Source organism: Coptis chinensis, chromosome 4, assembly GCF_015680905.1.
Source record: "Coptis chinensis isolate HL-2020 chromosome 4, ASM1568090v1, whole genome shotgun sequence".
Taxonomy (NCBI): Eukaryota; Viridiplantae; Streptophyta; class Magnoliopsida; order Ranunculales; family Ranunculaceae; genus Coptis; species Coptis chinensis.
The window spans coordinates 24,944,115-25,088,293 of NC_141459.1; the positions used below are offsets into that span (position 1 = coordinate 24,944,115).

The following is a 144,179-nucleotide window of genomic DNA, read 5'->3' on the forward strand; positions in this document are numbered from 1 at the left end:
TTTACTTATTACATTATGCACTTATCTATCTTCTGTATTGATAGGTTTATGTTTGCGAAGTTTGCCGAGAAGAACATCAAGCTCTTGGACTGTCACTAGTAAGAAACATTTCGATATTATTTGTCATCGTGGATGTAGTTTTTTGCCTCCGAGAATTTAATGGAATTGAGGATGCTCGCGCCTTGTTGGTTTGGAAGTACATTGGTAGTTTTGCGCCTAAAGTTCTCAAGAAGGCATTGGGATTTTGCACCATTCATGTAAATAACAGTGACATATTCTTCTTTGAATTTAAGCAGCATTTTCATTTTATGGTTTTTAAGTATATGTTTATTTACTGGTTTTGAAGGGTTGGGCCAATTAATACAGAATGAAGGAAAGGAAAGTTATGACTCGCGAAAACTTGGTTAGTGTGTGAGTGTGGTGCTGTTGCTGGGTGGAGTGTGTGTTAGGTGTTGCTGCTGGGTACCTGCCTGCTTCTTGCTACTGCTGCTGCCATGGACCTGCTGGTGCCCTTTGGTGTTTAGTTCTTCTGTGAAGGGCTAAGTATCAAAAGCTTTTGGTACTTAAGTCATGATGGCTTTTCTTGTCATTTTATAAGTCGTTGTCCACTGGTTCCTTATAAGTGTTAGAACCGGTTCTTTGTAAGTGTAAAGCGTTAATACAATTGTTGAGTGAAATTTACTATGTGGGACTACGATGTAGCAGGTTACAATTATATTGTTTGTTGAGAATACAATGTTATATATATTAAATATTTTTAATACAAGATTTCTTCTTTTATTTGTGTGGTAATCAGATGTGGATGGATGAATGGAAACAATTGTATAGTAGTGATTAGAGCACTTGCAGGTAGTTTCTAAATATATGGCAGCGTGCATTATTATGTTTTTTTAAAAAGCAAAACGAAAATATTATTAGTGACGCCATAATGTCGTCACAAATTCAAAATACCGTCACAAAATTACTGATGCCAAAATGCCGTCACAAAATTACTGACGCCAAAATACAGTCACAAATTACTGACACCAATATGCCGTCATAAATTTTTGTGACGCAAATTGAGACGCCTAAACTGTGACGCCTATTTGGCGTCACAAATATAAGTAGATATAAGGCGTCACAAAAAGCTGTTTTGGTGTAGTGCAAGTTCGTGAAAGAATGCAAGGCGTGGACAAGTAGATATAAGTAGTTTCTATTTTAATGCCTCTCCCAACATTTTCTGAAGCACCTAGTTCCATTTTGGGTTTATCATCCTCTGGGGGATTGGACACAGATGTTTGGCATGAATCTCAGTTTAGAAATATCCCTTCTACCTATTTCCTTTCACCTATTGCTTGCCCAGATATAGTCTTGGCGTGCCTTAGATGTCTTAGCGCTAGTCTGTTTTCGAGCTAAATTTTGGTTTAGTTAGAGTTTGAACTAGTTTTATTTTAAAATACGAAAAAGTAAGGTATGGAAGTCTTCTTTTCAACCTAATCGACCTCGACGCATTCCAAGGTTTGTGGATATGGTTACGGTGTTCGGAAGTTAGTACATCATAATTTTCTGACTGCAGAAATCCAGATCTGTGCCTGTTTTCGAACCACTTTTTCACATAGTTAGGTTCTGATTCAAACTCTCGCCGAAACATTAAAGAGTGAGTTTTCTGAGTCTTCTTTCCAACCCAATTAGACTCGATGCATTCCGAGGTCTGTAGAGACAACTATGATGTCGGGAAGTTTGGTTGACATAAAATAGTGTGTTAGAATTCCGTTTCTGCGCACTGTGTTCGGGTCCAGTTTTCATATAGTTATAGTGAGAGTTAGTATTTTTGTAAAACATGAAAGAGTAATTTCTGAGAGTCTTCTTTTCAAAGCAAAAAGCCTTGTAGCGTTTGGATACCTGTGGAATGGGTTGTGCCATTCGGAAGATAGTCCGTCAAAAATCTAGTTTGCTGAAAAATTAGGATTTTTACCGTTTTCAACTTAAGTTTTCTTCTAGATGGGCTGAGGTTGGGACTCCGAGTTCTGCATGAAAAAGTATGTCTACATACTCTAGTTTCTAAATATTTAAGTTACATGTCATTTGGATGAATGTAGAAAAAACTATAGCATTGACTATGTGGCTGGTAAGAACTACGAAGGCTTGATTCCAATTTTGAAAGATTTGGATACGTAGGCAGCTTTGAGCAAAAATGCAACCACTACACTACACTATATCTATAATATATATATTAGTTTGTGTGATAACTATGTGATTTTTTTAGAAATTATTGTTGTTTTGAGACTACATAAATATATATGTGTGAGATAGAAGTTGTATATGAATATAGACTTTAGTATATGTGGACTTGTTTTGGACATTAGTGTGTGTGGACTTGAATTTGGGCTAATTAACTATTTGTTTACGATATTGTGTATATGAGTGTGGTTATGTAAATTGTATTTGTTTGATTATAAGTCTGTTTACATTCAATGATATTTAAGTGCTTGATTTGCCTTGACGTGCGAAAATGACTCTCTGCATGTATGGTCTGTTTTGACATGAGTAATGCTAGTATAATTATAAATGATAATAATGTTTTAATGTGTCGCCCACATATTTAGAACTCTCCACGCCTCAGGATTTGGTAATGAGATATTATGACTTGTGATGTCATGTGATAGATGGATTGAATGGGCCATGAATGACCCAATAGTTTGGACTGCCCTATAGAGGAACTAAGGTATTCGCCTTGCGGTTTGGTTGTATTCCTTGAATGTACGAGAATGTAGGTTTGGGTATTCCTTTAATGTGGCGGGAATGACTCAGGGCATTCATTGAATGTGCCATGAATGGCCCGTTAGTGTTATGATGCGTATTCCTTAAATGTGGCGGGAATGACCCAAGGTATTCATTGAATGTGCCATGAATGACCTAAGATTTTATGGCCAAAGAGGTTGTGATTATGTGTATGGAAAGCCCAGAGATGGCTGTGATATAGTGATACTAGGTGGGAGAGAGGCACTCGTGTATGTGTGATTTGGCAAATGTGTGGAGTGCAAATCGTGGAGTAGGAACTAAAGGTTGGGTTGAGTCTATTTATAAATGAGTCAACAATATAATTAATAAGCAAAGTGAAATATTGATTTTACATATGAGTGAGTTATTGCCTATGAATATTTGTGTATTATGATGTATATGCTTTCTTACAAAGAAATATAGAGGTGGTTTGTGTGAGGTTATGGATGTGAAGTGTGAATGTGAATAATATTATTGAATACTTGTGATTTTTTTGTGATTATGAAATGACTCTAAAATAATATGTTATTATGAAAGCATTAATGACTTGTAATAGTATGAGATATATAGTTATGTACTTGGAAACTTTATGACGTAATGATGTCATGTGAATGACTACCCTTGATATAGGTGGTATGATAAGTAGTATTCCCTGAATATGCGGGACGAACCAGGTTATATTAATTAGACTTAAATGTCTTAAATGAGGTTTGGTTATGAATGGAAATTTGACTGGCTGAGATAAATCATTTTATTGTGATGTCTAACTCTATTTTGCAGGAGGGTAGGATCTATTAATTTTTTCTGCAGGGACGTAAATATCCTACTCTAAGACGACGTGTTGGTTTAAAGGTAAGGTATACTAAACTCATATTTAATTAAGTTATCATATGTGTATGTAATAAGTGGTATTTCTGTTGTGAGTAATCTTGGAAATGTATATTGGGATTGAAATCTTATTTGGGAAGAAACTACACGCCGTTTTGGAAAACGGAACTACATTGTCTTCCAAGTTGAAATGGTTGGTAATGTTATATTTATTAATTTGAAAGATTATTATATATATGTATGTTGTTAGTCTACTCATACCAACAAATTCAATTTGTTGACCCATGTTTGCTTTGTTTTGGTTTACGTGGGTGTGTTCTTGGAACGTAGATGGTGGAATGCAGCGGATAAAGACGCTTGATTGGGATTCGCTCTTGGAGTCTTACTGGTATAAGTTTTATGAAGTATAGAGTTTTGATTTGAAATAGATGTAATAGAGTGGTTTAGTAAATTCTTGAATTTGTACATTAATAGTTGTTCGTTTGGTTTTAATTTGATCTCATATTTTAATATCGTGGTTGTTAATGAGTTATTAGGGTTTTGTTTCATCCTGGATTTTCAGAAGATGGAATAGGGTGTGGATAATTTCCTATTTTTAATTTTCTGAAAATTTGGGGTGTGACACACCTCGTTGTGAATTGTAAGACGGATGAAAGTGATAGTAGTCGGTTTGGTAGTTTATGGGCCCCCGACCTTGTCGACCACCCCGAGTGGTACTGTGTCCACGATTTGGATTGGAATTATGGGAAGAGAGTAAAGCAGTAGTGGGATTTGTGGTGGATGAATTGATATTCAGGGATTCAAATGTCAGGAGTCGAGCACGAAGATCAAAGAAAGGAGGGAGAGGGGGGTTTTGAAGAATGGCTGTCACAAGCATTTTATAATCAGAACCGAGGCCACGCATAACAGAGGTAACAAGATCAGTATCCTTAATAGGTTCATTGATAGCAGCAAGGGAGTCTGAGAGAGTCTTGGCAGGTTGGAGATATTCAGAGACAAATTTGTTTCCTTTGGTTATAGAGAATAGTTGGAAGCGTATATGAGTTGCGTTTGCAAGAGATTGTTGAGCAAAGTTCTGTTGAAGACACTCCCATATGGTTTTTGAAGTAGATAAACCAACAACTTGTGAAAGAACCATTTCAAAAACTGTAGCATTGATTAGGCTAATGAGAGTTTGATCTGTGCGATACCAAAGGGTGTATTCAGGATTGAGAGATGATGAGATGAATTCTGGTGGACATGGGTAAGAACCATCAATGAAACGCCAATAGTTTTGGCCAATAAGAAAAGGTTTTATTTGAATTTCCTAGAGAAGAAAGTTTGTTTCTTTGAGTTTCACGGAGACAAGAGTGGAAATATTTGGTAGGGCAAGAGTTGGGGTGGTGGAAGACACTGTTGATATAGTGTTGTTTGCCATGTCGTAGGCTTAAAAATAAATAAATTAAGGGATGGAGTTAGGATTCGTCTTGCTCTTGATACCATAAACAATTGGCTTACTTTCTTCTATTCATTCATCACTTACATAAAGTTGTTTACATCGTGTATGAGATCCTAAAACTTAGGAAGCTCTGTACAAGATAACTACTGAGAATATATCTATGATATCCAAGATACTGCTGAGAATATATCTAAGATCTCTAGCTTATCCAGACATAGAAGGTTCGTCAATACTTGTAAGCGTACGAAAGACCGTTGATGTTATAACTTGCTAAAGTTTGATCATCATCGAGTTCTTCTCCTAAGTTCATCTATCGCAACTTCACTTTGTAGATTGGCAAGAGGGTTCGAAAGCCCGACAGAGAGCACAACACGGTGGTAAAAAAATTCCTTAATTTGATCAAACATGCATAAGATTTTTTTGGTAACTTCTTTGATACCATGTACAGTGTATATTAGATTTTATAGAACTATCGTGGTCGATGAACCTAACAGTGAGTTGGAAAGAAAATATAATTAGACTGTCTCTCATTAAGTACATGCCCTATTAAGCGTTTGAACTGAATTAGGAAATTGAAGGCATGAACGCAATTGAGTTTTTTCCACGAAAGAACCAGCATCCACGTGGCTTCCATCTCTCTTGAGAGAGTGCCACCTAGGATAGAGATTGTCCACGTAAGATATATTATGCTTTAATATAGAGAGAGGTGATAAATATTCAAATTAACTTAACGGGTTTTTGGCTCCCGAATATCCAATTGACTAATTAATTATTTATAACGTACTATGTTTTTTTTTGACAAATAAGCCAATAGTCGTTGGCGTTTTCCCAAAAGTTTTCGTAGACCCCGTTGAGATAAATGGTTTATTTATTTCTAACTTTGAATTTTATTGATTTCCATCAAGACAATATTTTTCATAAATTGGGCTATTTTTATAGTATGTCTCTTTAAAATGAAAGTTGAAGAACTCAAAATGTAATGAAATCAAAATATGTGCTCTCAAAACCCAAATCTTCTTTGGTCTATAATTAGCAAAGGCAAATGATAAGGAGAGATCATTCTCTCCACGAATTAGAGCACACTTCGCTATTAACGCTATTAACCGTTCAAAATGATAGATCCTACTCAAACCCAATTAAAAATTAAAATAAGTAGGCAAACCCCAAAAAATAGGAAAGAGTAAAAAACTTGTGTTCCGTCAAAAGTAACATGTTATCTCTTTTTGGCAACGAGCCAGCAACCCACCGCTGCTATTCATTCAACAATCATCCGAACATCCTTAAGTATTGCCTTAAGTAGATTGTTATAAGTTTTTTATGGCATTTCTTAGTTAAGCAATTCCGAACTTCATACAAATTTTAATACATATTATTTTGTTCTTAAGAATTCTTGTTGCAAATTCTTGTTGCCATACCTATTTAAAACTCAAATTTAATCTAAATAACCAACATATTGTCATATTCTACCAATAAATTTGTCCAATTGACAACAAAGCCGATCTTTTCCATTCAAACTTTGTCGTAGTTTGTAATTATACACAACTGTGAGATGTCCGACCGACGACAATGATTTATGGAGAAAAGATGTAAACATAGGAGAAAAGATGGAGATGAGTTTTATCACTTTTATGGAGAAAAGATGGAGAGGAGTTTTGAGTTTGCAAAGAGGAAAAGACAGACGAGTTATGTTTTTTTTGAGTCCTGATAAGAGCATTCCCAATGCAAGTGGATATGGTGGGTTTGTGACTTTATTCACCTATTTTTTGTTCAAAATCTTTGCCCAATGCAAATGTGAATATGGTGGTGATTATTTTCCTAAGTCAAAACGAAGGTGAAACCTTCAACAGAGATAACAGTTGAGTTGTGAACTTCGGACAGAATATTGGATTCCATCTCGTGTGTTTTCCGTCTCGCGTGATTTTTCGACTTTTTTTTTACGTCCGACATAATCTAATATCTCATCAGAGATTATTATATACTTTGCATTGAGGAGCCCCACCTTATTTTTCACTAAAATGGTGGAAAAGAGAAAAAATACTGTCTAAATAAAGGTGAATAATAGTCGACTGCATTGGAAATGGTCTAAGAGGCATTCTCTCCGTGAATTAGAGAACAACCTATAATAACCGTTGAAAAGAAGATGAAAAGAAGATGTCCCTATCTGGAGATTCCCACAAAAATTTGACGAGATTAAAATTGGAAAAAAATAAAATAAAAAAAACCATAACTCGGTGTCTGTCTTTTCTTCTCGGTCTCTTTCAAACTCAAAAACCACCTCTCCATAAAACTTATGAGAATTGCTAGCGTCCTGCCCCTCTACCGGGGTAGGACCATTCTAACCCGCAAGAAGACAAGAAAAAGTACCATACCACTTAATCAACCAGTTTCTCGTTCATTGAGAAAAACTTGTTCTCATCTTCTCTAAGTTTCAAACCATACAACACCGCCAAGTTGCAAACCACTACAACCACCGGCGACCACACCAAATTTATTTGTAAATCAAAGATTATTTATCTAAATCTTCTTCTTGGCTTTGGCCAATAATTAACGATGATAATTTAGACCCAATGAAGCAACCCATGTTGAAACTCAAAAGTTTCATTTTTTTTTCTGCAAATTCACCCAAAGATCCAAAATAACATCTAAATGATTCCATGCCAATATTAAAGTTTTAAAAAAAATTGAAAAAAAAAAGAGGAAAATTATTTCTAAATGAATGGGTTATACATAACAACTCTAGATACTATTCATCCATTATTGTCCATTTTTCTTCTCAATTGATGGCTGGTTTTTGGCGTAAAATTATCCTGTTTTATTTCAAAACCATGTAGAGTCCAACCGGCCAAACAATTGTGAAGTTAGTGATTTCCATTTTAGTGGGTTAGGATGGTCCTTATTTCGCTAGCAATTCTCAAAACTTATTTCTTTCTTTTGGGGTGCTTATTTTTTTTTTATTTTTTAATTGGGTTTGAGTATGAGCTATCGTTTTGGACGGTTAATAGCAAAGTGCGTTCTAATCTCTCCTAATCTTTTTTTTTTCTAATTATTACTGTAGACTGTCTGTCAGATATTTTGAGCTCTATAACGCCACGTGGGAATCTCGAGATAAGGCCCATCTTCTTTTCAACGGTTATTATTACAAGTTGCGCTCTAATTCAACGGTTATCAGGACGGGCGGATGCAACTCTTTTAATGTGTTGCCTAAAAAGAGAAAAAAAAAAAAGGAGTTGCTCATAAACAAACTCATGTAAATGACCACTTTCTCCCCTTGAAACCCCATTCAGAGAAATTCTCTTCCTCACATTTCTCATCACTCTCAGTCAGTTGCTCATTTTTCTCTACAATGAACACCAAAATTATTGAAGACCAATCAAAAATATACGAAGCATACAATGAACTACATGGACTAGCACAGGAGTTCGATACACCATTTGATGCACCAGCTGTTTTAGTAGTTGGCCATCAAACTGATGGAAAAAGTGCACTGGTTGAAGCTTTAATGGGTTTTCAGTTCAATCATGTTGGTGGTGGTACTAAAACTAGACGACCCATTACTCTTCATATGAAATATGATCCTGATTCTGAAGTGCCCATTTGTCGTCTTGTTTCTGATAATGACCCCTTTGTTGCTGAAGAAAAATCTCTTCAGGAAATTCAAGCAAGTCCATTTTTTTGTTTACTTTTGTATTTTTTAGTGGTTGCACTGGGAAAGATGTTTACTTGCAATCTTGTGCAGGCTTATATTGAAGCTGAGAATATGAGGTTGGAGAATGAACCATGTCAGTTTTCTGCTAAGGAGATAATCGTTAGAGTGGACTATAAATATTGTCCAAACCTTACCATAATAGACACACCTGGCCTTACTGCTCCAACTCCTGGTCGTAGAAGTCGATCATTGCAGGTGTGTCGTGAATTTGGACGTCATAAGCTTTAGCATCACTTTTAAGTTAGTGGTCATAATGGTGTTTGAGTACTTCATGTTTGACAGGGGCAAGCTCGTTCAGTGGAGTCTCTTGTGCGAGCTAAAATGCAACACAAAGAGTTTATCATCTTATGCCTTGAGGATTGCAGTGATTGGAGCAATGCTACTACTCGAAGGGTGGTGATGCAAGTAGGTGTCCTCAATTGCTTATTCTTATGACCTTTTCTTTTTTCACCTGAGTAAAACTTAATTAATAAATTGGTGCTATCATGCCTTACTATTTTTGGTAACCATACAAAATTGTTTGTGATACTACATGGAAAACTAAAATCTTTAGTTTTCATTGTTTATGTGCAGATTGATCCCGAGTTGTCAAGATCTGTAATTGTGTCGACAAAACTTGACACGAAAATACCCCAATTTGCACGTTCTTCAGATGTTGAAGTTTTTCTAAGGCCACCTGCTTGTAGGCTTGATGGTTGCATGTTGGGAGACTCTCCCTTCTTTACGTCTGTGCCCTCTGGAAGAGTTGGGTCTGGACGCGAATCTGTTTTCAGATCAAATGACGAGTTTAAACAGGTTAGTGCTAGACTATCTAGAGTACGTACTGGTTCTGTATGATTACCTGATTTCATTAGTTTAATATCCTCACACTTGACTGAATTATATATTTCAATATTTTCATTACCCTTGATTACTTCACTTGGATCATCCACGATAGCATACTGATGTATTGATCATCTGATGTCTCAAATGTGTAGTACTCTTGTATGGGACCAAACAAGTAAATTATTGTTAAGTACCTAATACACCATATGAATTCAATATGTAGGAATTGTGAGCCTTAAATTGCTGATTACATTGTAAACGTTACAAGTTACACATCCTTTCCATATATAGTTAAATAAATATTTTTTATCAACTATAACAGCTGTATTATACATTACATTCACAAGTAAGTATGTCTTATTGGCTCTTCATATTTAGCTAGAAAGTGTCTCACCAGAAAATGGCATTAACTTTATAAAAGGAACCAAAAGATTTTTGTCTTTTTTAAGTGGACTGCACATTTGAATCATAAGTATAGTTTTTGTAAAATGGTATAATGGCTGAATATCAACATATCCCCTTGGATGCACTATACGTTTAGGACATGAAAATTCTTTTCTTAAACTGCAACGCCTTAGGTTTTAGAGGAACGTTAGGGTTGCCACTTGCAAGGTTGTTTAGAGAGTTCAGAGAACAGAGGAACTTCATGTTAGATGAGAGTCACTTTAACCTTCACATATGCCATGGCTTTTGTCCTCGTGGTATTTTATCACCATCTCTTTGTAACTTGAAAGTTCTCTCAACCCGACTCTGCTCTTTTAATTAAAAGGTTCACTTTTGCTGAGCAAAGACCTGCATCTCAGAATTGATTTTACAAACTTTGTTTGTATGAATCACTTTGCCTCCCTTTTTTACTTACATTATTTTCATGTGTGTGGTGGTTGTCTTCTGTCTCAACGTCTTAATTGATGGCAACTTGCACATTAAGATGGCGGACTTCACCTTGTCTTGTTATTCTCAAAAAAACGACCACTTCTAAACACTCCACGTTACTAAACATAGCCATAATATTGACTGGGCCATCTTGTTAGGGGATGCTCCATTCGCAGTTTGAGTTGAGCACATGTTAAAACAACTTTTTGAATTGTACTTGCTGCACATACGAATTCTTTCAAATCTAAAAGGAAAATGAATTTACATGTAATAGTTTCTTTTGTTCCTTCAGTGATGATTTTTAGAACGCTTTTATTTTGAGGGCATCAAGTTCCCTGCTGGGTAAATAAGCATTCTTTTTCTCAGAGCAGGCTATTTCCTCAAGAGAGATGGAAGATGTTGCATCCTTGGAGGAAAAATTAGGCCGATCTCTATCAAAGGAAGAAAGAAGTAGAATAGGTGTAAGCAGCCTTAGGTTGTTTCTCGAGGAACTGCTTCAGAAGAGGTAAACAGCATAACACACCAGATCAGCACAGTATAATTTCATTGATATGTTTTAGACTAATAGTGTCATTCTTAATGTCATTCTGAAGGTATATGGATAACGTTCCATTGATCATCCCACTTCTTGAAAAGGAACACAGGAGCACATCAAGAAAGCTAAATGAATTAAATGAGGAGCTTAGGTCAGAACAGTTTGTTTGACAGTTATTTGATGATTTCCCATCATCCAATGGTTGTAAAACGTGGATACCTCGGTTTCTAACGAGATTCTGTTTTATCTAGAATTGTAACCATTATTGATCAGTGAACACTCAGGTTCTTTTTTTTTGTATATATGCAGCAATCTAGATGAAGGGAAATTGAAGGAGAAAGGACGGATATTTCATGATGCCTTCCTAACCAAGGTCGTAATTGATTTGGGCATATTCGTTTGTAGGAAAAATATATATTGCATAAATATGTTTGGCTGGGGGTGATATTAGTCATTCTTTCTGGCAATAAGATTCTTAAGTTTTATTCTGGGAGTTATTGTATTTCTCTGTAATGCTACATTTATTTCTAAATTCGCAATTGGAGTGAGTTCATGTGAATTAATCAGGAGCCTTTGTTCGTTTGTTCTCTGCTGCTCAGTTGTCATTGCTGTTGAAAGGAACCGTGGTTGCCCCTCCTGATAAATTTGGTACGATAATTTCCATTTTATACGACTTGTATGCTATTCGTCAAGTGATGTATGACCAGTGATTCCATTGCGATGGATGCAATCCAAAATGAACCGTTTCTATTACTTTTCATTTCTAAGGTCATACTTAGGGCAGGGAATCGGGTCAGATTTGACCCGAATCCGACCCGACTCCGAATAGTTCGGGTTCGGGTCGATTTTTATATTCGTTTACTTATTCGGGTCGGGTTCGGATATATTTTTTGGACTTTTTTTGAATTTTTAGTGTTATCCGATCGGGTTAGTCGGGTTCCGATATTAAATTTCGGATATAATCGGGTTCGGATTCAGATATAGCCATATCCGACCCGAACCCGACCCGATCCCTGCACTAGTCATACTTCTGTCGTTTAAGAGAAAATCTGCTTTTGCTGACAGGGGAAACATTACAAGATGAAAGAGTTAATGGAGGAGCATTCACTGCCAATGACGGTGTCCAGTTTCCTCATAAGCTAATTCCTGTAAGTCACTAAGATGATGTTTAGGGTGTTTGGATTTATGAGCCTGTATGTATGTCTTCTGTCATTCACATCATTGTGGAGGATTATTGTAGACGATGGTTGCTTACTGTTCTAGATTGGAGTTAGCTCGATTGTATGTTTAGCTTTTTAACCTTGTGGCTTGTGTTCTTTAGCTATAGCAGTGGGTTGAAGTCCCACTTCTCTCTCTCTCTATCTTTTTTGGGTTGTTTGTATGTTTGCTGAACATTCTGTAATTGACTCGTGTTTACATGTTTGACTGGTTCAAAATTACTAGAATTGTCTTTTCACTCTTATAGAATGCCGGGATGCGTCTTTATGGCGGCGCACAATATCATCGTGCAATGGCTGAATTTCGTTTTGTGGTTGGGGCAACCAAGTGCCCACCAATCACTCGTGAAGAGATTGTAAATGCTTGTGGCGTTGAAGATATTCATGATGGAACAAACTATTCCAGGTACAGTGACTTCCAGGTTCATATCATATTGTCCTCTAGTAGCATTTCTTGCTGTAATACAGTTAACTTTCAATTTTTTTATATAGGACTGCTTGTGTGATTGCTGTTGCAAAGGCGCGTGATACATTTGAACCTTTCCTTCAGCAGGTGAAAGGTTCATCCTATTCTGCTGGTATTAGTTACTGACCAAGGATTTTAGTTTGATTATTGTACAGGTCAGTAATGTTCCTATTTCTTGCTACAGCTCGGATTTCGGCTGCTACATGTGCTAAAGAGGCTGCTTCCTATTTCTGTCTATCTTCTCCGGGTACTGATTTCTTATGTCATGAATTGATTATCTTATGTAAGTACACATTTTGTTGCATTTGGAGATGAACACCTCGTCTGCTCTTGACATCTTCCCCCATCTGATTCAAACAGAAAGATGGTGATTATTTAAGTGGCCATGAAGTTTTTCTTCAGCGTGTTGCTTCTGCGTTCAATAATTTTGCTGAATCTACTGAAAAATCATGCCGTGATAAGTAAATCTTCTTCCTCTGTTTTAAGTTAATCTGTGAATGACTTTAGTATTGTTCGACTGTCTCTTGGTCTTACTCAAATCATATAGTGTTACTTTGTTATTGATTTACCCCAATTGAAGTCTGCCTTTTATCAATTTCCTAGATTGATTTAATCATTATTGTGGAACTGGAAATCAAGGCCTGAACAAGCACTTGATCTTGTTTTGATGAGCTAATTTTCTCCACTATGTGCCTATGATTACATTATATAAAATGCTAAAACTTTTACAATTTTTATTATTGGAATTGTAGAAGGTGAGATCTGTTTGCCATCCAATATATAGAAAGTGGAAATTTTCTGTTTTACCTCTATACTCTTGAAGACAACTTTATGTAATTGTAACACAGTTGCATAGTTGATTGCTTTGAGGGTGAAAAAAAGCGTAACCAATGGCAACAACATATGACTGGTCTTTTCTCAGTTGAGACTCATAAAGAAAAATGTGTTAAAAGTTCATTACAATTACTCCCTGCTGTTATAATTTTCCTTGTCTCAGTATATATTTGTATTTTCTTCTTTTTCAGATGTATGGAGGATTTAGTGAGCACTACCCGCTACGTCACTTGGTCCCTCCACAACAAGGTTAACATTTTAATTATTGATAAAGTTTGTACAGGAAGCAATTTATGTAGGTGATATTACTTGCTTCTATCAACTTGCAGAACCGTGCTGGACTACGCCAATTTCTAGATTCCTTTGCTGGTTCAGAACAGTCTACTCCTGCTTCTGTCTCTCAGGAGCCAGCCAGTGGGCCAGTTTTGAATGATAACAAAAATGATGTTAAGCCCAGGGTAGATGTGAAGCTTAGTCATGTAGCTTCAAACATAGACTCAAGCACTTCAGAGACTAGGCTGGTTGATCTTCTAGATACCACACTATGGAATCGGAGGCTTGCACCTTCATCCGAGAGGATTGTTTATGCCTTAGTACAACAGATATTTCATGGAATAAGAGAATATTTCCTTGCCTCTGCAGAGCTGAAGGTTGGTTTATCTTATCTCTGTGATTTACATATCATCAATAATTTTTTAGCTGTTGCCTCCAAAATGGATTCATAAACTTTGTCCAGTATCAACGATGCCTATCCTGTCGACTGAATCCATCTTGCTATTAGAATATACTGACCAGTTGAAAACTGGTGATTAGCATTCTTACACGAGAGCAAAGGTCTTTAGCTTGGTTAGTTTATATGGTTGATCTTGATTATAAGTTGCTAGTATCTTTCTCTTGGGTGACTATTCAAGGCCTTTTTGTTTGTCACCTCTCTCTCTCTTTTGTAGCTAAATGATTAATTACCAGTATCTGTGACTAGCACACTACTTCAAATTGTTGCAGTATTCAGTGGGAATGGGATTGAGCTACGACTGGCTTAATTACTGTAATATGTTGGTCTGCATTTACGTTTCTTCTCTCAATTCTGTTACAGTTCAACTGCTTTCTTTTGATGCCGGTGGTTGACAAATTGCCAGTACTCCTAAGGGAAGACCTGGACCACGCATTTGAAAATGACTTGGACAATGTTTTTGATATTACCCACTTAAGACGCTCATTGGGACAGCAGAAGAGAGAATTCGAAGTTGAGTTAAAACGGGTAAGCTCTCACCTCTAATTTGGTATTGATTCACAAAATTTGGTGGTCGAGGACGATACTGTTACGTTGTATGCTCTCAATAGAACAAGAGTTGTATTTATTCATTTTGACTTTTCTTATACTAAATGGTGTACATTTTTTTTAAACCTTTTTCTCCCTTCCTGCACTGCCACAGATACAGAGGCTGAAAGAGAAATTCAAGAAGATACACGAGCAACTAAACTCCCTCTTGTCCGGATAAGGCTTCTTAAGTTTTAAGTTTTAGTAGCAAAAGCCCTATGTGGCAAGGAGTGATTTTTCATGTTTTTTTTATGACTATACTCAACTGTTACATAATCACTGTTTTGTCTATGTCGCATAACTCTGTAAAAAAGAGCCTATTATATCAAAATCAAAAGAACTAATATAGATTAGTGACTACTGTTACGCTGAAGTTAAATTCATTCATAATTTATAAACCGACCTCATGCCTTCTGTTCTCCAAATCAACATAAACATACCCTTTCCAGAAATTTGACACCGTCTTAATCTCGGAAAGTAGAAAACGTGGCAACTTAAGCGGCCCAAAATCCCAAAATCATATCTAGTCCATAAATCATGTTTTGGGCTGAAACCTAATGGGCTTTAAGCCCAACCCAAGAAGAAAAGTTGCAAATCAATATCTTTTCACTTGTTTTATTTATTTATTTATCTTCTCTTGTTCCATGGCAACAAGTACAGTTGCAGTTCATCAACTAACTAGAATTTCTAGACATTTCCTCTTTTCTTCTTCATTTACATCACCCCTTTTATCATCACGCTCTTCTAGCTTCCTTACAAACTCCCCACAAAGAAAACTCCGCCTTCGGAACTTCAAATCCTTTGGGTTTAACTCATTTCGACAATTCACTGTCAATGCGTCAACTTCTTCTCAAGGTGAATAAACAAACCCATTTCTATACTTTATGTAGTTTGCATCAGCTCATTTTCCCTATGGTGTTCTTTGATAATGTGGTTACTTTTTACTGTTTTGTAGACTGGAAGAGTAGTGTGGAAAGATATGATGTTATTGTAGTAGGAGGAGGGCATGCTGGTTGTGAAGCTGCTCTTGCGTCTGCTCGTTTGGGGGCAAAAACTCTTTTGCTTACACTAAATATTGACAGGATTGCATGGCAGGTTGAATTTTTTTTTAGTTAGCTTTTTTTTTTTTGTCGTTTGAACAACTAATATGAGAATGAGATTTGAATACAGTCTGTTTGTTTGTGTTTTTTAACCTTGACACAGCCTTGTAATCCAGCGGTGGGTGGACCTGCAAAATCACAATTAGTACATGAAGTAGATGCACTTGGTGGGGATATTGGAAAAATTGCAGATAGGTAGTGTTAAAAAACCACTTAACTGGAAACGTTTTTCCTCAACTTGTTTATTCATGCCTGCTCTATTTTGTTTCACAATTATTTTTTATGCTACCCATATACACAAATATGTTAAGCATCTGTACGTGTACATGATAAGTGTATATTTGTTAGATGACAAAATCACTCTATTTAAAAGCAGATAATGGTTTATATTCAACTAATTGTAGTTTCCAATTCATACGGCAGGTGCTACTTACAAAAACGCACTCTCAACCTCTCGAGAGGCCCTGCTGTTCATGCGCTACGCGCCCAAACTGATAAAAGGGAATACGCGATGGAAATGAGAAGAGTTTTAGAAAGGCAAGATTGTTTATGTGATTATCCATCTTGCTCTACATCTAGTGCCAAGTTTATTGAGTTATCTTGTAGTTCTTTTGGTTTTTGTTGCTTTTGTAACTAGATCTATTATAGAGCGAAATAATTTAAGACTGAGATTAACCTACAAGTACAAAAGTACACCCACAAGAGACACTAACGACAACCCTCACCCATCTGTGTAACTATGTTAGGAGTAGACAGAACATAGGCTCCCAACTAGCCACGAAATGTTCAAAGTGCAGGCCACTAACTTCTTAAATGTCTTTGTTAAAGGAAAAAAATACTTACTAGATTGATAGTGATTACTGATTTCTTTGATCATTTCTCATTATATTTTTTTCTCAAGTGCTTACTTTCATTCCCTTAGCTCCGTATGGTTTGCTGATTTCTTTATATCGAGTCCTGGATTCGAGGTGATTGGAAGCCATATCTGAGTTTTCTTTACCTCTTTCAATATCTGTGTCTGGTTGTATTTGGGTGTCTTAATTTCGTACACTCTTATAAGTCAACATGAATAGGCTCACTTTTGTAATACATCATTTATCTTTGGGTTACCCACGATATGCAAACCTATCGTTTGACTTGGAGAAGTTGCACCATGTTTTGGAAAGGGCACACAAACAACTCTTGTAATCAGTCAACCATGAAATATTTTCTAATAACTGTTCTTATGCTTCCATTTCCAGCACTCCAAACCTTTCCATAAGGGAGGCAATGGTAACTGATGTTTTAGTTGGCAAGAATGACAATGTGGAAGGAGTTCGCACTTTCTTTGGAATGACTTTTTGTGCTCCTTCTGTTGTTCTCACAACTGGCACATTTATGAGTGGGAAAATCTGGGTTGGAAAAACGTCTATGCCTGCTGGGAGGGCTGGTGAGTCAGCTTCTTATGGACTTACTGAAAACCTACAGAGCTTTGGATTTGAAACTGATCGGTTGAAAACTGGAACTCCTGCACGTGTTGACTCCCGCACTGTTGACTTCTCCGGACTGGAACCCCAACATGGAGATGAAGAGGTCCTACTATCTAACCACATAAGACCCATAAACTCTGATACAAGTATAAACACACTCAGATTTCAAGTGGAGATCTATAATTTGCATCCAGAAACAAATTCTTAAGAATACGGTGTGGTATCCCGTAATTTCATGGCTATCCACTGATTTCATCACAGCCTTGTGGCTAATGAATATGAAGCAGTAACCAATTGGGTACTGGACTTCTGTACTCCTGTCTTCTGAATTAATATAAAGTAGATATGAACCTTGAGAAAAAATTGATATTTCTCAAGTTATTGAGGTTAATTTCTCTACATCAGTTGCATTATGTGATTTTATGATGACATAAGACCATTTTGATATCATTGATTTCAGATGGATGTCAAACTCAAATGGTTAGACTGGTAGAGGATAATGCGTTTTATTTTTCTTATTGAAGAATCAGTTGCATTGCACTGTCTTATACTCAATTATTGTATCTTCTGTTAAACAGGTCAGTTGGTTCAGTTTTGATCCTGATTATCACATTGAAAGGGAACAGATGTGCTGCTATTTGACGCGTACCACCAAAATAACCCACCAGCTTATTAGAGACAACTTGCATGAAACTCCTACTTATGGAGGCTGGGTTGAGTCTAAGGGGCCCAGATACTGCCCATCTATTGAAGATAAGGTACACTTCATACTCCCTTCGGCTCTGCTAAGTGTCAATGGTATATTACTCGTTTGTGCTGGCATTTAGGTCCAAACTCAGAGTTGATGTTTGGATAGGATGTTTCTACAAAAGGTCTCCTATGAAGGACTGATTTAGAGCACGTTGAAGATCAATACCTCTAAAATCCCGAGCTTGTTCTGTTTTTAATGTGAATTAGTATTAAAATACTGCATAAATAGGGTCACATAAATAGAGGTCTTCCTAATTAGCAAATTGCTAAATCACTTTTTACATTTTCTGCATGGAAAATAGGTCAGTATGACGTATGTGAATAAGGATCTTCAAGTTTCTTGATACCTTTTCTTTTGGGTCTAGATAGTAAGGTTTCAGGGTAAGGACTCTCATCAGATATTTCTTGAACCTGAAGGTCGAACGGTACCCGAACTGTACGTCCAGGTAAATACTGTGCTTCTTTGTTCTAACATTCCCTCTTTCAAACTATGTGGTTATGACGCTACTTATCTGGGGGGTTATTGCCTCTGTTAAAGTTTTAACCATCAGTGCATGCATTTGTATAGGGGTTTTCAACAGGTCTACCTGAGAGGCTTCAATTGCCACTCCTGAGAACATTACCTGGACTTGAGAACTGTTCAATGCTGAGGCCTGCATATGCTGTGGAATATGATTTTTTGCCTGCGCACCAGTGTTCCAGGTCTCTCATGACCAAAAAGATTGATGGACTTTTCTTCTCTGGTCAGATAAATGGAACAACAGGCTACGAAGAAGCTGCTGCTCAGGTTTTTATGTTATTTTTCACTCTAAATATTTTATTTATGTTTCTGACATTTAGTTTTATTTATTTAACTAAATGATATATTCATTAGCTTTTTTTAGTGTTCTTAAGCCGTTATCTTTATTGTTTCTTTCCTGTGTTTCTGTTGGCACTAGGTTTGTGATGTCATTAGTTCACACAATTTCTCTTTCCAGGATTGAGATGTTTTTTTAGTGTTATTAAAACACAGACAATCTAGTTCAATACAAGTTAACTTTAGGGAATTATCAGTGGTTTTGGTTATAAATATGTGTCCATGTGGCCAGAAGGTCTGTGTACAGTGCCTTATGTACCCTTTCACACAGGGCATTATTGCTGGAGTTAATGCAGCAAGGTGTTCAGATGGAAAGCCTCTTATCACTCTTGAAAGAGAAAGCAGCTACATAGGGACTTTGATTGATGATCTTGTTACAAAAGACCTTCGGGAACCATACCGTGTCTTAACAAGGTACTGTGGAGCAAACTTGTGTGTACTTGATGGTCAATATGACTGTAGTTGTGAGCTTATGTGCAGTCTTATGACATCCCAATCTATACATTGAATTTGTTATAAAAAATTTCGCTCTCCTACGTACTAGATTAACGTACAGGTAAGAAAAAGTACTAAAGTAACGTAATCCTTGAGACATAAAATTTGGATTTGAGAATATTATGTCGTCTTTTCTGAATTTTATGAGGAATACCTAATCATTTATTATGATAATATTTTGTAATCTTTCAGCCGTTCAGAATACCGGCTACTTCTTCGAGCTGATAATGCTGATAGCCGTCTGACACCTTTGGGTCGGGAGATTGGTTTAATAGATGATAGACGGTGGAAACTATACCAGGATAAGCAAGAGCATATTTTGGAGGAAAAACAGCGTTTAAAGGCAGTGAGGATTTCAGGTACATAGGCATTGTCATTTCCTACGTAACATACTAGAGTAGTAGTGTTTCAATGATAGTATTTTCCTGGTTCAAGTCTTTTTCAACACGGTCGATCCTTCATTATCACATTCCCAAATGGATCTTTAGTTGTTAATTGCTATGTTGTGAAATCCATATTTCTTAATTTTTACCACTGTGCTTTAGGGGGAGACTTGGCTGCTGATGTAACCCTGTCGTCTGGTCAGCCAGTGAAAGATTATTCAACATTGGAGAGCCTTCTGAAAAAACCCCATGTTCAATATAAAATTCTTGATAAGCATGGTTTTGGGAATGGAAGTCTATCTAGAGCTGAGAAAGATTGTGTAGAAATTGATATCAAGTATGAAGGTTTCATTGCACGTCAAAAAACCCAACTCAGAGAGGTAAGTTGATTGTTGTATTCAGTATGGTTCACCCTGTTATTACTGCTCCTTGATCAGGAGCACGGTATCTTATTGGCTTTTTGCTCATGCAGATTGCTAATCTACAGCAAAAATCACTCCCAGATGACCTGGACTACAATGCAATGACAACATTGTGTTTGGAAGCACGTGAAAAACTTAGCAAGGTCTGTAGCACGAGCTGTGGCCTCTTTTTCTTGCCATTAGTAATGCGAGAATTTTGACCCGACACAATACAAGACACTAAAAATTTCAATGAACTAACTGAATGTGTATCACTAAGAAACTAGTCACACAGTTATGACGAAGCTCCTGGAAAGACTTAATTGATGGGTTGTGTAGAGGGTAGAGTAGTGGTAGACCCAAGTTTGCTTGTATCTGCATGTCGTACTTTGACAGTTTGACTTACATTGCTGTGCGCAAGTTCACTTATAAACAATGTCACTCTGGTATATACTGTTAAGAAATGGTATCTATGATCTCTGCAGGTCCGTCCGCAAACCATAGGCCAAGCAAGCAGAGTTGGTGGAGTGAGTCCAGCCGACATTACTGCGCTCCTCATTATCCTTGAAACCAACCGAAGGAAGGCGCACGAGCTAAACAGGCACAAGATTTTGACAACCATGATGGTCGATGCTGAACAAAATGCCTCCACACCTGTCAGGTAGAGGACAGACTCCATGGATTCCAATAGTTCCATGCCCTGTCTTCTGTCCTAGACATGCAGTTATTCAGGCATGTAATTGGCGTACATGTCAGTAATACTGCATGCGGAGAGGAAAAAAGGAACAAAGAATGTAACTAGAAGAGTTCTGTTCTTGTGGTCGTTTAGCTCTCCAAGTTTTTTCACGGTAAACACAAGTGGCTGATTTAGCAGAGCAGGAAGAGTATAAATTACAGTCTTGCAGAACTGTCCATCCTCGTCTTTTTTTAGCTGCCGATGAACCTATCAAACATCTGCCAATGACCTTTCAAACATCTGAAGTATCTGAAAACCAAATTGATATTCATCTGCGTGTTGTCTTTCAGTACGTCACTACACTGAACCTACATCTGTAGAGCATCCAGCAAGATTACTTGTATGTAGATTGACATCCTTCAACAGAATCCAATCTATTGTTGAGTACTCATATATTGCTTATTTATTGCAACAGTATTTATGTAAATGCAATTTATACGTTTAACAATTTTTTTGCCATTCATTCTGTATCGTGTTTTGCTGTAGTTGTGACTGTTACCAATACACACAAATTAAGGGTCTAATGTCTGGAAGTTGGACGCTAGAAACACTGGAAGTTGCATTAATTTCGCAACTATATATGTCCTTAGCAGAGTGATTCTTTGCTCCCAGCGTTGGTTCCTCCAAGCGCTCAGAAAGGAAAGGAAAAGTGGAATAAACCAACAAACGTGTGTATTCCTTCTTGTTCGGCAGTCTCTTCATCTTCTTCCCGCAAAAACGTGTATTCATTTCATTTCTATAGCCGACATGAACATAGATACTACTCTGATTTGGAGTAGGTATTTTATAATGATATTACTAATTAATCAGGCCGTAATTGGATGTCTAGTATGTTTTGTTGTTAGGGCTTGTTCTTAATGCATTCGAACCTTTTCTCCTGCCAAAACAAGACATGGGTGTCCCCGCATACCATGTTTGGTGTAAACAAGTGCTCAAACTCAAGATCATTAAAACTTTCATAGGCGATCCGAAGATGGCACTCATGTTAACAATAATGTCATACTTTGGTCGTGCATTAGCGAAGTGTGTAAGCATAAAACAAAATAAACAATAGACATGGAAACAAAGACCATAACTTTTAATTACGATACAAGTGTACGTACGCAAAATAAACATAAAACCAGTAACCATGATCGTTTTTCTTTTTTCAGGCAACAAAAACTAATCTAATTTTGATTTCCTTTCTAGTTATACTTATGAGGGACAAACTAGTAATTTTGAGGATTTTGTGGCGATAGTAAGCGTGTAACTACCCTTTTTTTGTGGAAAAAATGAGACGTGTGTGGGCTGAAAATTCCCTTGGAGCGCTTAGAGGAACCAACCCTGGGAGCAAAAAATCACTGTCTTAACATTCCTTTTCTAATTTTCTCTGTTTTCTTGTAAGTTTGTTTGATACAAAACATCCTTCTTTTACGTGATCTACCCTTTGAACATGTCCAACATCTTCTGTGAATTATGAAACCACAAAATCCATGCCATTAATCCATTTTCTTCCTTCTTGAAACATGAAAGAAAACCTCCACTAGGCCAAAACAAGGTTTATAGGCACCGCACACCCGTCAGAATACTTGCATGAATCTTTCTTGCACACAGTCTAGACATGCATGTTTAATGCGTACGTGAATCCTGGTTCCAAATGAAGAAGGTAAAGGAGGGAGAGAACAACAAAACCACCAGTGCCTCTTCCTCATCATTGTTTATTGTTCGTCTTTGATCTTTATTAAGCTTGGATCGATACAGATGCCAGTACCAGATCCGAGGACAGGCAGTTTGTGTGTATGGGTACTCTCTTTGTTTCTCTTTGTTTCCATAGTTACTGGAACTGCGTTCCTTGTAATCGCAGCAATAAAAGATACCCCACCTTGGTATCCTTATGCAGGAATTGCCTTAGTAGGAATTCCATGGTTGTTTTGGTTATTCACCTACTTGTATAGATGCATTACAAGGGGTGGTAGTAGTCCTATTGATGTAGGTGGTCGGGGTGGTAGTGTTGGTCGCAGAGGTGGTGGACCTTTGGCCCATATGACTAGTGCAAATGCAATATCATCATCAAGAGGTGCTGCAGCTATTGATTCTCCGATGGAAACCCCTCGAACCACTGCAAGAACGGTTCATTTTGGACATGCAATTGTGAGGGAGGAGGAAAACGGTAATCAACCAGCCCAGGATGATTATCAAGAGAAATCTGCTTCACCGCCAAGTTCTTCAAACAACAACCACTATGAGGACATTTCCTTTCCAGAATTACGAGAGTGTGAAAGGCCATTAGCGTTATCTCCGCTGTCTTCTTGAAGTGGCAAATTGTCCAAGTGTTTTTTGATTGTGTTATATCAACTGCGATGTTATTAGAAGTTTCCTTCCCCATGTCCAATCTGAACTCTAGAACATGTGAATACTGCTATGTAAAGTGGCGCAGGGGAAGGACTCGATCAATCATTTCAACCATTTGTTCATCACCCAACAAATTACTAAATCCAAATTTCAGTCACTCATACATGTTATTGTACAATACTTGATCTAGTTGGTGGAACGTACGTAAGGAGCTATTTAGTTGTTATACAACGACAGTTTCATGTCCAAAGTCATTGTTTCTCCCTGCCATTTGGTTCTGCATACGTGTCAAGTGAAGAATCTTTCTGAAGGTGTTCCACTGGAGCAACCAATTGTGAGGAAAATGTTCTCCAACAAGGAAAATGTTCCATTAACTTTGAAAAGTTGAGCTGCGAGACTGTTCTGAGTAATGTTTCACTGATACGAGGACCAACTCCTCATCCTCTTATTAAGAACTTCAAGTTACACCTTCATACTAATTACTGCTTCAAGTTCTTATTATTTCCAACGGTTTTTCTTCCTTATGTTTCATTCAGGTTGATAACATGGTATATAACTTAAAACATGAATCTCATTGATCTTTTCCGAAGTCCGTTTGACAAGCTTTGTCCACCCAGCAATGCTAATGGTTCGAGTCCTTCCGCTCACGATCGATGATCCATCTGCACGACTGCACTCCCAACGTAAGGGGTACTCTTTTCCTCGATACAAATTTTGCAGATGCTTGCAACGAATATAAGTGCCAAGATGTTTTCTCCAGGACTGTATAGTAGGAGACTAGTTGCCATTCGGCTCACCCTTCTTAATATTAATTACAAAGTTACAGAGGGCATTTCTATGAGACCCTTGTTCTGTATGCTGAGGAAATATCATACTTATATTTTTTTGGTTCATTCGAGTTATGTTTTCAGTAACTGACATCCCCAGCGCTCAGCATACATAACCTTCAATCTGTTCCCCGAGAGTTGATTATTATGAACAGTAAACGAGGCGAGGAGATTTTAGGCAAATTACTACATTTTCCCTGATCTACAACTGTCAGCAGTTTGATGAATCAATATATAGTCCATCAGCAAGATGAGGACATGATATCAGCTAATGTTGTATAGTGAGCATCCCCATTTAGAGTTAGTAGACAACGATGATATGCTTCAATCCGACAAAGTAAACCAATCAGGGAAAAAAACCACTATAGATTAATATACAAAAGTTTACAGAGGCGCCAATTATTACTTTTACTGCCTTTAATGTTGACTGAGAATTAAGTACTTATTTGCGGCACTGAAAACATATTAGAAAATTGCTGATAACGGAACACTCTCTTTTAAGACTTGATGCTGAATTTCCCAGCTTCAGTGTAATTCTTCTCTAACTGCTCAACCTTTGAGATCCTAAAACCCCTGATCCTCACTTCTTCAGGGATTGAGGTGTCATTATGATCAACTTTTTCTAGGATCCAGCCCTTGTTCTGCACTGAACCCTCGACTTTTACCTGAGTTGGGAAAACAAAAAAAATGCTTATTGTAAGTCGAAGTTCTTTCATTACAATTATTGCTCAAGACTCTTTCAAGTAAGACTTGCATAGTAGTTGGTCTTGGGCTCTTGGCAGAGAAACAGTTGGATTATGCATGGACAACTTTTATACTTGAGAAATGAAGCATCCATTTTGATTTCAATGAAAATAAAATGAGTTTTTGGCAACTTTCTGATTATGTCATACCTCAGCTTGATCAACAGAGTTAACCACAAGCGTTCCATCCAACTTAAGATTCTCTACAAAAACGTTCCGGCCATTGATAACCATTGTAGAACTCTGTGTGATGGAGGAGTCCCCACCCACTTTCTTTCTTAGCTCTCCAAAGGTCAGTCCCCATTTCGGTTTCCATGTTACACGAGGCCACACTTCAACTTCTTGTCCGTTGAATACCTCAACTACGGGGTCAGCTATCTGGACTCCAGCCTGGTAAACACACAAAGAATAGGTGGGGATGACATAGTAAGAAGTAATAATAATTATATAATAGCAAGAATAAGGGTAATAATGTGGTGTTTTCAGAGGATGATCTGCATTGCGAGAATGTAAGATCAATTCTCAAATCATCTTTGTGGATCCAACAATGCTTGTCATTTTAGATTTGATCATTTGGATCCAACTGTATATGGAACCTGACCCATGGAACTCCCCATCCACATTTTTACGTAGGACCATTAGCACATATGATTCCAATAGTTGGCTGGTAAGATTTTTGCTCTACTGAAAGCATGATCCGCGCAACAAAATACAAGTCAGTGGAACTTCAACTTCGGCAGAATTTTCGGCAAGGTGAATATACTCACTGGAGCATCTTTCTCATAAAAAACAACGACACAATTATTAGACAAATCAATTTGGTTTAATAAGTTATTTAACACCGCAGTTCACCATTAACATAAAGAAATGAAGTTGAGGTGTTAAGCCAAGGAGGTGATGGATTCCTTTCATTATAAAGAATTGAAGCTGAATCTCTTTGTGATTATGTTATATACGTCAAGGATCTTTTGTAAAGTAAGTTACTCCTCAACTTTCATTTACATAATTAGAGGAGGAATTCATTACCTTCTTGAGAATGAGGCTATTTGCCCGGTAGATGGCCATTTCCCCAGAGGTTGCACTGTGGTATGGGTTGCCCTTTGGTACCTTCAGTTGGAATTAATAAGTTATAAGAATTATGAAAACACACTGTAACAACAGGTTTACAAGGTAAAAGTGAGAAAGCTAACATACGTGTAGCAAAAAGATCAGAGTGTGGGGGGAGGTTCTGACCTTCTGACCGTAGTTAATTATTGAAACAAAAAATTCCCGGTAAATAACAGTTCTCACTAGAATTTCACTAATATAAATTATAAAACATCTGAGACGTTAGCTGAAATTTTTAATTGAAAAAGTATAGTAGTCACTGATTCATGAGTTGAGACATATCTAAAAGGAGCATTTCCATCAATTCCTTCCTGAGATTAAAACCAGTATTAACGAAACTAAGAACATGTGCTTAGTTTGATTATAAATCCTAACAGCTCTCAAGCTATAAAAAGTGTCAGTCTTGTGGGGAGAAAATATTTGGATAGAAAAGCTATTAAGCGCTTTTGTCATCTTTATTTTTTATGTGGATTCAGCATTTAAAACAAAACTACCAATAATTTTCAAAATTAATGGAAAGAAATTACTCAACCAATAACTTTATATTCACTCTTATTGTCTAACTAAAACTATTCACACGGCAAGAGTATGTCCCAGAGCCCTCATAAAAGTATACCATTAAACTACATATTTCAGAAGTCAGACTTTTAACTGGAATTTACCAATCTAACGAATTTCCAGAAATTAAACTTATTCTGCTTTAATCTCACTGATTGTCAAAACTCTTCAAACAATTATGCTAACTTGTTGATGATATGAAAAAAATATATATTCTAAAAGCTAACCAACATCTTAATCTCAATGGAAAACTATGAAGCTGCCAATTGGATTAAGATTAAGATGTTGGTTTAATCTCAATGGACAACTATGAAGCTGCCAATTGGTTTAACCTTTTCTGTGACATAAACAAACTCCAAGGTTGTAATCTTTCATTTGTTTGGTTAAGGATGTGAGTTCTAGGTCTATATCCCTTGTAACTTAATCTAACTACAGAGGATGGCCTGCCGACAAAACCTCAAAGGAAAACACGTACCTTAGCAGCATCTTCAGGATTGTTCTTAACTGGTGCATAAGCCAACCATGTATCCATGACCTAAAGGATAAAATTATAATAATTCTATATTAGCGAATTCAAGACTAATGTTCTTCGGATATAAATCATATTGGTGAACTCCACCGCAAGTAGATTCCAAAACGCACCCATTTCAATCATTTTTCGTTTTAAATGCAGGCAAATATATGAACGGAAACCTTCAGTGATGAAGTATACAACTAATCATATTAAGTGCTAGAGCATAAGGTACAAATCTTGAAGTTCAGATATGCTTCAGTTTGTTATCTCAATTATTATCGTTTAAGTATATTTTTCCATAGCGTATAACTGTAATTTCAAATTTTGTTGAAGCAATAAGTTTTAATGCAAAAACACCAAGAAAGATGAAGACAACAACATTAAGTAAACAGTAGGATTTTAAAATAGAAAAAATGGAGAATTAACTAAACAATTGTAGGATTTTGCATCTGGCATTCTGGCAGATGATTATTCTGTAAAACTACTTGTATGTATTTTGTACTACTGATGATTATGCCGCCCAGACATTGCACAAAATTTCCAAAAATTATAGAACCTAAACATTCTACATCTTCAAACTATAAGCACTTTTGAAAATTCTTTACTTACAGTAAATCCAACCCTTGCGGATGGAGGCAGTGATTTGGGATAATCTTGCATCATACACTCCAATCGAGTAGAGGATTTGAATGAAGTCTTGCTAGCGTCTTTATACCTAAGAAGCAGCAACCAACAAACCACATGTTGCAATTTTAACTAATCTAGAAGTCTAAAATGCTGTCAACAAACATCTACATTTAATAACAGAAAGTGACCATTATGAGTGTAGTTGTAAACTGTGTTGCATGGAGGATACCCAGTCTGGAATTAGGGTCTGTTTTGCTTGTGTCCGGGTGTCCGTGTAGGACACGGGTACATATCTGAGATGCAACAGAGTTGTAAATTCCCAAAGATGAGAGGAAATTCCAAACTTATTATGGGAACAAGGAAGCTGAACTATATATCAGGAAAAAAAACACGGAAATGGGGAAAACAAAACGAGTAGAATGGTTCCAAAGATTTCGACAATTCACAGTTGTTAAGAAGTATCACGTATTTTATCTGCACCAACAATCTCAAGGAACCAAGCTATTATTTATGAGTTCCTGTGTTTCTGTAAATGAATTAGCACCCAAAACCATTGATACTCTAATACGAATGGCACCACAATATGGACTAGCAAGGAGAGCCTCGAATGCATTTCATTTGCGCAATAGATGCCCTGGGGGGTTGTACAGGGAGGTCTTGCATTATGTGGGTGTGTGTGTGGGGCGGGGGGAGGGGGTGTCAATTCCTCAGCACCTAGTTGCTTGGGTTGTAAGAAATGGCCTCTACTTGTAAACAGGTTTTTCAAAAAGAGGTTGAAGTCTAAAAGAATTAAAGAAAAATACATATAAATCTGGAGTGAAGCCTCCTGTAACGATTTGTCAGCAATTCCATCTACAATTAGAATTCAAGCAATTGATGGAGCTACCAGATATACTAGCAATCAGTAGGTAAAAAATACTAATATTATAATAATCTGAAGTAAAAAATGAAAGGAAAATTACTTGGGATTGACAAACTCTGGAATTGCACCGTGTGTTCTTGTAAGCTCTTGTATATAAGTATCAAGTCCCAAGATAAGCTACATGGAAAATGTATGACGTACATCAGTTTCAGAAAGAACGTCATATATGTAATCTCCCGGAAAACAAGATTATAAAACACATACTTGTTTCCAGAAAAAAAAAACGTCATACATTGATCACTAATCTAAAGATATTTCTGTGAACATTACATAGTAATTAAAAAACCAAAAGAAAGAATGATCACCCAATTTCAAAAGCCTTGTAGAACCTATTATGTGTTTTGGAACAACCTTAATTTTCTCATGGTAGTGGCCTTTCTACAATCTTACAGTAAACGAGGAAGCTACAAGAATGGACATAACCAGAACAGAATCATATTAAAGTAGAGGGCTAAGTCGAACAATTTGTGAGGTTTTCACCTGGTTTATATTTCCAGGAAAAGGAGAATAGCCTGTTTCACAATTAACATCTCCATCTGGAGATCCAGTAGCTCGAAGAAGAGGATCTAGTTGATTGTACTCGACATTAATTACCATTGTCCTCCCTGAAAATCCAATTGAAACTAAAGATGAATGTTGTGGCAAATATGGAACACAAGTTAATGGTATTATACTGGCTGGTAAGACACGCATTTAAGGACAAAAGAGAATAGTCTAATCAGAGAAGTTATCATCATAACAGTACCATCAGCATGAGTAAGCTTTGTGATTCCCCCTATAGCTTCTTTGGCTTTGCGAGGAACTGCAAGAGAATTAACATGGTATTGCTTGGTGGAACTAACTCCTAGGGACGCTGGTATTGCCTGTGTTTATATGTAAGAAAAAATCAAAAGATAATCATTCAAGTCAAATACGTCATGATAAAAATCAACCATTTAACAAAATTCTTCAAGTAGTCAAATAAGTCATGACAGCACATTCATCTAACCTTGAAGAGTAATCCATTCGTATCTTGGAAAAAGAGAACCCACTTCAATCCTGCATCATGCCTGAGACACTAATGAAACTTGTCATATTAGAGGCAACTCAGGAAAAAAACCACATAAAAATGGAGCCGAAGACTAGTATGAATCTAAACAGCATCAATCAGCACAACAAGGTCAATACATTATTAACAGGAAAAAGAACTTCTAACAGCAACAAAAGAAAATCCGAACTGTTCTATGAAAGGCAACGCGTACCAGGCACGTAGAAGACCACTAGAGTAAAGAAGCGAATGGACATCACCATGGCCATGAGGTTTAGTCTATCAAAAGAAAATAACAAGAAAACAAAATAGTAAGATTAACGAAGATTACTGAATATATCCCAAAGCAATTGTAGTATTGGATACACAACTATATATGTAATCATAAAAGTCTGTAGTACTGCCAGGATTCACAGACAGCATGAAAGAATACTGATGCCATCCACAAATTTTGGAAAAATCCAACACAAGTTCAGCATTCATAATAAAGTATCATGGTCACAGAGTCCACACAACGAACATAAAGATATTACCTGAATTCTGTATTTATTTTTGGGGTCAATGGCAAGCCTAGCATCGTTATCATCTAGGCAAGCTACCTTCTCCTGCAATGAGCATGCAGAGAACAAAGACAGTTAAGCATTTTGGAGATTGGAAATTAGCTGCTTCAATGAACTTAATAATATTAACAAACCTGCTTAAGAAGCTTCACTTGTTCAGGCTTCATTCCGAAATAAGCATTTGTCTCTAGGAGCTCCAGAATACGTGCATGTGTGTCGTCCGATGTCATTATCACAAAAGGAATCTGAGTTTCACACTGACCTACATTAATAACCGAAAGATTAGCAGAATGTAATCCAAGACGTCAATTCTTATATACTGATGAAAAGATGTTTTGAGGACACCAGAAACATCGAAACACTGGCCATATCTATAGCAAGAACATACACATTGGCAATCGAGGAAAATAGGGAGAGACAGAGAGTTCATTTTAAGAACTAAAAGATTTTCATATACAAGAGCCATTACAATACTCAAGCTAGAATAACAATATACATCTTTAAATAATGTCACAATACAGCACCAAGAAAGCATGTTGCATATAATATAAAACAGGCCCATGGTTTCAGATCTACAAAAGGAAAAGAAGCATGGTTGACAAATAATGAATACCTCCACACTCACTTCCATTCTGACAAACACAGATAGAGAGAGAAAACAATGTAGTAAGTTTAGACCTCATTCACAACTGACCTTGTGTAGACCTACAACTAGCCTCTTGTAGGGCCAAAATAGATTCAATGTAATGTTGTAAGAAGCATGTGCCTGTTGTGGACTCAAAAGGAAGAGCTACCTGCAATATACATGTAAGAACAGTTACTGACTCGGTAGATTATTTTGTACCCCCCTTGGCATACATAAATGCAATCAGAGACAATAGGCGTTCATGGGTCCTTTAGTATAGCAGGACGAAAAAGTTAATATACATATTCAGACATACGACCCAAGTAAGAAATGAATACATATACTCTAATAGATCCTACCTTGATTCCATTATATCCAAGACGTTCCCCAAGCCCTCCAGCAACAAGTACAAATGCAGCATGCCGTGCTTCCCTAACACCAGCTTCCTCCAACTTGACGAAGTTGTCGTCACCAAAATTCAAGATCTCTCCAGACGGAACCTGCAGAAATATTTAACTTAGCTCATCTGAAATTTGGATACACTGTAAAAGCCTACGAGAAAAGTTGACTTACAGAAGGAGTAAAGCCATCGAATGGATTTTTGCCTGCTTTTGAATCTGATAGGAGTCTTTTAGCATTGTGAACATACGAAGTCAAACCACCAGGATAGCTCGTGTTCAGCCGAGAAACCTAAAAACAAGTAGTTACTAGAATAAACTCCCATTAAAATAGATCTAAAAACAAAGAATTAAACCTGATCGAAAAAGCCTTTTTTCTCCTCATCATCAATGCCAGGCTGAGTCCAGTGCTCAAAAAGATGAGTTTGTCCAATTTCTACCAACACTTTCGCAAGCTCAATCTGTTAAAACAATAACCACACTCACGTACTTTCTATGCTAGTTGTACATTAATCACGAAAGAGAAGAATTGTACCTGGTCAGGTGAGAGAATGCGGAGATTCTTTTGAAGGTTAGCCATGGTTCAAGAGAAAAATAATGAGTGAATGTCATTCAAACTCTTTATTTGTTCAGAGAAAGTGAGAGACTTCAAACTCAGAAAAGTGCGGTGGGACCAGACCCCAGATAGACACACATTCGTGTGCGGTGTGATTTTGGGCCCACAGTCAAAGGAGAGAAAAACCATTGACAATTTCAGCTCCCTTCCCTTATTTTGTGCGAACTCACTAATTTTAACCACCAGTTTCACCAAATGTCTCGGACTTATTATTATGTTCTCCTCCACCAATGAATAGAAAAAATTACTGCTTAACTTTAATTATTATTTACGTCTCGTTATTACATTAACATTATTTTTTATAGTAAAATTTGGCATGGCAACGTCGACGAGTCCAACCAAGGGGACGCCTGGTCGGCCACCAACTGCGGTAAAGTTTGCTCGGCGAACATCTAGTGGCCGCATTGTAAGTTTATCTCGAGATGACGACTTAGATATCTCGTCCGATTATGGTAGTGGAGCGGCCAATGACTACATAAACTACACCGTACTAATGCCGCCTACACCGGATAACCAACCTATGGCGGATGCAAGTGCAAGTTCGGGTTCAACCGAACAATCAAAGCGGGCTGGATTGAATAGAAGAGGAGGTGGAGAAGAGGAAGGAGGGAATAGTGGTGTTGGTGGAGGGGAAAAAACGGAAAGAAGAATGTCACTCATGAAATCAAATAACAAGTCTATGTTATTGAGAAGCCAAACGGGTGATTTTGATCACAACCGTTGGTTGTTTGAATCCAAAGGAACGTACGGTATTGGGAATGCATTTTGGTCCAAGGACGAGAACACGTACGACGGTCATGATGGAATTGATATTAGTATGGATGATTTTATTGATAAACCATGGAAGCCATTGACAAGAAAACTCAAAATTCCTGCTGCTATCCTTAGCCCTTACAGGTGCGCTTTAATTTTTTTTCTTAAACTGTCATCCTTAGCCAAAGTGTAAAAATTTCTTTATGGGCGCGAATTTAAGGAATTCAAATTATGAAAATTCTCACAAGAGGCCTCAATTTCCAGACTATAGCGCTGTTTCAGTATGGCTGTATCTGTATCCTACGTACCTTGCTTGACCGACAAGTAAATCAGTCATGACTCATGACTAACAACCGAGACCTTGCCAAGTGTTTCTACCACCAAAATCCAATGAGAAAGATGCAATTCTAGGTAAAAACATTTCACTGGCCGGATTTGCATATTTTTAGTACGATTTTGGTGATGAACTGATGAAAACACCGGCCATTTCTTTGAGAGATTGTACCTAACAATTGTGTTACAAATTTGCAACCATAATAATTATTAGATTAGGTGTATTTGGCATTAACAAAATTAATATTTGATGTGGCAAAACAGGCTTCTGGTGGGAGTACGAATGATAGCACTCGGACTATTTCTAACATGGCGAGTTAGGAACCCAAACAAAGAAGCAATGTGGCTGTGGGGATTATCAGTTGTTTGTGAAATCTGGTTCGCTTTCTCTTGGCTACTTGATCAACTACCTAAACTCAATCCAATCAACCGATCCACGGATCTTGCTGCTCTTCACGACAAATTCGAGCTACCCTCCGCAAGTAATCCACTTGGACGGTCAGATCTTCCTGGAATGGACGTCTATGTTTCAACCGCAGATCCTGAGAAAGAACCACCCCTTGTTACTGCCAACACTATTCTCTCAATCTTAGCCGTTGATTACCCCATCGAGAAACTATCATGCTACATTTCTGACGATGGAGGTGCCCTTCTAACATTTGAAGCAATGGCAGAAGCTGTGAATTTTGCTGAAGTATGGGTGCCATTTTGTAGGAAACATAATATTGAGCCACGTAATCCTGATAGTTATTTCAGTAGTAAAATTGACCCCACTAAAAATAAGAAAAGACCTGATTTTGTTAAAGATCGTCGTTGGATTAAAAGAGAATATGACGAGTTTAAGGTTCGGATTAACGGTTTACCCGATTCAATTAACAAGAGATGTGATAGTTATAATGCAAGGGAAGAAAGGAAAGAGAAAAATGTTGCTAGGGAGAAAAATGGTGGAGTTCTACCAGATGAGCCAGTTAAGTTCACTAAAGCCACATGGATGGCTGATGGTACACATTGGCCTGGAGCTTGGCACTCTCCTTGTGCTGATCATTCAAAAGGTGACCATGCTGGCATTATTCAGGTCTGTGCCAGTACTACTTGTTTCCTTTGTATATAATTTCAAATTTGTACTTCTGCCTTGTACACCGTAGTACAAAATGTTGCAACTTTCTGTTATTTTATAGGACCAACTAGTTCACTTCTAAAAATGCAAAGTGCAACTAATCTTATTCACAGGTAATGAGCAAGGTCCCTGACAATGACCCAGTGTATGGTCACCTAGATGAGAAGGTCTTAGACTTCACTGGTGTGGATATCCGCATTCCAATGTTTGCTTATGTATCGCGTGAGAAGCGTCCAGGTTTTGATCACAACAAGAAGGCAGGGGCCATGAATGCACTGGTCCGAGCATCAGCAATCCTTTCCAACGGTCCTTTCATTCTTAACCTTGACTGTGACCACTACATATACAACTCTCTTGCTCTCCGTGAAGGAATGTGCTTCATGATGGACCGTGGAGGTGATCGTATTTGTTACATACAATTCCCTCAACGTTTTGAAGGCATTGATCCTTCAGACCGATATGCCAATCATAATACTGTTTTCTTCGATGGCAATATGCGTGCTTTAGATGGTCTTCAGGGGCCTGTGTATGTTGGGACCGGCTGTTTGTTTCGTAGGTTTGCATTGTATGGTTTTCACCCTCCACGCGCGAATGAATACTCGGGGATATTTGGTCAGAACAAGAACCCTGCAGCTAATATTCAACTGCAATCAGAGGAGGAAGAGGATTCTGATACTCAACCACTCACAGCAGCACACCCAGACTTGCACTTGCCAAAGAAGTTTGGTAATTCAACTTTGTTTACTGAGTCTATTCCTGTTGCCGAGTATCAAGGTCGCCCTCTTGCTGACCACAAATCAGTGAAAAATGGCCGCCCTCCTGGTGCATTATTGATTCCACGACAGCCACTTGATGCACCCACTGTTGCTGAAGCTGTTGCTGTTATATCATCCTGGTATGTTTATTCTACTAGAATCCTCTTCTGTTTACATATGCTCATTAATGTGGTATTCTGGAGATGTGAGTGTAACTGTGTAACAATAGCATCATTTTTGTGAATCTTACCTGAAGAGCTGTTATAAGGTTGCTTTGCCATGGTTGAGATTTGGAAACAATGTAATTGTTGACATCATACAGTGGCTGGTTTCCATGTAGCTATATATCTTATAATCCTGTGTATTCCAGATTGTTTTCTAGCATTGCTACCAACTTGATTTCATTGGCTTAGATATTGGATCGTTATGTATAGACAAATCAAAGACATTCTAATTTGCCTGGTGGAATTGTTATGAAGAGAATACTTGATCAAATAAAACTATGTACTGACATTTTACTTGCTACGCTAAATTTATAATATAGGTACGAGGACAAGACAGAATGGGGAGAGAGAATTGGTTGGATTTATGGGTCAGTGACAGAAGATGTGGTTACTGGCTACCGCATGCACAATCGTGGATGGCGATCAGTTTACTGCATCACCAAGCGTGATGCCTTCCGTGGTACTGCCCCCATTAACCTCACAGATAGACTTCACCAAGTCCTTAGATGGGCTACGGGTTCTGTTGAGATCTTTTACTCTCGCAACAATGCTTTGCTTGCCAGTCCCCGCCTCAAGTTTTTGCAAAGGATTGCATACCTTAACGTTGGCATTTACCCTTTCACTTCAATTTTCCTCGTTGTCTACTGCTTTCTACCGGCGCTTTCCCTCTTCTCTGGACACTTCATTGTAGAGGGTCTTGATCCAATGTTCCTGTTGTATTTATTCATTATTACTGTCACCCTTGCTCTGCTTTCCTTACTTGAGGTCAAGTGGTCAGGTATTGCTCTTGAAGAATGGTGGAGGAATGAGCAGTTTTGGGTCATAGGTGGCTCTAGTGCCCATCTTGCTGCTGTCATCCAAGGCCTTCTCAAGGTCGTCGCTGGTATTGAAATCTCATTTACCTTAACATCCAAATCCTCTGGAGAAGATGAAAATGACATTTACGCAGACCTCTACTTAGTGAAATGGACTAGTCTCTTCATAATGCCATTAACTATCCTTGTGGTTAACATAGTTGCATTGGTCATTGGGTTTTCAAGGACTGTTTATAGTGTGATCCCACAATGGAACAAGCTCTTCGGTGGAGCTTTCTTTAGCTTTTGGGTTTTAGCTCACCTATATCCATTTGCCAAAGGTTTGATGGGAAGAAGAGGCAGAGTGCCGACAATTGTATATGTGTGGTCAGGACTTGTTGCTATCACAGTCTCATTGCTTTGGATATCGATTAACCCACCAGACAGTAAATCTGGTTCCATTCAAGTTTAATGAAAATTAGATTACCACACAAGCAAAGTAAGAAAAGATTAAAGGATGATGAGATGATAGCTCGAGAAAGTCTATCTAGTTTATACGTGGGAGTTTCATTGGGCTTGGTTTGGGACTGATGCCTATATATCCCACTCGTCTTGAACAATTGATCAAATGAAGATGTGATAGAAGAACTCATGCGCCTTAGACCAAGCTTCGTATGGAGTGCATGTTAATGATATATACAGAGTGTCTTGTGTAGCATTAGACAATCCTTTTTTTTAAAAAAAAATTATAATCTTTTTTGTTTTTGTCTTTTATCTTAATTTAGCTCATGTTACATTTCTCTTCATTTGTCAACAAAATTGGTACTAATCTTAGCGTTCAAAGTCAATCATCTTAGGAGAAAATCCCTTCTATAAGGTTCAATTGTTCTATGTAAATCAGTCAGTTAATTTAACATTGCATACGCCAAAAGATCTTCGCGTACTTAATTTGGAATCTATATCATAATAATATACCGGAAAATATAAAATAAAAAAGTTGTTCAATGTATATGTTTGTCGTCTCTGTCTGATTAGAAACTAATGGAATTAATTTCTTGTTGCAAGGCATAGAATAATCACATATTCTGAGCATACTTCACAAAATTAGGAAAGACTGGTGCTAACATAGATATTACACCGTGCAATATTTCGAGTTTGAGTCCATATGGTTTATGAAACTTTAACTTTCTCAATACTATTTGAAGGTGTTTTTATTAGTATTGGAATTTAGATTTATAGTGCATCCGATTAGGAAAGTGAACGAAAACTGGAAGGTGATTTTGAATTACTTTCGTTTTTTCAGTACAATTTTAATGGCAATCACTGATTTTCCGAAAGAAAAATGCTTTTTAGGCTATATAAGTTAGCCAAATTGAGTCGAATGCATGGTCCTTAATTATGGCTGCATTACCTTGCCTTAGAGGGACGGTTAAAATATGTGTTCATCATTACTAATTCAAATCGGCTTATCCAATTTCAAACAAGTAATTCAACTCGATACTTAATTAGTAGTTGAGGATGCTTCCTTTCCAATTCAAATTTGGAAACCAAAACAAGATCCACGTTCCACACTTACCATGAAACTCGATCATCCAAAAGCTATATAGTAGATTATAAAATCGTCTGAGAGTTTAAAAATAGATTATCGAAGAAGAAAAAGTTGGGTTCAAAGTTACTCACTCGAAGGTTTTAAAACGAGGTAATGTTTTCTTCTCTCATAGTCTCATCACGTACACGAACCTTTCTCAACTTTTAACATGGCAGGTCTTTGGTCAGAACTTCCACAACACCTCCTAGACTTAATAACAAACCGACTACACAAACTCGAGGACCTACTTAGTTTCAGTTGCGTATGTCGAACATGGAGACTCGCTGCTATGTCCTTGCTTCCTTCAAATCTTCTTTTACCATGGCTAATAGTCCCTTATGGAGAAGGTTACTTCAGAGGCAGAGGGACAATCCATAACAAAACTGCTGGTTTCTTCAGTCTTTCCAATCGTCAACTTTACAAAGTTAAAATACAAGAGTTAGCTAATCATCGTATCTGTGGTTCTTGTCGAGGTGGATGGCTAGTTACGGTCAACTCAGGCGGAGAGATTCAGGTATTACATCCTTTTTCAAAGTCTGTAATCAAACTTCCACCGGTCACACAACTCCCTGGCGTTGTTGGTTCTTATTGTACCATGATTCGGAATCTTGTATATAAGGTTAAGAAGAAACAGTTAATTTATACTATTTCGTCGAAACGCATGCGGGAAATTTACATAGACAAGGCTGTAATGTCGCGTACTACTGGTGTTGTGATGGTGATTCATGGTTTCGATAGGAAATTAGCCTTCTGTAGGATTGGTGATAAGAACAAGAAATGGATTTCCGTTAAAGGCGCTATTGCAGGGAAATTTAATGACATTACTCTTTATAATGGGGATTTTTACGCTGTTAAAGACAATGGGAATGTGTATGTTGTCAGTGGTCTAGGTGTTCTTCTCCGGCCATTTGTTAAGTTGGTTATACGCGAAACAACAAACTACTCGTATTATAAGAAGTACTTGGTTGAAGCCAAGGGCGAATTGTTCTTGATAATGAGGGTTCGAGGATATCCTATGGAAGCCGAGAATCTTGACGCTGAACTTACAGTTTCTTTTATAATCAAGAAAATAGATTTCAATGGGCCTGAGTGGGTGCATGTTGATAATTTTGACGAAGACTGTGCCGTGTTTGTAGGATGTAACGATTCCTTTACTCGTTTGACTTCAGATGTTCCTGAGTGCAAAGGGAACTGTATTTACTTCACTGATGACTGTTTGGGCAACAATTTGGAGGGTTTTGTCGACAAACCATTTGGTGACGTTGGTGTATGGGATTTGACAGCTGATGTTGTTGAACGATTCTATCCAAGTTCCGATATCAAGCCTCCGCCTGTCTGGTTTGCTACAAATTGACACTAGCATATTGTGCCGTTAGGACAAAGCAATACAATGAGCAGCATCAAAAGAGAAGTTCTGAGGGGTATTAGAACTTCTAGCTGGCTCTCAAATGGAAGGATGCATAATGACACTTCGGATTTAAAGGTATTGAGAAGACTTGAGGTAGAATGGAAACACTTCCCCCCACCATCCATACATGATGTTGACTGGATCCCACCCATTGGTAGTGAGATAAAAATCAATACTGATGGTGCTGTTCTTGGTGTACCTAGTAGAGGAGGTGCTGGATGTGTTTGCCGGAACGATGAATTAGAAGTGGTGGGTGCACTAGCTACTGGTCTAGACCAGATTACGTGCGTTGAAGCTAAATGCATAGCAATTGTGATTGCAGCTGAGAAGGCAGTAGAGATGAATTGGACAAGGCTATGGATTGAAGCGGATTCTCAAGCTGCTGTTACAGCCTTTAATGGAGCTTCAATACCATGTGTTCTTAAGGCTAGATGGATACAAGCGAATTGAAAACTACAGTGTTGGAAGCTGACCCATGTTTGGAGAGAGTGCAACTTCGGAGCCGATTCTGCAGCCAGGAAAGGATCTTCATTAGCACTCAACACTTCAATACATACGGTGTACTAGCAAGCCTGACCATGTGAGGAATATAGAAAGTCCTTTAAGGATCTAGTATAGACTCAAATGAGATCACTTGTAGTAGTATTACTGTCTCAAACAACACCATTCTTTCTTAATAAATTTTCCTTTCAAAAAAAAAGGAAAAAAAAGAAAAGAAAAAGGTTGTAATTTATCTTAACATACTGTTCTTCATATGTATCTCAAACTTCTACTCTTTTTTAGTTTGACTACCAGTTTGACTACCAGTTTGATTTACCAATTTTATTAGTTTGGGGATAAAATTGTTGCTGATTGAATCAAGCACGCTAGTCCTTAATTTGTTCTAATCGAATCAGATTTCTCTTGTTAGAAAATGCTGTAAGTACAGACTGCAGCCATCAGAAATGCTCTATCTTGCTGGATGACTTTCAAACCATGTTTACCATCCTGATTAGTGATTATGTAGTTTTTATTCATGCATCAATTCAAGAAGTTGTACTTGTTACTTCCATTGGTAATTCCTTTAGGTTGCAAGTATTGGGCTATTGGCTGAAGATTAGCAAATGCAACTGTAATATATTGAGTTTGGTTAATTGGTTAGTAGATCTTAAGTATTATGAATTTATCAGTACCCAATACCCAGTAACTATGTTTTTGAGTTGTGCATAATTTCTCATATTAAGACCCATTCTTGTTTTTGAGTGTCTAAGGATAAGTCGAATGGTTTGGGTGACATGGCACCAAACCACAATAGAATAGTTCATAAGGTTAGTGGGATAGCATTTAAAGACCCAATGGCCTTTGACAATGGCATGCAAAAAAAAAAAAACTCACTCCCTACCTGCCACTCCCAAAGGTGAATGGAAAATATTTTTTTCCTTCCTTCCCATTTTGCCCTTTATCTTTAGAGTATAAATATAAAATAATAAAGATACAAAAGTAATTCACCAAAACTAAAGATTTTGAAAATAAATTTGGTCAAACAAATTTTCTAGCCACTGTTTCTATTGAATGCTATATCGTTAAAATTGGCAGTATAGATAGGTAAGCGTATACCGATAGCATTGGCGAGTTAACGTTTCAACGCACAATTAGATCACAATTTCCGTTATATTTGGTGTTTTGCCACACTATTAGACTTAGCCTAACTTCTATTTTTCAGACACCCAATTGCTGGATTAGCAACATATGGATTCTAAATTAGCAACATACAACCCTTCTTAAGATGTGCAATGAGAAACATATAATCAATAAATACATTATGGAGATTGGTTGAGTACGGCCATACCGCCGGGTGCTAAAAATGAATCTCAAAGGAGAATATGTTTGTGGATATACAACTGTTTGCTGTGTACAAGACCTCAACTGGTGATTGGTGGAGGGGCTGCCCCGAAAATACTGTATTAGTGTCTAAAAAAAACTGTTAAACTGCTTGGTTTTGACCACAAAATCGGACTCATCTCAAAATATCGGTAAATAGCATGACTCAAGTTCCTTTGAGAGCAGTGTGAAGCACTGGAACTACCAATATTCATTATCGCTTCTGTTCCTTTGAGTCTTTTGAGGAATGCCCAACCAGAAAAGTCAAAATAAAGAGTTGCATCTTCACAGCTTTTGTTCAAGCATTTAAGCAAACCAGATTACCATCTCCTTCAATGGCTAGTCGCTGGTCACAAATTCCAGACCACCTTCTAGAATTAATCACTATTCTCCTAAACCTGGATGATCTAGTTCGGTTCAGCTGCGTTTGTAGACCATGGAGGTCACATGCAACACCTTTACTTGTTCCAAACCTTAATCTTATTCCTTGGTTAATTGTTCCTTACGGCAATTACACTTGCAAAATAGCGAGCAACATTTGCGATAAGACCCTTGGTTTTTTCAATATTCAAGATGGCAAAACTTACAAAATTGATACACCCCAACTTGCTGATCGTAGAATCTGCGGTTCTTGTAGTGGAGGTTGGCTTGTTACGGTTCACGAAAACAGTGAAATACAGGTATATCATCCATTTTCCAAAAAAGTAATCCAACTTCCACCTGTTACTAAGCTTCCTGGTGTTACTGGCTGTTTTATTGGTAGAAGAAATGAACTTTATTATGTTGTTCCAAATAGGCCACATTTTAGCTACAGGGTTCTTGAAATGTCAACAACAACTATGTCCAGCAGCGAGGTTCGGGAACGGTATATATACAAAGCTATCATGTCCCCTAGTACTGGGATTGTTATGGTTATTCAAGGGCGGTTTAGGACATTAGCTGTTTGTAGGGTAGGAAGGGTTAAGAAGTGGTATTCAGTAAAAGGTGATATTGAGGGGATGTATAATGATATTGCGATTTACAACAGGGAATTTTATGCAGTGAATGATTTTGGACAAGTTTTCGTTGTTTCTAGCGTTGATAGTGGTCGTCCAGTTATCAAATTGGTTATATCCGGACCATATGGTTTTGATTATTGTAAGAGCTATTTGGTTGAATGTAAAGGAGAACTTCTGCTGCTAAGGAGGGTATGTAACAACAATTGTGTGACAGCGTGTTTTATGATAAACAAGCTAGATTTCAGCGGACCTAGGTGGGTGGAGGTTAAACATTTAAACAGAGGGTATGTTGACGACGTGGGTAAAGATTGTGCAATGTTTGTGGGGTATAATGATTCGTTCTGTATTTCAACTTCAAGCTTCACAGGCTACGAAGAACACTCTGTCTACTTCACTGGTGACATTTTGAAAAGGGGTCTATCTTTTGCATCTGAATTGCAAGAAACCATATATGGCGACCTTGGAGTATTCAATTTGAAGAATGATGTTATTAAGAGATTTTTTTCCAAGTCATTTCAGCCGTCGCCAATCTGGTTCACAACAAATTCGTTTTCATCCATCCAATTCCTTCCGCATCAGATCCCTTAAGTAAGATGCTTACTGGAATTAGAATGTTGAGAGAAAAGTAGTGGTTTTTTATTTTTCTGTTAAGATCTCAGTACTTCAAGTATTCGTCCATGAACAATATAGTCTGTAAGTATTTTAAAGTATGTTTCTCGTTTATCATGTAGTATTTTAAAGTATGTTTCTCGTTTGTCTTGAATCTTTCTGTTAATTATGCCAGTTTGTCCTCATTGAGTTTAGAATTCAAAGAAGACTTTCTAGAGCATTTTTTTGATGCATTTGTGCATAGTTATATACTTATATCATCCAGTCATGTGCTTGAATTGAAATCAGATAGTTGATATTTATCACTATTTTTTATATATTTATATCTGTGAACAAGCTATACTACTACCCCATCTTGGATATTTTTGCTTACTATGCCATTGCTTCATTAGTCTTAACATTGTCTTCTTGTGTCAAAACTCAAAACAAGTATTGATCCAAGGGTTTTATTTTTATGGATAGAACAAGGGACTTTCTGTTGGTGTAGATTAGTTGGTGATGAATTCTTTGAATTCTGAACGCACTGTGTATGATGGATTAAAAATCCTTCATTTTGATGTTTAGCAAGCCCTTCTAGTGGAGACTAGTTACTTGGAGGGGTAACCCTATTTCTTTTAGAAGGTTAGACTATGAAGATGAAAGGTTTTTTTTTTTTTTTTTTTTTTTTCGCTACAGAGTGAAGATGAAAGGTGAGGCTTGGAAAAGAAAATAAAACATCCACATATTGTGGAACCAGATCCTGCTGCAAAGTAGATGAGATTGGGTGCTAGCCTAGCCTACTTCAAGTGTGATCCATAAGTTACTGCACTCCTATGTTGTGCTAATATCCTTCTGATAAAATTTTGAACTTTTGAATTTTCATGAAGCTCAGTCATTACATATACTAGCCTTTTGGGCACGCTCGTTGAGCGTGAACTGGTAAGGTGGTTTTGAGTTATTGCTTCTATTTGAGTATTTGACGGAAGACGTTTGCTCTGGTATTTCGCAATATCGATATGTTGACATGATGACATCTGCTGGAGAACGTAGAGATAACCAAAAATTTGAATATTTAAACAAAATCTTCCTTGTGTATCTTAAATACATGACAACAAATTAAAGAAAATAGCGATATACATGGTAAGAAAAAAAATGACAAAGATATGTTGGTCAGAAGAGAAGGGAAGAAGCCTAAAAAACTGCATACCACTTCAAGATGGCAAATGCTCCCACCAAGTAATATAGCACTTGGAGTAGCGTTCTACGGTAGAAGCACAAATTTGTATATTTGATCACCACGATCCATTATGTTAACTATTTTACTTGCCAAAGCAATGACACCAATCCCAAATATAAAAAACACTAAAAGCCTTGTAACCGATATACAAATTGTTGTTTTATTCGAAGTTTACAATCATTTGGTCATTAAGCAAGCATGCTTGCAAGAATTAGGAACACTGAAGGTACGATGCACCACTCAAAATTTCTAGACTACATGTGAAGAAGGATAGAGGAGCATCATATCTCAAAAATAGATCCTTTAGTGGTAACAGAGATGCTATAGTTGGGGGTTGAAGGATATGTTGTATAGTCCAAACATGTTTTACGCTTTATTCAAACCTTCTGAAAGAGCCCACCAATGTTTAACACTATATCTTTTGTACATGTTAAAAAGATAGCGAGTGCCTATTGGTGTGAAATAACGAAATGAAAGAAATACGTAAAAATAGGATCCTTAAAAGCCCTTTATTCCAACTTAAGGTATCTCCACAAAACATGGATAACACACAAGCATTGGTACACCGTAAAATGAGTCATTAGAGTAAAATGGTGGCTTTAGACTCGCTTTTTGCATTGAAGATAGCAGAGGTATATAAAGAGAACAAAACCATAATTAAAGATCAAGGTCAAGTAATAACAAAAATGAATAAAAATGTTGGGTTATAGACCATGACTAAAAAGGTTAACATAATCTCCTTAAAATAGCTTTGTTGGAGTCCAAACGTAACACCATCCTCCAATGGGAATGTATATACATAACCTACCCTTCCATATGAACATTTTAAAACTAATGGATACCATGATCCGCAACTCATGGGCCATGCTCGAATGTGGGCAAATCAATATGTAATCGAGAACCATTCAATATTTTTATTGCATTGTGATTTGCAAAAAAGCGTTAAATAGGCTTCCCTCCCCGTTGAAGTGGATACATGGGTTTGCCTTTGGTATAGAGAAGGTAAGAAGATGAAGATAAGAATACTTATTCTAATCGAGCGTATGATCAAAAGTATGAAATAAAAAGAAACAATGACTCACCGGTAACCTCCTTGCCCAAGCATCCATAGTCAAGCAACAAGAGGTTAACAATATCCATATCCCATATTATGAATACGGTTTCATTCCTTCAAAGTGATAACTATTTCGGTGTATCAAATTGCACAACTCGCTTTAACATTTGTGAAATATTTGGTTGCAACCAAATGGGCTTCATACTTCATTTTCCTTGCACTCTTTTTTTGTTTGAATCACAACCTATAACTCCAAGACCAACCGTAAATGATCTACGTGAAAGACTGGATGACATGAGAACGAATTCTTATCATGGATTTGTCATCCTGCTGCAGATGCTTAACACCAATCCAACTTTACTACAAGATGGAGATATGACCTTCTTGATGCCAAGTGATCTTTGAACTATCAAATTATGTTATCCGCATCGCTTCCCGAAGTTCTGCTTAGTCATTCTCTTCCAACAACTCTTCTACTTGATGACATTGTACATCTCCCTCACCGGACCGGCCCTACCCTCTAGCTACCCAAACAGACTATTAGCTTAACTCCGACCAAGGGAGAAGAGATTTCTTTGTAAATAATGCGAAAATTGTCAAACCAAATATTTGCTCAAGTTCTTCAATCAAATGCCATGGAGTCACCGGCATTATCCAGTTCGAAATAACTCATTCTCGCTCTCTTAAGGTGAAATCATTAGGTACTCATGAAAAGTATCCATCATCACCATAGCCACTAACTCACGCTTTGTCAATGCCCAAATGAAGAGGGTAATCTACTGTTTTCAGTTCTTTTGATGGTCTTGTGGTATTGATAATAGTAAATTTTGAAAATGACCTAGTGGCTTAATCTTGCAATGCTCTTTCAGATATTTATCCTTAATACGATGATTGACGATGTGGATGGAAACAAATGCTAGCAAACTTGATTTTCTGCGTTCAAACTTACCCATCCATATCTAAGATAAGTCCGTAAGATGGACTGAAAGGGCATATAGTCTCGCTACCTATCTACAAAATCATCAATGAAGCGAAAAAGAAACGAACTTTCGCAAGTACACCACTAACAATAAGCTAAATAGATAAAAAGCTTGACGATTAGATAGGATAATCACAATGATTAGAGATGGACCAAATTCCGATACTCCATGGCATATCTTTTTGTCTACACTCCTAACAAATACTCCTTAATTTTTTCAATACATAAGTTTGATTCGAAAGAAACTATTACAGTTCATCGCTACCAATGATCATACTAAAGCCAACCTAAACATATCATCACCAATAAATCATGTAGACTATCAATGACACTTCTCCCCTGTTTGATACACACATCATATCCGTCAATATGGAATGTCATTCTTCTTAAATCATTTCGACCACCACCAACCTGGCTCAACAACTTCTGCAACCTCAACCGCTTCTATGTCCGACTTCCTCCAATATGACTTCTTCGGTTCCCCGAACTTCAACTGCGGGGGGTTGCCCACTTGCCGAAAGTGCCATGCCCATCATCTCATATATCTTCCCTCCAAGTTTTGCGGATTCTCGGCCCTACCGTGGTGACAATAAGAGACAAGAAAAAAATAGACAACACCAAAATACAGTACAATACCAAGTCAACTAAACATATACTGGTTTCTCTTTAAGGTATAGAGAAGAGAGAGGTGCACCGAAATCTACCTCCTCATTCAAGGTCACAAGATACTTTGTTTTGTGGGTTTCAAGTTTGTTCTCGATGCCATTTAAAATCCATTGCCAAAACCACATGTGCCGGATAGGCATTATTTAATAATTTCAACTTAAGAAAACACTCACTGAAAGCCACTAGATATTAGGGCGTGTTGAATTTAAGATCGATGGCTCTTAATGCCTCCTCATCGTGGTTGCAGACAGGTGCTCTTTTATGATTTTGATTATGACTTGAAGTTACAGCTAGAAATTTTGACACGTTCACATAGTTTGCCATGATTAGTTCTATGAAGATGAGATCATCTTTAGATGCCAGACATTCAACAGGCTGTGGTTTGATGCGCACTTAACACAAACCTTAGTGGAGCATTCAGGCTGTGGTTCCAAGCCTTTGAGGCACTTATAATGTTTTTGTTATATTCTAATGACCACCAGCCTAGGGGTATGAGATTTTTATTAACAAATCAATAAACTTTGTGGTTATAGATAAGTAGATAACATGATTAGCATCATAATAAACTTACTTCATCATGAAATCAAGCCATGCATGGGGGTTCTTCCGAAGAGCATTCACGACTGGTGCATACTCGTGGGGCTTAAGTCCATACTCTAACAGTATCTCTCCAACCTCAGCAGCCTCTGCAGTTTACATAGAAAGAATTTTACATGCTTGAATAAATTGAAAGAGGATGTATATTTTTCTTGCCAAACTATGTGATTATAAGCCAAACTCGTTGCAGTAAAAATAATGAATGTATTAAAAAAAATATAAAGGAGAAGAAACAAAAAAGACCTGTATTAGGGACACTGATAACTCTTTCCCATCTCTATTCAAAACCCTTCCCTTCATCCTCTACATCATCTTTTTAGCAGTGAATTAATCCAAATAGAAATCTCAAAAAAATCAAAATCTGATGAATAAAAGGAAATTCTCATGATTTAGAGAATTGAAAGTAACAATCATACCTAATTTAGAGAAATAGTCAGATGGTTTTATTGTCCATGACCTTTTAATTTTTCAATAATGAGAGGAGATTGGAGAGAAAAAGAGAAGCTAGAACGATGTAACTGGTTTTCTAGTAATGAAGTCGGTATAAATGTTAATAAAAGTGGTATTAATGGTAAGCGTACAATTGAAATGGTGCGTGCATTTTATTTCCGACTTGAATTTACACAAAAATCCTTAAAGGTATTATGTAAACTTAAGGGTATAAACGGAAGCAAAAACTGAAATGACGAAATAGTCCATTTTAAGGGCATTGAATAATTTGTTTTAATATTTGATTAAGGGTATTTAGTGGTAGAAAAAAGGCTGGTCCAATTTAAATGCCCATGTTAATTATGGTGTACTCTACTAATTGAGAAATATTCAACTAATACAATTTTAGTGCATTTCATCCTTATATTAGATGTGATGAATGACGAAGTCTTAGTAAGGTGCGTGTAATAGAGTTATTGCAATCTTTGTTAAAAATGATGTCATTTCTATCTAGCCAAATCAAATACATAATGGTACCCATAATGCTAAGCAAATCAATAATAACAGATTTTGATGAATTACTATCAATAAGTTTGCAAATAATAGAGTAGAGGTCCACACTTGGATCCCAGTTTTCAGTTCTAATGCACAGGTTAGAAGCATACCAGATTCGCCTGATAATGGTGCAGTGGAAGATGGCATGTGCAGTGGATTCGACTTGATTACTACACCTTGGGCAAATAATAGACTTAATGATATGTCGAAAGTGAAGATTCTCTCTAGTAGGCATCCCATTTTTTACTGCTTTCCAAAGGAAGATATTTACCCTCTTTACTATATTTAGTTGCCAGATGAACTTCCAGAACTGAGGATCATTCCCTTCATTGTTGTACAAGTTCTTGCTAAGGTACTTGTACACAGATTTGACCGTGAGTTCTCCGTTATTATCGCCCAACCATCTGATAGTGTCTTCGTGCCTAGTTTGGCTTAACGGTATTTTCATAATCTCATCAACAATATAATAGAAGGGATGAAGAGATTATTTATGATAGTAGTGTTCCATGTTCGATTGTTGGGATCAATCAACTCAACTATTGAATTAATAGCATTAGGCTTTGGGGGCCTATGGGCTTTAGAGTGGGTAATGTAGGTACCCAAGGGTCAATCCAGATATTGATATTGGACCCATCGCCAATGTGCCAACAGAGATTTGGAAGGATATCATTCTTCACTTTGATAATACCTTTCCAAAATTTTGAAGCATTCCGAGGGCATTTTTCCTTGAGTAAAGGTGTGTTAGGTGAGTATTTCCGTATGAGACTAAATGCCCATATTTTGTCCGGCTCTTTGATAATTTTCCACAATAGTTTAGCAATCAGAGCTTTATTGTGGTGTAGAGCAAGTCTTGTGTCCAAACCTCCAAAGATTTCGGTTGACAAAGCTTATTCCAACTTATGAAGTGAGTTTTGTTCGCATTGTTTTCATTCTGACCCCAGAAGAAATTGGAATTCATAGAATCCAGTTTTTCACACAGGTCAATGCCGACATCATGAATACGGACATGAGGTGTGATGGTATCACTGAGGTGACATATTTTATAAGAGTGACTTTTCCTGCTTGCAAGAGTGTTTTAGCTCTCCATCCTTCCATTCTTTAGAGGACTCGTGTTGTGATATCTTGGAAGTTTTGTTTACTTTTTCTCTGGAGAACCAAAGGCACACCTAGATACTTGTCTGCTGTGATGTTCTTATTGATCTTGAGGATTCTTATGACAAGTCTTTGGTGTTTAGGTGGAGAGTTCTTGCTAAAAAATATACCAGACTTCTGGAAGTTAATATTTTGTCTTGAGACTCTCTTAAAAGTGTCCAAAATATCTTTAAGTTCGTGAGATTCTGCTATGTTGGCCCTGCCGAAGATAAAACTATCATCAGCAAAAAGCAAATACGATAATGGGGTATCACTCCTGGAGATCTTTATCCCATGGATCAACTTATTTTCCTCGGCTTTGGCAAGCAACCTGGAGAGGACTTCAACACATATAATGAAAAGGAAGGGGGATAATGGGTCCCCTTGCCGTATGCCCCTTTTTGGCTTCAAGAAGCTTGTCGGGGATCCGTTCAGTTTGAAAGAGAGAGAGGTGGTAGAGATGCATTGGCAAATCCAAATCCTTCATTTTTTGCAAAACCTAAAAAGTTTGTAATATTTCGAGCAAAAAACTCCATTCCACTCTGTCAAACACTTTACTCATATCAAGCTTAATTGCCATACATCCTGTGGCTCCTTTCTTCCGCTTGAGAGTCCCAATGATCTCATGGGCAAGGACAATATTGTCAAAATTTTGTCTCTCTTTAACAAAAACACTTTGAGATGGTGAGATAATTTTGTCTAGCAAAGGTTTGAGATGGTTTGTGAGGATATTTGTAATGATTATTAGACAAACATTGCAGAGACTGATCGGATGAAATTGTCCTAGGCTTTCGGGTCCTTGGGTTTTAGGGATGAGAGTGATGTTGGTGTGGTTGAGTTTAATAAGAAGGTGGCCAGATGTCATGAAGTTGTGGATAGTATGGAGAAGATCAACATGGACAATGTCCTAATATTTTTGGTAAAAGAGGGGTGTAAAGCCATCTGGCCCAGGTGCCTTATTAGGGTCCATAGCGAAAAGGACGCTCTTGATTTCATCAAGAGTTATTTTTCTAGTGAGGTCATCATTTTCATCTTCTGTAATGACCGGTTCAATGATATTAAGATCATCAACATGCATGAATATCTGGATTGGACGAGGTGAAGAACTTTCGGAAGTGCTCCACAATGGGTCAATGGTATCACTTATATGTTTTCTTCCTTTTACATACCCAATTTCCATTAGCATCTCTGATCTTGTTGATAGATATATGTGGTTTATGCGAACCACTGTAGACATGTGAAAGTAACACGAGTTTGTTCCGTCACAATGAAGTTTGAGGTCTCTTGACTTATATATCACGCCAAAGTTTTTCTTCCAATAAGGTGGCTTGGCGGAGGTCTTCTTGCAATTGTCTCTCTTGTTCATGATCGGAATCCTGATTTTGTTGGATAATTCTAATCTCCTCTCGAAGATTCCTAATCCGAGCGTGAACATTTTCAAAGATATTAATTATTGTTCCGTACTTTGAGATTCTTCTTCACTTTCTTAAGCTTTTGACAAAAGCGATAGGCTTGCAAGCCTTTGTTATTATCCCTCCAAGACTTTTGGATGATGTCTTTGCAATCCGGGGGTGTAGTCCAAATGGATTGGAAATGAAAAGGTTTTAGAGTACGTTCATCGAGCAATAATCGGTCCATGGTCTGATTCTATAATGGGCATATTTACAGTTTTAGCATTAGGAAACAAAGTGCGCCAGACCGTATGTTGACAATAGCCCTATCTAAACACGCTTTAGTAAGGTCTTTACTAGCGTTCTTGTATCTTTTGTTACTCCATGTAAAAGGAACACCTTCAAAACCCAAGTCCAAGAAGTTGGCTGAGAACATAAAGTTTAGGAATGAGGTTGCTTGTTCAAGGTTGAAAGGAACTCTTCCATATTTCTCATCTGGACTAGTAATCTCATTCAAGTCACCTACAATAAGCCATGGGATGGAGTGATTTGTTGCGAGGTCAGTGAAGTTGTTCCAAAGCTCCGGTCTCTTTGAGACATCAAGGTGCCCATACACGAAAGTGCAAAGCCACTGTTGATTGGTCGGGTAGTTCTTGACTAATGCTGCAATGTACCATTTCGAGGTGTAAAGAATTTCCATATTGAGAGATGATTTCCATCCCAGCCAGAGACCACCACTGAGGCCATTGCATTGGCTGGAACACACGTAGAGTGGGAGAAGGCGAGGGGGGAGAATCTCATGAAACTAGTGGACACATCTATCCTTGTTTCAGAGAGAAAACAGATATTAGGGTCAAGATCTTTGATGTGGGTTTCGAGCTGACGAATTGTCATAGGATTCCCACTCCCACGACAATTCCATGCAAATATACTCATTGGTATTGGCGGAGAGCCTTCACTGGGTTTATTGCCAAAAAAAGAGCAAACGACTGAGAGGACTGGTGTTCACACCAAATCTGACTAGCCATAGAAAGCATGATGTAAGAGAGTGGTTTAACCACATGTTCAACGATCGTAAATGAATAGAGAGTAAAAACGACACTCATCATGGAAACTTGTAGCAATAAATTACTGGCACTAAGATCAATGAACCTAAACATTTTCCTTATAAAAACATAAAGAGAGAATAAATGTTCATGCCCAACAGAGATACCATAGGTACAGATGGTGTGTGCTTGTGTGAGGAGATTCGACATGTGGCAGTTTTTAATCCTCGAGGCTTGATAATCATACTTTTGCACGTATGAAGAACATGTTTCTCATACACATTCAAATACGAATGTTCAAATACTTCGCTCACGTGCATATTTCAATATACTTGGAGTGAGGGTTTCATTCCATACCAAAAGATCAGAACACTTATTACAACTAACTGGAAATAACTTCTCGAGGAATTTATGTGAGCAGGATTTTACAAATATTATTTAAACCTATTTTTCTAGGTGACTTAATATGCAAGTTACTAAAAATGTGAACCTAATAAAAGAATCTAGTGGTTGTTAAATGAAATAGCAAGAAGACATAAACCTTTAATTTAGATATAAAATTTTATTGGAGTACATATAAAGACACAAAAAAAAGATTTTTGTTAACAACTTAGATATAAAACAAATTACATTACTAAAACCTTACATGAAAACTTTTAAACTCCAAAACAAAACTAAACTATAGAGCAAAAGTTGTGTCTTGCTACTGAAGACATCCTTTTAAAGGAGTGCTATTTTTCCTTTCCTTCATGTGAATACCAACTGTCCATTTAATTATCAGTTAAGACTTTTTATTATTTGATGACTTAATTGCCACATAATGAAGACTTTGTGTGTAACTAAATTTGTATCCACCTGATAATGGCTTGGTGCACTTAATTGACATGACTTTTAATTGCCACCTAATGAAGACTTTATGCACCTAATGATTTGTGCCCACCAAATAAGACTTTGTGCTAAGGGTATGCACAAAAGTCTTTCATGCAAATTGACGTATGCTGAAACTTGTCATGTGAGCTTGGTCACCAATTTCTGTAGGCCCGCACAGTGGGTCCCTCATGCTTCGACTAGTGGCGGGTCCAAAAAATTTGACTTTTAACAAAATCATGCCTATGTATAGAGCTTGCCGCATTGATTTTTCTGATGGTTCATTTTCCGCCAATGGAGTCCAGGTTCAGCAAATACGGGCTTCAAAAGTTTGATGCTTTTCCGACGCTTTGATCATATTCTAATTTGGAACTGTCCTGTCTGATTCCCTGAGTTTAGTTGGGCTTCATTGAGCTTTACATGGGCTAAATCAAAATACTTAATGTAGACACACTATTTCGTATTCCGTGTTTAAATACTGGCTTTTATCCCCATTTTCACGTTGATTGTTCAATCCTGTAAAAACACGAAAATATCATTAATTTATTATTATTAAACACATAATTAACCAAAATGTTATGTCTCTACGGGGTTTTATATTACAGTTTTGGATGCTTATCAAGGCTCTACAAATACCAAAATTGGTACTAAACCTAACATAATGCAAAATATGCAAATACATAATAATGAGCAGTTCTAACATGTTGGAGATATCATCAGGCAAGAACTTGTTATTAGCATGAGAGTGCATATTGCAAAAGTTAACATTAGTATTGCCAAACAAGGAGACTAAGTCATGATGCATTTGATTATTGTCAAAGGGCTTATATGTAGATTAGAGTTTAGTATCCAATGAAGACACCCTCCAGATAGTTAATTAAGGAAAACTTCAATAAACTGCAAATAGATCTCTTGTGGGAGGAGAATCTAGTGTTATGGTAGAAGACTAGCAGATCGTAGGTACCCATTTTTGTTTGTTTGATAGACTACCTACCTTCTAGGTATGGGGAAAGACATCTTTACCTATGGTTGTATGATCTCTTATTTGGTTAAATGTTATAATTGGCTGGTGGTACCTAGGTCTGATCTCTTTTTCCGTTTATTTGAAAGAGAGAACAGGATTGTTAGGGTGAGTGACCTACATGATCACAATAACCCCATCAGGCCATCTGGGTATCAGATATGCCAATCTAATAGGTTGTCCCTTTATTACCATTTACCGAAGAAATGGGAAATAAAGGTTTTTGTGTTTTAAGGATACTGGTTAGAAGTCATCTTTTATATCTTTTCAGAGGAAGCTCAACCCAACCATGCAAATCCATTAGAGCAAGTCCAATGGGTTGTTAAAGGCAAATATAGCACTCTAACCACAAAAATGTTATTCCAATGGAACTGCTAAAAGGGCAAATAATCAAATTGGTTATATCCGGACCATATGGTTTTGATTATTGTAAGAGCTATTTGGTTGAAGGTAAAGGAGAACTTCTGCTGCTAAGGAGGGTATGTAACAACAATTGTGTGACAGCGTGTTTTATGATAAACAAGCTAGATTTCAGCGGACCTAGGTGGGTGGAGGTTAAACATTTAAACAGAGGGTATGTTGACGACGTGGGTAAAGATTGTGCAATGTTTGTGGGGTATAATGATTCGTTCTGTATTTCAACTTCAAGCTTCACAGGCTACGAAGAACACTCTGTCTACTTCACTGGTGACATTTTGAAAAGGGGTCTATCTTTTGCATCTGAATTGCAAGAAACCATATATGGCGACCTTGGAGTATTCAATTTGAAGAATGATGTTATTAAGAGATTTTTTTCCAAGTCATTTAGGCCGTCGCCAATCTGGTTCACAACAAATTCATTTTCATCCATCCAATTCCTTCCGCATCAGATCCCTTAAGTAAGATGCTTACTGGAATTAGAATGTTGAGAGAAAAGTAGTGGTTTTTTATTTTTCTGTTAAGATCTCAGTATTTCAAGTATTTGTCCATGAACAATATAGTCTGTAAGTATTTTAAAGTATGTTTCTCGTTTATCATGTAGTATTTTAAAGTATGTTTCTCGTTTGTCTTGAATCTTTCTGTTAATTATGCCAGTTTGTCCTCATTGAGTTTAGAATTCAAAGAAGACTTTCTAGAGCATTTTTTTGATGCATTTGTGCATAGTTATATACTTATATCATCCAGTCATGTGCTTGAATTGAAATCAGATAGTTGATATTTATCACTATTTTTTATATATTTATATCTGTGAACAAGCTATACTACTACCCCATCTTGGATATTTTTGCTTACTATGCCATTGCTTCATTAGTCTTAACATTGTCTTCTTGTGTCAAAACTCAAAACAAGTATTGATCCAAGGGTTTTATTTTTATGGATAGAACAAGGGACTTTCTGTTGGTGTAGATTAGTTGGTGATGAATTCTTTGAATTCTGAACGCACTGTTTATGATGGATTAAAAATCCTTCATTTTAATGTTTAGCAAGCCCTTCTATTGGTGACTTAGTTACTAGGAAACAATAATCGGTTCATGGTCCGACTCTATAATGGGCATATTGACAGTTTTAGCATTAGGAAACAAAGTGCGCCGGCCAGGCAGTCACTACAACAAACAAGTTTTTAAGCGACGTTTTTATTTCGTCCCTGAAATTCACCTTTTGGCACGTTTACATCGTCCCTAATAGTTTGTTGGTTTCAGTTGGGAAAATTAGTTTTTGCGACATTTTTTTCGTCGGAAATTGTGTTCTCGTGATTTTTTTAAAAATAATTTTTTTTTATAGAGTTGAAACTGTGTAGTGCCGACAATAAAAACGTCGGAAATAGGTTTCTACATAGGGCGATGATTTATTTCGTCGGCATTGATATCAAAGTAGCGACATTTCAGACTATTGTGGGAATTGGTATTTTATATCGACATTGTATACCATCATAAATTGTGTTTTCGTTTGCGCGCAATTTCGGTAAAAACCAGCGCCAAATACTTTGATTTTTCACAAAAAAAATAGAGGGAAGAAACTTTCAGGAAAAATAATTAGAGAGGAAAGAACCCTAAACTAAAAAAGGAAACAAAAGAACAAAAGATGGAGACCTCATAGTTTCTCTCCTCACCTCCGAATTCCAATTTACTTTCTAGGTACTCCTTTCTTAATTTTTTTGTGATTGTTCTTACCCCCCTTTCTCTTCCTACTTTCTGTAATTGTTGCAAGTTCAACTCTTTTGTTGTAGGCCCTTTATTTCTGTTCGGTTTTGCCTTCTCCTTCATCCTTCATTGAGAGAAAACAAGTCAAATTTCTAGTAAGTTATGAAGCAAAAATCATTCTTTGAACTTGTTTACCGATAAAATCGATGAAAGCTATGATTTTTCTTTTTGTTTCTACAAACGTTGAAGCTGTTTTTGTTTGGAAGCAAGAATTTTTAATCAAACTTGTTTGTAGAAATTAAAGAAGCAATGTTTTTTTGGTATTAGGAAGCAATATTATGAACAATGCGTGAAAGTGCATAAATTTTGTTAGAAGATAAACATTGGTTTTATTGTACTGTACTGCAAGAATTTGCTATCTACAAGGGAACCTCACGTCAAGGTTGTTTAGATTAGAACATTATTGGTGAATTCATTGCAGAGCATAGTAAGACTATTTTTTTTTTATAGGTAGCATAGTAAAACTATCCCTCGAAGCATTCATTTGAGGAATGAAATTGTAATATTCTTTTTGGTAGTGAGATCATAAGGATCATATATTTTATGATAGCTGTAAGTCTGTAACAACTAACAAGCAAGCTGTTGGGATATTTTCATTCATTCCATGGGAAGTTGTTATTATACATTTATACTAACATCAGTTTGATATAAAATATCATCCCACGTCAATTAACTTTTTGGTACAGATCTGTCTTTGTTTGTTTCTTAAACTAAAAGATTATTAATATCAATAATAATGAGTAGTTAGTTCACTAGTCCTACACTCCTCTACTTAACAATGCTTTAATGATGCAATCATACACATCCAAGCAATTATGTCTCTCTTTTGCTATCCATAAAGCCTAATAACATTCGGTCACTTATTGGACTCTGTGAATATACTTCATTTTTGCTAGCTTCAGTTCAGGTAATTTTTTTTTGCTTGTTGGGCCTACGAATATTTACTTTTTTATCATGTTATTTTTGCTTACTGGCTATTTAGAGCATATATCAATTTATTATTTCCTGAGCTGGTAGTAAATGAGTTTTTGCGTGGTTGTTTGAAGTGGTAGCTGAATATTTGGAAAGTATATAGGTTAGTTAAGCAATAAGCTGGGCTACCTTCATGGAGTTCAGATTCCATGGGAAGTGAGTAGCTGCTTTGTAGTTTGTACACAATTTGGATTTTGGGTTCACTTTCCTTGGTGGAGTACGTACTCAATTTTCTACTTAACTCATTAATTAATTTGTTTTAATACCTTTTGTGCATAGGAACAAATATGGATAAAAGTTGGATGAATATGCCACATAGGCCTGAATACTTTCAAGGTCTTAAAAATTTTATTACGCTCGCCACCAATCATTTAGACAAAAAACGTAGATGCCGGTGTCCATGCAAGAAGTGCAATAATAGGTATTACCTGCACATCGATGTAGTAAAAGATCATTTATTTGATTCGGGTATCGACAAAGATTACACTCGATGGGTGCATCATGGTGAACCTTTTGAAGTAATGAGTGATGATGATGATGATGATGATGATGATGGTTCGGGTGGACATTTTCATGGGTTGGACGACTTGCTCGCAGATGTAGCACCGATTCCTAGGGATATTTTGGAGCCTAGAGTGCAACATTCAGAAGCATTTGCTGTTCCTACTACAAGAGATGGAAATCCATAACCATTTGCTAAACTTTTGCATGAAGCTTAAAAGCCTTTGTTTCCTGGTTGCAAGAAATATAGTATGTTGGATTTTCTCGTAAAGTTGTTTCATCTGAAGATAATTAACCGTTGGAGCAATAAATCGTTTGACATGGTTCTCAAGTTATTTAAGGATGCATTACCAGATGGTGAAACACTTCCGAAGTCCCATTACGAGGCCAAGACGTTATTGCGAGGCTTAGGACTTGGTTATGTTTGTATACATGCTTGCATCAATGATTGTATGCTCTTTTGGAAGGAAGACCAAGATCTTGAAAGTTGTTCAATTTGTGGTGAACCGAGGTACAAAATTAATCAAGGGAAATGTAAAAAAATACCACAGAAAATCTTGAGGCACTTTCCACTAAAACCAAGGCTTCAGAGATTGTTTATGTCTAGAATGACTGCTGAAGACATGAGATGGCACAAAGACAAACGAGTTCGGGAGGACAATGTACTTAGGCATCCGACAGATTCAAAAGTTTGGGAGGACCTTGACAAAGAACATCCGTGGTTTGCTGCTGATCCTCGCAATGTTCGGCTTGGTCTTGCAAGTGATGGGTTTAACCTTTTTGGTGACATGAGCAGTACTTACAGCATGTGGCCTGTAATGCTTATGCCATATAATTTGCCGCCTTGGAAATGTATGAAAGAACCATTCCTTTTCATGTCTCTACTTATACCTAGACGCAAAGCACCTGAAAATGATATTGATGTTTACATGCAACCACTGATAGAATAATTATTGGACTTGTGGCAAAATGGGGTGGAGACATTTGATGCGGCGACAAATAAAATGTTTGTAATGCATGCAGCAGTATTGTGGACAATAAATGACTTTCTTGCATACGGAAATTTGTCCGGTTGGTCCACCAAAGGTAAGATGGCTTGCTCGAATTGTAATAGGGATACATTCTCTTTGTACTTGAAGAACGGGCATAAGCAATGTTACATGAACCACGACCGATTTTTGCGGCCAAGACATCCTTTGAGAAAGCGTCTCAAGCAATTACCTGGTGGAATTAGTGGTAGCAAGTCTGAACCAAAGAAATTAAATTGGGGAAGATGTGAGGTTACAACTTCTGCATGTCGAAGAACAAACATTTGGAAAACATCCAAATAACAAGAAGAGAAAAGCGCATCGAGGCTGAAAGTATAATTGGACAAAGAGGAGCATTTTTTTTCGTTTACCTTATTGGCAAAGCCTTAATCTGCGGCACAACCTCGATGTTATGCACATTGAAAAGAACGTTTGTGAGAGTGTTATGGCAACGTTGTTACACCTAGAAAAAACAAAGGATTCAGTGAAAGCTCGAATGGACTTGGAAGCATTGGGTATTAGACCAGAGTTACATCTGATTCCTAGGGGTAATAAGTTTGTTATACCCCCTTCTTGTTATACATTGTCACCTGCCGAGAGAAAGAGCTTTTGCGAATGGTTGAAGACGGTAAAATTTCCTGATGGTTATGCATCAAACATTTCTCGATGTGTCAATGTTAAAGAATGCAAAGTATCTGGAATGAAGAGTTATGATTGTCATGTTCTTTTACAACGAATTCTCCCAGTTGCACTTCATGGTTTCTTGGCTAGTGATGTATCAAGTGCATTAACCGAGTTGAGTTTGTTTTTTCGAGAACTATGTTGCATGACATTAAAGCTGGAAATGCTCGAGAGATTAGAAAAGGATATTGTTGTGATACTTTGTAAGCTTGAGTTAATATTTCCGCTAGCGTTCTTTGATGTCATGGTCCACTTAGCAGTGCACTTGCCATATGAGGTGATACTTGGAGGACCAGTTCACTATCGGTGGATGTATCCAATTGAGAGGTCAATGTTTGTTAGCTATAATTTAATTTGTTTGCACTTATATATTTCTACTTGGAATTCACTTGTTTAAAGTCTAAATAGGTTTTTCAAAACTCTCAAGCAATATGTTCGTAATAAAGCACACCCAGAAGGATCCATTGCTGAAGCCTACATTGACACTGAATGTCTCACATTCTACTCAATGTATCTAGAAGGAATTGAAACACGTTTCAATCGTGAAGAGCGGAATTATGATGGTGATCATTCTAAACAAGTCAAAGGGTTGCATGTTTTCACACAGAAGGTTCGACCATTAGGAGCTCCCCAAATTATCGAACTTAGTGCGAAGGATTTCAATAAGGCTCAATACTATGTGTTGAATAATTCAGAAGAAATATCTTCACATTTTGAGTAAGTCCCCAACTTAGTTCTCCGACATTGTATTTATTATATATGAAGATATATGTAATATTTTATTTTAAATACACAGTCAACACATGGTTGAGCTTAAAAGACAAAGTCCGCATGAATTAGACGAAAGGCAAGAACGACACTTTGCTGAATAGTTTAAAAAACGCGTAAGTATTGGTTGAGTTTTTCAAGTAGTTCTTTTACTTGAGTTTGAGAATTTTGTATTTGCATTAATTTTTTTTTATCAATATAGATACAAGTAATGCGTAGAGAGAAATCTTCTGAAGCAAGCGACGAACTGTATTCATTAGCATGTGGGCCTGATCGTTGTGTGACTCGGTATAGTGGCTGCATTATTAATGGAGTTAGATTTCATACCAAGGACCGCGAGGCAATACTCCGAACCCAGAATAGTGGCGTGGTTGTAAATGGAGAACACCAGTCAAAAGAAATGGACTTTTATGGTGTCCTAACAGATGTTTTAGAGCTAAATTACCTATTTGGAAACCGAGTTTTTCTTTTCAAGTGTGACTGGTGGGATGTTGGAAATAGGATGGGAATAAATATAGATGACAATTTCACTAGTGTTAATGTCTCAAAGAAGTGGTATAGTGATGACTCATTTGTGTTGGCGACCCAAGCAACTCAAGTTTTCTATTTGGAAGATACCAAATTGCGTGGTACTTGGCAAGTTGTGCAAAAGGTAACTCATCGAAATGTGTATGACGTTCTAGAGAAAGATGAAGTGACTACTCCAGAAAATGATGATGAGGCTTATCAACAAGAAGAGCAGCTTGGAAGGGAAGAAATCCAAAACGAAGATGTTACACTTGTATAATTAAACAGGGAGGATGTGGAGCCTGATGAAGTTGATGAGAATGTGGTAAATCAAAATCTGATGGTTGTAGGCAATGACTTCATTGATGATGATTCTGAGGTTGAAGAAGATGATACATTACTAGACTATTACAGTGAAGAAGAAGGGAATGCTTCTAGTGATAGTGATACCGACATTGATTAGAAGTTCATGTAATAACATTATAAATCATGAATGAGTATAGTATCACTTTTAAGTTTTCTTATAATATTAATTTTCTTTTAGTTATTCTTCTTTTTATTTACCATTTATGGTTTTCAATAAATAATTATCCATTTTGAATGTATATCATTGTTATTTGTCAATTTATTGCTTATTGATATTATGGGATTGCATTACTGACACTTATTGAACTAATCTATATTTCTCGCCCTAATTTTTTGTTCTATTTAACATTGTGGTTTTATTATTTGTGATTAACCCTTCATGTCTCTTGTGTAGTTATGGCACATGGTCGTCCTCGACGCCCATATGCTAGTGAGCAGCCTCAATCCAGTCAGGGTGGTTCTTGTATGGGAGATAAACTCATTCTTTTAATTTGTTTTACTTTTTTATTACGTACAAATACCTAACCTTCCTTGTGACTTTTTTTTTTTTTTTTTTTTTTTTTTTTTTTTTTGTTCTAAATAGCTTCTGCAGCCAATCGTAAAAGGGTTAGAGGAAGGGCAAAAAATAAATATCTTACAAAACATATCAAGCGGGGTGGCAGGAAACCAAGAATAGAGATTCTTCTTGGGAAAGCGAGGCCTATAGGCGATTGGGCCCAAGAATGGATTAATGAGCTTGGCATGATAGCTAAGGATGACATGCCCCCTTTTGCCCATAAGTGGAAGGATGTGGATGATGATGCAAGAACGCTTCTTCATGAAAAAGTTTTGGTAAATGAGTAATACATATTAATTATTGCATTTCATCTCTTAGCTTTGAGAGTTTATTATATTACTTACTATTTCAAGAGCTTAAATGTGGTATGTTTTTCAAATGAGTTAATTATGAGAGTGAGATTATTGCTTACTAACTAATTGGTAGATGCCTTGCATTAGTTCATTTAAATTGTCTGTATAAAATGACAATTTCATTGGTCGAACTTTTGTGTTAGTTAAGTTGTTTATTTTTGTCTAGCTTATGTTTTTTTTTTCGTTCTTTCTCTTTTCCTTTTTTTTTTTTTTTTTTTTTAATCTTTTTTGTAGGATAAGTTTGATATGGATATGAGTCAACCACATGTGGTGTCAGCTGTAAATGGATATTTAAGGGACCGCTTTAAGGATAACAGGTGCAGCCTTCATATGCACCATGTGAACCTACCCAACAATGTAAACAAACGTGAACACCCATACACCAGTATTTCACAAGATGCGTGGGAAAGTTGGTGTGATTTCTGGGAAACTGAAAAGTTCAAGGTAACGATCTGCACTTTAATGATCTATCTGATTTGAACTATAAGGATTGGCCTCATTGCAGTGAACTTTCTTTATTAACTACTTGAAAACTTTTCAAGAGGAAAAAACATACTATGGAGGAACTCCCTTCTTCCTTGCTTCCCTTCTTGCTAGCCTACAAGATAGGATAATAAGTACTTTCATTCATTCGATTCCTAATACAAATTAAAATGCATTTGTTGGGATGTAGAATGTCAGTGAGAAGACCAAGTATAGTCGCTCATGCTTAACAACTGGCCACCGTGGTGGTTCAAAGTCTTTTATCCGGGCTCTTGTAGATATGGTGTGTATATAGGATTTCTTATTACTTAGATAATTATGTTTTTAGTTTCTTAAACAAATGGTATAACCTGTCTCTCTTTGGAAATGGTACAGGCTAATCCTGAGAGCCAACAAGAGCCTAGTCAGATTGAACTGTATAAAAATACCCACTACAATGAAAAGAAAGGCTGGATTTGATCTTCAAGTTGAAGAAAACTATGTAAGTAATATGTACTCTGAAATGCCCACTATTTGTTTGATATTTAGTTCTAACTAACTAACAATAATATAGGAAAGAATGTGTGAACTCCGATCTGAACCTCCACAAGAAGGCTCGACCCCATTGACAGAGCAACAAATATTTGATAGAATATTGGGTGTAAGACGTGGTTACAATAGAGGCCTTGGTCACGGACAGGTAGCTCCATCAAGCAAAGTTGGAGGTGGATATGTGAATGCAGAGGTGGATCAGCTGAGGAGGAGGGGGCGCAGATCTGGAGAGCCAGCTTGAGGGAGTTAAGCGTAATTGACACAAGAGAGAATGAATGCCCAACAGCAGGAAATGGATGCCCAGAAGGCAATAATCGATGAGCAACAACGCGCATTGGACTTTCTTATGTCGAAGTTCCAGAATGCTCCTTAATTGTGGTACGAACAACTTTTGCTCCCTTTATCATTTGAAATTAGTTTTCCTGCTGCCATGATTTTGAATAACTCTCCATGTTTCCTCGTTGTTTTATTGGATTTTTCTTTCATGCCTTCAATTGTTTAGGTTAGTTGGTCTTGCCATGCGTCTGTAGATTGTACATAATTTTCTGCTCATTCCTTTGTTTTACAAACCATTTGTTGTTCCTGAAAATAGACTTCTCAAGCTTTCCATGGGCATTGGAATCTTGGTGGAGTGTTCAGATTCTAGGTTAAGTAATCAGTTTTTATAGTCGGGATTTTGAGGAGTAATATGTACAAACCACAAAGAACCAAATTTGGTGATATTAATGTAATAAATTTATTTGACTCATGGAGAAAAAAAGAGATATTCTTCTATGCTTGTGACATATCATAGTTGAGAGAGATACAAACCTAGGCAGAGCAACAAAGATTTTTATTGGGCAAGGAGCATTCTACTGGGACAAACATTGACCCCAAAGATCACAAGATGTTCCACTCTGTCTTTTTGGTTCCAGAATACAGCCACCATTGTTTCTGTTCTTGGTAATGGAAGCATTGTACTTGGTGTCTCTGTCACCAATATGTGTGCTACTTTTGCACTATGAAGCACAGCTACTTCTTCAGAGGCAAACTATCTATGTTTGACACATATTGGATATCGATACTCCCCGATTTGCCTCCGACATGTATCCGATACTCCGGTTGAAGTATCCAATCTTTGAATATTTTTACAACTTTGGGAACGCTTGGGACACACTGAGGACATGCCTCGTGACATGCACATGACACTATTTGTGTATTTTTGTTCGTTTTTTGATATTTTTTCACTGAGAATAGGGATTCACTCGTTTAAAACAAAGCAGTAGGCCGAATTGGATCCAACTGAAGTTATGCTGCTTATTGCTTAATCTGTTAGAATTGCTTAATTTGAAAAGTGTCGATTCGCGTGCCGTCTGTGTGGGGCTTATCCATGTCCTGTTTCGGTGTATGTGTTTCATAGTGTCTGCACGTCAATTTTATGCGTACATGTTAGGTACTTAAACCAAAGTTCTTATACATGGGCCTTTGATACTTCAACAATAAAAAAGAGTTGAACGCGGGAGACAAAATGTTATTGGAGATTAAGACTTCACCTGTTATGTTAGTATTGGGCAATGAGCCCAGGAACAAATTTTATCTCGTCTAGGTAATCACCTATATTTTGGGGAACAGAAAAGGCAGAGATGGATCTGATCCTCTTTGATACCATGTCTAGAAAATAGGAGACAATTTACTGAGATTATCGACTTTATACATTTAGTGAGATGACTTAATTGTCTAGAGACTAAGAAATTCACTTTGAAGAGTGTCTACGAGGCACTGTGCCGTTTGCAAAGACAAGGTGATATAGATTAGTTTGGAAATCATCTTAGGGAGGATAGTATAGAATCGTACTCTTGTCATGTTTACATTGAAGAAAGAAAGCTCTAAGACATCTAGAGTATATTGAAGCATTATGGGGAAAAAAAATTGAGTATATATATTGAAGCAGTGTAGCTTCAATGTACTTTACTCTAGTCTCTAAAGTAGATTGATACAGTTAATTAGTTTGCCTCAATGTAGTTTTACAAGCCAACAGTCTTATTTCGTATTAAATTTCAAAATTCAATGTGAGTGGCACCCATTTATTACTAACTACTTTTCAGTTAAGAAAAAGCATATAAAGAAGTTAGATCTGTGGTCTCATGTCTCAAGCAACAGAAGTCATGGCTTCTCTGTTCTGGTTCTACTTCCTTGTTCTTCTTCTTCTTCCTACTTACAATGTCTTTGCAAAACAAACTTACATAGTGCACATGAACCATCACTATAAGCCCTTATCCTATGCCACCCACCATGACTGGTACATTGCACACCTTCAAATCCCAACAACCGCCTCTTAAGATCTCACAACTTCTATTCTCTACACTTACACTAATGCCTACCATGGCTATGCGCTTCACTTGACTCTGAACAAGTCGAGTCCCTTCGTCGATCGACTCAGTTTTAGCCTATGAAGACACCATTTACACTTTCCATACTACTCATACCCCTCAGTTCCTTGGCCTTGAAACAAATATGGGTTTACCAACAATTGACCGATCAAAAGATATCGATCAGGCATCAATGGATGTGATTATTGGGGTGCTCGACACTGGCGTTTGGCATGAATTGAAAAGTTTTGATGATTCAAAAATGGAACCTGTACCGAGTCGTTGGAAAGGAGAATGTGAGTCGGGGCCTGATTTTAGTTCCTCACTTTGTAACAAGAAACTAATTGGCATTCATAGTTTCTCTAAAGGATTCAAAATGGCAAGTAGTGGAAGCACTACAAAGAAACCATTAGAAGAAAATGAGTAAATACGCGACCAAGACGGTCACGGGATGCATACAGCAAGTACGTGGCGCCGGGGGATCACACGTGGCCAATGCAAGCCTTCTAGGATATTCCGAGGGTAATGGCTCATGGTATGGCCATCTAGGCCAGAAATTGCCGCGTAGAAAGTGTGTTGGAAAAACCGGGTGTTTTGGGTCCGATATATATACTTGCTGGGATGGATCGTGCAATATTAGACGGTGTTGATGTGCTTTCACTTTCACTTGGTGGTGGGTCTGCACCTTATTACTGCGACACCATTGCCATAGATGCCTTCACAGCAGTAGAAAAGGGTACCCACTTGTTATATATGTCTTTGCATCTACAAAAAGATAACATTATTTTTGTTCCGACAGACAAAAAAACAGACACAGCTTCATTTTACTATTTCCACCTCAATAACTAGCTAAGTAATCTTATACCTTCTTTCTCTTATTAGTTGACTTCACTGACCCCAGTTGTGTAGAAAAGGCCTTTGGTTTTAGATTTCAGCTGGGATTTCTCAAAAAAAAAAACAAGTATATGAAGAGATGGTCCTCCTTGTATAGCTTTTTTCTTAAGATATTGTACGTTAGTTGTCTCAAAGATATAACTGTGGATGAGTTTTAAGAGGGACAGATTGTCTCCGGGCCGTTGCTGGCCATTTGCTTAGATGCGTCAGGTCATCTCCAGCAGTTATAGGCCACGTGCCAAACCACCGTAGGCCATTTCCTGTTTACTATTCTCTTATCTAGTTAATTAGTTATCGTTTGATTTTTCTCGCCCATAGCTATATATGTTACTTAGATTAGTAATGAATTAATGTTCTCTTATTGGTATTGAGATTTTTGTTTGTTTGCTTGAGATTCGGGAAAAACCTTGAATGAGTAGAAGTGAAGTGAAATACCATGTGGAATATAGATTCGAGGTTGGGAATTGGTTAATTAGTGGCGTTACATAATTAGAACACGAGTGAGGAACCTATACTGCCTTCCTCATCGGAAATGACTTAATCCATTCGTATAGAAACACCCTATCAATAGGAGAACTACGATTGGCTTGATCCCTAAATGGGTACGTAGGCAACCACACGGCTCAGCTGCTCCATAGGAAAACCCCTACCCCTTGTACAAGGAAGTCGAGTGTTTAACATGTTTTATTATTGATAAATTTTGGTTAATTATGTTTTCGAACGTGTTAAACATGATCTAAATCCTTTGATAATATTGATTATATTGCGTGTTGCTAATGTGTTTATTTTGAAACTTCGTTAATCGTTATCTATACAAAGATTTTTATAAACAAAATGTAATAAGAATTGTCAAGTAGCTGAAAGAGGATGAACAACTACCGTTCTACATAGAGAACTAGAATATAGGTTGCTAGACTAATACAATGCAAGCACCAAGTAATTAACCTTGTTTAATTATTATATACATGGATTGACTAAGTGACTAACGTTGGTCATTTGAGAATAAATGACAGAGACGTACAAGTTTGTTTGATAAGTATCAACCATGCAAGCTTCCTCACCATAACCGTAGCTTCCGCTAGGATAAGGAACCTTCATTCTTTAGTTCAAATTGATTCTTTTTAACTTGTTTTGTAATAATTTAGCTATTTTTTCACATTATTGAATTATGAAACACTATTATACTGCATTCATTATTTATAAGTGATGACGATATTTAGCGTTCAGAGATATTGAGTAAAAGATCGGTTTCGTGGCGCTGTAGCTACTTGATTTAACTAGCACTTGTCGAGATGATTAAGTAGCCGGTTCCACGAATCAATATATCTTTTTGTAGTCGGGTTTATGGCTGAGGTATTTTTTATATTAAATAGAAGTATATTATTTGAATTTCAGGTTAGGACAAGTTTTAAATTTATGAAATGTTAGAAATACAGAGGAAACTCTGTCGATTTTTTTTTAGAATGCGATGTGCAGAGGTTGTTTTATATTTTAGTTCTAGTTTGGACTCATGTGAGTTAAACCCGCTCACGTCTTGGTTTATTAGATTATTGAATATTTGGATCGAGCTCTTTTATTTGAATATTCAATTGTCTGAGAAATTGGGGCACTATAGTATAAGATAAGTAATGGCTTGAAGAATTAAGGGAGAGGGTGCAATAATGGATTTACCTTGCTGAATTGGTAAGAAATTCTTTTAGTTTGGTGAATGAAGATATTTTTAGCTTGCAGCAGTGTTGGAGGTGGATATGCTTGCTGCTTAGTTGTGCTAAATTTTTTATAACAAACTATGGAGTAAAGGAGGGGTGTTATAGCTAGCCAAAGATATGTTAGAAGATGGCCTGTTAGTGGCCTGGGGGATGGCCTATAGCAGCCTACGAGTTAAATTAAACTAAAATGGAGAGTAAAACACTAATTAGATTAGTGTTAGCATTTAGTATCTTATTTTTTTTATCGTTGTACATACTAACATATTCCATATTTCTACGTTAAATAAATATCATTATAACTGATTAATTCTTAGATTTTAATTATGTGTATGTGAATTCTAGGAGCCAATGAGGAGTAGAGTTTGTTATTTAGATTACATGTCTGGTGTTGGATTATTTGGATTATCTTTAAATACATGTTGCCATATTTTGGTTTGATATATTTCAGTGGATGTGAACTAAATGTTGTCATATTTTGTTTACAGATTCTCATGCAGTTTAGAAGAAACAATTTATATGGGTTTGTTTGGGCATTCTTCTTTTGGGATATAAAGTACTATGCGATAGATGTTGGATGTTCAGACAATTTCTTTTGATGTTTTGTTATTTATAAGACTATATATATATATATATATATATATATATATATATATATATAATGAATCATATTACTCTTAAACATGGAGAGAGCGATCTTTATAAATTACTTTTAGGAATGTTGTTGGTTAAATTTAATGTAGTTGAATTGAAGTTATTTATATGATTCTTTTAGGTTTTGTGATTGAAAGAAACGAAGTAATGTAAATGAACAAAAACAGGGTTAAAAAAAAAAAAAAAATCGACACTTTGTTAAAGCGTCACTAAAAATAAATTTATAGTGTGAAAACAAACGTTCCTATAAGCATATAATTTGCGACAAATTTAAAAAGCGTTGCTATAGGTTCATTTTCAGCGATGGTAAATATTGTCGCTATATGGATTTAGCAACCAAAAATTTGGTGTTGTTGCCACGAAACAAAACGTCGGTAGTATAAGATTACAACGACGAGATATACAACGTCGCTATAAGTTAATCTTTAGCAACGGTAAATAACGTCGCAATAGTAATTAAAGTAACGAAAAATTAGTGTTCTTGTCACGAAATAGAACGTCGGTAGTATTGCATAGTACCGACGATTTTGAAAACGTCGCTAGTAATCTATCTTTAGAAACGATATATAGCGTTGCAATACTAATTTTAGTAACAAAAAATAGGTGTTCTTGCCACGATATGGAACGCCGGTGGTGCTTCTCATTACCAACGTTTTCCTAAATCGTTGCCAGAATAGAGTTTTTGCCACGTTTTAAATAATCAAATAAAAATATGTATACCGACGTTATTTTGGGCACTACCAACATTATAAAATGTCGTTGATATTGTCTATTCACCGACGTTTTTTTTTTGTAGTTGCCGATTTTTAGTGACTGTACCTCTTGCGACGACCGAGCGACGACCATATAAACGTCACTACTAACAATTACCGACGTTTTTATTACTTTTACCGACATTTTTTTTCGTCGCTAAAACTCTTATCTGTTGTAGTGCGTGTTGACAATAGCCCTATCTAAATGAGCTTTAGTAAGGTCTTTACTAGCGTTCTTATATCTTTTGTTACTCTATGTAAAAAGAACACCTTCAAAACCGAAGTCCAAGAAGTTGGCTGAGAACATAAAGTCCAGGAACGGGGTCGCTTGTTCAGGGTTGAAAGGAACTCTTCCATATTTCTCATCTGGACTAGTAATCTCATTCAAGTTGCCTACAATAAGCCATGAGATGGAGTGATTTGCTGCGAGGTCAGTGAAGTTGTTCCAAAGCTTCGGTCTCTTTGAGACATCAGGGTGCACATGCCCGTGCACGAAAGTGCAAAGCTACTGTTGATTGGTCGGGTAGTTCTTGACTAATGCTGCAATATACCGTTTCGAGGTGTAAATAATTTCCATATCAAGAGATGATTTCCATCCCAACTAGAGACTACCAATGAGGCCATTGGCTGGAACACACGTAGAGTGGGAGAAGGCGAGGGGGGGGGGGGGGAGAATCTCATGAAACTAGTGGACGCATCCACCCTTGTTTCAGAGAGGAAACATATATCAGGGTCAACATCTTTGATGTGGGTTTTGAGTTGACGAATTGTCATAGGATTCCCACTCCCACAACAATTCCACGCAAATATACTCATTGGTATTGGCGGAGAGCTTTCATTGGGTTCATCGCCAAAAAAAGAGTAAACAACTGAGAGGAATGGTGTTCACACTAAAGCTGACTAACCATAGAAAACATGATGTAAGAGAGAGGTTTAATCACATGTTCAATGATAGTAAACAAATAGAGAGTAAAAATGACACTCATCATGGAAACTTGTAGCAAGAAATTATTGGCACTAAGATCAATGAACCTAAACATTTTCCTTATAAAAACATAAAGAGAGAATAAATATTCATGCCCAATAGAGATACTATAGGTACAGATGGTGTGTGCTTGTGTGAGGAGATTCAACATGTGGCAGTAATTATTCCTTAAGACTCCACAAATAGCAAGATTGGTACTAAACCTAACATAATGCAAAATATGCAAATACATACTAATGAGCAGTTTTAGCATGTTGGAGCTACCATCAGGCAAGAACTTGTTATTAGCATGAGAGTGCAGACTGCAAAAGTTAACATTAATATTGCCAAACAAGGAGACTAACATGTCATGATGCATTTGATCATTATCAAAGGGCTTTGTATGTAGATTAGAGTTTAGTATACAATGAAGACACCCTCCAGATAGTTAAGGAAAATTGCTTCAATAAAGTGCAAATAGATCTCTTGTGGGAGGAGAATCTGGTGCTATGGTAGAAGACTAGCAAATCATAGGTACCCATTTTGGTTTGTTTGATAGACCACCTTCTAGGTATTGTGAAAGATATCTTTACCTATGGTTGTCTGATGTCTTATTTGGTTAAATGTTATAATTAGCTGGTAGTACCTAGGTCTGATCTCTTTTTTGGACACAATTTTTTCGTTGATTTGAAAGAGAGAACTGGATGGTTAGGGTGAGTGACCTATAGGATCACAATAACCCCACCAGGCCATCTGCAGGTTGTCCCTTGATTATCATTTACCAAAGAAATGTGAAAGAAAGGTTATTGTGTTTTAAGGTTACTGCTTAGAAGTCATCTTTTATATCTTTTCAGAGGAAGCTCAACCCAACCATGAAAATCCATTATGATCATATCTAGGCCTCTTGGGTTCATAAGGTAAAACATTCAATGCCCATTTTGTGAAGATTAGTTTGTTTAAGAAAATATTGAAAGCATGCTCAATGAATGTCTTTATTGATATGACGACGACCTTTCTAATGTAGACACAATTGACACAATTTGTCTAATGTATCACCCTAATTTTGCACTCCCACGGAAATAAAATGTGGTTTTTATCACAAATTTAATTAGGTAATCTAAGTTGAAATTATACTTGTGATATTGAGGTTTAACTGGAGCCTGCTAACCTATAGGATCACAATAACCCCATCAGGCCATCTGCAGGTTGTCCCTTGATTACCATTTACCAAAGAAATGTGAAAGAAAGGTTATTGTGTTTTAAGGTTACTGCTTAGAAGTCATCTTTTATATCTTTTCAGAGGAAGCTCAACCCAACCATGAAAATCCATTATGATCATATCTAGGCCTCTTGGGTTCATAAGGTAAAACATTCAATGCCCATTTTGTGAAGATTAGTTTGTTTAAGAAAATATTGAAAGCATGCTCAATGAATGTCTTTATTGATATGACGACGACCTTTCTAATGTAGACACAATTGACACAATTTGTCTAATGTATCACCCTAATTTTGCACTCCCACGGAAATAAAATGTGGTTTTTATCACAAATTTAATTAGGTAATCTAAGTTGAAATTATACTTGTGATATTGAGGTTTAACTGGAGCCTGCTAACCTATAGGATCACAATAACCCCATCAGGCCATCTGCAGGTTGTCCCTTGATTACCATTTACCAAAGAAATGTGAAAGAAAGGTTAGTTATTGTGTTTTAAGGTTACTGCTTAGAAGTCATCTTTTATATCTTTTCAGAGGAAGCTCAACCCAACCATGAAAATCCATTATGATCATATCTAGGCCTCTTGGGTTCATAAGGTAAAACATTCAATGCCCATTTTGTGAAGATTAGTTTGTTTAAGAAAATATTGAAAGCATGCTCAATGAATGTCTTTATTGATATGACGAATTAATTTCTAATGTAGACACAATTGACACAATTTGTCTAATGTATCACCCTAATTTTGCACTCCCATGGAAATAAAATGTGGTTTTATCACAAATTTAATTAGGTAATCTAAGTTGAAATTATTAGGGTTAACTAGATATTTCCCTCCCCTAACTAGATGAGCCAATGAGCCAATTAGGGTCTCCCCCCTAAACACACGGTCAACTTGGATTGACCGTTAAATTTCAAGTCAAGCAATTGAAAATTACACAAATGCCCTCATTATTTTCAAAAAACAAATGTTCAATTTTAATTAGGTGGGGGCAATTGTGTCATTTTCAGCCATTTGACTTAAAAGTTAACAGTCAAACCAAATTGATCGTGTGTTGGGGGGAGGGGGGGGGGGAGATCCTAATTTTCCATCTAGTGGGAGGAAATCCTAATTGGCTCATCTAGTGTGTGTGTGTGTGGGAGACCCTAATTTTCCATCTAGTGGGAGGAAATCCTAATTGGCTCATCTAGTGTGTGGGGGGGGGGGGGGTAATACCGTAATACTACTTAACCCTTCATTTTATAGTTTGAGATTGAATTTGTGGACATACACCAAAAGCATATCCACATGACAGTATAGTCTAATTGGTCCAACTGGGCAAAGTAAGATAGTGGACATAACCTTTTGTTTTTTCATTTCAACAAAATGAATAAACAGGAAAAGAAACAAAAAAAAAAAAAAAGGGGACAGACTGTTCATCTTCTCCGACGCACCTCTACTAGTCAGAGCATCTCGTGAGACGTTCAATGATGTTTAATCCAAATCTGGCAAGGTCAAATCTTCTTTGGAAATGCAACCCAAGTTTCATAAGCCTCGCCCATCATCTCAGTTCCATGAAATATTGTACCCATTCATACCAAAACTAAGTTCTTAGAAAAAAAAATAGTGGATTCGTTGGTATTTCTCTAAATCGTCTCAATGATCTAATTTTAGTTGTTGTCGTCAGCAAATATAAGGATGATAGCGACTTCAATTCGAACTTTCGTTCTTAGCTCGCCAGAGGAGATGGATGTTAAAACCTATGTTTAATTTCTTTTTCTTTTTTCTTTGGAAACTGATGTAGTGTTCTGGATGTTGGGGAAAATGATACCAATTGATCGCCATTAAAATAGCTTGCACTTGGACACTTTAAACTCCAATCGAAAAATATAAACTTTAATTTAACTACAACCAACAACCACAATCCTAAGTTATGGAATTAACTATCACAAACAAGCAATAACAATGTAAACTAACTTACCACAATAAGACACAAGATGTAACGTGGTTTGGCTAATGATACCTACTTCCACAAGAGCAAATCCTTTTATTAGTGTGGGAAAGAAGATTACAAGCACTCCTCTCAAGTCTCTCCAAACTTACTAGATCACTTTTCACTAATCTCTCTCCTTATAAGTTTTATCTCTTTGTAAGGGTTTTCTCTTAATTTTGGTTGCTCTCAAAATTTGGTTTTTCTCAAAGACTTATGTTACTCAAAACCTAACTTTGGTTTTATAGTAATCTAAAATTTCAGCACGTCTATGAAATCTTGGTTCCAAATGACATGCCCATGCATGTCGAACTATCAAGTCCCGAATGACATGGTGAGGTCGGGCTGATGTTGCTCTAAACGGTGTGTGCAGACCGTGGAGACTCAATTCCAACAACATTAACTTCGAACGATGCAGCTAGGTCGTTCAAGCTTCTTACTACACGATGTTCGCAGACCGTTTGAAACTCGATTCCAGGAGAATCAATTTCAAACGACACAGTCGGGTCGCTCACACTTTTTGCGAAACGGTGCCATGGGGTCATTTGCCAACACTCATGTGCGGTGCCACTAAGTCGTTCCAGCACTATGGTGAGGGACCCCAACACTGAGTTGTAGATCAGCTAGCTTGCTTTGCCCACGTGGACCAATTAGACTATGATGTCCCATGGACAAGCTTTTGGTGTATGTCCACAAATTCGATCTTTTATAGTTTTATGCGAACTCAGCTCCACAAAAATTGAAGGTCCCAAAACTGAATCATTTCCACTTTCTTTGGGTGTGTCTAATCAACAATAGTGTCGACTCATCCATAAGGCGACTTAGGCGGCCACCTAAGGCCTTAGATTTAGAAGGCCTCTAAATTTCCTTATTTCTCCTTACATTAATTTGATATTACCATATTTTATAAAGAATAAAATAAACAAAAAATGATACTAGGAGTCTATTTGTTTTCTCCCTACGCCACTAAATCTCAAGAGTAAATTGGTTTGAAGAAAGTTTAATCCAATAGACCACTACACAATTTGCATCTCGGAGTTATATGATGAATCTAATTGTTGCTGCTAGTGCGTAGTTATTTTAATTTTTGTAGGAGCGTTCTCATTTAGTTAGATATCTTAAGGGATTTTTAAATAAAACCCCCCAAAATTTGGTACACTTTGTAAAGAACCCCCATGATTTGAAAACTCACACTTAACCACCCACTCCATCCGGTTTTTCTCACCTCCTTTTTTTGTTATTGACAACTCTACCTTTTGGGGGGCGGGATTTGCTCCAAGAGCTCCAAGGGAAACAAGTGTCCATTGAAAAGGGGTCAACAGTTATCAAATTTCCACCTTAATATATGCTTCCTGATTTACCCCAACCTTAAAAAAATAAAAGAAAAAAACTTAACCAGTTACAAAATCTAGTTTTTGGTCTTAATTGTTGGAAAAAAAAAAGGAATAAAAAACTTGAAGTGCTGAACTAGTGACACTTCTTTCAAACTAAAAAAGATAAAAAAAATATTTAGCTAATGATGGAAAGAACTCCTATATATTTTACAATAATTTTTTTTTTTATTTTTTTATTTTTATTTATTTCTATTTTTAGTGGGGACAAATCAGAAAGTTTGTTCTAAGGAAGGAATTTGATAACTGTCAATCTCTGGACACGTGGTTGGTTCCTGTTTCACTTGGAGCTCTTGGAACAAATCCCCCTGGAAGCAAAAAATCACTCCACAATATATGCTAGAATCTCCATATTGTATGGGGCTTTTTCCACTCTTTCTCAACTTAACCAACGTTCCTTCTCAACATCTCTCTCATATACGCTACTTTCAATTTTTCAATAAATTTTTAAAAGAAAAAAGGCCTCGTTTGGATTGGTCGGCCTAAGGCCATATCTAGTCTTGAGCCGCCCTGATCAACATAAAGGTCTTCATAATCAATACATTGGTCTGACGGGCAATACCAGGAATTGCCTATACAAATAACTAGTCTAACATTGACGGATTCCAACCCGGGGGCCATGATCGTGGAGTTACAAACTTTGAGCCCAGAATCAGTGTGAAAATTTGGGTTAACAACCTTGACAACTTTAAACGCTACGAACAACCTGAACGCTGACTTGTAACTAACTGTAGTATCTTCATCAAGAGAACAACTTATATAGAAGAAAAAGAAACAGATTGGGTTTTCAGAAGAATTAGAAAATCATCAGTCGTGCCTGCTTTCGCAATTCAAGGGTGAGATTCTTCACCAACAGTAGGGTCGCCAAAAAAGATCAGTCGTGCCTGGCTAATGGTTTTACGGTTTTACCAGTGACTTGACATGAAATTGCTACTCTTCTACTAGACCTTTTTTTTTTGTTTCTTTTCTTCACTTTTTCATGCCGTGATACACTAATACCTCAACGTTTTTTTATACCAAATAATTGTCATATTAGAAGTCAATAATCGGAACTACAATCACCTAGGATAAATAGTTTGAAAATTGTTGTTGGCTTTTAAATAATGCGACACTCGTGAAACAGAGTGTATATTTCTGCTCACGGTTGCTAGTGCTCAAATTTGGCCACAAACTAATTGAGAGGTAGTTCTGATGTTGTACTTCATATTTATACACGTTGGCATGCTATAAACAGATGGACTTCGGCACACGAGGTTTTTCATAGGGCCAGAACCAAACTAAGCATTGGCAAAATTGCAACAAAAATGGAACCTATCGAAGAACGCAACAATAAAGTCTGAACGCCTGGCTCTTAATTATAAGGACAGCTCTACAGTATCTTGAACAAACTTCTTCATAGGAATCTTCCTCCCTTCTTCCTCTATAATTTTCCACCACAAGATTTCATTTGGAATCTGAGCTGTACTAGCCGTACAAGGAAACAAAGGAAGTTTCCTGAATTCAACTCTTCCCTCCCTCTCCTACCATATATATGAAGTTTACCCATATATAAATGTAGCTCCAAACCTATAACACTATGATGTCCTAAAACATCATATATCTCTGTAGATGTTTCTCACTTTCTAGCAAAAATGTGCCTTCTTAAATCCAGTGACTTGCACAAAATATTTGCAAAACTTGATCAAAATGGAGATGGGCATGTGAGTGTTGAGGAGTTACGTTGTTTTCTTGCGAAAGTTGATGTTCAAATTGGTCTAGAAGAGCTTCAAGCAATAGTAGGGCGAGAGAAGTTTGATTTAGAAGAGTTCATATTATTTTGTGAGACCATATATAAGAAAGATGGAGAAGGCCAAGAAAGAGAGGAATCAAGTGGTGGTGGGGGATGCTGATGCTGATGCTGAAGAGAGTGATCTCGTTGGAGCTTTTAAGGTTTTCGATATAAACAGCGATGGATTCATTTCTAGCGATGAGCTTCAGTGTGTTCTATCAAGATTGGGACTGTGGGAAGAGAGGAGTGGATGTGATTGTACACGTATGATATATGAATTTGATATCAATTCAGATGGTGTGCTTGATTTTGAGGAGTTCAAGAAAATGATGTTGCTGACTTGACCATTCCTCAAGAGTTGTGTGGCCAGTACATTCTTCCTTGATAATTCAAAGAACCCAACTTGTTCCCTTGTTGCTTATGAAATTGCTTTTTCAAGAATCTTTATTTAAACTTATGTTATGAGTTTTGTATGCTAAGGTATTATTATTGACTTTGAATACACTTGAAATTTCTTTAAACCAAGTAGCGAAGAAGGGAAAATAGACTGGACTCTCATCAAGTCACTGAACATTTCTGTAGAACTGTTAAAACATTGTTATACAATAAGGCAATGAATCCAATAGATTCTGTCAGTTGTTTCAAATCAGCTCTCTAATATTCAGTACTACGTATTATTTTGTCGAAATATTGGGAATGAGGACTGAACGTTTACCAAAATTGAATGTAGATTTGGTTGCCGATGTTTGAAGATATTGACACAGAACAGAAAATTAGCAGTCACGCACTGACGCACATAACCAACTAGACGTCTAGACCATGCTATTGCCGTGAGTTCATTACTAGTTTTCGAACCCGTCCTACGAACGGGTGCCGTTATATTAAATTATTTTAAAAAATATTAGCAACTATGCATAGCTATGATATATGATTTTTTTTTTTTTTTTTAATATGGAAGCAGCAGACATTGATAAAACCCATTAGTTAATCTCTGATTTTATTTATGTAATATATCTGATTAGAGCAATTTATCTCTTCAAAGATAAATGATTACATTTATTACTAAAAATATGATTCCATATATATAAAAATGTCTGATAAGTCTTCTCATCTCCAAGATTGAACAGATAATTACGTAGAGAGAATCATAACTCTACTATTCTCTATTTATAATTGGCTTTAGATAATCAATATATTTTTTAGAGGGTCAAGTTTTTGAAATTTGAAATTTATAGATCAATTTATTGTTAGTAAAACACTTTAAAATTACAATTAACCAAAAAAATATAAATGTTAAATTTGTTTACCTTTTTATTGAATTTGTTGAGACTCGAGTACCGTTCTTTATTCTCCTTGATCATGAGTTTGGTATTGTCTAAAATAATACTTCTAATATCTGTATTGGATATTCCTCGACGTGTTTCAATTCTTCTAACCTAAACTTTAAAAAGTTAGTGATATATAACATATAAAAATCATATTAAATAAAAAAACTTGACTTTGTTTGTTGTTTGATATTCCAGTCTTTTCAATGAATTTTGATGGTCATCCTTTAAAACTTATGATTTCAGACGCACCTTCCACACCAACTACATCATTGACGCTTGCATTGTACATTCTGTTATGTATTGAACTTTCATAAACAGGTTTATCCAGATTTAGCTTTTTAATTATTTATTCCAGCATAGGTTTGAATGACACTTCAATCCCTCCTGAATATTGCTCTGTTCTCATCTCCATAGTGATCCTTTTATGTGTTTTTGTATAAGATAGCTAAGAAAAAAATGTTATGTTCACATTGTAGTAAGTAGAAGATTATTTTTTTAATTGAAGACAATGTGAAGGTTGTGGAAATGGATTTTGGGCAATCTAGAGGGAGTACAAAGAGCGTGAATGGCTATTTAACCAACGATCATGTTGAAAGGGCGATCAAAGATATTCACCACATTATTATGCGAACTAAAGCAAAATTGTCTCGCCACATGTTATTAGCAAAGATGAGCCCTAATGCCCCATTTTGCTGATTACTCGAGAGTACTAATGTCGACTCTGTCACAACTTAAGTGTGTCAAAAACTCGATCCAAGTTTATTAAGTATTTTTCAATTTTGGTCAAAGCTATTGTAATAAGGATGCTTTCTAGCTTATCCGAAAAATAAACATTATTTTGATATTGAAATTATATATCTAAAGCTACATGATGTTCTGTACTCATGTAAAATATCAGAACAAACCTTAATTCCACAAAATATAATTTTTATTTCCTACCCTATGTTTTCGTCCTCCATTTACATCCAAAAAATTTAATATGGATATGTTATCTTTCCTTGGCATTGTTATCGCACATTGCACCGAAAGTTCCACCAAGTCATTGTCTTTGGAATTGTTGTTAGCCCGCCACATGGACTTCCAAAATGGGGTGACGTAGTAATGGTAGATCTTCTTGGTCGTGCTGGACACTTGGAAGAAGCCTTAAACCTTGCAGCGACGATGCCTATTGAGGAGTGTGTGGAGCACTGTTTGTTGTTTGTCAGATCCATGGAAATCCTGATTACAGAAAAAGGAGTTAGAAAGAAACCTGGCTGCAGCTTGATGGAAGCAGAGGATTCGATTATACATGAGTTATTTGCTGGTGACATTACACACCCAAAGTCAAAAGAGATCAAGGAAGCACTGGAGGATCTTTTACAGACATCATTTGGACTATTTAGTACGACTGCTGGAATCCCCATTAGGATTGTAAAGAAACTCATAATTGATTGTGCTCTTGTGGTAATTTGTGGTGATTTAGGAGAGTTTATATAATGGAATTGCAAAACTGCCCCGATAATACTAAAAAAATCTAGACATCTAAGAATGTTGCTGACTGCCTAATTCTTTCGCACTACTAATGGTGTGTGTTTTTTTTAAAGTTCATCCGGTATTTGGCATTAGAATACCAAGGAGGACCTCACTATCTCATTGATATTTGGAAGACAACGGCCCAAAGTATTTACATTGTTGAATGTTCGTGCTTCCACTTATTTACAATTACTCACTTCTTTTAGAAGGTCAGCAAACGAAACAATGCTATGATACGAATACCTATTCCAAAGGTGACAAATGACTTATATTTTTTTCGATATCGAACACAATATAACTTGAAGTAGTCGAATTTGAAAAGCGAGTGTGCTAATATTATAAATTTAAACTAAAAATTAACGGACTCAATAGTTACAAACTTTCATAAATAAAAAGCGTTAAACTTCGGCCATTAAAAAAAATACTATGTGACCAACATAATAAAGTTTTGGTATTTAAGTACTAATCCTCATGGTTTTATTTTCTTTATTATGTAACTTTACATGCCTTTCATTCCTTTAATTTTTTCTTCGAGATAATATATTTTTTCTTTGTTGTGTTTATCATCAACCAAACAATCTAGCATAATATTTTTGAGGATATCGAGTTGATTCTGTTTCTCTTCAACTTCTATTCTTTTCTTCATAAGTTCTTTGAAATTGAAGTCTTCAATTGCCATATCACGCTCATCCTTTATAAACCGCGTATTATGTGAAAAGTCTTTGAATCCTCTGCTTTTGCAACAGAATATGTTGGGCTTCCATCAATTTCTTTAACTATGACGTCTTCACTGTTAAAGAATAAGTCTTTTGTTTGCCCTGAATGTGCTGCCTTGGGGCATATCTAACTGATAATGATCTTTGCGTGCTTAAGCCATTCTGTTTTTCACACTTTGCTTGCCCATCTATTCTTTTGGAAACTATGCTATTTGTCTCCCTTGAATCTTTGTGTAGAATGTGTTGGGATATCTTGAGGTTCTTTTTTAACCATGATGAGGATGATGAGAGTTCTGGTGGTTTAATTACTCATTCCCAATCTTACCATCCTGCTTCTTTACCAAACCCACCTGCTGGCTTTGTTTTGGACCCCAATGGAAAGGTTGTTTTGGTGTCGTCGAAGCGGATAGTTACCATTGTAAGTTTTTTTCTTTTTTTTTTAAATATATAAGTTTCAGAAGTTACCGATTAATACATAAGCTACTATTGGCGTTGACTCTACAAACAATTTGCCATTGGAGTGTGTAATAAGGAGAGTGTTGAAGTTCTCAAGGGGATGATATGTTGTTGTGCCCAGTTGATACATAAGTAGTTTTGTTTCTAGAGCAGCTATGCCACTTCTTTTTTTATAAAATTGTAATCGATGACTTGACTCATGCAGTCTGTTCAGATCTTGAAGAATTACGACATCTTTATAGGTCAATGATGAGGAAGTTGAAGCTATCTTGCTGCTGCGGCATATGCACTTGCAAAAATTCATATGCATCTTGTATACGTGGGTAAGACCACCATGAGTTAGGGGTTTTGATTACTTTGCAAAGAAGCAACATTTTTCTGGAAGGGATGTTTTCATTGTAGATAGTGACATGACCTTATCGGGGAGAGCATGATACGTGGCACTGATTTTTGGCTTACTTGATTTCATTTACATTCCATCTTCTTTCTTTTTCCTCGGTACCTATCGATTCTCATTTACCTTAGGGGGAGGGTTCTCATATTCAAGAGGATGTTTTCGAATTTGGCAGGTAACATCCATTTTCCTTCTTTACTTATATCTTCTATGTGGTCCATGTATCTTAGAAATTAGTTTTACCATTTCCTTAAATTGTTAAGCAAGGGGCATTGGCTTACTCAGGGTTCAGCTTTTGATCCAACTTCTGAAAAAGATTCTTTCCACTTCTTGATTTGGATGCTTGTAGTGTGTTATCATCCTCATTTAATTTATGCACAACTAACCTCGAATCTGAGTGAGTTGAGCCCATAACTTTGTGATGAAAATTTAAACTCTTTTCTCCTTTTCCGAGCTTATCCATCGCCTCTCCTCGCCCTTTTGGCACCTAGTGGCTTAAGGTTTTTGGGTTGAGTATAAGATCTTCGAGCATGGCAGCTGGTTCCAACTAACTCCTCTTTGCTCTTGCTAAAGAAATAACCACCTCCCTCATCCTCATGGTTGTCATCCCACTCACACTATCGTAGATTGAGAGAGAGAGAGACCTTGGCAGATACATCTTGTCTTATATGCCATAATGTAAGTGTAATAAAGCAAACATGTTGAATAAGGTGTAAAAAAATTCTTTTATTCTTGACCTGATTGGGTGTCCAGTGATTCTAGTGTCTTATAAAGGAATTTTGTTTGTTTTGGTTGAATTTGTGGGAGGGGTTGATTACCCCGTTTGTGTTTTGGTTGACCATCGCTTTCTTGTAGACATAGCTACGTAGTAAGAAGAACTCAAAATCATGTTGGTGTGAAAGAGATAAGGCCGTTAATCGTTAATGTAAAGTTGCTAAGAGAACTCGCTGAAATAAGACTTGTAGAAATAAGTCGATAAATATTGGAAACTTGTGTATAGATTAGGAAACTAAATTAAAACTGATCAAAGAAACATAATTAATTGGGACCCTGGAGCTCTAGTAGTTAATATTGGAGACCTTCTGCAGGCAAGACCATAGCACATTGAACTTCTATAGGTATACACAATTCCTATACCTGTTTTTTCCTCTACTTAGGTTTTGTCTTGTAGAGGGCGTGATTGCGGTTTCTGGTTGTCCATTGTCTCTTTTGAAGTTGTTATTGTCATTTCCCCGACTTTCCTATCTATTGGTTTATGAATAATTTTTTTTCTTTGATGTTATGAAGTTTCATTGTCTTTGGCAGGATTCTCTTGAGAGCAGAAGTGAAGCTTGTAGAGACTTTTTGGCCGTTTGAAAGAATCATTGGCAGTTTGGGGAATTAGATTACCAGTTGATGCCAGGTATTTACATTGCTGCTGTTATTTGTATTAAATATTTGAACGGTTAGAAAAGAAATGGAATCAAGCCAGATGGAAAGAAGAAGTTCATTAGTCAACTTCAGAAGGATCAGAAAATTGTAGCCATGGTCAGCGATGGAATCAATGACAGCTGCCTTTGGCAAAAGATTAGACATTGGAGTTGCCATGGGTGGAAGTGAAAAGTATCAAAAGGTAATCTATGTGGTGCGTTTGGTAGGATAACTTGGCAAGATGGAATACACAATGTTAGTATGCCTATTGCAGTTACACAGATTAATGTTTGATGTTTGTGTTTCATATAGATAAAAAGTCTATTAGAGGTATAATTTATTATTACGGTTCGGAACCATTCTACTTTGCTAAGGAATAGAGGGTGCTAATCATTCTACTAAAATTTAAATAAACATTCACGGGTAGGTCAGCCACAACTACTTGAACATTTTTTTTTTTTTTTTTTTCTTTTCAGTTATATTCTTCGTATGTCAGGGGTTCCTCTTGTCTACTTCAAATACATATGAATGTTTGCACATACACATGATGAGGTCTAAGAACGACATGATCTAGAAGGTCAGAAATTGCAAACTATTTTCAAGCTTAGATGGTTTGTTGAAACAACAGTCCGATCCTTGCTCATTGTAAGATGAAGAAGCACCAATACTTGTTGACCCAAAAGAAGTTAAAGCAAGAAGTTGGGGCTCAGGGTGTGTAAGTTGCACAACTGGAAGGATCAAAACAAAATCGGCCTTGCAATGGTAGATCCAAATCTAGAGGAGTCGAGTTCTTCTACCATTATCGGCGGACACTGATCTCTATAGTAAAAGATTATTAAAGAATTGTTAAGCTTTATTTTGATTATGAAAGAAGATCTGTTAAGGTTTATTTTGAAAATAATGAGACCAGTCCAATATTAAATTTGGTGGTACTCTTACTTCGCAGTTTATTCCTCCTTTTTTTTCTCCTGATTTCCAGAGAGTACATATTTCCTTTCCTGGCAACAGATAAAAGCTTTCTCAGATTCCAAAATGTGGGCATGCATGTTCCCCAAATGCATCAATGCTGGCAGAATAGCACTCTGAACTCGACTTCTGGAGCATCCCAGCTTCAATGTACTATACATTCTAGTTAAAGCAGAATGCATGTACTCATCAATCTTGAGATAAGGTCTTCAGCTTCACCAACCATATGCCTAATAGAAAAAGCATATAAAAGGGTACGGTAACTCACATAGTTTGGTTGGAGGCCATTTTCTTTCATCTTTGAAAAGTAGCTCCCAGCTGAAGTTATATTGTGATGCTTTGCATGTAGAGAAATTAGAATGTTGTACGTTCTCGTGTCAGGAAGACATCGAAGTTCTTCTATCTTATTTATCAATGAATCAAGCTCTTTGAACTTCCCATTGTTCTCACATATGTGAATTATTGTATTGAAAGTTACGATGGTGGGGACAATTCATTCTCGTAGCATTCGTGAAAATGTATCAGATGCATCTTGGAGTTGGCCAGCCTTCCCGTACATATCCATTAAGGTATTATAAGTGTAAGAGCTGAAAGTTAGCAAAGGTTCAAACTTGGTATTATTAGTATCAGCAATTTTGCCTATACCGTTAGCCATGTTCTTTGATCCATTGTCATTTATACTCTATCGTACTTGTCTTTTAACAACAACAATATAAATCAGCTAAACACATGTGCAAGTACTAATATCAACATGGATAGAATGGCGTTCATTAGATCATACAAAGCTCTAAAGAGCATGTTAAAATCAAGGTCAGAGTGCAATAAATTACAGATAACTACTATTCAATTTCCTTCCTTGCTAGGTGTTTTCCTTACATGGGCATGTCGACAATTGCTCTTCAAGTTGCATGAGAATGTAAGAGTTACCAAATGGTCTGACTCTACCAAGAACTACTTTCTTCTGAAGTTGTAGATCAATAGCTCTGGCCTTGACATGAGTCTGTATCAAGAACTTATACATGAAGGAATACCGCAACAAATTATGAAATGAATACGTACTACCACACAATTTTGAATCTAGAAATTTTAACAAAACAATTACTCCAAATAAGAGTTAGTACTCAAAGACCTACCATGTGCCTAGCACCTCTCGAAAGCATAGCTTTAAGGAGTCTCAACATCGCACGTAAAATTTTGAGCTAAATCTTTAGGAGATTCCTTCTTCTCTGCATCATTCAATGGGACTATGTTCTACAATCAAGTGAAGATGAAGCTTAAAAACAACAACATTTTAAAGATAAATAAAAAATGCGAATAGAGAAATAGAATTACAATAGAAGTCAGCATGCCATGATGCCTAAGCTGCAACAAAGGTAGCATTGACACCTTCAGTTCATGGGCAACAAAAAGTTTCAAAGACATCGGTCGCGATTTTAACATAACGGGGCACTTTGAAAAGCAATCACGCGCCTCGCTATGCCTCCCAACCTTCAAAAATGCTTCAATCATACGGAGAACTACTGAAGTAGATGGAAACTTCTTATTCGTCACAACGCTCGAAGATAATAGCATCATCCCTGCACCTGGACTTGGAGATATGATCGATAAATGGATCAAGAAAAGGTGAGAAACCGCGGACCGCTCATCAATCCAAGAAGGATCGATGCCTCATTGAACCTTCCCTCAGCCACAACTTCCAAATCAACATTTTGTATGTTGAATGCCGAGGCTTTAAGTGGTGTTCACGAACCGCCTTGAACGAAACTTGTATGCGCCTCTCAGTAGTTTTTCTCTGTGCAAAACCCGCTCACCACTTCTTCAAAAGCGGGACCGGCATCGCGATCCCAAAGTTTTTTGACCATCGTTCAACAGAGTTGGATGCCTTTTTTCATCATCACCAGCCTACGCATTGCCCAAAAATCAAAGAAGTCCAAGTCTTGGAATCGAATGTGTCCGGATGCTTTCATCTCACTCATCATCAAAACCGCTTCACTTCCGACAAAGTAGCAAGATGGTAGATGATTTTATTGTAAAGTTCACCGGAAGGTAATGATCCTCCTTTTTCCATGGCCTTGAGGATTTTATCACATTCCTTCACTTTTTCAACACCGATCAATGACTTAACAACTTCATCAAGAATAGACGCGTTGTCGGGCACCCTCGAAAGAAAGTCTCCACAACTTTAGAAAACAACCACAAATCTAACTCTCTACCCCACTCTACAACATTTCGAAAAGAGAGACACGCCATCCGAGCGGGGAGGCTTAGTTCAGAACCCATCTTGTACTCATACAACTCCACAAAGCATCCTCAATAAGTTGCTTCTTACAAAACAAGTAGCATAACAAAAGAATATGTCTCCATCTCCATTTCATGACCACATGCCTTCATTTCCACAACAATACTAAAAAGGCATGCACCCAATGTAACGAAAATTGTGTGAATGAGCTAAAACCTTAACCACAAAGATCATATAAGAAGTAATCGGGTTTAAAAGAGAAAGTAACTTGAAACCACCGAAGAAGAGAAGAATTTTCCGTGGATTACCAACCACCTTCTCAACTACCATTTTAATTAACTCAGGAGACCAAATACAGTTGATATCAAGTATCTTCTGTTGGACGTCGTTGGGGAAATCAAACCAATCTTTTTCATTAATAACATTAGAAATCCTAGAAGCCACTTGCTTCATAGAATTCTCAGCCTGACTGTTACTATACATTCCCTTCAACTTGTCCAAATCATCCAGCAACCCATCCTTTTGAAAACTGTCAGCAACCTTATCATACGTTGTCTTAGAAATCCCGGAACCCTTTTTCTTTTTCATAACTTGCAATAACCGCCAAAACTATTTTAATTATTTAACCCAAAGCCTAGTCTTACTACAAATACTATAATGGGATTTTTCTCTTAGGCCTCTTAAACTGTCCTTCATCCACACCAACTTCCCCTGGAGGAAAATGCAAATTAAACTTTGAGTCGACATCATCAACCTCTCTTTCTGTTTCTGCGGTCTTAAGCGAATCGATGATTGATTCGAAAAGCTTCTGGTTTAAATTGAGTCTGGTTAGATCATAAACCCGTCTTGACTCTTCTCTTATAGTATGACTAAAGAGCGCTCTTCCGCTTCTGAAGCAGCAGCCACTTTTTGTCCAAATCCTTGATGGCCCAAAGTACCTACAAAGACGTACCATCAATTGCTCAACATTTAGTTTCATTGCAGATGCAAGTGATGATGAGTGAGTATCCTTCATCTTTTCTATGAAAAACAAATTACCTTATGCCACTTCAGTTTACGTGTATCCTTATTCCTATCCTCTCATTCTGAGTCATTTCCTCGGAAAAATCTTTCAATAATGTGGGGCAACTTTCCTTACGGTACATAGCAATGAAGGGAATCTGAAAAAGGAAAAGAAACAATTAATGAGCATATAATAATGTTTTGGAGAATGTTTTGGAGAAGGCACATAATACTTTAGTTCCATAGGGTATATATAAACAGGATAAGGGAATCTGAAAAAGGAAAAGAAACAATTAATGAGAATGATGGGTTTTGGAGAAAGCAAAGCCGAAGAAGAAGAAAAGTAGCTGATTTCAAGCTCCGTTGCACTTCAGGTACGAATGATTTTACAGCACCGTGAAAAATAAACAAAACAAAAACTCTTTTAGAGTTTCTCTTACCAGGTTCAAGAGCGGTTGGTTAGAGTTAACCTTCCATTCTCGAAAGTGGGAGACCTCTACAAAGTTTTGTTGTTTCCCCCCTTTTTTTTTTCTGCCGATTCATTGTTTCCTTCTTCTTTTTTCCTCCTGATTTCTCGTGACTATGTAGTCATCATGAACCATCTTAGCGAATTCTTCGAAGTCATTTTCCTCTAGAAAACAGTTATATCTTACCGAAGGAATTCATAAAAAATAATTATTTCAAAAACAAATAATCAAATTAGTTCGAATAAGAAAACAACATACGCGATAATCCAAAACCCATCATTCTGAACAGAGTCAATACCTTAACTCAGGCGATTTCATCGAGTCACTATATATTTGAACATCAGATACATAAGGCACATAGTATTGAACAACATCGTCACTATCATTGAGTATTAAAGGTGCCCTAGCGCCAAAAGCACTCCATTCTTTAAAAGACTCCCATAAATCAGCTAACATAAAATAAGATTGAAGAGTGAGTTTGGAGTGAATAAAAGAAAAGCTGCCCATGGTAATCCCCGACATTCATAATTTCTGCAATTGATTCTAGAAGAGTTTCATACGAAACAAAGATTCGGTGGGTTTTGCAGACTTTTTAAGGTGTTCACCAGTTTTTTCTCCGTTTTTTTTTCTTAATCCATCCTGATTTCTCGTGAGTAAATAGGGTACTTAAAATTTGACTACGTGGACACCCTCACAGACCAGGAAAAGGGACTGCTATTATATATACTAGTTTTTGAGCCCGTGCATACACACTGGGTTTTTTTAAAACGAATGCAAAATTTAATGGTCACTTAATAGTTTATTGAAATAAGCCCAACACAATGGAACTAAAAATATATTTGACTTAATTGTTTGTCAAAACAATGTAACATTAGTATCTTTGGACATCAACGTAGAATAATGGATATTTGAAATAATTTGCATTCATCACGTAGTTCTTTAAATATTTGCCATATGGCATAACATCAATTAATTAGTGGTGTGAAGGAATGAAAAGTAGCTATCAATATATTATATATAAGATTCATTGAAATATTTATATTGAAACTACCATAAAAGTTGTAATGCGAGTGAGTATCAATATCGCAAGTAAATCTACCAATTAATTAAATATCCACTAACAATAAAAGCAAATTTTTGTATTTCTAAATTCTACTATTTTTAAAATTCCTTTTGATTATTCCTTGTGCAAAGTCTTTTTGTTGCGTGTTCATCTTCATGTTGCTCATTTGTCTCGTTCATTTGGATCAGTGGTAATGCACTCCATCCTCATGCACAATAGAGCAAAGGTGAAATTCGATGGTTTATATTCATGTTCCTATTCAAGAGAACACTGGGCTTCAAAATCTTCCTGTAATTAAGAGAAGGAAAATTTAATATGGATTCAAGTTTGAATGTAATGCGAAAGTGTAGTTTAATATTTTTGAGTGAGAGTAGTACCTTTTGTGTGTTCGATCGTGTTTCTCGCTCCATTGTCTTCATTTTCAGTGGTCTTGGAAATATCGGAGATTGAAAAAGATTGGTACCTCTCTCTCATGCTTGAATGGACTTAATTTAACTTTAAAGATGAATGTCTTGTTGAGATTCTTTTCTAGTTTCTTTTGAACAGCTTCCTCGTATTTAATTAATTATATTAGTGTAAATATATTAATTTATAAGATGTAAGTTTACTGAAAACAATTCCTTTGCTTGCCTGCGAAGATATATCTAGCAACTTTTCAATCGGTTGTTCTATAAGGAAATCAGCATGTTTTCTGAAAGCAACGAAAGTGGTTTCCCCAGTTTCATCTTCAACGTCTATTTCCAGCTTGTACCTGTTTATTCGAGTTTAAAATCAGTATGTACTTGATAAAAAAATTTGTTGTCAAGTCTAAATTTAAAATCAATTTACCTTTCTTTTGGATTTTTGTACGCGAGCTCACAAAATTCGCAGTACGAACCTGAGTCTGTCTCAACCTGTTTTCTCGGACATTGTGGGCATGTTGAGTAGTGCCATACTTTTCCGTTTACAGATTTTATTGTTGCTTTGCAAGTATGAAATGTGCCCTGTTTTGCAAAAAAAAAGTTGTAATTAATATATAGAATAGAATGATAATTTTTTTTCGAGAGTAGGAATGTAGTTACCCTGTTGGTGTATATCTTGGCCAGAATTTTTAGTTGTTCTGTTGTTTTGTTTTCATTTTGTAATATGTCCATTGCATTGATTTCCTTGCAGTGAGGTTCTTCAATTTGGACCTGTATGTTTTGTATTCCCCGACCAAAGATAAGTAGAAGATAAGTATGTGTATAATACTAATGATGTAGACATTATAGTTGTGATAATGTTACCTATTTCTTAATTCTTCGACGATTTCATATCCAAGTTCAAATATATCCTTGTTGCCGGCGTCGGGGATAGTTTTTGAACACGCCCCTTTTATTAATCAGAATCATATTGATTTGTAAATGTGAGTCAAATATAAAAGTAGATATAGCTAATTATGTCAATTTAATAAATAATACCTTCAAACTTTTTGACAAACATCGAAGATAAGATGATGACGACGTCTTCTTTTCCAGACATACTGCTTAATATATGTTTTGAGAGATCATCCCATAAAGCTGCTTTTAGTTCTGTTCCCCTGTTTAATAAGTATAATTATGTTAAGTAATGAGATATTTTCTAGTACATAAAGGAAATAATGTATGTATAAATATTTACCTCTCTTTTACGATTGTAATTTCAATGTACTTCCCGAAACCTTGTGGGCTGATTCCTTTCGTCAATCCAATAACATCTGTTTTGTTGGAATTGTCGGTTTAAAATAATGTATGTAAAGATATATAAGAAACCTTCTAAATTCTAACTTAGCCTTCATACCTATAGTATATCACCTTCCCATGTTTGCTTAGAATATGTTCTAGATCGCTGAATGTGAATTTGTTTTTGAGAACGTACCATCATCATCATCGGTTTGTTGCAGCTTAACAAGCGTGTCGCCTTTGAATTTGATTGTGAGATCGTTGTCTATTTGACGGTATGTTCCAGATGTGCTTGCAACAATAAACTTTTCAAATACGAATATATCCCCTTCTTTTAGTTTATCTTTAAATTGGTCTATGTTGTATGCGGGTATGGAAGCTTTCATTTGATTTTCCTGCAATTGAAAATATTTTTTAATAAAAGTAATAGTAATATAATTGAAAGCTTATTGATATTATTTTACCTTTTCGTCAATCATTAACATTTCCAAGCCATATATGGTTTCTGGATTCCTCTGGTTTCTAGCTATCCACATCCTCGTAATTCTTGCTTTTATCTTGCCGCAAAATTTTGTGTCTTTTATTTCATCGAATGTTTTGTATCCTTTTACCGCCATCTTGATACGATTATGAAAAAACCACAAACTGTACTGTTACAATAGAATACGGTGATATTATTAGATCTAACTTCATCATATTTATTAGATCTGTAAGCATGCAAGTTTTATCGAGTAACTTAATTTTGTGATATATAGGTTTGTTTTAGCTTTTGCAATGGGAGGTGGTCTATGTTTGTTTGAATGTCAGTTCATTGGGTAATTATTTTTGTGCTAATTTATTTTAATTGGGTGAAAACTACAAATAAGCTCTTAATATGAGTGAGTGTACTTTGGCATAGTAAGTGGTCATCATATATGTGTATATACTTTAAGTTAAGCGTTATGACTGTCAATCAATTGGTTTGGGCCTCAATTACAGATCAACAATACCCACAACAAAACAAAATCCCACATAAGAACAAAACACAAAAAACAACGGTGTCATGAGTTTTTAACAAACAAAACAAAACTGACCTTTCGTGTACAACTCAACCACCAAAGTAAACTCATTACTTTGTTCGAACAAAAAACAACAAATCCTTTTTCATTCACACCATTAACTCTTTTCTAATAGGTGTCCTAATGTTATTTTTTCCTTAACTCTTTTCTTTTCAAAAAGTTCTTATCACAATTAGATATCTAGTGAAGGTATGGTAGCCTTGAAATTCTGACTCCATATAGTTGTATCTAGGTATCCAGACTCCATAGTTAAATCTAGATGTGTAGTGTGTTTTCTATTAACATGAAAAAAGTTATCAACATTGTGTGTGTTATGAATAATGCAGATAGTAATCAAATATATGTACCTTTGTTTCTTGCAGATGAGACGAAGAGATGAAAATTGAGTACCTATGTTTGAAGAGGATGAAAGCAATTGTTTTCTTGTCTAAACTCTACCGTATGTTATTCTCTCCTTAGTTAGGTTGTATTTATAGTTATTCATATACTAATTCCAATCTGACTTGGATTTCTTTCTAAATATTGTTTTATTAGTAAGTTTTCTAATTGGATTCCACTTTTATTAAAATCCCGTGATGTAGCTTTTCAAAAAGTTCGCATTTTTTTCAGGTATCTGTTCGATGTATAGTGATAGTGGGAGGACACCTTGTCTTACACTCCTATATCACTGTATACGTGTCAAAGTAAATATGGTGAAAAGGGCGGTAAAATTAGGTATATATATAATCTGGACTATAGATATTGGTTTCCTGTCCATATATTGCCTATGTTTTCCAATATTGAAATTGTGTGATATTTCTCGTTATGTGTTAGTGAAGACAATGTTAACGATCATTTAAATGGCTTTCATGAATATATGTAGGAACATTGTGTCAACAGTGAACTTGGATTGCAAATTGGATCTTAAGTCGATTGCTCTCCAGGCTCGTAATGTGGAGTATAATCCCAAGGTATGTTGATTATAGACCATGGATTTCATTTCATTTAAGGAGCATTTAGAAGCTTGATCTTATTGTTATCTAGCAATTAAAGAATCAGATGTTCAAGAACCCGATATGTTTTCCAAACTTTATTACTCTCAACTTACTTTGAAACGATAATTGGGTTTTCAAGTGTTCATAAACTGATATATCCTGCGAAACTTATATCAGTTATCAATCTAATGTGAAGTTTTAAGCAACTTGATTTGGGTTTTTATAATTACATACCAAGTAGATGGCTAATCCTAAGAGTTTGATGCGTCATAGAGTTAATAATCCTTAAATTAGTTACTGTTAGTATTTTTAGGGATTTTCAGGATTGAGTTTAATTAGTGTTTTAGAGTGTTTTAGGCTATTTCTATCTGTGGGGTTATTTTAATTACGAATATAATGTTTCTATTTTGATTAGAATTATTTTTAGAATAGGTTTCTATTAAAAGCATAAGAATGAAAAAATGTTATAAGGAGAGGTGTTAAGAAGATAGAAAATGACTTGCAGTATCTTGGTACTGACTTGTCATTTACATCAGCTTACAAAGCGATAATAAGTACATACTGTGCTGACCATCAGGTTATTTTTTTTATTCTTTCTGAAGTCTGAACCCATTTCCTTACCTTTAATTTCTTGAGGTATTTTAGAAAAGCTTACGTAGGCGCGCTGCATTGTCTTCAATTATTGAAGTTATGCCTACTTCTGGAGAAACTGGGGTCGGGTTTGGTTAATGAGAATGCGGTCGTTGTGACCTATTTAAATGGAAATCTTTTTCCTGGATTGGCAAGATTGAATATATACAAAAGAAAAATATATAAAATTAAAAAAAAATCATTGAATTTATATATGGAATAAAAAAAAGTGCACCAAATAAGCATTATCTAACTAAACTTGAGGTAAATCATTTAGTACTTCTCTATACACAATGTTTTGTGTATATCCTTCAGGCTCGTTTTCTGCTCTAATTATTAGGAACTTTAGCCCTTGTCGCGATGTTGTGCGTGATGCAGCAACGTACAGCTAGCCATGAGTGAACACTGGCCTTGGCAAGTAAACCCCAACATCATTGAAAGTCTGCCCCTGACTTTTGTTTATCGTCATCGCATAGCAAACTTTAACAGGGAATTGTTTTCTCCTAAATTCGAATGGCAACTTGGTGTCACTTGGTTCCAATATTATTCGTGGGATTATTACCTTGCCGCCTATGTTGGTCCCTGTTATAATATCAGCTTCTATGACCTTTTTTCCCAACTGTGTCACAATCAGCCTTGTTCCATTGCACAAACATGCACTTTGGTTTATGTTCCGCATAAGTAGAATCGGAACACCTTTCTTTAGCTCGAGGTCGTGGCTTGGTAATCCCGAGAATTGCAAGGTGTTCAAGAACTCAATAGGGTACAGAACATCCTGGCTTTCTTATTTACCTGCTATTGGGCTTAGTGAGTCTGCACTCAAGTAGTGATGAACTTCTCCAGGGAGGATTGAAGACATTATATAAGAATTTATCTCATCAACGCCTTTCATTTTTGGAGCCGAATACTCCTCTCTTCGGATAGTGTATTTGATTTTCAAGAACATCGTCGCATTTTGGAAAGATCCGATATAGATTGTTGAAACTATCCGGTGGATTGAATCATCGGAAGGTGGTATGAGGAGATCATCCGAATTTCTACCCACGATGGTTTGGCTTCGTCGCTTTATCGATATTGCCGGTAGTTTGCCATCTCCAAGGTCTAACACCCACTTACTGAAATCTCTTTGCACTTTTCGAAATGATTCGGCCATTCATCACCATCATATTCTTTGCTAGCTGAAAAACTTTACAGTTCCTCCAAAGGTGCGACCTGCTTATTGAAGCATCAACAATATTTTCCCTTCTTCCTTTTCGAACGACCGGCAGTATTTGTCTGAAATCTCCTCCTAATAGGAAAGTTTTTCCTCCAAATTCAGTGCTTTCTGAGTTAGGCACGATTTCTTTCATGATGTCTTTCAAAGTGCGGTCAACTGCTTCAAAGTTGTGCCTATGATTCATAGGTGCCTCGTCCCATACAATGAGATCAGCTTTCTGGATTAGTCTTGCCAGGTCTGTATTAGGTGGGATGTCGCAAGTTGAGTTTTCAGCAATTGGAATTGGAATTTTGAATCTTGAGTGTGATGTTCTCCCACCTGGAAGGAGGAGCGAGGCTATTCCTGAAGAAGCAACTGCTAAAACAATCTTTCCTTCTGAGCGCAACTTAGATATGATTGTCTTGTAGAGATATGTCTTCCCAGTTCCTCCGCTTCCATAAACGAAGAATACACCGCCAGCTTTTGAGTCAACGGCACTTGTGACTGCTTGGAACACTTTATATTGTTCTTTGTTGAGGCGCTCGTGCATATTTAAGTAGTTCTCATGCAAGTCTTCCCGGTTGTAGTCCATTTCCTCGTCAACCATTCTATTCCCAGATGTGAGTTGTGTATCCATGTCTGGATAGATTTCTTTTAAACCGGTGATAGTTCTCAATGTTTTTTGTCTACGCATCAAGATTTTTTCAATCTCACATAAGGTGAAATTCTTGACCTGGCTTTCTGTGAGTGTGGCAGTTTCTTCATTTTTCAAATGCCTATACCTGAATAGAATGTCTTCTCCTAGGTTGTCCCAGTGGTCTTCCCACAGTTTCAAAGGATCTGTCACTTCACATAGCAACAACAGTGTCACAAATAGTTCTCTTAGTGATCTAGCACTCGCCCAATCGCTTGCCTCTTTAAGTGCATCATGCCATTCGTTGTCATCTTCGAGTAGACCAAGTGCCATACATGCACTTTTATAGTCCGGGTGCAAAGACATCGTTGATCCTTCAATGTCTTCATAGCTTTGAGGTCCTTAGACAATGTTAAGAAGCATCCGCAGATAGTATCTTTTCGCCGATGTAGGGTGTGCGTGAAACACACGACCAATCTTTCTCTTCCCTCTCTTTCCTCTTCGAGTCCATGTCCTTTTGGTTTTCTCGCCATGTCCATTTTGTTGGGAAATCAACATATGTGAGCTCTCTTGCATCAGCATGCGGTGCATTTGTCTTCAACCATTCTCGTGAACTGTTTTTTTTAACTTTCGCTTCAATGATTTCTTCCGGATCATCGTTGTCATTGTAATAGGCCATCCGTTCATCTACTTAATAATAATGTAAGATATATGAATAACAATGTGTTGAATTAACTATTAAATGACTACAATGATTTTCTCATTACCTTCAAGATGGAATGGTAGCCGTTCGACACGGATCCTTGTATTGTGTATCGAATTTCAAAATCCTCCAAGTTGCCTCCGGGCGGATACATATCGACCATCCAAGTAATTTTTATTTCACAACTTCTTCAATGACCTTCTTTCCAGCTTAATTTGTATGCGTGGCGACATTTTCAACGATGAGAAATGTTGCTCGATCTTTTCCTTTATTGATGTATTTGAAGAGATACTTAATTGACCGTGTTATTTCGCTGCAATGTTCCACATTGATATGGGCTTGGTACTTGACAACCAAGTCTCTCACAGTGGTGGAACTACCCATCCGTTGTCTAATTCTCGCTTCCCCACAATTAATTTCCTGCCATTGTTTCTCCTTCTATAGACTGTGTACTCGTTTTGGTTAATGACTGTTTCACTGCAATATTTTTTCGGATAGTGCCGTGAGCATTTATTTTTAACCATACATGGGCAAGACATGTTATCTATTCCACACGGTCCGTGTATCATGAATTCTACAACCGCCTTGTATCCCACTTCATCACTCATTGGGTTAGGCAACTCTGCTGAGATGAGCTTGTCGATATCAAAAGGAGTTTTTGGCTTATTAGTTCTGTCTAGGAATAACAAAATATGAGCATGGGGTAGCCCTCTCTTTTGGAACTCTATCGTGTACATAGCTGCAAATATGATATTTACATGTCAGTTCTGTAATTGAATAATTGTAAATAAAATAACAACATAGAGATTCATTACCTGCCCAAGCTTTTCCGAAATGTTTTTTCCGCTGCAAGTCTGTCATTAGCTTATCCAGTTTAATCTTAAACACCCTTGCTTCAATATCGTCTGTCTTCTGGGCGTAGTCCTTTATCTATCTTGTCTAGAGTCGATGAATTTCGGCCATTTCGGATTGCAAGTGAAGGTGACAAAAAGGTCCGAGGGCTCTGCCCATCTACAGATAGCTATCGCATCCTGGTAGTTTTGGACCATGTATCCTCCTGTGAAAGACGACGGTAGGACTAATCGTTTACCAGTCGAAGCCGCATTTGTATCACCCGCAACTACAGTGTCAACTAACCCTTTGTACAGGTCAGATCTTATTTTGTCTTGATTTTGTCTCACCCAATTCAATCTGTTCTCTTCAGTAGCTGCAGAACCATCAACCAAGTATTGTAGCATCAGTCTTCTTCCACAAACAATAGTATGTCCTTCATTTGCCCTCTGGTGTATCCGATAAGCATAGTACTCTCTCATGCTCACGTGTTTCCTTTTCTTCACATTTGAACCCTTTCTATAAGGGATTCCCAACATGTATCCATCTTCTGCATATGGAAAAAGTAAAGGATATTGCATCGCCATGAAACTTGGAAACAATTCGTTTATTCTCTTAAGACCGTGGCCTATTACGTCTACAACAACATCTCGGGGTCCCGCAGATACTTCTCCATTCCCAAGAATAAGTCTAGCAATCTCTGATGTAGAAGGCAAGTTATACTGTCTTCCATCAGTCTGTCTTGTTCCAATAAGTTTAATACTAACATTGGCCAACTTGGACTCTTTAAACCTATCCCTTGCCATTCTGTAAACCTTTGTGAGGTTATTTTCATCATTAAGCATTTTCATTAGTCCTTCAACCACATCTAGATCTAATCTTTCATCATCCTCCTCATTTTCTTTATATGGAATTTTTTTATCAAGTGCCTTTATTCTATTTGAAACTTCATTTGCCGAAGTCATACATGTACAACTGTGCAAATTTTGGTTCTTTGCCCTTCGATGGTAGAAGAGTTCGATCCTCGGTGGTAATTTTGACCACTTATCTTGAACACATATGGACCCTTGCCATCGCTCACACGAGTGATCAACTACACCACCCATTGATGTGAATGCTAAAATGGAATTGTAAGCCCCGATGTTTTTGCAAAGTTCGAGGATCTCGAACCACCCTTTAGAATCCAAAAAGACGACGCAGAAAATTAGGCTGCTCTTTCAAAAGTGGTAGTTGAACTTTACCTTTTGACAACATATTGAAAACTTTGGATTTGATGTTCTTCTCGCTTTGTCTACCCTTTCCTCATTACCGGACCATGGCTCCACAAAAAGAACACACACATGTTGGACCTCCAAAATTCCATGGCTTTTCTACTTGTCCTACATATAACATAATATCATTGTTAATATATGTTGAATAAAATATAACACAAAAATATAAGTAGTAGATCTTACTTGGATGGGAATCATCGACTTGATCAATAATTGATGATTCGTTGAACTGTCCATTAATCGATTCACTATCAGAATCTTCCCCATTCATCTGGGACTGGTAATCATTGTTCTCAGTCGCCTTTCTCATGCGTTTAGATACATCTAATATAGGTTCTTTCTTGCATTTGGAATCTCTAATAACTGTTCACAGGTTACGTAAAAGTTAATAAATTAATAGCATAATAAACAAATAGAATACACTTATAATAGCGTTATAGACGATACCTGATTCTTTGTAGATGGTGTTTGCAGCTACTAAGTTTGTGTAGTACTGATTATAGAGGTTGCAAGTTCTGAACTGATCCAAAAGCTTCTTTTGTTGATTCAGATGGTTCTTTTGTTGATTGTAGTCTCTAATCTCATTCAAAATTGTCCTTCTTCCAAATCTATTTACTGTAGCTTGTTCTTTACTGACAGTAGGTATTGTTTTCGACAATGTTATTCTTTTTCTTTTTGTACTTGGTGAAACCATGATACCTGTCAATGCCATGAGAAATTTTTTTTGTCAATGTCATTGTGTATAAAGGGTAATGCAAATAGTGTTAAGAACATTTCTGCATCTGAAACTGGTCCAGCTGTATCTTTGATATCTGATGGCGATGATAAGAATAACAGCTCAATAGTTGTAATAAGGCGGGATAACTACAATCTTCCTGATTTTCCTACCAAGTATGATCATGCATTGTTCTTTGTTATCAAATCCTACAGTGAAGATGACATTCATAAGAGTATCAAGTATAATGTATGGGTGAGTACTCCAAATGGAAATAGAAGGCTTGATAGTGCGTATCAAGATGCACAGGAGAAAATGAGACGTAAGGCAAACAAGTGTCCGGTGTTCCTTTTTTTTTTTTCGTATGCTTTTGTGATTGATTTTATTTGGTGGAAGTGTTTTCTTTAACATGCGGTGTTTTCTCCTTTATAACCGAAAGGACTGATATTATATTCCTTTGGTTTTCTCTTCTTAAGGTAAATGCAAGTGGCCAATTCTGTGGTGTAGCTGAGATGATTGGGCAAGTAGATTTCAATAAGAACATGGACTTTTGGCAACAGGACAAATGGAATGGGGTTTTCCCTGTTAAGTGGCACTTTGTAAAGGATGTTCCAAATCCACATGTTCGCCATATAATACTTGAAAACAATGACAACAAACCTGTGACCAACAACAGAGATACATAGGAGGTTTGTGCAACTAATGTTACTGGCAATAGTGATAACTAATTCCTGTTTTGTATTTTTTCCTAAAAGTTTCACTTGTCCTTTTTTGCAGATAAGATTTCCTCAAGGCATGAACATGTTGAATGTATTCAAGAATCATCTATTGAAAACATCAATATTGGATGACTTTACTTTCTATGAGAGCCGTCAGAAGGCAATGTAGGACAAACGGATTAGGGCACCTACACCACATTTGGCTCCTCTCCAGGTTTGCACTTTAATTTGTTTTACTATATATTTTGTTGTGATTAATCACTATTTTATTATGTTCTCCAACTTGGACAACGTGGGATTAATTTTGTTCCACACAAATCACATGGGGTCTTTAAATCACTTATATGTTAAACATATAAAGCTAACCGCGGTTAAGATTAAATATCAAGAATATCTAAAGCACAATGAACAGATGACCTTGTTATGAGGTTTATGTTATCAAATATGCTGGTAGATACAAACATATTCCATCGATAGAAAAAAAGATACAAACATATTCCAAAAACTCCATTTATTATAGACCTGGGCATAATCTAGATCAGACGTCCTTGCATTTTGTTATGAAGTTTTTTCCCAATTTACTTTTGAATACTACCTAGTTGCTTGGAAGTTATATTGTGCTAAGAGGTAGTAACTTATCCAACAACTACTATTGTTCACTTTACAGGTATGAAATTCAGTTAGGGATGCATGACCCCTATGAGGATTGTGTGGCTGCAATGAGGCTTTACAAAAGAATGCGTGCTCAAAATCATCCGGTAGAGGAATTCACTACATCAACTGTGGCTCATTCTACTCGCTGTTCGACAATCTATGATTCCTTGAAACCTAAGGAGCTAGAGGGGATGTGCTCAGAAGACCTTTTAAAGATTTCTAAACCAAAGTTCAAGTCTTTGGTGTCCGGATTCAAAGCCAAACTTGGAGTCTTGATCTAACAATTATCCACGCCAATGATACTTTGTGGATGCATTTCCTTTGGCCAAAAGTTTAGGTTGAAATAGATAGAATGGTCATACAAACTCTAGATTTTATTACAAAAGTTATGTTTTTAGATTCTCTAGTGGTTCTTTAGATCCCGATGTACTAACTCAATGAATCCGGTCTATATTTTTTTTTGGTTTTGCTAGTACTCTCTCTTTCAAGCAAAGGATTTGCATTGTATTCACACCTTGTATGTGTGATTAGTGTCTACTTTTATCTGTATTTGTGATTTTACGTAGTTTTCTAAGTTTAGTATTTCATTGGTACGATTGTTTTGTGTTTTCGTCATATATGTTTTCTCTTAAAATAATGAATAGAAAGTTAATGTCAATATAACAATATCCTTGAAAGATGGCATGGTGGTATGGTGCAATGATGAGTGCAACGAAGACAGTTGATAACAAACAAAAACGAAGAGTATAGCCCCGAGATCAAAAAACGAATTCAAACAAAAGTTCACAGCAATACAAAGAAGAGTATAGGCCCTATGCTACGATCACGGAACCGCTGGAACTCTAAGGTAATAAGAGAATGCAGATACTCGAATACGATCACGACAAACTTACAACAGAGAAGAAAAGAAGAGTATAGGCCCTACGCTACGATCACGGAACCGCTGGAACTCTAAGGTAATAAGAGAACGCAGATACTCGAATACGATCACAACAAACTTACAACAGAGAAGAAAAGAAGATTATTTACCTGTGAAGAGGATACTCCACACCACACAACTCGATTAAAGATCACGTAGTAAAGAATACGATCACGGCACCGCTGGAACTCAATTAAAGATCACGTAGTAAAGAGGTATTTATGCTATTATTTGAGTTTTGGTTTTAAAAAGAAAGGAGATTCCCGTTTGAAGTTGGATTCTAAAAGGGAAAGAGTTTCCTATTTTAAGTTAACTATTAAGTTGATGAGGTGGAATTTTGTGGGAGCTTGAAAAATACCCCTTGTGGGAGCTTTAATATTAAGATATATAGATATAAAATATATATATAAAGATATGCAGGGCATGATAGTTTGGGATTTTGGAATTTTGAAAATTTGGAAAATTGAAATTAACAATATTTCGACTTATGTCATATTTTGATTTCGACAAGATTTTGAAATTATCAATATTTCAACTCTATGTTGTTTTTTCAGATTTTGGGTTTAATCTCCCTAGTTGATACATAACCACCATAAAAACCCCCTCATTACGTACTAACCCATAAAAACCCCCTATTTTTCTAAAATACCCAAACTGACTAAAATACTCCCCACACATAAAACCTTAAATCTCAAATTTACCTTCTCTCTTTCTTCTTGCCGCATCCTCTATTCTTGTAAACCCTAGATATCCTACAAAACCAAATTAAGATGACAAAACAACCGAAAAATAAGAGAGAAACACCCAACAAAACAAAAAAATCGAAAGTTTCTATGTCACAAAAAAAAAAAAAAAAAAAAAAAAAAAGCGAAATCGAAGGTAAAAATCATTTTTTTTTTAATTTTGTTTGTAAATAAACGAAATCTAAGGTGAAAATACTTAATTTATGATATAAATATGCATTTTCATATATAAAAGTACAATTACATATATATGTGTATGAATTAGTAAATTAGTTTCATATGTAAATTTGTGTTCAAGCATATTCTAAATGTGAATTCGTATTTTCACAAGTGAATTTGTATTTGCATATTCGAAATTTGTATTTGGTCATCTTTTGAAATTTGTATTTACATATTCGAAATTTGTATTGCACCAGGATGTAAAATTTACTGGTTCTAACAAGGTATTCCGTTCTTCTGCATTGCTAATGCTAAAGCTTGTACAAGATTTGAAGGGAAGAATTAGGGATATTCATATCACCAAGATGAAATAAACTCCTTTTGGTCATCTTTTTATGGTTTTTGTCGATGGAAAGGTCGATAGTAGAATGTTAGAGAAACCAAGCCACATCATTATAAAGTTGTTAACGAGTTGGTGCAAGGAGAGGCATAAGTTTAAGATAGGAAGTAAGTTTGTGTCTTTATGTCCGTCTGATGTGACTGTAACCTTTGGGCTTCCGTGATGATGGGAAAGTTGTTGTTTTCCAGTCAGGAATGAGAATAGACGAAGCTATTTTTGGATCACCATTCCTATTGAGATGTTTCTCCAGAGTTAACAAGATAACAACAACGGTTGTAAAAGAAATCTTGAACCAGATTGTATATTTAACATACCTTACGGACATTGAAGATGTGGTGAGACTACTCGTCATTTTTTTTATGATGACAATATTTGTAAGTAGTGGTGTGAGTGGAATAGCTTGGTCCTTCCCAAAGCATGTTGAGACTTTGGAAGCTATGTGGAGTGTGTCATGGGCTGCCTCAGTTCACTCAGAACTAATTGAAAAAATTCAGAAGTGGGATAGCAGTAGTATGTTCAAAATTTTAGGATGCATTATTCAGCTTTTGGTAAGTTTAGTTTGTTTTCTGACATATGCATAGTTATATTTTCATAGCATATATCACCTCATATGATAAAAGAGAATATACATTTGCATATGCATATGTAAGATGTCATATGTTGGTAATATACTAACATTATATTGTCTGCATTTTAGTATTTTTGTATGTAATTTTGTTTTCACATATGCATAGTCATATTTTCATAGTCTATATCACAACCTTAGAGGGATGTTTTCTGGATTGGTCCTTCAAATTTGTAGATGAAATCCGATATCCAGCCCCATTGGTGGCCCTTAGTACTCACTATAGACTAGTCCTAAATTTCGGCTTCTTAATGAAATAGCAGTCCTGAGGTCAATGTTGGATTTCAGTACACTCTCTATATTACTATTGGGCAGGCCCTTGAACTGCTCAAGTTACGTTAGACTGCATGGTGTATATCGTGAGCACGTAGATCCATTGTAAGAAGTGTTGTAATTGGCACATGGTGCTTACGGGAAGGACTCTGTACAATCCAAATCTGAAAATTTTGTCACCTAACTAGGTTTGTATTTCTGAAAATTTAGTTTGTACAGCGCCAGTTATAAACTTATCATTGATTGATTGTAGATTGTACATCCTTTCAAACAAAGCAAAAGTTGATCAGTCAATCAGTGATTTTGGTGGAGATCTAGTTTTACTTTTTAGCATAACATTATTTTTTAGTTTGGACTGAAAATCTGATTGACAGAATTCATGTTAGTCGGGTAATTAGAGAGTTAGTTAGGGATGACCGACCACATTACTAGTTGCAATTAGGGATGACCTTAGAAATATATATGAAAATATATTTACATATGTCAGGTGTATGAAAATATATATGAAAATAGAATTTTACATATGAAAATAGAAATTTACATATGAAAATCTATATTTGCATATGAAAATTGAAATTTACATATCCAATGCAAATGTTATATGTCATATGTCATATGTTGGAAAAAGAATTCTATGAAAATGTTGTTAATACAAATTCACATGTTATGTGTAGTACTTTTTGTGTGAGCATGTGAAACTTTGTGAGCAGTTCGCGAGACTTGTTTCCCACGGATTGCAAAGTGGTCGATGGAACGACTAGCGGATGAAGTATCAAAAACTTTCAAGTGATAAAATGTTCCCAATTGCCACATCAAAGTAAAATTGGAACTGACCGAGGAAGAGAAAGAGGCATTATACCCTGAACACCACCAAAGTGAAGCTGAAAGCTTGAGGAGGGAAAATGCTGAGTTGAAGAGGGAGAATGAAGAGTTGAGGAAACTTAGTAAAGATTTAAGGGGTGAACTTGGTAGACTGACGAGAATAGTTTGTGAAGAGAGTCTAGAAGATATGTTTGAAAATCATGAACATAGAGATGTAGATATGGTTGAAGGGATAGAGAACAGAGATGTGGATTTGGTTGAAGAGGAGGGCAAAAGAGAGTCCGAGTTGTCCGAGAAAGAGTTGGCTGAAAAGGAAGAGTTATCCGAAAAACATGAGGAGGAGTGTGGAGAGTTGGCTGAAAAGGAAGAATCCGAGTTGGATGGAGAAGAGGAAAGCAGCTGAGACAAAGTCAGATGAGGAGGAGGAGGAAAAAGGTGAGGGAAAACCTAACTCGATGTTTAAGAAAGTAAGGAAAGGGAGCGGATGAAGAAAACATCAACAATATATGAGTTCGGAAATATTAAGAAGCAAACAAGGAATACTAATTAAAGTTGCTGAATTGGATGATGAACCAGTGATTGATACAGATGATTTCGAGACTCCACCACCCCCGCCCGTAGGAAAGCCTATGTCAAAACCACATTCAACCAAGCTGTGGAGTCTACTTGATAAAGAGAAGTTGTCGTTGGTGGAAAGTTTTTTTAGAAAAGAAAACCAGAAGTAAAATTTACTTTTCATAAATATTTGTAAGTTTTTCTTATCGTCTATGTAATTGCACAACTTGTTTCGATCGTGTATGCATATTGCAGTACAATTGCGTGGATGGACATTCAAATGCACTTGAAAATACAGGGGGAACACGTGAACCACTTGATGTTGAACTTCTTCGTCAATGACAAGGTAAATATTTTGATTACTTAAATCTTTTGAAATGAAAAAACTTGCAATTTAGTAATTTTTCATACTGCTTCTGGTAGATCATTGATTGGTACGTGCACTTCCAACTCTCCAAGGAAGTGGAAAAGCTAATTGGATTTTCTCCACCAAAGTGTCTCCATTTCTCATCATTTGCATGGGTAAGCATCTTCCATGTAATTTAATTACTGAAGTTGAATATGTAAATTCAACTGAATATGCATACAAGGCATGAAAATGTTGTTGTTCTTATTTGTTGTAGCTGGCTTTAAGAGATAACCAGAAACAAGGCATGGAAGTCTATGTCATAGATGTCCTAAAACAGTTTGACAACAAGGTCGCTCATCTATTTTTCATCATAAATAGTCCCAAGTTAAGAAAATTCAAAAATGGTTATCACTGGATGGACTTTGCTTCATGTTGATAATTTGAATTGGGAATGGATGCACTATGACTTTTTAAGGCCAAGGAACTATGAGAAGAATAAATACATTCCGTTAGAAGATGCTGAAATGTTGGTAAGTGAAATTTTATTTTAAGTTACTATGTAAATCTATATTTACATAGGTCAGTTACTATATAAATCTATATTTACATAAGTCAGTTACTATGTAAATATATATTTGCATATATATTTACAATGGGACTATTGTAATGCATTTAGCAATCTGCACAAAGCATTAACAACAGCAAAGTAAGTTTCTGGAACCATCTCAAGCAACTGTTACAATGTAACATTTTTCAGTTTTTGACCCAACAAAGAAAATCTAATTACCAGTAATTTCTCTCTTATTATATGCTTGGCATTTGCATACCGGAGGAGTTTTTGCATAGACATTGGGCAGACCCCAAAGGAATAGCTTCACTCACTCTTGGGTTCGATAAAATGAGTAGTTTTGAGATTATCTGGCCTAGGAATTTTGTTAGAAATTTTAGTAGTGGTCTCGTTTGTTTTAGACAGAGTGCTCTGTACGTTCTTGGCATCTAGACACGGATAACTGAAATTTCAAAGGTTCCATATATAAAGTCACTGCATACATGCATGATGTTTGACTTAGGTGCATGCCGCAAGTTGTTGTTGTTGACTCTTTCTAGTTTCTAGTATTAAGATCGAGTTTAAGAGCCTCTAATCACCGGAGGGCATGGACTGAAGAAGCAGCTGTTTACATATTTAACACGACAAGGGGGAAATCGACCCCTCACAAATCACAATGTCAATTTTTCTATGGTACTGAAATTTATCTAAAATAATACAAAAATGTCAGAAAAGACACTTTACTTGTTTGGCATATTTCATACCTTAACTGTAGATACTTATTTTAGAAAATCTAATCTTGAGAGAAAATATTGGTCTAGCTTTACGTCAAATGTTCAATGGATAATTTTATTTTAAGTTACTATGTAGATTTAAATTTACATAGGTCAGTTACTATGTAAATATAGATTTGCATATATATTTACAAAGTTTTTGTAATTTTTTGTTCAATTTAATGCAGCAAGAAAGGGTGGTGGAAGCTATTAGATGTAGGCGTCAGGAGCTAAGGTTGCTAGATGTGGATTTGATGAAAGATATCAAAGTTGGAGCATGCCCACAACAAGGAGAATCGTAAAAACTTAACATCCCAAACTTAAATGTCTTTTTAATCTCTTATCTCTTATCTTAAACTTCTTTTTTGCATTTTCAATTCAGATTGTGGTTTCTTCGTCATTTTGTTTGTGAAGGCTATAATATGTGAAAAAACTATCTAAGATATAATGCTAGAAGCCGTGAAACAATTGAGGGTTAACCTGACATATGAGATCGTATTAAGCCAACAAGAAAAATGGGATCCAAAAGAAGAATGCAAGAAATGAAGAACTGATTTTCCATATTTCTAGTTGATTACGTTGTGTTTATTTGTGTTAAAACATTGGAACCATTCTAACTCGGGAGTGTTCGATTATGATGTACTATTACTGTTAATGTGTTGGAGTTGTTTAGTATTGTTCTGCATATTCTGCAACTAGCTTCAGATTGCGTTTATATATAATGTGGTTCTTTCTGCATTTATATTTACTATCAATTCTGTTTAATTTGTTTTTCAACTCTTTAGGTTGTTATGCTCTTTTAAATGTAATATGTGCTTCTTGATCTTTTAATGTGCAAAATATAGGGACCATGGTCCCAGACGAGGCTTCTGCAGATTGCTAAATGCATTACAATAGAGTCCCATTGTAAATCCTTAATTGGTTACGTAACAACTGAAAGTAGGTTATGCATTTAGCAATCTGCACAAAGCATTAACAACAGCAAAGTAAGTTTCTGGAACCATGCTTGCTATAAATTACTGGTTAGGTGATTTTGGATTGTAGGTGAGAAGTGAGCCTTTGGGTTAATGATCTTTTTTGTAGGAAGCTTGTTCTTGTATGAAACTCATCCAGCTCAGGCAATTGTTAAAATATAACATTTTTTAGTTTTTGACCCAACAAAGAAAATCTAATTACCAGTAATTTCTCTCCTGTTATATGCTTGGCATTTGCATACCGGAGGAGTTTTTGCATAGACATTGGGCAAACCCCAAAGGAATAGCTTCACTCACTCTTGGGTTCGATAAAATGAGTAGTATAGCTTCAATCACTCTTCACTCTTGTTCATAACCTCCCCTAGATATAAGAGCCAAGCTCGTGACGGCTACCCTCTTGTTCATTTCATTATTTATTACTTTTGTACAAGTCCATGGCCTATATGTCCATTTTATGTTAAAGCCAAGAGTTATCATGCATGCACAAGTTTTGCTCTTTTGTTGTCGTCCAAGGTTGTGCAAATTGGGAAGACGACAAATTAACCTAAACTCCTAGAGTGGACAGATTTAGTATATATGAATCCAACTGATCACCATTTCATCTCAAACATCTACTAAATTGGATAGAAAAGCTAGCTCAAACATCTACTAAATTGCAAAGCAAAGTTTTAGTGTCTATATAAATATAGATTTACATATATAGTGACTATGTAAATATAGATTTATATATATTCTGTCAGGTGTCAGGCCAATTTCATTCCCAAAAGGTATTATGTAAATTTAAGTTTGCATAGCTTTAGTGACTATGTAAAAATACATTTACATATATTTGGTATGTCTGGAACTTTTCAATCCCAAAAGTTATTATGTAAATATATATTTACATATATAATGACTATGTAAAAATACATTTACATAAAATTTGTCAGGTGTCAGGTTAATTTCATCCCCAAAAGTTACTATGTAAAACTATATTTTCATTCTCCAACTAAAAAACGTAATATATAAAATCCAACATCAAACTATAAAATCCAACAAGTTCATCGACATCTTGTTTTTCATATACGAGCAACATCAAAGAATAGATGAAAAAATGCAAATTCATTGAACCGGTGCAGAGCATGTTGTAGGAGTGGAGCCCACTCTTGGGTTGCGGTGGCCATAGCAAGGGCCCTTGTTCTTCTTCCTACCTCTTGTAGCACCCGTGTTGTGCTTCCGTTTCTTGTCTGGTCACCCCATCTTCTTTTTCAGTTCCGGAGGTAGTAAATCAGGCACACTTGGTATCTTAGCAGGCATTTTACTGTTCTCCACAGGTACTATAGCTCTTGAATAACTATCACGGAATGTCTGAGAATAGAAGAATTTATCACAGTAGGTATACACATTCAATCCATCAGCCAAAATGGAGCGCAGTGCATGTGCACAAGGGAATCCTTCGATTCTCCACCAATTACAAGAGCAGTGACTTCTATTCAAGTCAACCAAGTGAGTATGAGTAGCACGCACCTCAAAAATACCCTCCCTTGACTTGAGAACCGCCCAACTTCTCCCCACCTCGATCCTCTTAGCCAATAAAGTTTCCATAGATGGACATAAGATAGTAGTCCAGCTCCTAGCTAACTCCCGCCGACTAGACATCATTTTCATAATTTTTCCACGGATCTTGTCCACCATTGCAGTGATAGGCAAGTGCCGTTCTAGTAGGATCCAAGAGTTGAAGCTTTCAGCAATATTGGAACACATATCGCCATATCTATTTCCTTGAAAATAAGCATTACACTAATGCTCATAACCTATGGTGGACAAAAATGTTTTCACTTGATTGCCGCAAACATCTCGAAAATCAGCCATCACTTTCTCAAACTCATGGTGCGTCCCAGCATAGGCAAGGTCTGAAAAAAGATCCAGGGTATGCAAGCGGAAGCAATGGTTGCTGGGCCTAGCTGAATTAAGATTATTTTTAAGGTGCCACAAACAATAACCATGATGGGGATCAGGAAAAACACGAGGGACACCCACGAGTAGACCATGGTTTCTGTCAGATATAAAAGTTAGCCTATGATCTTTGGAGACCACCAACCTAAGTTGCTCCAAGAACCAATCCCAATTATCATCGGGCCAGAAGTACAACCGCCATAGCTACTGGAAAAATACCTGGAACACAAATAAACATCAATTACTTATTTGGTTTTGCGTACCATACTCATTATGAAAACTTAACTCATATATATAAAAATAAATTTTCATAGGCTAAATTATTATGTAAATATTAAAATGCATAGGCTAAACATCTGATGTGAACATAAATTTTCATAGTTTATGCTTGTTCAGTTTTACAAGCTACTATGTAAAAAGTCACAAACTCAAAAAGACATACCCCCATTTGCATTTTTGGCAGTAGCTGACAAGACACACCCCTTGTATTTTGTTTTCACGAAAGTTCTATCCAAACAAAGCATAGGACGACATAAGTTAAAGCCGTGAATACAAGCAACAAATGCAACAAATAATCTCTTGAACTTTCCTGTTGTTGATTCCTTTTCCAAAACAACATGACTCCCTGGATTGGTTTCTTTCAGCTTTCCAACATACCAATGTAACTAATGATAAGATAAAGCATAGTCCCTATATATCTCCTTCAATGCAAGATCTATGCCGGTATGCGCAAATTAAAGTAATAATTCAAGTTCACACCATATACCCTTAGAAAATGGTCAGTGATTTCACCTGGCTTAATCAAAGGCTTGTCTCTCACCATATCTAAAACAATACTCTTTACAAGTTTACTATTCACTGGGGGATTGTTAACGTCAGCGAAACCAGCTCCACATGTGTGTTTTGCTTCCATTGTCTTTATTTCAAAGAACTTTGGTATTTTATACTTCTTGGATGTGTGAACTCTCCATAGACACCGGATTTCAGTCTTCAAATAACACTCAGCCGTGACTCTATCAGGATCATTCTTCTTAATAAGAACTCTGTAATTATTAACAAGACAATGGCGTAAAAGCTCAACACAAAAATTGGTAGCAACACCAGGAAATCTCTGTCCCACACCAGTCAAAATAGGCAAAGAAGCAACATTAACATATTTTTCATCATATGTAGTAGAAGACAGAGAAGAACTAGAAGTACAAGAAGAAGCAGAAGAGAGACTTTGGAACTAGAACCATCGTCACACAAAGCAAAAAATCCTCTTGACGATGCTATTATAAAAAATGTATCAAAATTTTTAACCAAATTAAAGCAAACAAGGGATTGAAGCTCCGAGTCAGTATTTATCACAATACGCTTTGAATCCCTTACAAAAGACAGTTCTATAGATAATGGAGTAAGATCTGGCCACTTTTCAGAAATTGTACGCTTCAAATCGAAAATCAACCGTTAGTCCGGACACAGACACTCATAATTTGTGTCTTGTACATAATAGCAAAAAGAGCAGTCCCATCCATGTCTGCATTTGCAAAAAACAACAAAATCAAATTGATGAACATATGTAAATGTATTATTACATAGTCAATATCACCACCAAAACAATATTTTCAAAGAATTTAACTTTTAAATTTTCATGGCCAAATCGTGTTATCCAAGCAATTTAACTCAGAGATTCATCGCAAAGAAGATGGAAAAGAGGTGAATCTCTTCAGCGTCTAACCTTCTTTCGTCAATTGAGAAACAAAAGAAGTCAAATTGTGTGAGAAACAAAAGAAGTCAAATCGTGTTATCCAAACAGATGAATCGGTGTTTTTCTCAATTGAGAAACAAAAGAGATCAAATCGTGTTATCCAAGTAGATGAATCGGTGTTCTCTGGTTCTTCTTGGTCGAAATTACGATGAATATGTAAAAAGGGTAAAATGGGTAATAAAATAAAATAAGAAATAGAATTCGGACTGGATTTTCGCTGTTATTGGAAAGCAGGGAGTTTATGTGATATGGGCCGATAAATGGGGAAGTTATGTAGTATGGGCCGATAGGAAGGGGTTTATACTCATCCGGATTAAAACCAAGCCCTATTTCTTGGTTGTTTTTTCTGTATTTTTAAAAAACCGAAATATCCAATGGAATTCCGACATTCGGTTCGGAATCGTAAACACTAATCTATGGCAAAGTCTTCGGGAGATGCAAAGCTAAAGTCTATGTTTAGTTGCTTGTGAGCTGCTAAATAGTTTCTACTGCATTTACAGTTTGGAAGGAAACAGACGCCAACAGTGTATGCATTGCAATTTTCAAGTCAGTCTCAGATTGAAGTATTCAATGACAAGAAAGACGCAAAACTTCCAATGCTTACCTTGCAATAAGGTCATTGATCATGAATAATTATCAGTTAGCCAAAGAGTGGCCATAGGTAGTGGAATTATTTGCAACAATTACTGATGCTCTAATTTAGTCTTTAACGTAATATCCTTGTCATGGAAAAATCAAAGCATTCTAAAATTCTTGATGTTACCACGTTTGTCGCTCAATCAATTGCAGAAACAAACGATTTTGAAAGGAGAGTACACTTGGTTGAATAATTAATGAACAATTTTATTCCAAGTAATACAGGACAGTCCTGCTTGGCATTTACTGGAGAATTTTTTGTGTGTGTGCTTTATACAGCAATTGCTAGCTTTTAGACTAGTATGAAGCAACATATTGCAAAGCAAATTGTGATCAAGTATCATAGTTACAGTGTAAATTACAGTTTTCATGTAAACCGAACAAGGCATGTAATTAGTGTTCTATTAGAACAAGGACACCAATTACATCAAACATCAAAGTTTATATAAAGTGATGCACTGCCTAACTAAGCCATTGTTTTCAAATCAAATTAAATTTCTACCTTACGTCTGCAGCACAATCCAATGTCAGGGAAATCCTTGTCTCTCCTTCAGTCATCAGACTTGGAAAAGATTTTCGCTAGTCTTGACAGTGATGGTGATGGTGATGGACTAGTGTGCATAGGTAAGCTACGAATGCTCCTTGAAAGAGTTGGTTTTCACGTTGACCTAGATGAACTTGAAAACTTAATGGGTTTAAAAAAGTTTAGTTTACAGGACTTGATATTGTTTTATATATCAGTATTACCACATACTGTTGAAGAGGTTGATCAAGATCTTCTTGATGCTTTTAAGGTATTCGATTTGAATGGTGACGGTTTCATATCTAGTGAAGAACTTGACATTGTTTTGTCAAAACTGGGCGAGCTAAGAAGTCCAGAAGATTGCAAGAAGATGATTTTGAAATTTGACAAGAATTTTGATGGGATGATTGATTTGGAAGAATTTAAGGACATGATGATGTTAAGAACTGATGAAACACCTTGAGGAGACACTAAGTCACTATAATAATTCACGAGCCAATGGAGTTCTTGCACTAAGGTCTAAGTTGCCTAAAAACCAATCTCCGTCCACCCTCCCCTGTTAATGCGACGCAAGTGCTTTGGGCGTTTCAGTAAATAATACAGAGCTGTGATAAGTCTAGATTTTTTTTAGTCGTCAGCTTGAACTTTTTTATTCTGCGCCCAGTTCATGTGGGCGTAATATGGATTTTTTTTTTTAAATGCTGTAATTTGATAGATTTATGCATACTTGAACAGTATTAACTTACTTATGGCAGACTCTTGACAACTAAAGAATACTCTGTATCTAGAGGATGATGTAATGTTAACTTATGAAAGGTTATAATACAGATGGAGACCTATAAAATCCCTGTATCTTTTCAAAAATAAAATAAAAAAAAGAATACTATACTTTTCACCAGCTCCGAACTCCCAACACCAGAAAGTAAGATCCTAATTAATCGTTCTGGAAAGAGATATAGAGCTTCTCCCACACACAATTGATACAGGCAAACCTGGTGTGTGAATTCCAAAGGACGACAATTTCACATTCCGTGTAATCTTAATATTCGGGAAACACTACAAACATATGCTTGAACTCAAGAGGTCATCCTATATACGGCGAGATGAAGAAGCAAGAGAGAAACATGAAAACCTCTGCCTTACGGGAGTTCCTGGATGCATAGCCATACTTCATTGAGCTACCTAGTTCGAAACAAGGCCCAAAATATCGAATTCGGATTTCGATGTACCAAAAAACCAATATATATCAGATATATTGGAAATATCTTTTTTTACCAGTTAAAATTTTGTTTTGTATGTTGATATATCGGAAATATCATCGATTATATCGAAATATCGGTGATTATATCGAAAATATTGTCAATATATCAGTCAAAGTCAACAATATTTGGTCAAAGTAAAAAATATAGGTCAAAATCAACAATTTATATAAGATATATCATATATATCGGTCGATATATATCGTTATATTGGAAATTGCGATATATATCGGGAAAAAAAGAATTCAATATTCGGTTGAGATATATCGAATATATCCATATCAGTGTACCAAAAAAACGATATATATCGACAATATATCGGATATATCGGTGATATTTTGGGCCTTGGTTCGAAATCTCTAATTTTTTAGTTCGAAATCTCTATTTTTAGTTTCGTACTTCTAGCCATATATATAGTAGCTAGCCGTATTATTAATAACTAGTATTTGCCCGTGTTGTTATGCGACATGACATACGCGCCGTGCTTTCGACGCCTTAATGCGATCCACCCCGTCACGGCATAAATACGCGTGCTTTCGACGCCCGACGCGATCCGCCCGGTATGCAAACGCGGGATCTGATATGCGCCGCCCGGCACCCCCCTACTCATGTTTCAGAGAGTACGCGATCCATGATCCCCCCCCCCCTTTACTCATATTTCCAAATCCCAATAGCCCACAAAAGTTCAGCCCAAAAACATTCCAGGCCTTTTTTGTGTGGGGTGAGTGAGATGAGAAAAACTTTTAAACCCACCACAAAAAAACTTGTTAACTCACCCTAGAAAAACATTTGAGTGGCTATGGTTAGGGGGGTGGCACGACCACATATCACCTTGTGAGTTGGAATTTGTCAACCCACTCCACCCTTCTTTGTTATATATATAGACTAGTATTTGCCCGTCGTCTTTGGGCGGATATATGCGCTATCGCTTTTCCCCAACGCACATCCGCCTCCCGTATAGCATGAGATACGCTACGCGCCGCCCCCGACGCCAAGATCCACCCGCCAGACGGGCACATATATCTTATACGATTCGACTTTAAGCCCCCAACGCACATCCGCCCCCTACTCATGTTTCCAGAGTACGACACAGATACGCACGCTTTCGGCGCCCCCATCACACATCCGCCCCGATGCGACCACGGATACCGCGTGCCTTCGGCGCATCCACGCCCCCCTCCCCTCTACTCATGTTTCCAGAGCCCAACATCCCATAAAAGTTCAGCCCAAAAACAGTCCACACTTTTTTTGGATGGGGTGGGTGAGGTGAAAAAAAAAATTAAACTCATCTCAAAAAACTTGTTAACTCACCCTAGGAAAACAATCTAGTGGCTATGGTGAGGGGGTGACACAACCAAATATCACCTTGTGAGGTGGAATTTGTCATCCCACTCCTCCCTTATTTGTTATATAGATGATAGGAGAAATCAATGTTCTCTGTACGGACATTGTAAGAGAGGCCTGGTCTGCCTTGAGTCATCCTGAACCCCAGCAAACCTTTCAAAATAAAAAACAAAATCAATGTACTAATTGGATTACCTAAATATTCAATAAAATAAATAAAATAAAATAAATAAATTCTCCAAATCAAATACTACAACACATAGCGGAGTGTCATCTACTCCTCTGTTGTACATACATTATATGTTGTGAAGTAGAACTCTACAACGCCAAAACCCGCATCTTTCCTAAACCTATTGTTGAGCGTCCTGTTCATGAAACTCAAGTATTTTTGCAAACAGAACCACATCGAGGGCATTACCCTTTCTACTCAGGAATTCATTTAGTGACGGAGGAATGTATGATGCACTGAAAGGGCCAAATGAAGGTGGCTACACTCAAGGTACGCTGGGTATAAAGGAAAAGGGTTGATGCTAATGGAAATTAACACCCCTGAGTCAAATATGGGAACCGATCAACATTTCAATGGAGAATGGATGATCAATGACAACCCTATTAACATAGAAACACAGTTTCCTGATCCAATGGCTTTTACCACCCAAATCCCTATAATTCAGTTCAACACATTTCCCCATCAGGCTTACTATGCTGGTACATCACAAGTAGAAACTTCTACTCCAAATAATGCTCCTTTGATTGATCTTACTAAACAGTTAGAAAGTGTTAACGGACAATCAAACCAATTCAAAAGACATGAAGTTAGTCAAGGAAAAGCTGCTGAGACTGATGAAACCTATGTCCAAGGTCAGAATGAAGTCGTGGAAAGCTACAACAGGGCACAGGAGCAAAGGCACAAAACTCCTCTAAACATAATTACGAAGGACCATGAAAACTCCATGTCTTCAAATGGAAATACTTTGTGCCTATATGGCAGGCGTAAGAGAAGTCAGACGGTGAAGGCAGCTGCCCATAAGCAACTCCAACCCAAGCCATGAATTGCATAAGTTGGAACTGTCGAGGGTGTGGCCAGGCCTTTGACTTTGGAGGAGCTTAAAAAGAAGATTGTTGTTGTTAGGCCTTTTGTTATTTTGGTAATAGAAATTAAATGTAGTAATGTAAATAAAGCTACTAGTATGATCAGAAGGTTAAGAGATTATGATTGTTTTGTCGTTCCAAGTATTGGTCTAGCTGGTGGTATGTGGTTAGTATGGGAAAGTTTGGTGATAGTGGAGGTGCTGAACTCAAATAGTTGGTTTATTCACTGTAAAATTGAATTAATGTTGAATGGGATAAATGAAATCTTTGTCTTGTCTTGTGTGTATGGGAATCCAAAATTTTCAGTTCGGTAGATACAATGGTATGTTTTCTCTTTGTTGAAACCTCATAATGATGTTAAATGGCTGGTGATGGGGGACTTTAACGAAGTGATAATTCAGGCTGAAAAATAAGGGGGTTGCCCATTTAATTATTTCAAAGCTATGCCTTTTCGGGATATGATTGTTGTTTGTGAGTTGATTGATTTGGGCTTCGATCATCGATAACACTTTTACATGGACAAATAAACAAAGGGGGCATCGCAGAACCTGGGAAAGGCTTAATAGAAGTTTGGTGAATGCTGCATGGATGTTAAGATTTGTAAATACAAAAGTTTATCATGAAATGGCTAGTAGCTCAGATCATAAGTTTCTAATTATTAAAGTTGATAATGTACATGATCGTCTCTCAAGACCTTCTCATTTCGAAGCTGTGGTTACAGGATAGTGGCTGTTCGGAACAAGTTCGTTTGGCTTTTGATGTTGATACTGTGGGCTCACCATCTTTTACTTTGTGCAACAAATTGAAACACTGCCAGCGAAACTTACAATGGTGGAACAAGAACATTTTTGGACATTTATTTAGACAACAGGTTTAAGGATATTCAACAGGAACTTCAAGAGGTTTAAGAGTGTATTATTGCTTGTGCAAACCCAACAGATGATTTGCTTAAGAAAGAACAGAGTTTGATGCATGAACACAATGTCTTGCTTGTTCAGCAGGCTGCTCATTAGGGGCAGAAGTCATGCTCGGAGTGGTACAAGTTTGGTGATCTGAATACTAAATTCTTCCACACCATTGTCAAATGTCGACACCAAAAATCCTTTATTCACAAGATTCGAGATCGTACTGGCATAATACTTATAGAGAGGAAGCAGATTGGTGATCGATTGATGGACTATTTTGCAGATATAATGACTACTTCTAAGCCTTGCCTAAATTCTGAAGTATTAAATATTGAGACACCAGCTCTCTCTCTTTCTCTCCAGAAGATCATTTTAGTATTATGAAGCCTGTTGATAATGCATAGATCCTTTGCACATTGTTGGGTCTCAGGTTTGTGATGTAGTAAAAAGATTCTTTAATCATGGATCCTTTTCACTTCAATTAAACCATTCTTTCATTGCTCTAATTCCAAAAATTCCAAACCCTTCATCTCCGGAACATCTTCGCCCTATAAGCTTAACCAATTAACCAATGTGGTGTACAAGCTAATTTCAAAAATCAATGTCAACCGATTGAGACCTATTCTTAAAAGAGTCATCAACCCTTTTCAAACTGCTTTTCTTCCCCAGAGAAGTATACATGACAATGCTCTTTTAGCAAATGAGTTCTATCATAAGATTAGAAATTCCAAATTTTTTGTTTTAAAGATTGACATGCAGAAGGCATATGATAAAATTGAATGGCCTTTTCTTAAAATGGTGCTTATCAAGTTTGGGTTTCCTATGGATTAGGTCAATCATATCATGTTTTGTGTTGAAAAGGTGTCCTACTCTATCCTGTTAAATGGTGCAGCTCATGGTTTTTTCAAGCCTACAAGGGGTCTTTGTCAAGGAGACCCTTTATCTCCGTATCTGTTCATTCTTTGCACAGAGATTTTATCCTTAAATTTTTTGAAGATGCAAAGGGAAGGTTTATTCATGGATGCAAACTGGGAAGACATTGTGCTCTCTTGTTTCACATCTCCTGTATGCAGATGATCTCTTTGCCTTTGGAAAATGTGGCTCCAATGAGCAATATCTTTTGAACAACTTGTTGAAAGAATATTGTCAAGTTTCTGGCCAAACAATCAACAGAGGAAAATCTCAGATTCTCCATCATCCCAAGCTACATCGGCGAATTGTCTATTTTCTTCGAAGATCCTTCCAAATGACTTCCACAAGCTGCATGCCAACTTATTTGGGGATACCTAATCTCACTGGTAAAGGCCGCATTCATAAATTTGCGCCTAACTGCAACGGTTCCAACATAAACTTGCTAGCTAGAAGTCAAAGATTTTATCTAAAGTTGGTAGATTAACTTTAGTCAATTCAGTTTTATCTTCTTTACTGACGCATGCCATGTCTTGTGCAATCCTCCCAGCCAAGATCATTGATGGTATGGAAGTTCTTAGAAGATCTTTTCTTTGGGGACACTCGGCATCTGACCGAAAATTGCATTACTTTTCTTGGAGGCTGGCTTGTACTGCAAAATGCAATGGAGGACTTGGTATTAAAGATCCTCAATTCCAAAATTATGATCTCTCTACAAAAAAGCTAAGGCTTGGGATTTGTTATAGCAAATCTATATGGGCGACACAAATGAAGGGTAAATACTTTCCTTCAACAAGTTTCCTTGATGCACGAACAAAAAGTATGGATTCCATCATGTGGAAACAATTATGTGCTATGAGGAGGGTGATTCGTGCAGGTGGTATTTGAAATATAGCAAATGGAGCATCTGTTAATGCTTGGGAAGATTGTTGGGTTCTAAATTCTGCTGATAACATGATGATGCCTTTAAAGCCTCAAGATTGTTCTATGGAGTTGGTTGCTAATTTTATTAATCAAGGAAACAAAACATGGTATTTAGAGTTACTAAGTACTTATTGGCCGGTTGCTTTTGTTAATAGAATTGCTTCAATTCCTCTGTTTCACACAAATGATACTGATAAATTGGAATGGAAGTGGACCAGTTTGGGGTGCTATTCGGTTAAGTCAGCATATAATGGGTGCCTTCAATTGGTGAATAATGGGAACAATGGAGAGGGGGAGCACAGTTTTCTGTTTAAGTTTATATGGAAACTTAATTAAGTTACCTTTTAAACTCAGATTTTTCTTGTGGCAATGCTTGCAGGGTGTCATCCTGATAGCCATCATTTGGCATCCCTCCATTTTCATATGTATGATCAGTGTATTTTATGTGAGATTGCTCCGGAACTCCATTGCATGCTTTATTTGAGTGCAACTTTGCAACAGTATGGTGTGGTACTAATTGTATAGAGCTGGTAACAGATGTGAGTTACTCTACTATGCAGGTTTTTTCCTTTAAGAATGGTTGAGATGCTTGATAAAGTCAGGACAAAACATGAAGGACCTACGCAAGTTTGCCTGCTGGGTATGGGCTTATGGCATATTTGGTTGGCTAGAAACGATTCCAGATTCAATCAAAGCAAACCAAATCCTATTCATTATGTCAGAAAGATTCATGGTATTATGTAAATACTATAGAATATTTTGGCAGAGAGAGTTCAACAACTGACTATTGCTTTATATGTTAAATGGCATCCCCTAGATAGGGGATGGTTATATGAACTCCACCTTATAGCGACTCCAAAGTTACTCCACTCATGACAAAATGAACTAAGGACTAATGTGTAAATGGAGAACACCCCCATAAAATCAAATTGAATATGTCTAACCTTGTCAAAAATTGTATCGAAATTAAAAAAATGCATAATTTCATAACTTTCTAAATGATTTTTGATGAGGTTGTTTACATCTTCAAATGAGCTGAATGGCATCCCCAAAAATCAGATTTATTGAGTTAAGTGGTGGAGTTCATTTGGAGTTCGTTTTAGTGGAGTTCATATAACCATCCCCCTAGATATGATTGGGAAAAATTAAACAAAGATGGAGCAGCTATTGGGAATCCTGGATTTGGAGGTGTAGGGTGTGTTCTTCGCAAGGCTAACAGACACTTCATCATGGATCAATTCTACATATTACAAACAATTTAGCTAAGTTCCTTGCTATGCTCTATGGTATTAAATTGTTGGTCATACTTCAAATCCAAAAAGTCATCTTGGAAACGGATTCACAACTACTGTTCAAATCTCTTACTGATGGGGAGGTTGAGTTACATTGGTTATTGAGGAAAATTAGTAATGAAATCAACTCCTTGCTAACTACCTTTGTGGAGTATAAGATTGAATGGTGTTATAGAGAAGGAAACTCATGTGCCGATAGCTTTGCATCTTACGCGGTGAATTTGGCAGCCAAGGATTCTTGGAGGCAACAACCCACTGCTGAAACTTCAACGTGGACTTTAGATGATTTAGAATTCTTGCCTCAATTTTCCTCTGTATGGTTGTTTAGAGCACCTATATTTGCGGCTAGAGATATCGCATATGATACTCAGGGTATTTGTAAATCTAGAATTATCAATACATAAATAAATATTAGTTTCCAACCAAAAAAAAAAATTATGTCATGTGCAATATTACCAACCCTTTGATACTAATCTACCCGTTTTTGCATGAGATTCACTTGGTAATAAGAAGAGGAACAAGTATATAACTCTAATAATAAGAATATTAAGGATATAAAAATGATCATCATGAGACTAAAGAAAAAGAAACAAACTCTCGTATGTAATGAAGAAGAAGAAAAAGAAAAATATTATAGTCGGATGAAGAAGAAAAAAATATGAAAACCTGTGCCTTCCAGAATGGAAAATGTAACATTTTTAATGTAACTACGAAATATGGTCCTTCCACAAGGTTCGAGGAGAAAGCCTCCAATGGCTTTGAAAAAGTTATGACACAACAGAGTTACTTCTTTCAGGTAGCACGTCCTACAGCTTGAAATGTCTTCTTATCAATGTTCAATTCAACAAACGAAAGAACTACATGTTACAACCCTTTTTTTCAGCGAATCAAACAGTCCATATCATGAAGAAGAATTAGAATGTAATCATTAAAATGTTATTGTCCTAAAAAACAAACAAACAGTGAAATTTTATTATAGCTAATCAAGAATAAAGTTGAGAGAGAAAAAATAACGGCTTAGTTAGGTTTCAGTCTTCGGCTGGTTCCGTGTCCCACCTGTCATGGCCTTACAAGAACTCTAGCAAAGACTATTGTCAGTTTATTGTGTTGGGAGATTTCACTAGAAAGTCACACCTCAATCTAGTTACTTTCTATCCCAAATGATTTCAACTTGGAGTTCACACCAAGGAAATCACCCACCCAAGACTTTGGTAGTTATCACAACAACCTCAACAAAGCAAAACCACTAACTTATCATCACCCTTCATAGCAACAATAATAATGGAAGTAAATATGCAAAGAGACACAAAGATTTAGGTGGTTCGCTGTTACCTACATCCACACAAGAGGGATAACAAAGATTGAGAGTTTACAAGAGATCAAGAATCAATAAGAAGAGGCCTCACTCAAACCCTAGCTCAACAGAGCTCCCAATAATACCCTAGAAATGAATCTCTCAAAGTTGTTCTTCAAAACCCTAATCTATTTCCTTTATATAGGTGTACATAGACAAAGGGGAAGTAAAATGGGCTTGGGCCGCAATTTGCAGGAGCTTGAGCCGAAGGGCCATCGTTAGTGAAATACTTCAATAGATCATGATTTTGCAACCAGGAACTCCTTCTTCTTCATACACCTTTTTTAAAAGGCATAAATGGACGAAAGCTGTTTTCATCAGGTGCAAAGGTCGAGTGTGGTATTGCTTTTACAACCGAGCAAAGCTCGACGGTTCCAACAACCCAACAATCTCCCACTTGAACCTTCGAGATTCTTCATGCACATCACATCTCAATTGTAACAACTCAATCCAAAACCAATATACTAAAGAAACACTTTCGCCATCCATCATGGTCTTCAAGCAAGAAGACCCACCGGGTTGAACACTTCAACTTCGCCTTTTCAACCCCTACCATGACATAGACATGTCTCCGTGATACTCCATGAATAATACAATATCCATTTCACCGCTTCCCAATGATGTTTTGCCAAGGTTAGCCATAAACCTCCAAGCAACTCCCACTGCATGGGATATATCCGGGTGCGTGCAAACCATGTACCACCGCCTAGGGGTTTGTCGGGAACCATGCAAGCTCTTGCTCAGCTTGCACACCATATTCTCTCTATCCTTCCGTAGGAAACCCAACAGTTGTCGCGTGTAAATCTCCTCAACATGGTCACAATGGAGGTGAGCAGTTTTCACATTTAACTGCTTAAGATTTAAACCTTCCGCTATACTAAACACCGATAAAAAGTATTTGGGGGAGAATATCATTGCCAAATATTTCTTGGAACCATCATGTTCCTTCTTGACTCGATACACCCATTTGCTCCTCTTGTCCTTGGGTACTTTGGCCAACTCCCAAGTGACACTAAAGACGAGGGACTCCGTCTCATCATGCATAACAAGCTCCCACTTGCTAGCATCACCAACCTCCAATGCCGCATCATAGCAATGAGGTTCACCATCATCAGTAAATAAATAGGTGGAGGGAGGATACTTCATGCTCTGATACGGTTTGCCCGATAACCTCCTTAGTGCACAAGGTGGAGATGGACTTGGTGGCGTAGTCTCTTCACCCGAAGTCACTACTATCATCATCCGACCGCGGAACTTCCACAACACCACCGACTCATATAAGAGCCTTCCAACTCAACATACTGTCACTATCTGTAACCGGCTCCACGGTCAATCCTTGTACAAAACCATCTCATTTGAACAAGGCATTTCTACTTTCGAATAATTTTCCGGTTTTGGTCATCCCAAAAGCGATACACAAAATCATCACCGCCATAGCCAATGAAGGTGCACTTTAGTGACTTAGCATCAAGCTTGCTTCTAGCTTGGTCACTAATGTGGACATAGGACACACAACCAAACACTCTCAAATGGGAAAGGTTCACATCCTTCCCACTCCACACTTCCTCTGGAATTCTGAAATCCAAAGGTATGGCGACGGTCCTCGGTTGATCGTAAATTTACTCTCGCGCACTGCTTTCAGTAAGTCTGCTAGTGTAAATACACCTAGCCCTATATGTCAAGAAATTCTAATCATCCGCTTTTATGACCCCATTCTCCTGAGGTGTCCCTCGCAAAGTCTTTTCCATCTTGATGCCACTTTGTTAGCACAATACTTCTCAAAACCTGAATCAACATACTCTCCATAATTATCGATCTCACTTTTCGCTTCACCTTGAAGCATGTCTCATTCTCAACCATGGCCTTCCACGCCTTGAACACTTCCAATACCTCCTGACTTGTGTCTCAAAAATAGACCCACACCTTCCTAGTATGGTCATCAATGAAAGTCACAAAATATAACTTTCCGCCAAGTGAAGAGACATTAGTCGCCCCCGCACATCTCTGTATGAATCAACTCAAGCTTCCTAGCTTTCGAGTTCGACCCATCTCCTAAAAACTCACCCTTCTCCAAACATGCAATTCTCACAGAAGTCAAAGTCAAAGTCCGTCGACTCTAACGGAGTTTACCAAAGGAGTGAAGGACTTGCATTCCTTTCACATGTGACCAAGTTCAATGTGCCAAACATTTAGATCCTCTTTGCCATTTTGCCATTTTTCGACCCTCCACACCCGTCGTCATCATGTAGAGAGTACCATCCTTGTCGCCTTTAGCTTAATACTAGAGAACCTTTTAGAGATTTTCCAAGTATCCTTCATGAAGATTGTAACAAATCCTTCACTAGCCAATTGACCCACTGAAATCAAATTCTTCCTCAAATCCGAACGCGGTCAACATCCCTTAATAACCATGTCCTATCTTTCAACATAACATCGGCATCACCTTTGCCAACAATGGCACAAGATTGGTCATCACCAAGAAAGACCTTTCCAAGGTCACCTTTGGTGTAGTTCACAAAGAACTCTTGATTTGAGGTCACATGGAATGATGCGCCGGAATCTAAAACCCAAGACTCCTTATTGTTCTCCATCGAACATATCAAAGCATCATCTTCCACTTCAACTACATTAGCTTCTTGATTCTTCTTGTAGTTGTCATTCCTTGGTGTTTGGCATCGGTTACTATAGTGGCCAGGCAAACCACAATTGTAACATATAATGATACTATCATCTCTAGGCTCATCACTAGGGGCATGAGAGTTCATTCTCCCCCTTCTATTTCTCGGTCTACCACGAATGTGCATCCCTTCGCTCTCGGTACTCAAAGCCGAACCCGATGTCGAGGCTCCATCCGAACTCCTTCGAATTTCCTCCGCTAGTATCATACTAACCACATCGTCAAATTTCAACTTATTCATTCCCGCCGAGCCACTAATAGCCGCAACCGTAGCCTTCCAACTTGGGGGCATTTGTCCTATTATCGCCAACGCTCTCACTTCATCACTAAATGTAATCTCAACCGACTCCAATTGGTCTTTCGTTTGGTTGAATTCATTTAAGTGGTCCTCAAGGAATCATTCTCCGACATTCTCATGGAGAAGAGCTTGGTAATCAAATAGACTTTGTTCAAGGGCGAAGGTTGCTCATACATACATGCACGTTAGTGCCTTCATGAGAGACGCCGCCGTCTTCTCATTTTTAATATTGAAGGCCACTGACTTCGAGAGACTCAATCGGATTGTGGCCAAGGCCTTTCTATCTAGCAAATCCCATTCACTTTGCTCGCAACTCGCTGGCTTCTCTCCCATCAAAGGTTCATACAAATCCTTTTGATAGTATGTCCTCAATTTGCATCTTCCAATAGCCAAGTTTGTTCCGCAAACTTCTCTATCTTGTAAATGACTTAATCGAACCAAAACAACGGTGGAGACCTTCTCGGAGGAATTTCTTCAAACACCTAGCTCTCTCATCTAAAGGTGGAGTCTTTCCTCACACACCTTGTTCCAATGATTCAAAACCGTGTTCGATACCACTTGTTGGGAGATTTCACTAGAAAGTCACACCTCAATCTAGTTACTTTCTATCCCAAATGATTTCAACTTGAGTTCACACCAAGGAAATCACCCACCCAAGACTTTGGTAGTTATCACAACAACCTCAACAAAGCAAAACCACTAACTTATCATCACCCTTCATAGCAACAATAATAATGGAAGTAAATATGCAAAGAGACACAAAGATTTAGGTGGTTCGGTAAATGTTACCTACATCCACACACAAGAGCCGAGTTTCCTTTATAACAAAGATTGGAGAGTTTACAAGAGATCAAGAATCAATAAGAAGAGGCCTCACTCAAACCCTAGCTCAACAGAGCTCCCACAATACCCTAGAAATGAATCTCTCAAAGTTGTTCTTCAAAACCCTAATCTATTTCCTTTATATAGGTGTACATAGACAAAGGGAAAGTAAAATGGGCTTGGGCCGCAATTCTGGAGCTTGAGCGAAGCACCCATAGGTGAAAAAGCCTCTTCAATAGATCATGGCGAGCTAAGGGTTTCTTCTTGAACATAAGTGGCACGACGAAGCGCTGAAGGCCATGGACGATGGCTTATCAAAAGGTCGAGTGTGGGTATCACGGACAACCGGAGCAAAGCTCGACGGTTCCAACAACCCAACATATTGTATTTCCATAAAGAGTCTGAAAAAAAATTATTGGTCGTGTTGGCATAATGCTTCATTGGTATCGCTCTTGAAGGGGTAAATACCATTATCATCGCCTAAACTACTTAAAATCCGAAGCAGGTGCATTCCAATCGTTAGTGAAATACGTGCAGTTAATTTTGCAACCAGGAACTCCAGATACACATTTTTTTGGGCAAAGTAAAGCTCTGTTTGTTAGGTTGTTGCTTTTACCCATCTCTTTACTCTCGCACTAGAAGCTATGTTCAGTACCTTAAACATTCCCTTGTACAATGTTTTCTCAGAGTGCCTTTCCTTTTGTTGAAATTGATAAACCGTCGAAAGATCGCCAGATGATTTCAGGAAAATGTAGATATTATTGGTGATGAAGCTAAGCATTAAAGTCTCCGTAAAAGTAACAATAATAAAAGCTTAATTCAGTGATCATCATGATACTAAAGAAGAAAAAATAATACTGCATGCTGTGTACCTTTTGATCAAATTGTAAGGTCCCGAAAAGAGAAAAAAAAACAAATAATTTTTTCCCCCTTATTGTTATTATATTTCTATGAAGGATTTAGCGGTACCATTGTTGGGGTTTATACCAATACCAATCGATTCCCCCAGTACACAGATAACTTGTATTTGAACACAATTCAACTTTAGACAAATTCTAAATATCAACTACAACATATACTAACATGCCCAACTCGCTAAACAACTATTAACAACAAATAATAATGTGAAGCAGAATTAAACACATAACACAACATAAAGATATACCGTGGTTCGGCCAATAGTGCCTACTTCCATAAAAGCTAGTTCTTTATAAAGTGGGAAGGAAGATTACAATTTCTCCTTTCAGTCTCTCACCTTACTAGATCACTTTTATCTCTTTACAGGGTTGTCTCTTTGTAAAGGCTATCTCTCAATCTTGATAGTTTTCAAGATTAGGTTTTCTCTGACTTTTGTGCTGCCTCTCGTGTGTTTTGGTTTTGCCAAAAACCCAAACATATAAGCCAAAACTCGTAGTTCCGGAAAAATAGAATCCAGCCAAAATAGGCATGGGCCGGGTCGCGCTCGCGGTAAGGTCAAGTCAAGCGCAGGGTGCGCACACTCTTCTGGAGGTTCATCAAGGCACGAGCGCACGGTCGCTCCGAGCAAAACAAAATTGAGCGCAGGGTGCGCTCAAGCTTTCCCACGCAGGCTGAAATCCTTTCCTCCTCATGTGAGGGATAACGCCAACAATCTCCCCCTCCCGAACAGTGAGGGGGGCTTTCTCCATGCAATTTCCAAATCAACAGGAGGAGTGTGTTGCCATTCTGGTAATAACACTACAAATATCAAACTTATCTTTCGGTAAGACTTTGGTCATCATATCAGACCCATTCTTGTCGGTATGGATTTTCTCGATACACAACTTCTCTAATCAAATGATAACGCACGTGTATGTGCTTGGATCTAGAATGAAAACTTAGATTCTTGCTCAAATGGATGGCGCTCTGACTGTCACATAGAACTACAAACTATTTCTGCTTTAGCCCTAGTTCGTCGAAGAACCTCTTCATCCATAACATCTCTTTGCAACACTCAGTGGCTGCAATATACTCGGCTTCTGTAGTGGAGAGGGCAACACACTTTTGCAACTTAGATTGCCAAGAAACTGCTTTCCCGGTAAAAGTAACCAGATAACCGAAGGTGGACTTCATCGAGTCAACATCACCTGCCATGTCTGCATCAGTGTAGCCTTCAAGTAAGGTTTTACTTCCACCAAAGCACAAACACGATTTGGAAGTGCCTTTGAGATATCTCAATATCCACTTAACACCTTCCCAATGCTCCTTCCCCGGATTTGACAGAAAATGGCTTACAACGCCCATGGCGAAAGCAATATCCGGTCTTGTACACACTATTTGCATATCAAGTTCCACCTGTGGATGCATAAGGAATCTTTTCCATCTGACTCTGCTCATGCTCACCCTTTAGACACATCTCTTTGGGTCATGCGGAACTGGCCACCAAGTGGACAACTGACTGGCTTCGCTTGATCCGTGTTGAATCTCTTCAACACCTTCTCAATGTAGCTTTCTTGAGAAAACCACAACTTCCCACTCTTTCTGTCACGAGTGATCTGCATCCCAAGTATCTGCTTTGTTAGACCCAAATCCTTCATCTCAAAGGACTTACTATACTCAAGCCTTTCTTAAGTTTGGATATCTTGTTGATGTTTACGCCAACTATCAATATATCATCCACATACATCAATAGCACTATGAAATCCCCATCTGAAAATCTCTGAACAAACACACAATGATCGGAAGCAGACTTCTTGTATCCTTGCTTCGCCATAAAGGAATCAAACTTTATATATCACTGTCTCGGTGCTTACTTCAATCCATACAAGCTCTTTATCAGCTTGCATACTAGGTGCTCCTTTGCCTTTGACCTCAAACCCCTCTGGCTGGTCCATGTAGACATTTTTTTCAAGGTCTCCATGAAGAAAAGATGTCTTAACATCTAGCTACTCAACCTCTAGGTTCATACTTGCGGTCATACCCAATACAACTCGGATAGAAGTCATCTTCACTACAGGAGAGAAAATCTCACCAAAGTCAATTCCTTTCCTTTGACCGAATCCCTTCACAACAAGGCGAGCTTTGTGCCTTGGGTGAGGATTGTTCTCCTCATTCTTGACTTTGTATATCCACTTATTCTTGAGAATTTTTCGTCCTTGCGTTTTCTCAACTAACTCATAAGTGTGATTCTTATGCAAAGAATCCATCTCATCATGCATGACTTTCAACCACTTTTCTTTGTCTGTACCTTCAAGTGCCTCTTGATAGTACATAGGTTCTCCACCATTCGATAGTAGCACGAACGTATGTGGTGGATACCTGGTTGAAGCTAGTCTTTCTCTGTTTGACCTCCTTACCCCATCTGCTGGTGCCTCAGGAGGATACACTTCTGCTTGCTCTGGTGGTGGTTCATCCATCTCATCTGCATCTTCTATACCAATAGGTTCTATCCCATCATGAGCAATAGAATTCTCATCATGAGCTTCAAACTCATGGTTTTCTGCATTCTCAATGCCTTCTCGCGACGCTCCACAAGGGAACTTCCGTCGTCAATCAACAAGATCATTGGTGAAAGCCTCAGAGCTTCACCCTCCTCAAAGGCTGCTATGGTTTGGTCTTCCAGGAACACAACATCTCGACTTCGGATTACCCTCTTGTTAATCGGATCATAGAGTTTGTAACCAAACTTTTCATCTCCATAAACCAGAAAAATGCACTGCTTAGCTTTGTCATCAAACTTGGATCTCTCATCTATCGGAATATGCAGCCCTGCACCCAAATACCCTCAAGTATCTATAATCAACATCTCTGCCTGACCATACTCTATCTGGATAATCACTATTTAAAGGCTTTGATGGTGATAGGTTGATCACATGCACGGTTGTACGCATTGATTCTACCCAGTAGGTTCTAGGTAGCTTAGAGTGAGATAGCATGCATCTCATCCTCTCTACAATGGTGTATGGTTCATTCTCTCTGCTATTCCATTTTGTTGTGGTGTCTTGGGAACGGTCTGCTCATGATGAATCCCATGACTCTGGCAATACTCTTTAAACGTCCCAATGTACTCACCCCCATTATCTGAGCGAATACACTTCAACAACTTCCCAGTCTCTTTTTCCACCATGCTGTGGACTTTCTCAAACACGCCAAGTACTTCATCCTTGGTCTTCAAACTATAGGCCCATATCTTTCTTGACGCATTGTAACGCCCGTATTTTAAAAATATGTTTTTATCTATTTAATTAATTAATTTAATTATTTATTTTCAAAATTCGCTGGACCGGATTTGAGACACGTGGGCCTGGTTTCTGGGCCCGAGTCGGTGTTGGGCTTGGGTTTCGGACCCAAGTATATAAACACATTGTTCTGGAAAATAGGGTTCAGAGAATAATAAAATAATGAAAATGGAGGCAGAGCTTGAAGCTCGTTTGCTGGAGGGTGGAGCGCGACGAATCGGGCTAGGAGGATTCGTCGAGCTGTTCATACAGGTGAGTAGATATTTTGCTATTTCACCGGATTTGTAGTTTACATATATCGGCGTATACTGTATCGGTTTTTTATATACTGTTCATTATTCTGTTGTATTGGACTTCGTGCCATTTGTTTTATTAAATTTTGTTAAATTTCGGATTTGTAATTAAACTGTTGGGACTGAGGTCGTTAATGGCGCCATGAAGCCCTCTTCAAAAAAAAAAAAACAAAGGTCCCGTGATATGTTTTGGAAGTGTTTGTATTTCATTTTTCGGTTATCTTTTGTTGTTGTTGTGGATAGCTTTGAACAGCAATCAATGGAGGTCGAGTTGTTTCTTTTCGGTGGTGACCGATGTTGGAATCGAGATGGGTAGTATAGTATAGTGTGGGTTTTGGTTGGGGATCAAAACCCAACCGTTTTGAAGGGTGCTAATGGTGCCGACAAAGCTCCCAAATGGCGCCAATGGCGACGAAAATCGCCGGTTTAAATTAAACTTGGTGTTTGGGTTTTGGTTGGAACCTGTTGTTGGGGAATTGATTGTTGGTCAGTGTAGTGTCTTTGTTGGAAGCTTGCGTCGCGATAATGGGGCGAGGTTGATACGGTGATACCGAGGGTTTGGAATTTTATTTGTAATTTTTGGTGTTGTGAGCTGTTTTTTTGGTTGTGGTTGTAGTTGGATTTTGAATGGTGGTAGTGGGGTAGTGTAGTAGAGTGGGGCAGTCATTTAAAGCTTGAGGCACCATTAATGGTGGCGAAATTTGGTCTCGATCTAGTTTTGGTCGAGATGTAAATTCAAGAATTGAGGCTTTGCGTTAATTAATGTTAGAGGGTTTTGTTTGTGAGTCCAACCAACTTGTCGAAATGGGAGTGGGTGGCCGGAAAATTTTGGTGGTCACGGTGGTGGTAGCTAGGGAAGAAGATGAACAAGCGATTACCAAGCGATTTGGGCTTTGGGCCTTGGGTCAAAACCTTTTGGTTTTGTTTGGGCCCCGATTCTATTTTTTAAGTTGTTGGGCGAAATGTTTAAGTTTTTTGTCTTGGGCGATTTCTTTTTAGTGGCTAGGCGAAATTTCAATGGTGGTTGGGCGAAATTTCAGTTTTTAGTTTTAGGGTCGGTTTCAGTTCAATTTTTGGACCGAACCACTTAACTGTTTTGGGCCAGTTTCTAATAATGATTGGGGCCAGTCCATTGGACTTAAAATAGATCTACATGGGTCTTTCAACTTTTAGACTTTCGGGTTCTAAGGTTTGGGTTTGGCCAGTTAGGTCCGAACCATTACCTTAGCCATGAGCCATGCACCTTTGCCCTTAGCCATGAACCATGGCTATGACCCTGAACCTGTCGAACACGGAAAAGATAGTTTGACTTTGACCAGGACATGTTGACCTTTGACCATTGACGGTTGACTTTGACTTTGACCATGACATGTTGACTTTGACCTTTGACCGTTGACTATGAAATGTTGACTTTTCTAGTTTTTCACCTATTTGATTTGTATGGACAAATATAGTAATAAAATATTGTCGATATTATATAACTTGGTTGGTCATTATCTAATTTAGATTTGATGTGAGTAGTGTGTAAAGCATATATATATTGGGCTTTGATTGTGGACTGTGGACTGTCTAATTGTGTTACGTTTTATGTTGTATATTATATGAACACATATAGTAATAAAATGCTGTGGAAGCTTGTATAAATTTGGTTGTCATTATCTAAGAAAGATTTGACATTGATGTTGTGTATTTTTGACACGTGACGATATTGAGATGTTAGGAAACATTATATTCCTAATACGCTTATAATAAAAATGTATGCGATCACGTTGAAGCATTATGGCATGATATCATATGTTGGGATATATATATTAATGTAATATCTTGGAGAAATTTATATAAACGCCCCATTATTATATATGTGAGATGGTACTATGAGGTAGCATAGTATTGGTGAATATTTGCCCACGGAGTGTGTGGTGTAGTGCAATAATATATTGGCACGTGAAAGTATGAAAATGGTTATGAGATATATTGAGATATTTCTATATATTGTGGCTTAGTGCAATAAGGCAATTGACCCTCACGTGATACAATGGATTTATTATGAGTCATTAATGTATGACACTTGAATAAATTACGAACGAAAATCCTAGAACCTAGCTACCACAACTCATGTGATTGGCCCTTTCCGGGCGCTTCGCTTAATCTGAATGGCCTTTCGGCCCCTTCCGGGCGTTTCGCTTAATCCGAATGGCCTTCGGGCGTAAGTAATGTGATTGGCCCTCCCGGGCGTTTCAAGAAAGCTGAATGGCCCTCCCGGCGTAGCCGAATAATGGCTTGATTATTCCGTTAAAAAATAGAACGATGATGCGCAATATTTTATGCCGAATAGTGGCAGTACTTACATAGATTTGGCTTCCGTGTGAGGATTTATCTGGTGTGCGGCATCCCGCTCAGGGTAGTTACGCACGGAGTGGCTCATTATGTAAGGGAGGCATGTGGATGTACATGTTCGGCGTTGGGTAGCGATTGTGGTAGCCAGGGAAACTAGGTAAGACATAGATACGACGTGATTTTAGGGACACACAAAGAAAGTCTAAACAAATAAAATTATGGTAATATGTTGGTAAATGATATATCTCTAGATAGATGATTGTATATGTTTGGCTGGTTAGTAGTTTAGCTAGAACCTAAGGCACCTCGTGGAGGAACTAAATGCCTTTTTATTATGCGTATGGTATGTTGTATTAGTTGTTGGAAGTTAAGGCGCCTCGGTGGAGGAACTAACTGCCGTATGGTTTGTGTATATATTGGTATAAGTATATGTTGTATTTTAGGGCTACTCACACCAGCATTTTTATAATGCTGACCCGATTTGCATGTTTGCTTATCGGGTGTGTTCATTAAATGAATATAGTTGATAAGTCTTGACATGTTTAGTGTTGAAGAAGATTGGTTGCTGCTCATGGTTTGCGTTAGCGTCGCATTTCAAGATAGGCTTTGTTTTCCTTTGAGGTGATATAGATTTTCAGTCTAGACAATGTTTTTGTATATTTCATTTGTAAATTTTTATAATGAAGATGACTCTTGTTTAAGTTAAAAATTTTATTGGTTTTAATTATCCGCATATTTAAACTGTTTATGGGTTTTTGGAAGTTGAGAGTGCGTCACACCTCGGAGATCGAAGAGTCGGAAACAAATAATGTTTTTTCCGAATTCTGTCGAAATTTGGGGTGTGACACGCATCATCAATGATGGTCACGAAGTATAAAGCTCCCCCATGGGATTTCACTTTTATAGGACCACATAAGTCTGTGTGCACTAGTTCAAGGACATTGTCCTTTCTGTGAGACGGGAATCTTTGGAAAGACACCATGTGTTGCTTTCCTACCAAACAATGAGTACATGTATTTAAATGTGTATCTTTGATGTCTAGCAATGCCTTTTGCTTAGCAAGAACTTCCATCCCTTTTATGCCCATATGACACAGTCTCCTATGCCACAGTTCAGAGGAAGCTTCTTCTTCTGCCGCATTCACTTCTGCTTTTACACAAACTAGCATGTGTTTTGTAAAAGAGCAAATTTTCTTCTTTCTAACTGCTATAATGGAACCTTTGCTCAGTTTCCATACCCCGTTACCAAACGAGTTTACAAAGTCATCGTCATCTAATTTCCCAGCCAAAATTAGGCTTAGCCGAATGTCAGGGACATGTCTTACATCCTTGAGTGTCAAGGTATAGCCGACATTGGTTTCTACATGAACATCTCCAATGCCTATAATCTTTGAGACGCCACTGTTACCCATCTTCACTTCACCATATTCACCACCGCTGTAGGTAGTGAAGAATTCCCTATGCGGTGTGACGTGATAGGATGCTCCTGTATCTATCACCCACTTTGTATCCTGACATGAGGTACTAAGAAAATACACACCACAATCTGACACAATTCCCACTAGGTCATCGACTAGTGCGGTAGTATCTCTGCCTGTGTTTCCGTTCCTCTGCACCATGTCTTCATGTACACAGTTATTCTTATCATCCCTCTTCAGTGTTCTGCATTCATATCTGAAGTGGCCCTTAGTGGCACAATAATAACATTGCCTCTCTACCTTAGAAGTTCTAGCTTCACCCCTAGATTTACTTCTGTCATTGTAACACCCTCATTTTATTAAATGTCCAAAATTAATTATTTTGCAAAATAATAATAATAATAATAGTAATATAATATTGACTAAGCCTTAAGTTAAGTGGAGTGAATATGTATGTTTGACTTTTTGGGAAAAACGAGGGAAAATAGTTTGTTTGATTTAAAAATGATTTAATAGAAAAGTTTTTAAGTTTCAAAATAATGTGTAGAGTTTGTATTAATAAGGAAATAGGGAGAGAATAATTCTGAAATTTATGGGAGAAAATATGGAAAGTTTCTTAAAGTAAAATATGGCAGAATTCTTTAGAATGGTGTGGTTTTAAAAAAAATAGAAGTTTTTAAGAAAAACTAATTTTTTCATTAGAACTAGACAAGTTAAAACAAAGAAGAATGGAGCACGGATCATGCATCTTCTAGCTGGCTCGAATCGTTTTTCTTTCATATTCTACATACGTTTTTCGTGATACAGGTGAGTAGATATTTTTTTTTATACACCGTATGATTTTCGCAAGTTTAAAAATAATACGTAAATTGTCAATTGTATATATATTTATTTATTATATACTGGGATTTAAATTTTTGGTGATGTTTGGAATCAAGTTTACTGTTATAATTGCAAAAACAACAAAAGTTATAAAAAAAATAAAAATAAACAGGATACAGAGATTTGGTTCGGCAGGCAAGAACTCAGTATAGATCCAATTGTTTGAGGATCGTTAATAGATCATGATTTTCATTCATTATACATTTGTTTCCTTGGATATATATCAGGGGTTGTGTAGTTATTGTAAATGGTGGAGTTTTTGGGAGAGATGGGAGATTGATTTTTGGATTTGAACCACTGGCGCTGTCGGGCTCATTTTGTTAAACAATTCGGATTAAGCGAATTGGTTTTGTTTTGGTTGTTTGTTGTATATGGTTTGGGGTGCTGTCGAAGCTCTGTTGAAGCTCTGTAACTGTGTTAATGGTGGCCAGAGAAATCGCCCAGTAGATTTGATTAGGTGAACTGTTGTTGTTTTGGTTGGATGATGTTGGGTGGTAGTGGGGGTGTGTGAGGGCTGTCGAGTGGGGCTGTGGGAAGCCCAAATGGTGGTGGATGGAGGTCGAGATCTTGGAGAGTGATTTTCGAGTGTATTAATTAGAGTTTTTGCCTTAATTAAAGTGGTAGGGGTTTTGCTTTGGAGTAGTTTCGGTTAGGTTTTGTGTGGTGGCGAGAAAAGCCGATGGTGGCTGATTCCGGTGGTGGAGGAGAGCTGCTGGAGTGAGAAGACGACCGGTTGGGCTTGGGGCTTGGGCCTTAGATGGTTTAGTTGGGCTTGGGCCAAGTTTCTTTTGAGTTTGGACCAGTTTGGTTTAGTTCTTCGCGCCCAATTCTATTTGGTTTGGTTGGGCCAGTTCTATTTTGTTTGCTTGGACCTAAACCTTTGTTAGTTGTTGGGCTGAAATTAATTTTTGTTTTGGGCCAGTTTAGATTAGTTTCCTTGGGCCAATTTGGGTTAATTTTGTTGTTGGGCCGGACCAGTTTAGTTTAAGTTTCGGACTAGTTTAGTTTAAGTTTGGGCCAGTTTTAGTTTAAGTTTTGGGCCGGTCCATATAACTTAAAATAGATCCAATGGGGTCTTTAAATATGTAAACTTTTGGGTTTTGGTTTTGGGCTTTGATTATGGACTGTGGACTGTTTAATTGTGATACGTTTTATGTTGTAAATTGTATGGACAAAGCAAATACTAAAATGTTATGGAAGCCTGTATAAATTGGTTTGTCATTATCTAATTGAGATTTGATGTGAGTAGTGTGTAAAACATATAAATATTGGCACGTAACAAGAGGAGAATTCTTATAAGACTTAGATATATACGTTTTTATGAGAATTAAATTATATACCGGACTTAGATTCATGGACTTTAGTATTGGGCTTTGATGGTGAATTGAGTTCACATAAATATATTGAACGAATACATTACATGAGTGATTACTATTATGAGTTGCTACTTAAATGAATTGTAGTATTTCTGAAGGCTTGAGATATTCCATATGGTGTAGTGCAATATATGATTGGTATGTGAAATAATAAGTTTTGAGATTTGATATAGAGATACTTGGATATCGTGCAATGAATAGTATTGGCACGTGATAATGTGGATTGTATTATAACGAAAAAGGTTGAGCTTCAGTACAATTAAGTATACTGGCATGAGATAAAACTAGAATTATTATGAGATTTAAATGTATGACACCTAAATAAATTACGTAACGAAAATCCTGGAACCTAGCTAACACAACTCATGTGATTTGCCCTTGTGATGGGCGTATGTGATATGATTGGCCCTTCTGGCATTTCAGTGAATCTGAATGGCTCTTCTGGCGTAGCCGAATAGTGGCTTGATTATTTCGTTCGCAAAATTAGAACGAGACGCGCGATATTTTTATGCCGAATAGTAGCAGTACTCACATAATAGCTTTCGTGTGAGGGTTACCTGGTATGCGATATCCCGCTTAGGGTAACTACGCACGGAGTGGTTCATTATATAAGGGGAGGCATGTGGATGTATATGTTCGGCGTTGGGTAGCGATTGTGGTAGCCAGGGAAACTAGATAAGACATAGATACGACATGATTTTAGGGACACACAAAGAAAGCCTTAAATAATATAATTATGATAATATATTGGCTAATGATATATCTTTAAATATATAATTGTATATGGTTTTGCAGAAGGGTGGGTCAAACTAACTACTTGTGCAGAGACAACCCACTCTGTAATTGAGCATGAAATACGGTAAGTATAGAATATGCTTGGCTGGTTATTAGTTTAGTTATAACCTAAGGCGCCTCAGTGGAGGAACTAAATACATTTGTATTATTGTTGGGAAGCTAAGGCGCCTCATTGGAGGAACTATCTGCCTTAATTATTGTACTTAAGGATGTTGCATTATTCGTTAGATGTTAAGGCGTATCAGTGGAGGAACTAACTGCCTTATTTATTGGGTATATATATATATATATATATATTAGTATGATTTGTATTTTAGAGCTACTCACACCAATATTATTTATAATGCTAACCCGATTTGCATATTTGCTTATCGGGTGTGTTCATTAAATGAACATAATTGATAAGTTTTAACAGGATTAGTATTGAAGAAGGTTGGTTGCTGCTTGTGGTTTGCGTTAGCGTCGCATTCAGGATATGTTTTGTTTTCCCTTAAGGTGTAATGGATTTTAGTTGAGACAAATGTTGTTTTGTATTTTCAGTTGTAATTATAATTAAAGGGGGTTGAAAGTTAATTTGTAATTTAATCATATTTGTGAGTTTTTGGTAATGAAGAGGACTTTTGTTTATCTAAATGAGTTGCATTAACTGATGACTTTGTTAATTGCCTCTGTGTTGGAGGAACTATCTCGCCTCACTCGTACACTTTTAATGGATGAATGATGTTGTAAAGTATAAGAGATCGAATAATTTGTTAGATGTGATTAGTTAGATATAGAAAGAAAAATAAAATAAAATATATGTGTATTTCTTTTGAGATGTGTTGCGTATACACGCTTTCTTATATTATGGTATATAGATGAACTATTGCCTTGTGTATATAATGATAATATTGTTCCACCAACATGACATGTGTACAATTGTTTTTCTAATGTCATGTTATTCAGGATTAATTAAAATAGTTGTGATAATTGGTAGTCGTAAACCATAATGAAATTTATGTAGAGGATGTCTTAATATAATGATGATCTTATTTCAACAACAAACGGATTTTTATTTTTGTTTTATAAGTGTGTTTCGTGCCTATAAATTATGACATGGGGGATTAATATTGTTACATTCGTTTCACATTGATTTTTGCATATTCGAGTATTCTTAAACATATGCCTTGATTTATTGTTCATAAATATTATATTGAGAATATAACTTGTTGTGGGTGATATATTAGAAGTGGGTTTATATTATCCTAAAAAATTTCAATTCGTATTATACGGTAGCCAGTCTTATTTTAATTGTCATTGTATATGGAGATTTATTTTTGAACATTTTTACTGTTTAAAATAATTAGTAATAATAATAATAACAATGAACGTCGAGTATTTCTTCTTAATTATTTTGTTTCAGTCTATGTAACTTTGATAGATGGATATAAATAATTATTTTTAGAATACGTGTTATATTTGATCTAGTTGCATTCCTGAATTAGGATTCGATGGTTGTTTACATGTTCATGATTTATATAACTTTAAATGATTCATTTTTGCTTTGCTGAAATGAGAATATTATATGTTTGATTGTTTATCTTCATCTCCTGTTAATGGATTATAGTTGCATGAAGTTGAGTTAGAGTTCTTTAATATTTTGTTTGATAATGCAAATAAATAATATTTGTAGATACAATAAAATAATAGAATAAAAGGGTTTATGAGAGCATGACTAAAGTAAATATAAAGTTTATTGTGTGAGGTTGTTACTATTATGTGACATTTCAATAAATTTCACATGCATAATAATTAGTGTAATTCATCTGTTCTCTATAACTTTTGCCGACTAATTAATTTTATTCTGGTGTGATTAAAATGTGTCAGTGGGTTGAAGTTTTCTTACACTTCTATATCCATGGTTCATCATAGTAAGAAGTCATGAAATAAACTACAAATTATATGTATTTTGTTGTTCCAATTTTTTCTTATGAAATACGTAGTATGTCAACTGCTTAGAGGGTCATCCATGATAATAAGAGGACTTGATTTGTTTATTAATTAGTAAGAAAAAAAAATAGTTTACTAGTAAAAGACAATAAATTTTGATATATTTATGAGAAGAAATTGATGTAAAGTGGGATAAGAGTGTTTTAATGCGTTATTGACGACGATACATTGGTGTTTAGAGTAGTGAATGTCATTGATTCATATTATTGTTTGTATCTTTAATTAGATGTTTCCCTTTCGATTTGACTCATATAATATGGGAGTACACTTAATTAAAATGTTTGAGATTTTTATTGTAGTTTCAATGACATGAGTGATTTTTGTTTTAAGTGTATTAGGACACTAATATTCTTTTGTGCATGATAATGAAAAACACCCTAATGTTTTATGCAGGGATGAGCTTACCTCACATTATTAATTTGTTTAAGCATAATATTATTTTTTTCATAGAGGTTGCTACGTGTCAAGAAACTACATACTATGAGAAACAATATATTTGTCTTGTGTTTAAGTGACAGTAATAATTTGTTTTAATATAGACAGTTAAACTATAATAGATTTTGTAGTGGCATGAAGACATATATTATGAAATTATTTAAAAATAATTAATATCAACGTTATCTTGTTTAAGTTTAATCTCTGTACATTCTTGTGTAGGTTCTAAGTTAATAACCAACGTTATTTGTTCGTATAGCTTTACTTCCAAATCTTGGGACGAGATTCTTTTGAAACGTGTATAGCTGTAACACCCTCATTTTATTAAATGTCCAAAATTAATTATTTTGCAAAATAATAATAATAATAATAGTAATATAATATTGACTAAGCCTTAAGTTAAGTGGAGTGAATATGTATGTTTGACTTTTTGGGAAAAAAAGAGGGAAAATAGTTTGTTTGATTTAAAAATGATTTAATAGGAAAGTTTTTAAGTTTTAAAATAATGTGTAGAGTTTGTATTAATAAGGAAACATGGAGAAAATAATTCCGAAATTTATGGGAGAAAATATTGAAAGTTTCTTAAAGTAAAATATGGCAGAGTTCTTTAGAATGGTATGGTTTTTCAAAAATGGAGGTTTTTAAGAAAAACTAATTTTTTCATTAGAACTAGACAAGTTAAAACAAAGAAGAATGGAGCACGAATCATGCGTCTTCTAGCTGGCTCGGAATCGTTTTTCGCTATACAGGTGAGTAGATATTTTTTATATATACACCGTATGATTTTCGCAAGTTTAAAAATAATACGTAAATTGTCGATTGTATATATATTTATTTATTATATACTGGGATTTAAATTTTCGGTGATGTTTGGAATCAAGTTTACTGTTATAATTGCAAAAACAACAAAAGTTATAAAAAAAAAATAAATAAACAGGATACAGAGATTTGGTTCGGCAGGCAAGAACTCAGTATATATCCAATTGTTTGAGGATCGTTTATAGATCATGATTTTCATTCATTATACATTTGTTTCCTTGGATATATATCAGGGGTTGTGTAGTTATTGTAAATGGTGGAGTTTTTGGAAGAGATGGGAGATTGATTTTTGGATTTGAATCACTGGCGGTCGAGCTCATTTTGTTAAACAATTCGGATTGGGCGAATTGGTTTTGTTTTGGTTGGCTGCCGAAGCTCTATTGAAGCTCTGTAACTGTGTTAATGGTGGACAGAGAAATCACCCAGTATATTTGATTAGGTGAACTGTTGTTGTTTTGGTTGGATGATGTTGGGTGGTAGTGGGGGTGTGTGAGGGCTGTCGAGTGGGGCTGTGGGAAGCCGTCGGACGATGGTGGATGGAGGTCGAGATCTTGGAGAGTAATTTTCGAGTGTATTAATTAGAGTTAATTAGAGTGGTAGGGGTTTTGCTTTGGAGTAGTTTCGGTTAGGTTTTGTGTGGTGGCGAGAAAAGCTGATGGTGGCTGATTTCGGTGGTGGAGGAGAGCTGCTGGAGGGAGAAGACGACCGGTTGGGCTTGGGGCTTGGGCCTTAGATGGTTTAGTTGGGCTTGGGCCAAGTTTTTTTGAGTTTGAACCAGTTTGGTTTAGTTCTTTGCGCCCAATTCTATTTGGTTTGGTTGAGCCAGTTCTATTTTGTTTGCTTGGGCCTAAACCTTTCTTAGTTGTTGGGCTGAAATTAATCTTTTGTTTTGGGCCAATTTAGATTAGTTTCCTTGGGCCAATTTGGGTTAATTTTGTTGTTGGGCCGGACCAGTTTAGTTTAAGTTTCGGACTAGTTTAGTTTAAGTTTGGGCCAGTTTTAGTTTAAGTTTTAGGCCGGTCCATATAACTTAAAATAGATCCAATGGGGTCTTTAAATATGTAGACTTTTGGGTTTTGGTTTTGGGCTTTGATTGTGGACTGTGGACTGTTTAATTGTGCTACGTTTTATGTTGTAAATTGTATGGACAAATCAAATGCTAAAATGTTATGGAAGCCTGTATAAATTGGTTTGTCATTATCTAATTGAGATTTGATGTGAGTAGTGTGTAAATCATATAAATATTGACACGTAACAAGAGGGGAATTCTTATAAGACTTAGATATATACGTTTTTATGAGAATTAAATTGTATGCGGACTTATATTCATGGACTTTAGTATTGGGCTTTGATGGTGAATTGAGTTCACATAAATATATTGAACGAATACATTACATGAGTGATTACGATTATGAGTTGCTACTTAAATGAATTGTAGTATTTATGAAGGCTTGAGATATTCCATGTGGTGTAGTGCAATATATGATTGGCACGTGAAATAATAAGTTTTGATATTTGATATAGAGATACTTGGATATCGTGCAATGAATAGTATTGGCACGTGATAATGTGGAATGTATTATAACGAGAAACGTTGAGCTTCAGTACAATTAAGTATACTGGCATGAGATAGAACTAGAATTATTATGAGATATAAATGTATGACACCTAAATAAATTACGTAACGAAAATCCTGGAACCTAGCTACCACAACTCATGTGATTTGCCCTTGTGATGGGCGTATGTGATATGATTGGCCCTTCTGGCATTTCAGTGAATCTGAATGGCTCTTCTGGCGTAGCCGAATAGTGGCTTGATTATTCCGTTCTCAAAATTAGAACGAGACACTCGATATTTTTATGCCGAATAGTGGCAGTACTCACATAATGGCTTTTGTGTGAGGGTTACCTGGTATCGTCTATGCGATATCCCACTTAGGGTAACTACGCACAAAGTGGTTCATTATGTGAGGGGAGGCATGTGGATGTACATGTTCGGCATTGGGTAGCGATTGTGGTAGCTAGGGAAATAATATAATATAATTATGGTATATGGTAATATACGACGTGATTTTAGGGACACACAAAGAAAGCCTTAAATAATATAATTATGGTAATATATTGGTTAATGATATATCTTTAAATATATAATTGTATATGGTTTTGCAGAAGGGTTAGTCAAACTAACTACTTGTGCAGAGACGACCCACTCTGTACTTGAGCATGAAATGCGGTAAGTATAGAATATGTTTGGCTGGTTATTAGTTTAGTTAGAACCTAAGGCGCTTCGGTAGAGGAACTAAATGCCTTTGTATTATTGTTGGGAAGCTAAGGCGCCTCAGTGGAGGAACTATCTGTCTTAATTATTGTACTTAAGGATGTTGCATTATTCGTTGGATGTTAAGGCGCCTCGGTGGAAGAACTAACTACCTTATTTATTGGGTATATATTTGTATTAGTATGATTTGTATTTTAGGGCTACTCACACCAGCATTATTTATAATGTTGACCCGATTTGCATGTTTGCTTATCGGGTGTGTTCATTAAATGAACATAGTTTATAAGTCTTGACATGATTAGTATTGAAGAAGGTTGGTTACTGCTTGTGGTTTGTGTTAGTGTCGCATTCAGGATATGTTTTGTTTTCCCTTAAGGTGTAATAGATTTTAGTTGAGACAAATGTTGTTTTGTATTTTCAGTTGTAATTAAAATTAAAGAGGGTTGAAAGGAGATTTGTAATTTAATCATATTTGTGAGTTTTTGGTAATGAAGAGGACTTTTGTTTATCTTAAAAAATTTATTGGTTTTTAATTATCCGCGTAAGTAGATAGATGATAGGTTTTTGGAAGTTGAGAGTGCATCACACCTCAAAAATCAAAGAGTCGGTAACAAATATTATTTTTCCGAATTCTGTCGAAATTCGGGGTGTGACAGTCATCACCTCTAGAACGAGATGGTTTTTTGTATCTATCTCTCCCCCATTTCTCTGTGACAAGGATCTCTGAGCGAGAGGAGCTGCCTTTTGAACTCCTTCTAGTCTCCTCATTCAACAAAGACGCGGTAGCCATCTCCATGGTAACGATTCCATCCTTGGTTGCTCCGTGTAGAGAGACTGCTAATGTCTCCCAACTTTCGGGTAGAGAGCCTAATAGAAACAAAGCCTCAACTTCGTCTCCCAAATTAATCTTCATCAAATGCATCTGATTGATGGTATTCTGTAATTTGTTAAGATGCTCATACATTGAATAACCTTTTTGGTACTTCGTATCGGCAAACTTCTTAACGACCAACACTTTGTTTCCACCCGACTTCCTCTCATAAAGGTCTTCGAGTTTCTTCTACAAGCCAAAAGCTGTAGTCTCTTGGGATACATGGTGAAAGACACTATTGTCAATCCACTGTCGAATGTGCCCAATTGCTTTTCTGTCAAACTTACTCCACTCAGCCGCATCAACCGTTTCCGGTCTTTCTCCTCCATTCTCAATGGGTTGTGTCAAGTCCTTGCAATAAAGCAAGTCTTTCATTTTGGTTTTCCAAATGGTGTAGTTCTTCCTATTTAGACTCGTCATGCGAGTGTTCATGGAATTGTCTATTTCTACAAGTTATTTAAACTCAAATCTTCTCTCAGGAGTTTTGTCAAACACCTTTCGACCAAGATTTGGATAACACCTTAGGCTAATCTAACCAAGGCTCCGATACCACTTGTTGGGGTTTATACCAATACCAATCGATTCCCCCACTACACAGATAACTTGTATTTGAACACAATTCAACTCTAGACAAATTCTAAATATCAACTACAACCTATACTAACATGCCCAACTCGCTAAACAACTATTCACAACAAATAATAATGTAAAGCAGAATTAAACACATACCACAACACAAAGATATACCGTAGTTCGGCTAATGGTGCCTATTTCCACAAGAGCTAGTTCTTTATAAAATGGGAAGGAAGATTATAATCTCTCCTTTCAGTCTTTCACCTTACTAGATCATTCTTATATCTTTACAGGGTTGTCTCTCTATAAAGGTTATCTCTCAATCTTGATAGCTTTCAAGATTGGGTTTTCTCTGACTTTTGTGTTGTCTCTCGTGTGTTTTGGTTTTGCCAAAAACCCAAACATATAAGCCAAAACTCACGGTTCTGGAAAAATAGAATCTTACCAAAATAGGCATGGGCGTGGGTCGCGCTCGCGGTAAAGCCAAGTCGAGCGCAGGGTGCGCTTAAGCTTTCCTATGCAGGCTGAAATCCTTTCCTCCTCATGTGAGGGATAACGCCAACAACCATGTGCACTGGATGGGTCGCGGTAAGAGTGCTCGTCATGTAGCGCGTCAATGGTATTGTCCTTCAAATTGTAAATTCCCTTATAATTTTATAAAGGGTTAACTCCCCCATTAGGGTGAGCCCCTTAGGATACACAAAAAAAAATCAAATAAAAAAAAAAAAAAAGTCAAAGTGGGTTGACCGAAATTTTTTGTGTGTATTTAGGAGGAAGACCCTAATTTCCCATCTAGTGGGGGGGAAATCCTAATTGGCTCATCTAGTAGGGGGGTAACACTAGTTCACCCTTTTATAAATACCAAAGCCGAAATATATGCAGTTCTTTCTGCACCCAGGAAATTATGATACACAGTTACACACACAGAAAATGAGTGTTCACAGCTCAAAAACAATGCCTTTTCTCCCAGATCATTAACTCTATTTCCTTACTTTCCCACCATAAACTATCTTCATAACCTTAAACCTTCTCCCTTCTAGTGTTCCCTGAAGATTCCACAAGATAAGATTTTACTTATAACAAAGCATTACTGCATCTGTAACTTGATTTTATTTGTGTTGTGAATGGAGAAATACCATCATCAAGACCTTCAACTACAAGTACATTACCACGATGATCCACTGCATAGAACTTCCCGCTAAAAAATATAACATCTTTGATGTATACACCTGAGCTCTCTTCAATAGCAATCCACCGGCCTCGAATCACTACTTTTAGGTCTTAGACCTTGTGACTAGAGAGGAACACGGAAATAGAATCCAACTCTATCAAGGCTTCACAGCAAGGGTGACTAGTGTCCATAGCCATAGGTAAGTTAAGAAGGCTCCGTGAAAGAGTGGGTTTTAGAGATTTAAACTTGAACATAGAGCTGAATACCATGATTAAGATACTTTGGTATTTCTGTAGTATGCATTTGGATAAAATTATGAAAAGACAAATGAAAGCAGCAACAAAAAGAAAAACTTCGCATATAGAGACAACAAGGCGAGGATCTTTAAAAACACTTTCCACACAAGTAAGTATTGTGATGAACTCAACGCATCACGCATAAACTGTTATATACTAGAACATTTGGTGCTTGAACAACTGGAAACCTCATTCCAAATATACTTCAGAGTCGCCTGAACCTTTGGTATATTTGTTGGAAATTAGTTTATCTTGGTTTGATTTTGGGTTCAAAGTGGGAACTTAATCCAGCCCAGGCAGAGCTTAACCCCTATATTGTAACCTTATTACTATTGTTAATATAATACACACTTTTCCTGCGAAAAACAAAGAATACTTGAATACCATTTTCTATTCAAAATATATATTGACTGCCTAATTCCAGAAAACATAAAAACTGAAGTCTATTGTTGGTTCAAATCATACCACATGAATGCGTCCAACAATGAGTCGTCCTGATATAATGCTTCGATGGTTTCATCTTCCAAATTGTAAATACCACTATCAATTGCACTCCAGTCCGTATTGAAATATATGCAGTTCTTTTTGCAACCAGGAATTTTAGAAACACATACGGAAAAGGAGTGTTCATTGGACAAAAACAACGCATTTTCTCCTAGGTCGTTAACTTTTACCCATCTGTATACTTTCCTGCAAAAATCCAACTTCACAACCTCAAATATTGTCTTGTAACTTTCTTCTTGTTTAAATCGAAAAACCACGAAAAGATCACCTGAAGATTCTAATAAATAAGTTATTATTGATGCTGAATTGTCCACTGATATTATTGGTGTTGTGAATGGAGAAGAGCCAATTAATATCAAGACCTTCAACTAAAACTAAACTGCAATGAGAGTTATCATAGCAATCAACTGCATAAAACTTCCCATTGAAACATATAACATCGTCAAAGGTTCTATTTGATCTGCTTTTTTCAACAACTCTCCATATTGAATCACTTCTACTAGGTCTACAGAACACCAAAATCTCATCACTTTCCCCAAGAACATGAATACACATAACAACAGAGTGACCGGATGAAGCAACCACCTTTAAAAGATAACCATCGGAAAGAGAAGGAAGAGTCGAAGTACTTCTTGAAAAAGGATGAACTA

At 36.8% G+C, this 144,179-nt stretch overlaps 11 protein-coding genes, 2 long non-coding RNA genes and 1 pseudogene across 14 annotated transcripts in view; 10 read left to right on the forward strand and 4 right to left on the reverse strand.

Moving 5' to 3' along the window:
• Positions 1-8,264: 8,264 nt before the first annotated feature.
• ARC5 (P-loop containing nucleoside triphosphate hydrolases superfamily protein) lies at positions 8,265-15,160 on the forward strand. Its single transcript, XM_086607702.1, has 17 exons — positions 8,265-8,684; positions 8,763-8,927; positions 9,015-9,137; positions 9,306-9,527; positions 10,802-10,935; positions 11,024-11,116; positions 11,275-11,338; positions 11,565-11,613; positions 12,031-12,113; positions 12,431-12,588; positions 12,675-12,735; positions 12,833-12,895; positions 13,009-13,109; positions 13,674-13,731; positions 13,812-14,132; positions 14,576-14,740; positions 14,916-15,160. Exons 1-17 carry the CDS (start codon positions 8,370-8,372, stop codon positions 14,979-14,981), a joined length of 2,241 nt encoding a protein of 746 aa, XP_086463828.1. The 5' UTR covers positions 8,265-8,369; the 3' UTR covers positions 14,982-15,160.
• A 165-nt stretch (positions 15,161-15,325) lies between these two features.
• Positions 15,326-21,438, forward strand: LOC147502861 (glucose-inhibited division family A protein). 2 transcript variants are annotated; one of them, XM_086607700.1, is made up of 13 exons: positions 15,326-15,655; positions 15,756-15,895; positions 16,004-16,095; positions 16,324-16,437; positions 17,142-17,472; positions 17,948-18,127; positions 18,485-18,565; positions 18,688-18,906; positions 19,211-19,389; positions 19,663-19,829; positions 20,016-20,233; positions 20,326-20,418; positions 20,740-21,438. In XM_086607700.1, exons 1-13 carry the CDS (start codon positions 15,358-15,360, stop codon positions 20,917-20,919), a joined length of 2,292 nt encoding a protein of 763 aa, XP_086463826.1. In that variant the 5' UTR covers positions 15,326-15,357; the 3' UTR covers positions 20,920-21,438. The 2 variants fall into 2 exon arrangements, with proteins under 2 accessions (XP_086463826.1, XP_086463827.1); XM_086607701.1 differs by having other exon boundaries at positions 15,329-15,655; positions 19,247-19,389.
• A 3,061-nt stretch (positions 21,439-24,499) lies between these two features.
• On the reverse strand, positions 24,500-31,919 carry USP (UDP-sugar pyrophosphorylase). The gene is made up of 17 exons (XM_086607703.1): positions 31,765-31,919; positions 31,586-31,690; positions 31,405-31,521; positions 31,191-31,331; positions 30,901-31,000; positions 30,341-30,468; positions 30,180-30,251; positions 29,861-29,925; positions 29,608-29,668; positions 29,365-29,482; positions 29,100-29,224; positions 28,660-28,736; positions 27,680-27,785; positions 27,032-27,091; positions 25,918-25,998; positions 25,042-25,281; positions 24,500-24,813 (listed from the first exon to the last, which is right to left on the reverse strand). The coding sequence occupies exons 1-17, from the start codon at positions 31,807-31,809 to the stop codon at positions 24,646-24,648; spliced, it is 1,809 nt and encodes a 602-aa protein (XP_086463829.1). The 5' UTR covers positions 31,810-31,919; the 3' UTR covers positions 24,500-24,645.
• A 240-nt stretch (positions 31,920-32,159) lies between these two features.
• CSLD1 (cellulose synthase-like D1) lies at positions 32,160-36,576 on the forward strand. The gene is made up of 4 exons (XM_086603915.1): positions 32,160-32,742; positions 33,196-34,006; positions 34,162-34,943; positions 35,348-36,576. Exons 1-4 carry the CDS (start codon positions 32,162-32,164, stop codon positions 36,291-36,293), a joined length of 3,120 nt encoding a protein of 1,039 aa, XP_086460041.1. The 5' UTR covers positions 32,160-32,161; the 3' UTR covers positions 36,294-36,576.
• Positions 36,577-37,578: 1,002 nt separating this feature from the next.
• Positions 37,579-38,763, forward strand: LOC147502864 (F-box protein At2g26160-like). Its single transcript, XM_086604631.1, has one exon. The coding sequence runs from the start codon at positions 37,579-37,581 to the stop codon at positions 38,761-38,763; it is 1,185 nt and encodes a 394-aa protein (XP_086460757.1).
• A 36-nt stretch (positions 38,764-38,799) lies between these two features.
• On the forward strand, positions 38,800-39,267 carry LOC147502865 (uncharacterized). The gene has a single exon (XM_086604632.1). The coding sequence runs from the start codon at positions 38,800-38,802 to the stop codon at positions 39,265-39,267; it is 468 nt and encodes a 155-aa protein (XP_086460758.1).
• Positions 39,268-41,012: 1,745 nt separating this feature from the next.
• On the forward strand, positions 41,013-42,263 carry LOC147502866 (F-box protein At2g26160-like). Its single transcript, XM_086604633.1, has one exon. The coding sequence runs from the start codon at positions 41,013-41,015 to the stop codon at positions 42,261-42,263; it is 1,251 nt and encodes a 416-aa protein (XP_086460759.1).
• A 19,176-nt stretch (positions 42,264-61,439) lies between these two features.
• LOC147502867 (uncharacterized) lies at positions 61,440-62,371 on the forward strand. The gene is made up of 4 exons (XR_015220071.1): positions 61,440-61,592; positions 61,822-61,914; positions 62,007-62,112; positions 62,185-62,371. It is a non-coding gene; the product is annotated as an uncharacterized LOC147502867 (long non-coding RNA).
• Positions 62,372-65,333: 2,962 nt separating this feature from the next.
• On the forward strand, positions 65,334-67,829 carry LOC147502868 (uncharacterized). The gene is made up of 2 exons (XR_015220072.1): positions 65,334-65,652; positions 67,599-67,829. It is a non-coding gene; the product is annotated as an uncharacterized LOC147502868 (long non-coding RNA).
• Positions 67,830-75,163: 7,334 nt separating this feature from the next.
• Positions 75,164-76,344, forward strand: LOC147502869 (putative calcium-binding protein CML44). The gene is given in 2 exon segments (XM_086603916.1): positions 75,164-75,899; positions 75,901-76,344. Coding segments are annotated over 2 exon segments (480 nt in total). The 5' UTR covers positions 75,164-75,686; the 3' UTR covers positions 76,168-76,344.
• A 16,485-nt stretch (positions 76,345-92,829) lies between these two features.
• LOC147502870 (ATP-dependent DNA helicase pfh1-like) lies at positions 92,830-93,912 on the reverse strand. Its single transcript, XM_086604634.1, has one exon. The coding sequence runs from the start codon at positions 93,910-93,912 to the stop codon at positions 92,830-92,832; it is 1,083 nt and encodes a 360-aa protein (XP_086460760.1).
• A 2,695-nt stretch (positions 93,913-96,607) lies between these two features.
• LOC147502871 (uncharacterized) lies at positions 96,608-102,783 on the forward strand (annotated as a pseudogene).
• A 4,025-nt stretch (positions 102,784-106,808) lies between these two features.
• Positions 106,809-107,321, reverse strand: LOC147502872 (uncharacterized). The gene has a single exon (XM_086604635.1). The coding sequence runs from the start codon at positions 107,319-107,321 to the stop codon at positions 106,809-106,811; it is 513 nt and encodes a 170-aa protein (XP_086460761.1).
• Positions 107,322-143,468: 36,147 nt separating this feature from the next.
• The window catches only part of LOC147502873 (uncharacterized), a 745-nt gene continuing 34 nt past the window's right edge, over positions 143,469-144,179 (reverse strand). Inside the window, exons 1-2 of the mRNA XM_086604637.1 lie at positions 143,798-144,179; positions 143,469-143,715 (exon numbers count right to left, since the gene is read on the reverse strand). The exon at positions 143,798-144,179 is cut by the window's right edge and continues 34 nt beyond it. Of these exons, the coding sequence (XP_086460763.1) occupies positions 143,469-143,715; positions 143,798-144,179 (629 nt within the window). The remainder of the gene's footprint in view (positions 143,716-143,797) is intronic.

What these genes read in the sequence shown, in the direction of transcription:
- ARC5 (XM_086607702.1), top strand. Translation starts at nt 8,370, where the DNA reads ATGAACACCAAAATTATTGAAGACCAATCAAAAATATACGAAGCATAC. An exon ending in TTCCTCATAAGCTAATTCCT is followed by an intron (nt 12,114 to 12,430) that starts GTAAGTCACTAA and finishes TCACTCTTATAG; the next exon opens with AATGCCGGGATGCGTCTTTA. An exon ending in TCGAAGTTGAGTTAAAACGG is followed by an intron (nt 14,741 to 14,915) that starts GTAAGCTCTCAC and finishes GCACTGCCACAG; the next exon opens with ATACAGAGGCTGAAAGAGAA.
- LOC147502861 (XM_086607700.1), top strand. Translation starts at nt 15,358, where the DNA reads ATGGGCTTTAAGCCCAACCCAAGAAGAAAAGTTGCAAATCAATATCTT. An exon ending in ATGAGAAGAGTTTTAGAAAG is followed by an intron (nt 16,438 to 17,141) that starts GCAAGATTGTTT and finishes TTCCATTTCCAG; the next exon opens with CACTCCAAACCTTTCCATAA. An exon ending in TACCCGAACTGTACGTCCAG is followed by an intron (nt 18,566 to 18,687) that starts GTAAATACTGTG and finishes GCATTTGTATAG; the next exon opens with GGGTTTTCAACAGGTCTACC.
- USP (XM_086607703.1), bottom strand. Translation starts at nt 31,809, where the DNA reads ATGGCTAACCTTCAAAAGAATCTCCGCATTCTCTCACCTGACCAG. An exon ending in CGAATGGATTACTCTTCAAG is followed by an intron (nt 29,483 to 29,607) that starts GTTAGATGAATG and finishes ATATAAACACAG; the next exon opens with GCAATACCAGCGTCCCTAGG. An exon ending in AAAGCTTACTCATGCTGATG is followed by an intron (nt 29,225 to 29,364) that starts GTACTGTTATGA and finishes TTGGATTTTCAG; the next exon opens with GGAGGACAATGGTAATTAAT.
- CSLD1 (XM_086603915.1), top strand. Translation starts at nt 32,162, where the DNA reads ATGGCAACGTCGACGAGTCCAACCAAGGGGACGCCTGGTCGGCCACCA. An exon ending in ACCATGCTGGCATTATTCAG is followed by an intron (nt 34,007 to 34,161) that starts GTCTGTGCCAGT and finishes TCTTATTCACAG; the next exon opens with GTAATGAGCAAGGTCCCTGA. An exon ending in GTTGCTGTTATATCATCCTG is followed by an intron (nt 34,944 to 35,347) that starts GTATGTTTATTC and finishes TTTATAATATAG; the next exon opens with GTACGAGGACAAGACAGAAT.
- LOC147502864 (XM_086604631.1), top strand. Translation starts at nt 37,579, where the DNA reads ATGGCAGGTCTTTGGTCAGAACTTCCACAACACCTCCTAGACTTAATA.
- LOC147502865 (XM_086604632.1), top strand. Translation starts at nt 38,800, where the DNA reads ATGAGCAGCATCAAAAGAGAAGTTCTGAGGGGTATTAGAACTTCTAGC.
- LOC147502866 (XM_086604633.1), top strand. Translation starts at nt 41,013, where the DNA reads ATGGCTAGTCGCTGGTCACAAATTCCAGACCACCTTCTAGAATTAATC.
- LOC147502870 (XM_086604634.1), bottom strand. Translation starts at nt 93,912, where the DNA reads ATGTCTTTGCACCCGGACTATAAAAGTGCATGTATGGCACTTGGTCTA.
- LOC147502872 (XM_086604635.1), bottom strand. Translation starts at nt 107,321, where the DNA reads ATGTGTTCCAATATTGCTGAAAGCTTCAACTCTTGGATCCTACTAGAA.